The sequence below is a fragment of the Amblyomma americanum genome, chromosome 11 (genome assembly GCF_052857255.1).
Source record: "Amblyomma americanum isolate KBUSLIRL-KWMA chromosome 11, ASM5285725v1, whole genome shotgun sequence".
In the NCBI taxonomy this organism is placed as follows: domain Eukaryota; kingdom Metazoa; phylum Arthropoda; class Arachnida; order Ixodida; family Ixodidae; genus Amblyomma; species Amblyomma americanum.
In genome coordinates, this window is record NC_135507.1 from 33972632 (window position 1) to 34116810 (window position 144179).

The 144179-nt window shown below is 47.3% G+C and overlaps 4 protein-coding genes across 9 annotated transcripts in view; 2 read left to right on the forward strand and 2 right to left on the reverse strand.

Annotated features, from left to right (window-relative positions):
- Window positions 1–3542: 3542 nt before the first annotated feature.
- Window positions 3543–8506, reverse strand: LOC144110024 (uncharacterized). The gene has a single exon (XM_077642828.1). The coding sequence runs from the start codon at window positions 7851–7853 to the stop codon at window positions 3786–3788; it is 4068 nt and encodes a 1355-aa protein (XP_077498954.1). The 5' UTR covers window positions 7854–8506; the 3' UTR covers window positions 3543–3785.
- A 774-nt stretch (window positions 8507–9280) lies between these two features.
- On the forward strand, window positions 9281–28397 carry LOC144110694 (PMS1 protein homolog 1-like). Its single transcript, XM_077643752.1, has 13 exons — window positions 9281–9742; window positions 10766–11051; window positions 12639–12773; window positions 13606–13754; window positions 14400–14525; window positions 14979–15128; window positions 16218–16706; window positions 17816–18008; window positions 21269–21395; window positions 21584–21721; window positions 23562–23762; window positions 25536–25666; window positions 27156–28397. The coding sequence occupies exons 1-13, from the start codon at window positions 9602–9604 to the stop codon at window positions 27488–27490; spliced, it is 2601 nt and encodes an 866-aa protein (XP_077499878.1). The 5' UTR covers window positions 9281–9601; the 3' UTR covers window positions 27491–28397.
- On the reverse strand, window positions 28391–120555 carry Klp31E (kinesin-like protein 31E). Of its 6 annotated transcripts, XR_013309902.1 has the most exons (34): window positions 120244–120535; window positions 72135–72314; window positions 71126–71168; window positions 69551–69733; window positions 69319–69375; window positions 69129–69218; window positions 67960–68088; window positions 67425–67619; window positions 66476–66591; window positions 66093–66288; window positions 64869–65128; window positions 62728–62955; window positions 61983–62089; window positions 60911–61099; window positions 57880–58085; window positions 56604–56853; window positions 55686–55753; window positions 55538–55606; window positions 55102–55173; window positions 54056–54277; window positions 53124–53283; window positions 51954–51993; window positions 50106–50160; window positions 48172–48437; window positions 46795–46938; window positions 43175–43297; window positions 41740–41879; window positions 40225–40408; window positions 39009–39173; window positions 38267–38387; window positions 37337–37507; window positions 33417–33625; window positions 29885–31061; window positions 28391–29835 (listed from the first exon to the last, which is right to left on the reverse strand). XR_013309902.1 is itself a non-coding variant. In XM_077643748.1 (33 exons), exons 1-33 carry the CDS (start codon window positions 120276–120278, stop codon window positions 30953–30955), a joined length of 4782 nt encoding a protein of 1593 aa, XP_077499874.1. In that variant the 5' UTR covers window positions 120279–120555; the 3' UTR covers window positions 28391–30952. The 6 variants fall into 6 exon arrangements, 4 of the variants coding, with proteins under 4 accessions (XP_077499874.1, XP_077499875.1, XP_077499877.1 ...); XR_013309903.1 differs by lacking the exon at window positions 46795–46938; XM_077643748.1 differs by having other exon boundaries at window positions 28391–31061; window positions 120244–120555.
- A 9534-nt stretch (window positions 120556–130089) lies between these two features.
- Window positions 130090–144179, forward strand: part of LOC144109549 (uncharacterized) — a 14133-nt gene continuing 43 nt past the window's right edge. Inside the window, exons 1-8 of the mRNA XM_077642373.1 lie at window positions 130090–130149; window positions 130893–131318; window positions 132540–132761; window positions 134090–134235; window positions 135154–135862; window positions 137212–137481; window positions 140120–140277; window positions 143997–144179. The exon at window positions 143997–144179 is cut by the window's right edge and continues 43 nt beyond it. Coding sequence (XP_077498499.1) covers window positions 130090–130149; window positions 130893–131318; window positions 132540–132761; window positions 134090–134235; window positions 135154–135862; window positions 137212–137481; window positions 140120–140277; window positions 143997–144179 — 2174 coding nt within the window. The remainder of the gene's footprint in view (window positions 130150–130892; window positions 131319–132539; window positions 132762–134089; window positions 134236–135153; window positions 135863–137211; window positions 137482–140119; window positions 140278–143996) is intronic.

A 144179-nucleotide genomic window follows, 5' to 3' on the forward strand; every position in this document is an offset into this window, starting at 1 on the left:
ACCATTGTAAGTCGTTGGCGGTTTATGTGTAAATCTTGCAGGTTACACAACAGTCTAGTTACCTGCCAAAAGGGCGTTGAAATTGTTGCATAACATTTCAAATAAATGAGCAGGCATGATTTTTAGGATACACAGGAAAAACAATTTCATTTGTTTTTTTATTTCGCTTTGTGAGTGAAATGAAAACATCTCATTTTCCCAGGCGGCCCATTTTGCGACAGCGAGGAACATGGCAGTGCTTTCAAAATGAGAGCTGCTTGAGTTCTTCACAATAAATTATGCAGCTCCATGTCAGACAGGCAAATTTAGTGTCACTCAGAGCAAGTGCACTTAGCGAAGCTAAGTGTCTCTTTGACACCTTGGTGCTACATTAGGAACGAAAGTGTAATTTGAAGTGGACCTTTCTTCCGGAATGTTTAAGGGAGTATTCACTGGCGTCACAATGGCCACCGTGCTGTTGTACATGGATCACGGAAAAACACCACATGCATGTCTAGTGGCCCTATTGCTACTTGCGCCAGCCTGCACCACTGAAGCTAAGCGCTGGACAACAAAATGGCACCTGTTACATCATGTGAATACCCCCTATCGCTTATGCACCTATGCTCCAGGACAACTTTTTCTGGCAATGGAGTGGAAGCAACGGGGCCAAAATACGCCCTCTTTTCCTATGCAGTCGAATATAGTCCCCGCTTGCAGTTAGTTTTCTCATGAAACATGATGTATTGTTAATATTCGTCAAAGACATATTCGTGTCAAAATTAACTACCAACTTTCAACTTTGAAATCGAGGAAAAAAAAAAAGATTTCTTGATTGCAACAAATTGGCTAGGCATGTGTATTTACAAGAACCTTCAACAGATGGCGCCAGCTGCTACGGGGAGAGAATGCAGTACCACGGACTCGGTACTACGCGGAGAGCAACGCACCAGGTGGCCAGGCGCACCTTCGAGCAGCCGGGCTATTTGGCGCAATGGCATAGTTATGGACGCTGCGCCATCGTAACCTTCCTTTCATTGCCAAGAAAAGCTGTCGCCGAATAGAAAGCTTTTCGCTGTTTACAGCTTGACTGAGAGTGCGTACATGTTGGACTGTGCTGTGCATGCGCAGTAGATGCCTGTACGAATCCACCAATTACAATGCTGCTAGCACAACCCATTGGAAATATGGCAGCGCCCACCAAATAGGCGAAGTGGCTGCACCTGTTCCCACGACGGACGTTTCTTTCGAGAAACGAACAAGGGGACAGTATACCAGGTGTAGTGCTAGCATCCAAGCCCACATAGATGCCCACACAATCCTTGCAGTGATTGCCTGAGGCGAGGAGACTAAGTCTGGTTCATTAGCGTCCTTGAGTCGGATATTAAGCGAATGTATTGCATCCTTAACAACGAACTGCTTGGCAGGCGTGACCACAGATAGTGAACGCACATCTGTTCAGGTTATATTGCATCGGCACTGCTCTGATCTCTACCGGAACTAAGGGCACGCTGGCATTGGACAGGAGTTTTGTGGCACACACGGAAGCCGACTGCTCACGCGTGTACAGAATGTAGTGTGCTCAAGCCGAGTGAAGGGAGTTCGCCAAACACACTTCGAACCGAGTGTGTTCTGCAGCGAGTGTCACTAATGTGCAGCCTCACAGTGTGGAAGTGACACTAAAGGCGAGTGTCGCTCGTGAAATGACGCTCGCAGAGTAGACTCCTAGAGTTGCTGGAATGCACAGCTTTGCGCAATAAGTTTTAGCGCAAGCATACTAGTAGTAAGTCGCGATGTTCACATATATGTGGATTTTGCGAAAACGAAACTATGTAATCAAACGCATACGCAGTGAAAGTACACGCAAATAGCGATACGCACGGTGTCCAAAGCGGAACCCTTCAAGGTAGCCTATCTGAGAAATGCGCATTACCATGTGCAAAGCAAACTTATTTCTGCTATACGCTGATACGAAATTCTCCTTTACCTTAACTTCGCAAATTTAACAAAGTACTCCTACTCTGTAAATGCATACAACTTGCCTGTTTGTGCCATACAAAAAGCATCGCTAATACCTGGCGCTATGCATTCGCTTTGTCGACAAAGTCTTCAAAAGTTAACAAAACTGCAAATAAGCGCGTAAAGGCGGGGTTCCCGGTTGCCACGTTCGGAGACGGAAAAAAATTACCTGTTTCAACCCGGCTGCACCTAGTAACGAGCGACACGTGCTTTTATATAGCAAACGGCGCGTCACGCGATTTCCGGCACTTGCGAGAGTGCTGTCGGCTCCGCATCGCAGCTGTGGCGAGGCGCAGCGAGACACACGATGCGATAGTTTCGAGGCGAGCGAGCGCCGTCGGCTCAACGCGCGTAGCTGTGGCGAGTCACGTGCCATGACGTCAGAGCCAAGCCTCCGCTCCTCCTGGTTTGAAGGTGAAATTTCATAGCCTCATGACCTTGAGCTTTGTACGGGATGAGTAGAACTATCGCTCTGAAAATAAACAGATCGAGCTTAGGTCAGAGGAAGAATTATACACATTTTGTGCGAAATTGAAATAGCAATCGAGGACAACTTTCTGTGGCACTGCAACAGCACCTGCGAGCGTGATGTGACCGCCACCGCCAGCGTGGAATATCAGCGGCCTCTACAACTACACTGCTCTAACACTCTGCTGAACCGGAAGTTTTGAATTGCGGAGGTTAAAGAACCCCACGTGGTCTGAATTGATCCGGAGTCGTCCGCTACGGCATTCCTCATAGCCCCATGCGCACTGCTTCGAGACGTATTGGAAGACGCGATCCGTGGCTGAGATCTGCGTTTGGAATACCGTTGCTCTGAAAAGACCAGAAAACGTTGCTCTGAAAAGACCAGAAAACGTTGCTCCAGAACTGCGCCAACAATGCGTTTGGAAGTCACCATAACAAACCACTTTGCCTGGCTACTTTTGGCAAATATGGTAAGTAGAGCCCCCGCCGAAGCCGATGTATTCTATCACACAACTTTTCTTCACATCGAGGCTACACCGGACATTCAAGAAAGCGCCAAGGTTTGCCTTACTAATTTCATGCATACTGTAACAAGCGAAATGTTTTTCCAAACTAGAGAAAAAACGTCGGTTCACTACATGGGGTCAAAAAAGTCCAACACTTACGGACGCCGTGTCGAAATACTCTTGTAAACCCAAGGTCATCGAAGGAATATTGACCAGCACTGAGCCCGCAAGCATGCACGCACGCACTGCTCAACATTGGAGCCCTCTATACACGGGGACAACTTTTTTGGCGAAGCACCAGAGGCCAGGCAGGAAAGGGAAGGAGATGAGCCTCTGTACCTGTGCCGTGGGGTGTGGGCTTCTCAGCACTAGCGACCTCCGCACCGTCTAACTTGCCCCCTTCACAACGACCCCCCCCCCCCCCCCCACGGCACAGGGACAAAGGCCCGTCTCCATCTCTTTCCAGCCTAGCTTCTGCCAAAAAAGTTTTTAAGAAGTATGAAAGTTTACAGTAATTAAACTCGAAATGAATGTGGTTCCTGTGGCGAACTCCAAAAATTCGAAAATAAATTATTGAAAGGGAACCAACAACTTTCATTATATTATGACTCTTACAAAAGCACTTCTTTGGTACAGTCAAAGGAGAGGGGAATGCTCGGAGAAGCCAGTTTTCCAGACGTTTTCGCACGCACATTTGCTGTCCGTGGACCGCGCAGAATACATTCACAAAAATTCACTTAGTGTTCAGTTGAAACTCAACAAAAGCACGATGAGTTTTCTTTGGTTTCCAGCAAAAGTACTTGCAAGCGAAATCTAGGCTATACTGAACGTCAACGTCCTGGTGGGCTGCGCCCTGGGCTGATCAGGTGCCGGGCTCTCTGAAGGCGGTGGCTGCGGCGTTGGTGGCAGCGCCGCCTGAACCCTCGGGGGAGAGGGTGGCGACACGAAATCACAGCCGGTGCCTTGCTGCTCGCTGGCACAAGGAACAAAGAACTGAGGCGGCGCCTGTGTCGCAGCGGGTTGCAGCAGGAACGGCGCCACCGAAGCCGATGCTGTAGAGTCCACAGACCTCTCGTTTCCTCCCACGTTTTGCACGTCCACGTAACGTCTCCGCCGTTGCCTGTTCATCTGGAAGCGGTTTTCGCCTGTATTCTGCGGGTGGTTTCCGAAGCTGGAGTCCGTGGGTGGTGCCGCCATGCTGCTGGCCAGTTCTCCGGGCGCGGCGTTTTTGTCCACCCAGCACTTTTTCTGTTCGTCCCACACGATTTCGGGCTCTGTGTCGTCGGGTAGGATCATCTGGTTGGGGCCCTTGGGGACTAGCTTTTCGATAGCACCCATAATGCCATCCATCAGCCACCTCTTCTTGCGGGCCGCCTGGCCATGGTCCTTGGCAGGTCCGGTTCGGCTGGACTCCGCAGGTGGCTGGGGCGATGGCTGACGTGAATGTCGAGCGCTCTCCCGCTGGTCTGAAGCATTCTTGTCATTGCTTTCGTTGCTCAGGTGTTCCCGGGGCGTCTCGCAGTGCTGAGGGGGCTGAGACCCCGAGAAGGTGCAAGCCTTGTAGTCAAATCCACCGACTTCAGTGCTGGCGGGAGTCGTTGATGGTGCTGAAGTGTCTACATGTAGTGGCTCACTGAGTGTCGCAGCATGCGACTCGATGGACACAAGGGGAGGATCGAAACTCTCGTAGTCGTACACGTTCGAAGGCTGCACCGCTATCGACATTTGAGGCTCTATGTCCCCAGCGTCTTCCGCAGATGCCAGCGGTGCTGCGACGGATGACGAGCTCGTTGGATGATACAGGTTGGTATCATGAGTGGCACGCGGCATTGAGTTCCAGTGCTGGTCAGTTTCAGTGTCCTTGATGTAGTCGACAAATGGCGGTGCTGCAAGTGATGGAGGGTTTGTCGGCTGTTGGACGTCGTCGCGAGCAGCATGTAGCATTGGACTCAGCTCTTCGGTCAAAGTCGTGCCCGCTTGCCCGTTCCAGTACGCGGAGCCGCCCACGTGAAAACCGAACTGCTTCTCTTGTTGCTGCAGATTGGATTCGTTAGCGCTGAACACTGAGGATTCCGAGGTAAGATTTAGCTGGTTTTGCAAGCTGTCCGTACGCGTCATGCCAGCCGTGAACTGTGCAACGTCGCCAACGCAGCCGTTATCGTGGGCAAACCCATCGACAGAATGAGCTACGGTGCCGCCAGTCGTTTTCCGCAGCAGCTGGGAAAACGCAGCTAGCCACGGGGGCTCGCCGAGTTCCTCCAGCTCTTGGATGCAGTGTGCATCGTGATTCTTGAGGCGGCTGGCCAGCTCGTACGTTTCGGTCGCCAGCTGCGCCGACCAGCAGTGCCGGGTCATCGCCTCTGCCAAAACCTCGCAGTACTGAAGCGCCTCCTGCGCAAACCCGTACTCTGCAAGGCGCATGGCGAGGAGAAACTTGTAGGGCTGCAAGTGCGGCAAGGTAAAGCCAGTGTCGGCCAGGGACCGGGCGTACTCGTAGATTTCAGTGGCTTGGATCGCATCGTTCGAGGCGAACTCGCGAAAGGAAAGCGTCCGGTGGCAAGACCCGAGCAGCACGAGTTTGCTGGACTTGCATGCGTACGAACCAAACTCCACCTGGGCGGCCAGGTAGCAGAAATGCGCCGCTGACAGGCAGCCACGGCTGGCGAGTGCGTCGCCGAGGGTCACAATGCTCCGGGTGTTCGCTTCAGGCCGGCTGGATGGATTGGAGAGGATCATGGCCAGGTGAGGCCTCCAGTCGCCCCACCTCTTGGCTGCCGCGCAAGTGACCGAGGTGGGCTGTCGACCGGACAGGTGCTGGTACAAGGTGCGCAGAGGGTCATTGACGGCAAGGGAATTTGTGAAGCGCGTCACGGTCGCCGCATATGTCTGAGTGTCCATCTTGGAGGCCAAGCAGAGAGCGTGGCCCCAAAGGCCATGCTTTGCTGCCCAGTCTAGCGCACGTTTCGTGCGTCCGTAGAGAAGGAACTCGCGGAATTTTGACACCGTATGATCTGAGCCAGTGGACCCGAACTGGACGAGGTCAGACACTATGGTGCAGTCACCAGAAGGAGCGCTGTCGCAATTTTCAGTAATTTCGCCTGTGCTCGCTGTATCTTCCTTGTCCCATGGTAGATTACCGAGCACTGAGGCGGCTCCTGACGATTCTGAGGGTTCGTGCTCTCGAACTAGCAATTCGGCTAAGTCCGAGCCCGAGACAAAGCCGTTCTGCCTCACCATGAGAAGCAACAGCTCCCAGAGCAAGATGCGTGAAGATCGGTCGGGCAGGGTGGGGTCCTCGGCAAATGCCCTAATTTTATCTTTGCAGAAGTGCAGGACGTTATCTTTGTGCGTCTCAGATTTGACGAGTGGTCCTGGGAATGCCTGGAGCTCGCGAAACTGCGGATCACTTCGAAACAAGTTCCTGAGGCTGTGAATTTCGACAGGCTGAGGCACGTTTCTGCCACTGACAGTGGGCACCAATTTGAGCAGGCCGCTGACGCCGCAGAATCGGGCAAGAGGGTGCGGTCGCGAGAATTTTTTCACTTCTTCCAGGCGGGGCTCGTGGTCGAGGACCCTCGGATCGCAGTAATAGTTTGCACTGCTGGAAGAGCTGTTGTCAAGACGTGGGTCCCTGTAGTCGCAAGAAAGGTCGGCGTGCAAGCTGATCGGATGCATCTGGTGCGGAATTCTGTAGCCGATACCGGCGTAGTAAGCGTCGACTTGCTGCCGATACGTCGGATTTGTCCTGTATAACTCGCCGAAATATGCGTAGTCATATCCCGAACGTAGGGGGTAGTCGTAGTGAGGGTAGTTGTAAACGCCAGCCTTCCCGTAGCCCTTCTGGTCGCAGAGTGTGCCACGCCACCGACCATCGTCTCGGTGTTTTCGGCCTCCGGCGACACCATAGCCTCTCCGCAGATCTGGAGGCGAGAAGTCCGACCTCCTGTACCGGTGTGGTCCGTCGCTCTGCCTTTCAAAGGAAGATTCTAGGGAAGAATGGTATGATGGGTAGTCACTATGTCGGTCGCTGTGATGGCCTTCGTAGCGGTAGTCATTTCTCTCGCAAAGCTCATCGCTGGAGCCTGACCTTTGTTCCTTCCACTCGTGGTAGCTTTCCTGTCGCCTCCTCTGGTACCGGCTATTTTTGCAGTAGCCGGACTTGCCGTGGTCATTTGTAGATAATTCTGTCCGGTGCGTTCTTCTGTCTTCGTAATGCTCGTGTCTGCTGTGCCGCCTGTTTTCGGCTCGGCTGTCCTTCACATCGCGTCTTCCACTTCCCGCATATCTTTCGTGGCCCTCTCCTGAAGCACCCCTCCGACAACCCGGCCGGACATGTTGGCATTCCCTTTTCTGTTCCTGGTCGCCCTGGAAGTCTCCTTTGCCTCTCCGGCTGCCACATAGGTCAAATTTACTCGGAATTTCGCTAGGGTTCAGGATTTCATCACTTCCTCGGCCTCCGGCTGGCGTTAAGAAGTGTCCATCGCCAAGCACCGCACCGCTCGAATTTTTACAGCCCTCCACATAGCGATAGCAGGTTGGATCGTCATCGCCTGTCTTTCCCGCCCGAAGATCCTGTCTTCGTACGTGCGGCTCGCTGTCTATATCGCCGATTTTCAAGTCCCGATTACGACGCGTGGGCTCTAAACTGCCACTCACCGTAGAACACTGGTCAAAGGAAGGGAGACGAGTCGGCGGAGAGTACTCATGGTGGCGCGGAGCCGAAGACATGCTTTCCTCGCTACCCCGAGCAACATGCGTTGCTGAGGCAGCCAGTAGAGTGCGGTCTTCTTCGCTGCACACCGGAGGCTCTGTCTCGTGGAGGGCCACCGGGTCCGCCAGTAGAATGTCGGACGAACGCAGACACGGCGCTGCCGGAGACATTCGCACAGGGAAACTTTGAGTTCCGTCCTGCCATATCAAAGGGTCCTGCAGCAACGGTGAGGGCGCCACCGTCCATGGCACACTGGCATAGCAATGTCCCTTTGGCACTGCGTCCACACCGGCAGCGGCATCTGTCACCGAAACACAAGGCCGAGGTGCAAGCGACGAACGCTCTACATCACCGTTGTGTGCCCCTGTCACGGAGCCTGCCCTCAAGGCAGGCCGGCCAGGAGAACTGTCTTGCGATACTGGTGCCAGGTTGACCGGTCAGGGGGCCGTCGAGCAGGGTACGTTAGGCCTAGCTGGGACAGTGGAGGCGCACTTCACAGCTGGCAGCGACGTCGTCACACCGTGCCGATGGCGGTGGCCGCTGCGAGGAGACGTGAGGCAGGGGTGGCCAGCGAGGCGACCTCGGCGCTCGGCGAGGCGCCGGCGGAGGGCAAGGCGTCGGATCGGTGTCCGTTCCTCCGTCGTCCAAGTACTGAGCCGGCGTTCGATGGCTCGTGCCAGTTGCTCGCGCACCGTCTTCCTTTTCTTTTCAGTGTTGCTTTACGGTGAGTGCATCCGGGGCTGGGGCAGTCAGCTCTTTCGTGCGCTTCGGAATTGACGCATTGAACGCCAAATGTGCAGCAGCATCCTTGATGCAGTAGCGCGCAACGTTCGCTGCAGGAGTGCGGGCTAGTTTCTGCGCATCGAAAAAAAAAAAAACCGTAGCGCGCGTGATTTCTTACTAGGCTACGTCATATCTGAAGACAATCGCGCAGCCGGTTGGATGATGAATTTACATGAGCGGACGCATCGCTTTATCGAACAGTCCGACATCAATCCCGCGTTTTCCACACTGACCAACGTGGCATTGATGACGTGGCCATTATGACATCAGCGAAGGCTCACGGCAATATTTATGTCCACGCGGTAACAAATACCGACCAGCCAACATATAAAGCGTTTCAGACGAGACTGTGCTACTGTTGCAAGTGGCAGAAAACAAAAATAACTCTTGTACGCGACAGCCGAACATGCCTATCTGCAGTCGTTGCGGTCGCAACCAACTAGCACATTAGAGTCAAGACGCCCAAAAACGACGTTTGTTTCTTCGCTGCCTTCGTCACACAATGAAAACAGAGCTTCGGTGATGAAAAGCTTTGATTACACAGACATTGCTTGCTAAACAATTGAGCACCTTGTTCAGAAACGCAACCCAAACCGTTCATGAAGCGTAATTTACTTAAATTACCCATTCTTATTGCTGCGCAACCAAATTGGAAGGATGCGTAGCCTGCGTCGCCGACACATAATACAGGGCAGCTCAGCGTTTTATCGTTCTACCGACAGTTTGCTGTAGAATATAAATCCTCATGCGAACTCCCGCTGGACCGCCGCACCGCACTCGCCAGACATGTCACAAGCCTTTCGGTAGGCAATCCAATCCAATCCGCGCGCGCAAGAAAAAGCGGCAAACGGTGACAAAAGTCGCAGAGCAGAAGTCTTCGATGTCGTTAGACATCTTCTAATAATTACAGATATTGAGTATTATGCGCTATGATAATGTGGGCCTGCTAATGACAATAAGATGTTGGCTTGTCAACGATGCTGCGAACTAAGGGATTGGTCAGCTCTAGTCCGCAGTTAGCAGACGACTGTCGCTTCTGCAAGTTGCGCGGCAATGTAATGGGTCGTGGCTGATTTATATCAATTAGCTTGACCAGTCTCTTAATTTTGTAAAGCTCCCGTTCCAAAGTCATAGGATGAAAAGCCTCCAAAAGCTGGACTTGCGAACCGCCAGGCTTTTACACAGTGGTCAGTCGATAAGTTCTGTTAGTAGCATTGTGAAGGAAATCGTGGAAAACTCGCTCGATGCTGGGGCTACAAACGTCGTCGTAAAACTGGTGAGTTCCCGCTACCATGGTGTTCTCACTAGCCTCCAACATATCCAGCTTATTGTTTCGTTAACAGAAGCTTAAGTTTACTGCATGTGTGTCACTATAGGTCATCGTATACGGCCGGGTAGTCACCGAGATATTACGGTGGAAGTGTCGGAGCGATCGTTTTTATTTAGTTGGGGTTAATTTGCACCTATACAGCGAAAATAATTTACCGCAGTGATGAATTGCATTTCTTGTTATTTGGTCCTGATTTCAGTGTCAGTTTTGAGTTGTTCAGCGCCGTTTCGTCTTGCTTTGCTGTCAGCTGTTCAGTTCGCATCATGTGACACCTACTCACGTGTTAGGGGAACCTCCCAGGAAAAGAAAGAGAGAGAGAGAAACGTTTTTCGACGTCTTTTCCAGCTCGAAGTAAATTTCTTGCTAAAGAATATTCAACATGTCACATTTATCTGAGCACAGCTCTGCAGCTAGAAGTGAAAGTTGTACAGGTTCTTTGGGTCTTTGTGTGTGGCAGAAAATTTGTCTTTTTCCAAAACTTGAACCTGGAACCTTTGACACGCCATTTTAGCTAACGTGGGAATTCGCTTTCTTAGTCCCCTGATCACATGGCTTTTCCTTTCTCTGAGCTGTTGATCAATCTGGACTTGCCTGACCACATGTCAGCCTGCCCGGCTAGCCCAGAATCGGTGGAGGGTCTGCTTAGGGTGGTCCCAGACTTGCCCCAGACCGAAAATAATTTTTTTTCATTTATGATTTTGTAAAGCTGTATATATATACCTCTCCTTTAGAGTCATATAGCACTGTTCACTGGAAAAAAGCACAGGTGTGACTCTGACAGGGCCCTCATATTGTGTGAGCACTACACAGAGATGACACAGAAAAAAAAAAAAAGAAACACTTGTAAACACATGCCGAGGCATGAACTCTTGTGATAGTGCCATCACTTAGTTCAGTGTTGTAATTGACTGCCTTGCTAGCATTGAGTGCGTATTCCGTGATATACCATGCACGCCATCTTTCATTCAGGTTGATTATGGGCTCGACAGAATTGAGGTTATCGACAATGGTCATGGTGTCGCCGAAGACGACTTGCCGTTGCTGGTGCTTCCTGGCTACACGTCCAAGATCAGAAGCTCAGAGGATCTCCTGTCCCTTGCCACTTACGGATTTCGTGGGCAGGCATTGTCAGCGGTTACTGCTGTATCCCGGGTTACTGTTGCCAGCGGCCCTCAAGACAGCGGACAAGGATTGGCGCTAAGCTTTGACTTACAGGGGAACACTATCTCACGAAAAGTTCTGCCTTGGAATGGAGGTAACATAACGAATTGAATGCTGCTCCTGATAAGTAATAAGGGCGTTAACTTGGGGCTGGTTGTTCTTTGGTGAGGACTGAATTATGGCTGAACAAAATGTGGTTAAGCTCTGTTGTAGTGAAACTGTAATTCTGGTAAAATTATTTGAATTATTTCGTTATAACTAGGATGTGCACATTTCAGTTTTAATTGGAAAGCACCCATAAACATCTGCAGTAAAAACGCGGCATCGGCTAAAACCGTAAAACACCGATTTCCGGGTATGTTGAAGCTAGCCAAAATCATTTTATGCGGGAAACTTTGGTACTGCTTCCCTTTTCAGTGTGCAGAAATGGTGCTTATAACAGTACTACTGACCCACACAAGAAACTGGTGCCAAATCAGACAACACACAGCAAGAAAGACTGTCCAGTCTTTCTTTTGTCCTATTTGGCACCAGTTTTTTGTGTTGATATGCACCAACTAGCCCCCCAACATGTTCTACTCAAGTGCTGCTGATACTTAAAAGCGCAAGGAGTTGGCTCTGTTCTAGAAAAGTTTCTGACATTGTTAGAGAATTTCAGTGGTTGATGCATGGAGGCATGTTTTTTTATCTCTGACAAAGAAAGCTCTGAACTCAAGCTTTTACCAATTGCAAGTGCGTGATTGCAGCTCTCGCCAAGTGATTCAAGAAAATATGGCATTAAATTCAACCCGCTTTATCACTTATTTGGGCTTGGAACAAAAGGGCCTCCCCACTGATTCCCCCCCGTGATGGTTTTCTGTCAGGCTCTCGTCGGTATTGGGAAGCATTAACGCCTAATTTTGCTTCTTCTCGAGCACTTAACGCCATCCAAGAGACGAGCCAAAAGCTGGAAGCGCTTTTATAACTTATAGAATAGTCACAAAAACATCTGAGAATGGTCTTTCAACGTGAGTCATATGCTGATTGTTTCTTGAGGTTATGAAGGCGCTTCAGTCCGAGAAGAATCTTCTATACGAGATGTGTCCCTCTTTTGGTACAAAACTAGTTGCTCTGTGAAGGAAGTGGAATCGGGCACCAGCAGAATGCCACTGAAGCGTGGGCAGCCTAATTAATGTGGTAGACGAGGATCTAAGGATATACCTTGTGGCATTTTCACAGCGTTCTGCATGAGTCTCAGAGATGTTGCTTAAGGGGGGATGTATCTCGTAAAGCCTTTGCATGTTTAGTACTATGTGATGTCTCTCTTAAGGGCTTTGCATGCTTTTGTACTATGTGTAAAAGTTGTCTCTTGATGTTTAAACGAACGTAAAATTCTTATCGGGTCTACTCATGACTTGGTGTAGAATAGAAAATAGAGGCAAATTGTTTTACATTCCATCAAACAGTTTGATCTCAGCATTTCTTTTTTGTACAGTATTTATTATAGTGGAAATCAACACTGTCTAGTTGTCAGACTTGAGTATGGAATGAGTGTGCTGCATGGATATTCTAAATGGATTGCAGGAATTGTTTTTGTCCTTAGTGGTAACTCTAAGCATGCCCTATATGTGATGAATTGTTTCTACTGCGCCCTGAAAGACTGGCTATGAACTCTCTTATCTGAGCACACTTTCCATTCCAGGAACGCGAGTGACTGTAGAAGATGTGTTTAAGAACATTCCAGTGAGAAGAAAACACATGGACACGCTGAAGGCTAAATCAGCACAGCTGAAGAAAGTTCAGCACTTCCTGCATGCTGTGGCCATTGCTTGCCCCGGTTAGTAAATAAACAAAAAAAAAACAAAGGGTAGTGACTAATGCAGAGTTTGTGTGCAAGGTCTTTGTTTCAGAGTTCGGTCAAAATGCTGTCACATACCTTTCTAGTGTCAGTAAAAATTTGCGGTTATCTGGGTGCATCAGCCATCAGTGGTATAATGCACCAGCATGAGGCGTTGAAGAAGTTCTGACACCAAACTCATCTTATACTCATTTTAAAGCCATTTCTTTAAACACTATAATCAGTTAGTGTCCACTAACAGGTCAGAATGCTGCAACTTTGCCAAATGGAATTTTTGGCAGTTTGCTTAGTAAGCATGTGTAGGTATTCAGTGATTGTCCAGAGTGTAATTTTTCCCAGCTTTGCCTAAGACCATATGCAGACATAATGGCATCTCTTGTTATCAACTTAGCTATTGTTTTGAAAGACAGCATGTGTTAATATTGGCCATAATATAGTATTTAGTGGAAATCCGAGCAGCGCCTTCTTTTTTAAATTTTGAATAAACACAGTTGATGCAGTATATGGTTAGTATGCTTCTGTAGAACAGCAAACAAACACCGTTTGGGGATGTCACTCCTGTTGTAATGCTATGTTGCAGCACATTTGCTCATGCATGGCACTTTGAAGGAAATTTGTTTTTTACATTAATTTGTTGTTCACTACAATTTTTTTACAGTTTTATCCGCCATTACATATTTTCAGCAATTTTAGGGGCTCACATTTCTAGCATTCAGTTTTTTTTTTTCAGTTTTCTGTGCAACTCTTATGTCTGTTGAAGTAATAAATAGGTAGTACAGTTGCTAGCACTTAAACGCATCCCTTGTGACAGGTGTCGGTTTCAGTCTCCACCACAACAAAAGCGTTGTCTGGACCAAGGTACCTGTGAAGACCATGCGGGAGGCCATTGGCCAGGTGTACGGCATCAATACCTTACAAGTGATGCAGTACAATGAAGCTCATGACAATGACTCGGGCACTGTAAGTGGCATCAGTAATGTTCCCCTTAACAACCTCATCTTTCAGGCAGCAAAGAAAATGTCGAGTCAGAGAAGCTTTTAACTTGAAGAACCTGTTATTGTGTCGCGTGAGTTTGAACAGCTTTCTTGTGTTTTTCTTTTCTGTAGAAGGCAGGTATTCTGCCACTTCTTTAAAAGTTGACACCGTGATCACTTGTTGAATTTTTTTTTCAGGAAATGAATATTTTTTCTTGTGTTCGGCTCTCTTTAGCTGCAGATATTTTTGTACGAATAAATAAATGTACAGTTTACTTAGGAATGCTTGTTAGCCTGTAAAAATGAATTTACGGCAGGCTGCTAAATGTTGTGATGGATGTATGTCACTATAGAGACTTTGTGTAAGTAACTAAAAGTTGAGAAGTATTTTCCCTTACCATTTTTACTGCAGCTCATTCATTTTGTCTCTCATACTTTCATTCACTTAAGTGAAAAATACTTGCAATAACTTCCAAAGAAAGTATTTGACGTGATGGGTCCGACCTTATATGTTACTTGACACGTGCCTGGCATCAATAATTACATAGACGAGTTTTTTTTCTAACCATTTTGACTATTATGCAACTAGTGCTTGCCACTCATTAAGTCCAATTCTTTCTCCATTTCACAGACAATAAGGCTTTTCACGCCAGCCATGTGCACAGGAGACAAGGAAAAACTGCCAACCAGTTGCGAACCGGATAAAAGTGTTCTTTTAGTAAATGGGAGACCAGTTTACATCAAGGAGGTGACTCAGGTAGTATTTCACTTCTATCCTGGAAGCTTTTGACAGTATTTGACACTTTCAGCCCAGTGCATCTTCTTGCGTTATCCGAGAGTTTTTTTTTTTGTGAACAGAACGACCGAAGTTCTGCTGAAAAAAATTTTGCAAGCCTCACATGTTTTCGGAGCGTCACATTTTGCAACCCAGAAATGTCATAATGCTTACAGTTATCTCGAGATAAATTGTTTACTCACCACTTTCCTAATTACTTTTAAATAATTTGTAATAATATCAAAACAGTTCTGTCTCTTGTTAGGTATAATTTCAGTGGCCATGGTGGTTAAAACTGTCACTGAATTTTCATTTCATTTATGTTATGTTGTGCATGCCTATTATTTTGTGGTTGAGATGTAGTTATCCAAGAGTGTGCAGTGCATGTTAATTTTGTTATTGCATGAACAGTGGATTGTGGTTTCTTCATTGTAGCTCCTCCTGAAGGAGTTTTCTGTAGCACTTGGGGCGCAAGATGGCCATGCATCAAAACACCCCACCTGTGTTGTCTCAATTGAGGTTCCACCAAGCAAACTTGACGTCAACTTGGAACCAGACAAGACTGCTGTCGCATTTGCTAGGAAGGTGGGTATGGGGGACTCTAGGCTGCAGCATTGATTTGAATTTAAATAAAAATGCCATACAGTTCAGTTTGCATGTACAGGTACTGAAATGATTGCATTCTCTAATTAAGAACAAAAATAGTAAATTCCGACATTTCAGCATTCATCTTTGTGAAACTTTTTAACACTACACAACAAGCAAAACAGATGCAAAAGGTCTTTTGAGACATCATTACAGAAGAGAGAATATGCACAGCACAGGTAGGCATGATGTTTCGTGGCACATGACGAAGAAATATGTGCACACCTGGTTCGCGGTTTTATGTTTCATGACTTAAATTATTTCATGAATAAATTTGTGCCAGATCTCTTGCAAGAATGATTGGGCTTTTAAAATGTGCGTCTTGCTGTCCCTTTCTGTCTGTTCATTTCTCGGCAGTACTTAACTTAATTGATTGGTCAGAATTAATGTAATTCTGCTTTTTGTACACGGAGTGCAGAATTTCACTTATTTCTGCAGTACATCAAATGATTCTTGAAATTTTCTTCTCATCTTGCGTCGCGTCTAACTTCTTGGCCAAAGGAGACAGATATCAGTGCTTACAACAGTTTATCAGAACAGCAAAATGGCTGCTCATGTGCAGTGAAAATGCTGCAATAAATTGTATATCAAATCAGTATGCACAGAGGGGCCTTTAATAAAGAAATGCATGACTTGCTAGCCCACCTTGTGTTTGTGAGTGCTGACTTTACTACTTTACATTCACTGTCAGATGCTCTTTCGAGCTACTGGTTGCCTATGGAGTGGTAAAAAAAGGTTTTCTTGCTGTTATCTCTACGGGGAGGCTGTTTTATCCATTCAATCACTGGTCGGTTTGGTACTGAAGATAAATGACAGTTTCTATTAATTGAATATTGTATTATATAATCATCTACCTAGTAATCCCACTGTCATCCTATATAGTAGCCTGCTGTGTCTAGGCGATGTGTGCAGAGCTTCATTATTTTTCTTTCTGTTTTCTTCACCCAGCTCGAAGTATGTAATCTTATAGTTCGAAGTGGCAAAGCATAGAATTGTTGCGACATATTTTTGCCTCTTTGCTCTATCTAGGATGCAGTGTTCGAGCTACTTGAAGATATAGTCAAAAAAGCATTCAGCACCGCTGCTGCAAAGGGTGGCTGCAGTGACCTCATTGGCGAAGGCAGTACAACGGGGCCCATTGATTCGCAGAACCCACCGGCTCAGACTCAATGTCAGAGCAATCTGGAAGCAATGAATGACGGTTTGGACCACCTGTTTGATGACTTTGAGATGCCGGACAGTGTGTGCGAGGACTTGGAACGTCAGACGAACAGAGAGCTTCCTGCCACTCCTGACGGAAACAAGGAGAATGTGGCGTCCTTTGCTGAAAAGACAGTGGCCCCCCCTCCTTGCGAACCAGGACATGTGCCAGATTCTAGTGGAAGTGTGCCGGAAGTGCAAACTGAAAAGACTGCAACGCCTACAAAAAGGCCAGTGGCACCCCTGCGAGTACCCGAGAGACAAGCGTCACTGTGGTCTATCGGCATCCTTCAGAACTCTCAAGGGAGAACAGTAGCGGTGAGCAAATATTTTGTTGGCATTTTTTTTTGTGTGCTGAAGACAAGGTACGACCTTCAAACTGCTTCTGTGAAAACTAAAACTAAAACAGCACTAAAAGCAGGCAGGAATAGGCAAAGAAAGGCAGGATAAGGGATGAATGAATTGGCACTACTAATTCTGACCTGTGAGCTGTTGCAAATGTGAAGAATGGTCAGCTGACTGTTTCATGCTTCATTATGGAAATTTGTGCCCATATACAAACCTCCAAGTGAAGTAACTGTTATGCACTGGAGGTCCAAGTTGATCTACAGAAGAAATGCTAAATGAAGGAAGATGCAACATGTAACTGGAACAAAGTATTGTTTGTGGTTTGAACTTTTTCTTTCTTTTGTTGTCTAGTTGTGCGAGATTAGCTTCGGGCAGTCAAAGCTGCTTTACAGGCACTGATGAGAATAGACTGTGGTAACACAGCAAGCTCCAGCTGAGGAAGTGCCACTGTTGAACTGTAATTGTTTAAAGTGATTTTGTTATGTGCTTTGCACTGGGGCCCTCCAATATGGTCCATCATTCTCTATTCCTTCTTCCATTCTCTCCATCATCCTTTCCCTCATGATTGGGTCCATGGAGAAGTAGTGAGATAGTCACTGCTCTTTTCCTTTCCTCAAACCAGCCTTAATTTGTTTTTTTTTTACATACTTAGTAACTTCATCCACCGCTATGTAAATAGGGATGAAATAATAAGTGTGTCAAGTCAGCCGCTTGCTTCTCAGTTTACCTCATTATGTATGTGGGAAAAGTTGGTACAAATCATTGATGTGGACTCAAAGTACTATATATAAGTAACATTTCTACAATATTTGATGCCAACATTGCTTTAAAGATTCATTCATTTTTTTTTAATGTTACTAGTGTAATGTTGATCCTCATCATGTTCCACAATGCCACAATGTATCAAAAATATTAGGTGTTAGCAGTGTGGCAGATTGATTCATGCCTTTCTAGTCTAGCCCACAGCTCTCTTCCCCTCCTTTCCACTCTCAGTAGCACTTCTATAAAATGCTTGAAATTGCCTATCATGTGGAAGAGGATATGAGCCTCATAAATGGTAATAAAAAAACTTGTGGCAGGAACCAACAAGGGTTGGAGGAGGAAGTGTCGCCGAGAAGAGGCCCATGATTAGTCCGGTGAAGGAAAGGACACCATGCAAGAAGATGCGGATGCTGACAAAACCTTCGGGCGTTCAGCGGTGGCTAAAAGACGTGCTTGGCACCCAGCAACGCTCGGCCAAGGAGGTCTACTGTGCTAGAAAAAAGAGAGAAAGTGAGTTGTGTCACCGTTAGCCATGCTAAGCCATTTGCAGGGTGAAAGCCTTTTGGAGAATGATCTCAAATTACCCCTGTCCTGTACCAGCCGGGGCCATTCTGTACATTCGAATTTCCTGTTGTCATCACTTGTGATTCTGTGCCAACCCTGCTGCACTTTTGTTTCTTCGATGTCCACTCTGCTCACTCTGGTAGACATCTGTCATGCATATTACATACCTTGTCCATGTCGTGTTTTTAAAAAAAAGTTAATTTAATTTTAATTCTCAATTTTTGGTGCTGTCATAAGTGATATCAGCTTAAGGTGAAGCTTAGAAATGTGAGTAGAGAATATATTGCAACTGTGAGAGGCTTTTGATGGAAGATGTGTGGTAAGCATGATGGATGCCAAAACTTGTGGTAAGTGCGACGAAATACTTAGGCTGCTATGTTTAATAACAACAAAAGCCAGCACGATTAGGGCCTTGAGAGCCAGCACAATTGGGAAAGGGAGAATGAGGAAACCGCTAGCACACAGCAAGTAATGAGGTGCTGTTAATAAGAACACACTGAAGCAGAACTGCGGCACATCTGCTGTGGTAGGACTGCACGAGGGAGATGCTTTTAATAAGAAAGGCAAATCTACTGGGGGTTTTGCAACGCATATGCAAGGTTGCATCTGCTTCAAGCTGTATGCCAAGAAAATGGTGGCTGCATCTTAAGGAAAGCTGTTAATGGTCAAGGTGTGTTTAGATGTCCATGACTGATCTGAGTTAGTAGCTTTCAGACTGCACTATTTGAAGATTACAACCAATCAGCCAGCATTTTTGCTCCTTACATTCTTAGTACTATTGAGTATGAGTGAGAAACCAAACCAATTTGTTTTGAGCTCAAATATTGTGCAACTAGCAGCTCAGGTTAGCTCCTTAAGTGCAGTGAAACAGTTGTTTCTTTGCTGCAAACAGAGCAGGGTAAAGTTTTGTTACCAGAGCACCCTTTGCACTAGTGGCACACAAAACAGGCCACATAAGATGGTTTAGAAGAACTTCGATTTGGGCTAGTTGATGCCATGTTTCAAAGGCCTTGTGAGTAAGGAAAGCAAGCTGTGAAACCAGAGGTGGTTCCTTATATTCACAGGACTGCTCACAGTGTGAAGAAAAATGAGTAGAATTGGTAGAAATTAGTAGAAGAAAAATAAGTAGAAAAATTAGTAGCTTAGGCAAGTCTAAGCGTGGAATACCGTGCTGTAGCGCTAGTTACAGTAGGCACTTAAGGTCCTTATATGCTGTGAATGCGAGAGCATCCTTCGACCTAAAGGCGTTTACCATAAATGTATTTATCCAGAAGGCATTTACTGTGAAGGCTTTTGCCCTAAAGGCCTTTATCCTAAAGGCATTTATCGTGTAGGCCTTCACCAGGCCAGGTGTACGCACCTGGCAGGTTGCCCACAATCCATAGACAGGTGGGCCGCCTGCCTTAAAGCAGGCTTCAGAGACATATGTGCGTACAAATGCGCGAAACCGGAAAATGCATCCAGTAGTGTCACCACACTAAAGTTGGCGATAGACATGGCATGCCAGTCGTGTTTTCGAAAAGCTTTCACAGCTCTGCGCTCGCATTGAGAGCGAAGGAACAAGGAACAATTGCAATAGAAAACATGGCAGACAATTTGTGAAATGCTGCACCGGTGTGGTGTATGATATACCATTGACCTGCAGGAAGGCCTGTTTGTGCCACACGAGGTGCTACATTAATTACCGTGCAGCTGAACGCATGCGGTCGTTAAAAGGAGTGCAGAATGCAATGTGTGTCACTGAGCGACAGAACATTTGCCACGGGAAAAATGCTTGCACTACAGAAAGTGTGAATCGCAGTTTCGGAAGAAAAAGATTCTGGGCAGGAGCAGATATATTAAGGCACGGGAGGTTTTAGGAGGAAAAGACTGTGTAAGCAATGCATCTGTGACCCTTTTTAAGACCAAGGTGTCATATCCTGAACAGTTTGGTTGATAGTGCATGGTCTTGCTTTCTGCACTGGCCTTGGTTTTTTTTTTATATCTGCTGGCTTCTTAGCAATGTTGGCGGTAACGCGTTACTTTTTTCGGTAACTTAGTAATGTACTCGTTACCATTTCGGAACTGTAACGGGTAACATACGTTAACATTTTTCGGTAACGTGAGGTGTCACGTTACTAATTACTTTTTGTTAAAGTTGTGACCCACTCCACCCCCTTTTTAGAAAAAAAAAGTGCAGAGCACCTAAAGTGATGTTGTAAATAAACAAAATGTACAGGTGCTCTCGACGACCCTTGTTACGGCTCGCATGCATGTCAGAAAACACCTGCCCTTGATAACGCACCCAACTTAAAAATTGACAGCATAGCTATGAAGCACAAAACACGTGCATGAACACGCATTGACACACTTGCCTTTGCCTACTTCCCCTTCCCAAACCACTCACACACGCAACTCTCTAAAGAGTGGAAGCATGCGGAGCATTTTGGAACATCCCATTTTTCAGAATTACCTTAAATTTGTTGAGAGTTCAGCAATGTTTTCTGTGTGAAGTTAGAATATATGATGAAGTGTCATTTTGTGTTTAATGTCACATTCAGAAAATGGCTTCACCATGTGCCACAGAGTTAGAAGCCATCACATGTAACTCTACAGGCAACTTTAGGCCACTATAACATTGCTAAGCTCCTGCACATTTGTGCAAAGTATTGTTGTTAAATCAGGATTTCGCGTAAAATCTTGTTTGGGCTAGAAGTTTTATGTGAAATGTGAGCGTTATAAAATTGTTATCATAAGTTCTTAAGGCGAAGACTAATTAAAAATAATGGCCGTGAAGTAAAGGCAAAGTAACGTGCGGTACTTTTTTTCGGTAACAGTAACGATAACGCATTACCTTTTTTTTGTAGGTAACGTAGGGCAGTAACGAGTTTTTTTTTTTAGCGTAACGAGTAACGTATTTAGTTACTTTTTTTGGTGACGCCTACAACACTGCTTCTTAGCAAATAAAGTTAGATGAAGTGAGTGCTTGTCCTGAGTCATTCTTCCATTGTGTTCGTCTTTGTAGGCACTCTGTTTTCTGTCTCAAGTAGGTCACTTAAGATAAAGATAAAAAAATGCTTATTTTGGAAGCATTTTCCTAAATTGAAGTAATTTTAAGTTGTTATAGCATCCACTAAGCCTTAAGCTTTCGTTAAAAACAGAGGCATGGGCTCGAAGATTGCTTGTTGATATGCTTGCTACTCTTAGTTATGTTTTCTGCTTTCCAGTCCTATCGCAGGTTCCAGAAATGCCATTAATGGAACTTAGCAATCTTCTTGAAGAAGGATGGACGTCTTTGACTCCCGAGGAAAGACAGAACTATGAAAAACAAGCTGGAAGTGGTCCACTAGTCTGGTAAATACCGAGTTGATGGGCATGAAATACCGGAATCATGGTACAGTATTGCTGCTGCTTAGACGCTCTCAATGAGTAGTAAGGGATGCAGCATGAAAAACATAGGCTGTATGTATGTCATTGATATAGAAATAAGGTGGTTTCACAGATAAGATATTCTGACAAAATTTTCCTTTTGTTTGCTCCAGCAACAAACCAGCAAGTGAACAACAGCCAACAAAAGACAGTGGTGTGCCAAGACCTGCCACATCGACCTGGAAGAAAGTGGAACTGCAGTTCTCGATGAAGGCTCTCAAGGAGTGTTTCGAGGACTACTGTCACCTCAGGTGCTTTCATTTGTTTTGATTTTTAGACGAAGCATGTCATCCTATTCCCTGATAGGAATAAACTTTTATAAAAAAATTGGGTACCAAAGAGCACCGGGTTACGAAGAAAAACGTAACTAAACTGGAAATGGTACAGAGAAAAGCAGCTTGTTTCATATTCAATTCATATGACAGATTGGATTCACCGTCGTCTCTGATGAATGCTAACGACATTTTGTCGTTAGAAAGCAGAAGAATGGTTTCCAGGCTGCGGTTTCTGTATCTGCTCAACAATCACCAACTTGGTACCAATCTTGTTATCAATTTGGTAACCACCTGGAACCAATCTTTGCACATACTAACAGATTTAAGAATTTTTTTTTTCTATGCACTTTCATCCAGTGGAATGCACTTCCATGAGATTTTTTTTTCGCTGATAATGTAACAGTTTTTGAAGAAAGTGTACGAAAAATCCTGGGTTGATTTTTTTCTCTACTGTTTGCTGATTCATTTTTCCCCTTTCTAATGTGTATCACGTGTTTACACTGCACCTTGTTCGTTTTATATTTTGTGATTGCTTGCCAATGGTGGCGCTGAAATGCATTTTCTTGTGACCTGTATTCCCCCCTTGCTTGGCCTTTAATGACTGCATTATGCTTTAAATAAATAAAAGAAGATATGCTGATGATGTACTGAGGGAGTAGAATGTAGTGATAACTGGCTGCATCATGCTGGTGTTGCAAATGAATACTGGGGGTCATTGCAATGAAAGGTGAGGCTGTTACATCCCAACACAGTACGGAGGCCGACGCACTACGTTGAAGCAGTTACATGTTGACTTAATTGGTGTGCCTAGAACGGTGCAACATGCTTAGGCTGTGCGGTAAGCTTGCTATCCTATACGTAGAGTTTGCTGGAGTAAAGCACCTGCTGTTGCAGTCGAGGAAAATGCACACCCTAATTTCACCTGCTGCGATTTTGCAGTGCAGGCAGCGTATTTACAAATCATGGCCAGTATAGCATGTCATCTTCAGTTTTGAGATTGCATCCATTGGAGCTAGCCAAAGGGTAACAAGCACTCTCAAGTGACCACGAAGGAGTTGTCATAAAGCTTTGCACAAAAAAACAGAAGAAAATTGTTCTTTCAAAGACACAACCACATAGCTCTTTACGAACCAGCAAAATTTGCAGCTATAGGCAGCTGCTTGATTCAGAAGGGCTTGATGTGCGCAGTGGTCATATTATCGAATTAACATAGAGTTGATGGTTTTGCTGCAGAACCATCAAGACTGTCTTTTCTGATATGATGTGGGTTGGTGGATTGTTGTTTACATGTAATTTGTCTCCATTATACTGCCCTCTAGGTGGTAGCACTGTACATGAATAAACAAACAAATGAATATAAACAGTGCAATCAAACATATAAACACAATATACAAGGATGATTAAAATAGCCAGCCTGATATGCTGTCACTTGTGCGTTTGTTGAAAAACTGCATTAGCTGGCTATAAGGTTGCCTTCTTGGTGCAGCTGCTTGATTCAGAAGGGTTTGATGTGCGCAGTGGTCATATTATCGAATTAACATAGAGTTGATGGTTTTGCTGCAGAACCATCAAGACTGTCTTTTCTGATATGATGTGGGTTGGTGGATTGTTGTTTACATGTAATTTGTCTCCATTATACTGCCCTCTAGGTGGTAGCACTGTACATGAATAAACAAACAAATGAATATAAACAGTGCAATCAAACATATAAACACAATATACAAGGATGATTAAAATAGCCAGCCTGATATGCTGTCACTTGTGCGTTTGTTGAAAAACTGCATTAGCTGGCTATAAGGTTGCCTTCTTGGTGCAGCCAGCAACCACCCAGCCTGGACACAACCCTGGTGGGGCCACTTCAGGGGTGCCCCGGCGATGCCTGGGTCGTCTGGCACAAAGCCAGACTTTGCACGCTGAATACCACGCGGCTGCGCGAAGCAGTCACATTCAGGAGGCTTGTGGCAACCTTCCCACTTTCGTCAGAGGAAGCCGACCCCCCAATCAGCATAACACCTAGGTAAGCTTGATCACTTCTCCAAATGAACTAGCCTGTGGGTGCACTGTACAGTACTCATCTGTGAATGACAGCTTTGGGAGAAAAAAAAAAATTCATGGGGTGCGCTTAAGTCTCTTTACATGTGGAAATGAGAAAGCATTTCGAGTGCCACATGTTTGGCATCCAAGAACGAACTGTCAGGGAGCGGTGCAACTTCTTGTGTAGACATTTTTTTTTTTCGTTTTGTCTTTTGTGAAGTCATCAACTCGTTGACAACTTCTTGTTAAGATATCTTTAGTAAAACTTGGTGCTGGGCTAGTTGGTAAAGCATTTCTTTGAAACAGGTCAGCGCTAAAAAAAGACAAACACGCGCCTTTTTTTTTTAGCGCTGACCTGTTTCAAAGAATTGTTTTGATATGTTCCTATCGCATGACTAGTTGGGTCCCATCACATGACTGGTTGATGACGTCGTTATCACTATGACTATCGCTGACTATTACTACCACTAACTATTACTGTCACTTTTTTATTATTAATTGCCTGCTATTTTATTCCATTAATTACCACCTGTTAATTACCTGGTTATCATTACTTAACATCGCTGTTATTGTCATTATCTCGTGTACACATCTCGTGGTTACACCGTCCATGAGGCAAGAAATGCTTTCGCTCAACACTTGCATACTCATCCGAAGCGGAGTGCACATTTCTCTGGAATATTCACTGGGGTCTGCTTCGGTGCGACATGCTTGCTGAACGGCCATGCTGCAAGCACACTTCTACAACCCTCACCAGCAAAGAAGCAATCACTAACACAGTCGCCCACGGTGTAAATTAAACTGAAAAGAAGCCGAAATCCAGTCTTTGAGCATGTGAGAGTCCTTTTCGAGAGGTTTGTCCTTAGTCATCGGTCTGGCGTGCCCATTCTTCACAAGACACTGCTGTCATACCGTAAAGTTTTGTGGCCAGCGTGTTAGTGTGTCGTGCGGCGAAGCCCACCAAAATGGGTACTCTTGCTCCGTGATGTCTCTCTCAGCCAGGGGCAGATTTATAGAGGCTCCCCCTCCAGACGAGAAATTTTACTTAGGAAAGCTATGGTAAACGACACTTTTCCGCAAAAAAAAGTAGAAAGAACAACATTGCTCCAATAGGACCCCCCCTCCCTCCTAGTCTGACCCACAAATCCATCCATTTTACAGCAGCCCGTATCGGCGTCACTGCCCAAAAAACTGGTCCGGGTATTCTGAACAGGTCTCTCCTTGTTTCGACATTATTCTTCCAAAGCTTATTTTGCTTATTTTCTAGGCCCTGAAAATGCGTGCCGAGGAAAGTATGTGCGTGTGTTTGTTGAAAGGGGGCACTTGGTGCTTGTGTTGATGGCTCCATTGAGAAAAGTCTTTAGCGTACTGAATGCTACTAGCTATGTTGCGCTCTGTCTACATGGTGGCATGTAAGCCTGTTCACATGCGACAGTTGTGGCCAAGGTCACCATATGGCTGTAATGAAGCGACGACTATAACGGACAGATTGCAGGGCCCCTTGGACTTTGTTCTAATGAAGTTCAACAGTAGTAGGAATCAAGGAGAGGTCTAGGTTGTGCAATTCATGCTTGTACTTGAAAAAATTTACAAACTGCACTGATCATACTTAGTCACAAGTTACACTTCCCATGCGATGACAAAAATGCCTCGACTTATGCACTGGCTCTCTCTGCTAGGACTTCAACATGTTTTCTACATATTCGTGGGCATTATTCAATACACCTGTTAACAGTCTTTCTTTCTCTTACACCAGCATTCTGGGTGGTGACCTATTATGGAACAGACTCCTAAGCATGAAGAAGGAGTCTCGGGACAAATCTGGAATCCTGTACGTCACGGATCCGCTTCTCACCTGCAATGGCTTCCACGTCAGGATCGTGGCAGGTGCGTGGGATGACTCTAGTCTCAGCATCCACGTTAGGTCACATGGTGTTTTAAACTAGCTGGAGCGCAGTAATATTGCTACAGAGCTTAGTCGATGCAGAGGTTTTATTTCACGATTACTAACTGCACAAATTATTTTTCAAAGCGTGTGCTACAGATATTGGCAGACAACTGAAGGGGTTCTTTCTCGTTAGCAAATGCAGTGAATTTTTCTCAGAACGGACGGTATAGCAGCGTCCTTTGACATAGTCATGTGAATGCATACAGTGAAACCTCTGTAATTTGCAGTCACTGGGACCACGAAAAATGTTCACATTTAGCGGGTTTTCGAGTTAACCGAGTACAGCAAAAGAAATTCGTCGCGAGAATGCACTACCTCTATTGAACAAACTGATTACTTGCAATAATTAGAGATGCTGGTTACCTAACCCCTCTGACTACGGCACATCACAAAGAAATGGAGAGGGCTGACATAGCGACTTCAGCCTGTCGCTATGTCGTTGATACCAGTGAGTCTTCTCCTATGAGGTCACATGCTTTGGTGTTTCTCGAGGCGTACCATGAAGTGGGCTTCGTGCTGGGAGTAGTTGAGGCTGGCTTTTTTCGCATATAAAACATCAGCATCAAGCTGCGGTGCCGAAGAGTCATCGTTTCATCAAGTTTGCAGCGAAATCAGGATCAGGCATTCCCGCATATCATCCCAGATCATATTAACCAGGCTGGTGCAGGTCGGCGGTTCGAATTATCCGGTCGAATTTGCATAATGAATTACAGGACCGCAGAAGTTCTTCGAATTATAACAGAGTTAGAATTATTGAGGTTTTGCTGTATTTTGTCACCTGTAATAGTATTTTATTCCACGTTTCTAGCTTCACTTCGCATTTTCGGAAAAGAGTGAGACACCACGATCCGTGAAGACTTACGACAGATCTTGGTGTTTCTATGTTTGCAACCATTGTGATAATTTCTATGAAATTTTGTACATGTCTATAGAACAATAATAGTAGTAGTTTTGCATTGAAGAGTGAATGAGTTGGCTTTCTTGAGGCTTACATAGACTATTTAGGTGGCAAAGATAGTCTATGAAAACTGGTAAGAGCACAATTCTTGAGGCTTACATAGACTATTTAGGTGGCAAAGATAGTCTATGAAAACTGGTAAGAGCACAAGAGCAATATGCACAGCTGCAGGCATAGCTGGATCTGTCGGATTATGACAGACAGTTTTACGGTGTGAAAAGACAAGATGTCCACAAGCACGGCAGCACTGTGCCATGCTGCCACTCTCAGGAAGCGGCATTGATGGGAGGCTTTCAAAACACTTTTACTATTGCATTTGCGGTTGAGTAATTCAACAAACACTTTTTGAATGACCAATTAGCTAAATTTCGAATTGATTCCAACTGCGGAGCATCATGTATGTGGCAATTCCAAGCAAGTCTTTAAGCATGCCTAGATGATAAGGATGTTTTTTTTTGTCCGTTTTCCAGACTGCAAAGCAGAAATCATGCAGCTGCCCAAAGACCAAGCATTGTCCGAACTGGTGCAGATTCTGAAGCTGGTCTCATCGCACCAGTCTCCAACTGTGGCCACTTGCCGCTTGCCAAGAACAGTGGCCGTCCTCCGCGAGGAGGCGACACGAATGGTCCGGAACATGGCACCGAAAATGTCGAGAGACGAGATAAACGAACTCTTGGCCGAAGAGCAAGACCTGCTACAAGTGCTGTGCGTGCACAACAGGCCAGTGTGCATGCAGTTCTTCGACATGAGCACGAGTGTTGGCAGCGTAAACAAGGACAGCCTCTCGCAGCAGACTGCAATTTAAAAAAAGCTGCTCAGAATGAAGGCATCATTAGAAGCGCTTAATTCAGCTGTTTATGAAGTTAAAATGAAAATAAAAGCTATAGCTATCTACGATGGAAATGGCCACCAAAATGAAAACATCAGTACTCTTGGAGTTTAATCCCCAGCGGACTTGAACGACTGAAGGATGTCATAAGCTAATTTCTGGCTCTTGATTGGTTGAGCTTATCTCATGTTTTCTAGTACTGTCCGGTTTAAGGTAATATGGGATCATCCAAAGGACTTTTTTTGGTTTGCTGACAGATGGAAGTACAAGTATTATATAAGTGACCATTTTGGCACAATTTTCAATTAAAAAAGATATGCCCGTTAAGGACGACGCGGGGTTCTTCAACGTGCACTGGCACTGCACAACACATGGGCATTTTTGTATTTTTCCCAACAGAACACATTGATCACCGTGCCAGGTCAGTTTGTATGAAAAAGTGGATAAATTTTCATAACCATGGCTATGAAGAAAGTATTTTGAGCATGAAGTTTGCATTTCGCTCACGCTTGCAATGTACAGGTGGCACAATTTTTGTAGCTTTGAGACCTCCAGCTGCAACAGAGGCAGTGTTTATCAGCAAACTGAATGTGAACAGAATAATTGTACGCAAGAGAAAAATATTAGCTGCTGGAAAGGAAATACAGGTGAGGTGCATTAACTCTTCAAGTGGTCTTTGTGCCACTGATGTGAAGATCAAGTGTGCTAGTATTCAGTCTCAGTTATCTAATGTCTTCCTGTATTGCTGTTTGCATTTCAGCTGTCTTGTTTGAGCTTCATTTGATGCTAGAAGGAACTAGCATTTGTTCATACAGGTTGTTTTAATCGTCTACTTGCCAACTCTGCCATTAGAGTGAACTTCTCTAGCACAATGTATGATAGTTCAGCAATGCTTTATTGGGACCAAACACCAGAATATGCAAAATTTCACGCCTCGACACTTAGTTTAAGCAAGTTCCATGGACGACATCTGCATTCGTCATTTCTTTATTCGCCTACTTACACTTTGTACAGGTACAGAACGTTCAGCATTGGAATGTTGGGTAAGAAGAAATGTTTGTCACTTTAGGTTAAAAAGACAATGGACCTTACACAGACAGGTACTAAAGGACAGGACACTAAAAATTGTCACAGCTTGTAAATATAAAACGAACACTTTTATGCGGAGTAAAAGAGTGTAAATGACTACACACACAAATATATTGCTTAATAAATAGCTTCACCCATGAAAATAAAGTGTGTGTGTGGAATGTCTCGCAGAAATTTTATTCTATATAGTAACATTTAGCCAAGAGTTTTTTTTCCTAGTACATACACATACTAACTTTAAAAATAAGCTACTTCCTATATAGCAAGCTGCCGCATGGGTACACACTCTGAATTCAAATATCTCTGCCGTTCATAAGGCGCACAACCTCTAAGTATGAGATTTCTTCCCTCAGCCTAACCACAACACGTTATGACATTAGCGCATTAATAAATTAATGGCATCTGAAGTACATAAATACTCATGAGCTCGCAAGAACAATGAAATTCATAAATAAGATTTTGATTACAGCTGAGAAATGAAAGGTCAGCGCCTCTAATCAGTGCGAAAATTAGAACGCTACAACGAACGCTAGAACGAAACAAATCGGCAACGCCGAAAAGAAAGAAACGCTTGGAAAATTGTTCCATGCTGCCTCAGGAACATTCAAAGCTTTGGTGAACATATCGCAGTAAAATCGTTAAAGGCTTATTTCGCATCTACGACATTAATATATCGCAATATAATATCGTTAAAGGCTTCCTCTGCACCTAGGAAAAAAAAAAAGGAAGCCTGCCTGATTGTAGTAAAAGCTCGTATTTATATAAATAAGTATGAAAGACTAGGGGTAGTCAAAATGCACTAGCAGGAGAAAAAAAAAAGGTAAGGGGGTTGCCTCGAGCACTTTTGATTTAGAATGGTAGGAGTAAAAATAGGGCGGATAAAAGAAAATTTGGAGGAAGGTGCTCCTGCACGGCTAATGTCATCGTCGCAAAATCGATAGTCCACTGTAAGCATGTGGACGGGAGGAGTCGCTTTCTTCGTGCATCGGAGGTAGTTGACACAAGTCGTCTCGTTGCGGAATGCTAATAATCGGCGAGGTCGGGCGAGATTTCCATGTTGTTCCGCACCTGCCAGACCCGCACGGTGTTGTCGCTGGTTGCCGGTGACACAGGTGGCGGTAAGAGTAGAGGGTGGGGAGGAAGCGTACATGTCGAGGTTAAACAAACATGCGGGTCAGGTGCAGTGGCGAACTCAAAGAGTGGCAAAGGTTCACAAAGTAAAGAAAAAAATGCTGCAATGTCCTAGAGTGTCCAATGTCCAAATGCTTCAACAATAAACACTCCACAAGCTGTAGAGCAATTCAGCGACTGCTAAAGGAAAACCTGGGCGCTGTGTTGGTGCCAAGCTGTGTTGGTGCCCCTTCAGGCACTGCATTCACAAATGTGGACAAAAATAAAATGTGCTCAAATCTGCAGAATCTTGCACCATCTCCAGCCAGGCATGCGAAACGACTGCAGAAAATCATTTTTCAGACGCAATTTTTTTGGCAGCTACAGTATGGCTCCAAAGGGAGTATTATCATTTGTTTGTTTTGCAAGCATGAGCTCCTTAAGACAAGAATGGGTAAAAATAAGTATGACTGAGACCCCGAAAGCAGTGCTGAGTCATGAGGACCCAAATTAAATTACAATCATCTGGGAGGGTGGGAATCTTTCCCTCTGTGCTCTTGGCAAGAATCATTAAATTTAAAAATTTCACCCTAATTGAATAGTAATTAGTGCCTGAAGGAAATAATGCGAGAACAAAATATGAAAAAAAATGCGTCATGCACAGGTATACAGGTATTGGACTGCTTCATCGCCTGCATAGCTGGCCTCAAAAGTGGACTGTTGAGGCAAAACGTGCAATCCAGAATCATTTATAAAAAAAGCTGCTCTCTGTATTCTCATTACAAGCGTAAATTCATTCCTATCTTATTCCTATGCCCAGCCTCTACCTCTGCATTACTATAACCTTGCTCACCGAGAAAGCCTATTGTGTACAAAAAACAGTGATACAGTAAGTGGTTGTAGTAAGTGTTGCTATGGTTGTACAGCATTAGGGCTGCTTCTGAGATAGGCTAACGAGGTAATACAACTACGATGCATGATGCACAATTAGCTCAAATTAAAAATGGAGCATGAAGCAATGTGGAAGGCAGTACAGTTTTTGGCAAGATGTGTATGTGTGGCACGCACACACACAAGGACGTATAACACCAACGAAAGAAGGGGAAAGGGAGAGGAGGGCAGAAGCAAGGAAAAAAGCGAGGCGAAGTTGTACCAAAGCAAAACTAAAATAGGGCGGGTTGGGGAAGATGCGAGCACTACAGCTATGCACACAGAGGGAGCTAGTGGACCATCGTCAGCCTAGCCTGACCCAGGCCCAAACTTGGTGGTGTTGCCCTCGGAGTCCTCGGTGCACGCCTCAGCTTCGAGATAGTAGCCCGGGGTTCGCCAAATCTTAATGTCGCTGTTGCTGCAAAGTTCACACGCCACAGAGTGGCAACCCGCTCTGAGCAGTGCTTTCTCCGGTAAACGCACGAGCAACAGTTACAGCCGAACCTCGATATAGTGAGCACGGATATTATAAATTGTCGGGTGTTTTTAATGAACATGTGCAATTTTTACTTCATATACCAAACGCTTTGTGACACTTATGACACTTCGTATACCAAACGCTTGCACATGACACTTCTGTCATGCAAGGAAGGCACCCTAGCACTTTGGCGCTCCGTTCCTCGCGGTCTCTGGAATCTATGCGAGTGACATTGTAACTGTGTTAAAGCTTCAGAAAAGGTTTATGTCTACTTGAGTTGCTGTCCCTTCCCTTCACTGAATAAACTGCACTGCTCTTGTGCGCATATCTTATGAAATTTTATATTGCGCATTTCGGTTACATTGATCTATTTCACGATAGTTTACTTGTTCGTTATAACGAGGTTCGACTGTATTTCAAGTGGGGCAAATGAAATTTAATGACGATTGCAAGGTGAAGGGTGAAACTTTCACTGATCCTTCTGGCCAGTATGAACAAAAACCATGAATTTCGTATAACACCAAGACCACTGCAAGAATTAGCGTATTTACTCGAATGTAACGTGACTGCGAATGTAACGTGAGGGGTGACTTTACATGCTGCCCAGCAGGAAAAAATAAAACCACGAATGTAATGCGAGGATTAAGGACGCAAAACAAAGCACCTTTAATAGACATCGTGGCCAACATGTTTATTCATCTTCCTCGCTTTTGGAGGCCGAGTTCTCGGAAACGGAGTCCTTTTCGCTATTGAAGTTTACTGGTAACTTCTGCCGCATCGATGTTGTTCGCTGCAGAGAGTTCCTCTTCATGAACGTTTGGGCCCACCCACGAGATGCTCTGAACATCCCATCTCCCGAGCAACATCTCTAACTTTCCAACAGATCAGCTCAACACTGAACCCCTTTAGACGGTTGCGCTGCTCGATAATAAAGTCCGCCACTTTTTTCTCCACCTCGACGTGATGGCCGTGGCGAGGCCCATGAGATCCTTTGCAGCCGGGCTCACATTTAGAAAGCCCCTCCCGCTGAACCCACCATCCGTGGATGGTTGACTCGTTGAGGTCAAGTCTTCAAGCTGCCGCATAATTCCCGACCTATTCAGCTAACATCATCGCTTTTCTCTTAAAACGAGCGCCGTACTGAGCGCAACGCGTTGCCATCGTGTGCACTGAATCAATACACCGCGAGCAATGACGCGAGGACGCGTTTAGCGTGATGTTGCAACGAACACAAAAAAAATGACAGAGAACAACGCTTTGACTTTGGATGAATGAGGACTTGGCTTCCGTGGTACCCGTGTTGCCGGCATAAGATCGCAAAAATGCGGAAACCGAAACCAGGCTGATTGCTTTGAAATAGCTGCACCGCGGCACAGCTTTAGGCCAATCGAAGTGCAGTATTCGATTATAACGCGAGGGTAGACTTCAAGGAGAAAAAATCCGGGAAAAAACTCGCGTTACATTCGAGTAAATACGGTAAACAGACACTAAGGACAAGTTGGCCTACACCAGTGGGCTACTACCTTCCAATGACAAGCAGGCTACTTTTATGGAAAGAAGAGCGAAAAATGAACGTGCGTTGCCACCACTGGCTGCTTGCTCAAAAGTACAAAGTGACGCCAGGTGAGACTTCTTGTTGTATAAGAGAAATAAAGGATTACGCACATGACTGTTAAGGTAACTTTGTCATCGCTACCGCTGGCACACTTTTATTGCGCAAGAAGCTGAAACCAGCAATGTAAAATATTAACTGAAGAAAACTAATTACATTTTTGGAGACTCAGTGTGTCTCAAGTTTGAATCTGACACTTTCCAGCAACGAGAGCATCGTTTTATACTCGACAAATACCAACAGACACGAAAGGCCCTGGCATTCAACCTTGCTAAGAAAACAAACCAAGCGGGATTGCCCTCAGCGTCTCTAACATGGCAGTGTGAGCAAATGGCAGTGTAGGAACAAGAGATTCGACAGGAAGCACAGATTGCATCAGGCGTGCACTGCGTATGTGCATCTGACTTGCACCTCCTTCTTGCAGCGGGAGTCAATTGTGATCACCCTTCTTACAATTGCAAGTCATATTTCAGCACTCCTCTGCTCTAAAACAACTGCAGCATTAACTGCTATATATGTCCAGTGGGGCTTGCATCAGACTGACTCCCGAGAAATGGCTAGTGAGGTACTAGGCAGAAATGACCACTGCTCTGGACACAGGAGAAAGACTAAGCAGAGAGAAAGGGAAAGAGAGAGAGGAATGAATTAGAGAATGGCGATGTTCAAGGGGTGAGGGGCCTTACTTGGATGCCGTGAAGACGCACGACGAATTTGTGGCGATGGCGTTGATGGGAGAGGTGTGCGCCCTCAGCTCGCCAACCAGCGAACAGTTCTCGGCGTTCCACAGCTTGAGCATGCCACCACGGCAGCCGCTCAACAGCACAGGCGGGCCCCCAGCGTTTTGCATAAAGTCGAGCGCACAGATCCAGTCCTTGTGCGCTTGGTTCAGCGACTGGAAGGGAACCACGGGCAAAGCGGGCTTTTAAGTGTATGGCAAGGCTCTGCTGGAACAGTGCCGAGTGAATCACCATGAAACTGCCCCTTTCACATGTGTCCACCGTTTCAGTGCAAATACAAGATGGAGCCTTCAGAGCTATGACCTAACTGCAGCTCTCCCTTCAATATACTATGCGGGGAGCACAAATATTTTCACCGGAAAATGGTTATGTGGATTTTGATGAAACCTGTAACACTTGTAATAAGGGAGTAATTACTCACTGACATCCACCCTAGTGCAGCCATACGGCTACAAAGGAAATTTATACAGCTTTCTCAGAGACTTCGTAGTTAAAGAGAAATTCGTCCTGGTCCAAGGTTCGAACCTGGGATCACCGCTTCACCGGAGCAGTCGCTCTACCAACTGAGCTAACTGGGACAGCAAGCTTATGGTAGGGCAAGATCGAATTGATCAAAATTCGAAGTGGGAACTGTGTTGGTCAGATGTTTAGGGGAATCCTCCAAGGTGGAATAGATTTGTAAACCCCCTAAACATTTGACCAACACTACCCTACCATAAGTCCTACCATAAGCTTGCTGTCCCGGTTAGCTCAGTTGGTAGAGCGACTGCTCCGGTGAAGTGGTGGTCCCGGGTTCGAACCTCAGACCAGGACGAATTTTTCTATAACTTCAAAGTTTCTGAGAAAGCTGTATAGCTTTCCTTTGTAGCCGTATAGCTGTGCTCAGGTGGATGCCAATGAGTAATTACTCCCTTATTACAAATCTACTCCACCTTGGAGGATTTAAACATTTGACCAACCTGTAACACTTGCAAGGAAGTTTTCATTCAGGTCCCTGATTTTGTGCAGGAATTGCACGAAGTCACAGCAGCAAAAAATTTACCTGTAATGGACGAACTTGGGTAAAAAAAAAAATCGTGCCACCACCTGCCTATACTACCGTACTTACTCGCATAATGATCGCACTTTTTTTTTTAAAATACTGACGCAAATTTCGGGGTGCGATCATTACGCGGGGTAAATTTTCTACAAAAAATTTTTGAGCACCGAAAACGCAAACAAGTTGCAGGTCAGACGTCTTAGAACATATATCTCGATTACAACCAAAAATAAAAGCTGAGTAAGGCTTACCTTCGCAATAAACACGCACATTAAGCATCACATGGAGTGCACAATGCCCATTTATTTTTTTTTCGTCAGTACTCTAATCAAAGTCTGAATCCTCGCCATCCTTGCTTTCACTGCTGCACGACTCATCGGAAACGGCAGTGTCGTCGCTGGGAGCATCTTCACAATCCCACAGGAAGTCATCTTCTGTTCCATCCAAAGCGTTAGATATGCCTGTCTTCTTAAAACTCTTAGCCACTACCTCGTCGGGGATACTGCTCCACGCTTCTGTGATCCACGAGCACAGCATCTCCACAGATGGCCTTCTAATCTTTCCGCTCGGCGTCAAATCATGCTGGCCCATCGCCATCCACTCAGCATAAAGTCGTCGAACGTTGTCCTTGAACGGTTTGTTCAGGGACACGTCGAGAGGCTGCAGCAGCGAAGTCAGGCCGCCAGGAATGACTGCAATGTCCGTGCGCAGCTCTTTCAGCTTGGCACGCACGCTGTCCACAAGGTGACCCCTAAAACTGTCCAAAACCAGAAGCGAGGGAAGCAGAAATGCTCCTGGTCTTCTTCCCCAAACAGTCTTGATCCAGTCGACCATCAGGTCTGCAGTCATCCACCCTTTCATCTGTGCACGTATATGGATGCCACGGGGAAAGTTTCCCTTCGGAATAGTCTTCCGTTTGAAGATCACGTATGGTGGCAGCTTCCGCCCGTCGGCCGTCACAGCAAGCATGACTGTGCATCGCTGTTTTTCTGCGCCAGACGTCTTCACGAGGACGCTCCGAGCACCCTTCTCGTTCACAGTTGTATTCCGGGGCATGTCGAACGTCAGTGGAGTTTGATCGGCGTTTCCAATTTGCGACATGAGGTAACCGCATTTTTCGCGAAGCCTAGTGACGAAGTGATGGAAGTCTATCACTTTGCTTTCATACGCGGCTGGGAGCCGCTGGCACAACGACGTCCGCCGCCTCAGGGAAAGTCCATTCCGTCGCATAAATCGAGTCATCCAACCGGAGCTAGCGCGGAAATCCTTTGCGGCGATTCCCAGCTTCCTGGCAGTTGTGCGCGCCTGCGTCTGTATCATTTCTAATGACACTGCACAACCATCCTTGCGCAGGTCCCTCACGTATTCTAGGACCGCCTCCTCAACACGAGGGAACTTGCCCGTTTTGGGTCCACGGAAAGCCCGCCGTGTCTTGTTCGTAGCCATCAGCTTCTCGCGCTGCTTCTTCCAATAGCGTATCCTCATTTCGTCCACGCCGAAATGCCTACCAGCAGTGCGGTTGCCATGCTCCAGTGCATAGTCGACAGCCTTGAGCTTGAACGCGGCGGTGTAACTGGCATACCGCCCCATGGTGAAATGGCGTAAACTCGCACAAAAACACAAAGCACGCTAGGACGCTGCCGAATTGCAAAATGGCGAACGCCGCAAAGCATGGAATCATGGGAACTCCAACGTTACTAGACTAGGTTGGGAACTCGTCGGAATGCATTCGCTGAGGGATGACTGCAGATCAACCACCAGGCGGCTCCATGTTCGGGGTGCGATCATTACGCGGGGAATTTAAAAAATGTAATTTCGACCTCAAAATTCAGGGGTGCGATCATTACGCGAGTGCGATCATTATGCGAGTAAATACGGTACCTTTTGGCTGCCTAATGAAAGCATTTCTGCATTTCCCATGCATTACAACTGAGAACTGGAATCCGGCCTAAGCTCTAAGATCTTCTACTTAGCCTACTACAAACTACAGCCACTGCGGTTTCAACTATACCAAAGGCGGAACTATCAACTGCAACTAAGGTGCAACTAAGGTGCAACTAAGGTGCAACTAAGGTGCAACTTATGTGTTTACTGCATAACTTTGCACACCCCTAATTTATTACCCGGGTTTTAAAAATAAAACATTTTACACTCCCTGCTACGCCAGACCACTAGCATAAATGCAGGTGTGCTCAAGGCAGGCTTGGGAAGATCGGAATGGTAGTGTCGCCATGGGCGGCTGCAAGAGGTGGGTGTGGCGAGGGGACAAATTGCGTGCCATTTGCCATTTGGTTTGCCGCTACTCGGCCGGGCTGCATGCAAGGGCACCGGTTTATCTCAATTTGCCTCTGACTGCTGGCTTTGCAATTGTATCATAGCATATTTACTGCTCTGAGCTGCACACGCACAGTAGTGCTGTCCCAGAGGAAACTACATAATGCGTTTTGGGGTGCCAGGAGGGGGTATGCGTCCTATATTTTGAGTAAACTTTTTTTCTGGCCAGCAAGGGGTGTGAATTGGTGGGTCGACATAAAGGCAGCAACACACTGTATATATTGCGCCATTACGACTTTGTAGAGTTTCTTTCCGTAAAATCTCCGCATGATTTGAGCACCTTTTTTGCAGCCTTAATTTAAAGAAAAAAAGCACGCAAATTACGAGAGTAAATACGGTACTGCTTATGCCGAAGGTGCCACTACACAGAAACTGCAACCTTCGCAGTCTACATTTGTTGACAGATTATGTACCCTTTGTAGTGTGTCAGCTATCGCAGCAAAGTATGCATCATGTAGAAAGTGGTAAACAATGCAAACACTCTTAAGCATACCAGAATATGGCACCGATTGGCCAGGTCCCATTTCTTGATGCACATGTCGCGCGAGCCCGAGAAGAGGTAGTCATTGCAGACAGCCAGGCTCTGGATCCCATCATAATGGGGTGGTTCCAGGTTCACCTTGGGTGTCAGCACACCGCTTCCACTCTCGGGGATCTCGAACACCTGCGCAGCACATACCGTCGAGACTCTCGCAAACGCAGTGTGCATTCCTGCTTCAGTAAGACGACTAGCTGGAAACCATGCGCATGCGCACAGCGGCTTCCGCACATGCGCGGGTGTGCAGGCACACGGTGCTTGTGCAAGTAGTCGGGGCTTTGGCTCTGTGCACGTCGTGGTGCCATTCAAGAGGAGGTACGCTGAAACAAAATTACATGAAGCAAGCATTCCAGAAAAGTTGTTCACTGAAGACAAATCGCACTTCAGAGATTCTGAATAACAAACATCTGGATCAAGTCGAATATTGAATACTTTACTATTCAACTGAATATTCGAAATGATCGAATATTCACACACCCCTACACGATACACAAAAGACCTTACTCGTGACCGCAGGCAGAGTATATAGCACATGTTCCTGTGCCACTCCTTTTCAAGAAACTATGAACAGCAATACAAGGTTGCGACGTCTAGAATGCCTGTTTGGTACACAAAAACAAATGGCTAACAGCCTCAAAAAAGCTAGGGCTGCACTACTTAGGAGTGCAAATGGACAAACACAGTTGAAGGAAGACCGAAAGGTTCACGTGTCTGTCCTTTTGTGTTTCTAAGCAGCACACTAGTGGCACACCAAGCTGTTTCAACTAGCTCAATCGCAAGCATGTCTTTTTTAGAGAAGATTTGCAGCAGACCTTTACAGCATGACTCAACTGTTGCAAAGATGAGGAGAACTACTTTTTCCTCTAGTAAAGCTCTGTTGCCAACCTTAATGTAGTGGTCTTTGGAGCCAGTGATCACAAGGCTGGAATCGCCATCCACGTCGTCCACTGCCATGCACATCACTGCTGCCTGGTGCCCGCCAGCCAGCTTGCCAACACAGGCAAACCTGAGGATGTGGAGAGGACGGTTAAACACCGTTACAACAAGCTATCCCAAGACAGCCACAGCAATTCTGGTGAAACAGAATTCATGCAGGAGTTGTCACAAGGATAACCAACAGACGTGAACACATAATTGATACTCCTGCCAGTCACAGGGAAGTGCACGTGGAGAGCCATTCCATAACACAGCTGATTCCCGATAAATTCAGTGAGGACCGATAATTTGTTCAAATTAACGGTGTAATTTGGAGTTGAAGGGATAAAAGTTTCATTTCAAATAAACCAGATCTTTGAACTAGCACGAACACATTGTAGTGCTATTAGAAAGTTGACACACAGGAACTATATTGTTGCCAATGCATGACATATAACAATATTTGAAATCCTGTACGGGAGCGCGCAGGTGTGCAATCAAGCTCCAGTGTGAGCTTTCTGTCTGTGCCCCTAACATCTGCATAATGTCAGCAAAGATGCAATTGATGTAATAATTGATTTAATGAATAACTGATTTACCCACTGATCGGTTCATTTAGCGACTGATTGAATCATTTAGCGGCTGGCTGGTTTATTTAACGACTGATTGAGATCTTGACTAGTGATGTTCCGAACAAGACGGCAATGCTTGCCTGCGGATGTCCCAAATGCGAACGATGTTCGAGGCAGCGGAGAAAAGCAGGTGACCGTAGGGGCTCAGCTCAATGGTGTTGATGCGAGTCTCTCCTTGCGGAATCTGGAGGCTGCGTGATGCAGACTCCGCCACGACAGGACCACTGCTGCACTGGCCAGAAGAGCTGGTAACAAGGACAACAGAGTTTCAGCTCCACTTTCTCACTCGATCAGCCACACCTTCAACAGAAATGCTCCTACACAAAGTACGTAATGGTGGAACCAGCGAAACAGGTGCTGGTTCCTCGTGAACATAGTATAGCATGATCTCAAGGTTACTGCAATCGTTTTAGCTGAACAGGACCAATAAATTTTTCCTGGTGCGTGATGGTCACACCAGGATGGAGGAACCAAATGATTAGCTTAGGTCGTATTCCATTCAGCATTCCTACAAGTGTAAACTGAAAATTAGACCTTTCTTCTGTAAGTGATCACCTTCACATCATGTCAGACTGTACACAGGAGTAACGAGGCATGCATACTCCATGCACTGTCACCTATCTCAAAACTGAAAAGCGAAAGAAACCATGTGGACACCAATGTCACAACTGCATTACAAATATGAACAACAGTTCATGAATCCATACTAATTGTTCCAGTCTAAATACAAGGCTACACCCAACTTGTGGCTTAACAGCCAAACCACCGAGATGATTACTATAATTACTATAATGATTACTATAATTAGAGGTGAAATTAAGTGGTCCAAGGATTAAGACAATTGCAAAGGCGTAATTATGAACATGGAAGCTGGGACGAGTTGGCGATTTGTAGCTACAGCAAACTACACAGAAACCAAAAACTTGCGGAAGCTACATGAGAGGTTCATCCCTGTTTTTCATACTGTCTGCAGTGCAAAGAGATGCAAATCACGCTCCAGGGACCCTGTACAGACTTTTTTTCTGTAACAATGGCCAGTTTGTTTGCCTGTTTAAACAGAGTTTTCAGTCCTTTCAGTAGTTTTCAGTACCCCTTTCATAATATTGAAAATGAAAAGTTATTATAGTGTTAAAATAACCAAAGCAACCAAAAATTGCTAATGCTTACATGTATCTGTACCTGTACCTGGACACAAGGAAAGCGGGGAGGTGGGGTAGGAATAGAAAGCAGACATGCCAGAAGGTGTCAGGGGTGCAGAGTCAAGAAAGATGGGCAAGGATTTGGCACAGTACTCACAAAAGGGTGCGTATGCACCGGGCAGGGCTCTCTCGGACATCCCACACCTTAATAAAGGCAGTGGAGACCGAATAGGTGAGCCGGTGGTACTCGCAGTAACGCACTGCCACCACATTGTCCGGGTGGCCGCGCAGGCTGTGGATCTCCTGTCCCGTGTGCAGGTTCCACACCTTCACAGTACGGTCTAAGGAGAGGGGCAAGGCAACAGAAAAAAAAAAATAAAAATGTGAGATCAATGCAACTGATGTGGCAGAGTATGTGTTAGCATCAGTGTTCCCCAGGACGGAGTAGCCACTGATGGGCTACTCCACTGATGGGTCCAGATTGTGAGGGTGGGTGAACTGATCCAGACTGTCCATCAACGTGAGACACGTCGTACCCCTGCTCCATTCTCCCAGTCCAATCAACAATCACTGTGGCATGCCATACTCCGTCTTCACTCTCCCTCACCCGCCAGCCATCCCTTCCCACCCTCTCTTTGTCTTTCCTCTCCCTCATCTCTGAAAGTGAGGGGGATTTCCCTCTCTCCTCTCACTACCTGCCAATGTAGGCTTCAGACATTTTTCCGAGTTTTTGTTATTAAAAACTTAACAAAAGTGTTACGACAGATGGAGTGCTAATATTACTCTATAGTAGAATACAAGTGAGGAAAAAAAAACCGGCAGTTTCCCCCCAAAGAAGGCCTCCAACCAACGTAACTGACCCACTGTCACGACATTGCTATCAACCACTTTGTACCTGCCGCAGCCGCTAGTGGGTGCAATATGGTTGACAGCGATGCCATGACAACAGCTTGACAACACTGGCTGGAACTTGGAAGGCCCCCTTGCCACTTCGTGTCTGTGGTTGCATACGACTGCAGGCACGAACAAGTCAACAGATGTGCTAGAGAAGGACAGTTGAAACAAGAAAAGTACTACTGCACTGGAAGTGATTACGGATGTTTTGGAGCATAAGCCCTTGTTAACTTTGAAGTTGTAAAAGAACATTTGGGATAAGCAATGCATTGAAACTTTCGGTGTACTGATTTTGGATTGCAAAAACTGCAGCCTTCTATCTAACCTAACTTTCACAGTGAACTGAACTACGCAAGCCAAAAACTTAAACCTGTGTAGAGGCACAGTAGTAAAAGAAACATGACCAATCAAGAGGAGTGTGTGACAATGTTCGCACTGTAGCAGCTACCATGATGTCTGCTACAGCACAGACGATGACAACGCTACCCTTGGAGTGGGATCTCAATTTTATACGTCGCAGTGTGCATGGGTAATTGGTCATTTTACGCTGCACTGTTTGCTGTGGGTGTAATACACCCCCTTGTGTGCATTATTGCATTCACAAACACCTTTATATGGCTAAAAGCACAGTGTCCGGAAATAGCCAACACTGATAAGAAAAGGCTATCAACATTACATGGCAAGTGAATTGAAATAACTTGACAGAATAGCAAAATGTCAGTCACAACTCAACTAAGCACACAGTTCTGGACAGAGATGTCCTCGGGGACAGACGCACCTTTCGAGGCACTGAAGAGGACATCGTCCGTGACGGCCAGTGAGAGGACAGCCTTGCTATGTCCCTCGGCGACGTGCGTGCAGACCAGAGGGGAGCTTCGCGTGTAGCACGGCTTGCCCGCAAACACGCTGATTACACCTCTGAGTCACAAAAAGAAAACGGTGCAATTGAAAAACATACGCATCATGCCGTTCCATTGCGAAACAAGTGACATGCTATGCTGAGAAGTTCCGCGGTATTATCAGGTACAGCTGCGTTAGGTGCGCTGGTCATTGTAATGACAGGCAACAAACAGGGATCAAGGTGCCAGCATTTTAGGTTGAGCAAGAGCAAAGCACTGCTGCCATGTGAAGTGAAATACAAGTACCCCGTCTAGTGTCTTGCATTACGCATTGTGCAGCATCAATGTTTGCCCTTCATTCTTATTCACATGCTTAACAATCTTAACTTCCTCCCCACTTCATACTACTCTTAAAAAAAAAAACTCAAGTCCTGAAGTTAAAGGAACCCTCCCGAGGACCAAAAATGAAAATTCTAGGTGGTCAGACTGGTTTTTAAGCAACAGTTGATTCCAATTGTAGCCACTTGATATCCAGTTGAGTTCCAGCTGAAATCACCTGTGAACCAGCTGGTTTTGGTTTGGTTTATGGGGGTTTAACGTCGCAAAGCGACTCGGGGCTATGAGGACCGCCGTAGTGAAGGGCTCCGGAAATTTCGACCACCTGGGGTTCTTTAACATGCACTGACATCGCACAATACATGGGCCTGTAGAATTTCGCCTCCATCGAAATTCGACCGCCGCGGCCGGGATCGAACCCGTGTCTTTCGGGCCAGCAGCCGTGCCCATAACCACTCGGCCACCGCGGCGGCCTGGGAACCAGCTGGAGTAAACTGGGAACTTGTTCCTTAAACCAGTGCGACCAGTTAGGATTTTCATTTGACGATAGATTACAGCACTCTAGCAACAAGGTGGCTCCTGTCACTGAAGTGGGGTGTCAATAAGTTAAGAGAAGGTAAAAAAAAAAATCAAGTACACATATCCCCTTCACCGACCACTTTTGCAAGCAAACTGCGACCACGTCACAAGTTTCCTGCTTGCAGATCCCCAAGGGTACCTGCACCGCCCTTCACTTCCATATGATTATCAGAAATTCCTTTTTGTCTTTCATTCGCAAGTTTAAAGCAAGTGGAGGGAAAAACGGTCCATTTTTAAATCCAATTTTCTTGGCAATAAATGCACCTTTTGCTGCCAAAATATCATCCCCATTAGGAGAGCCAGACTGTTCATTTTTGTGAACAAAAATCACCTTTTAATACACTATGCACAGAAAAAAAAATGAAGTCACCAAACAGCAAAGGGAGATCACTGTCTGCTGATGACCACTGCCTTATAGAGAAAGAGTGAACACAGTGAACGAGGCAACCCAACAAATACCTGTCTGGCTTGACTAAGGGACTCGTCGAGGTGCTGCTGGTAAGCCTTGAGAAGACATTGTTCTCCCGTACTTTCCGACCTACGGGTGGCGACTGTGGTGGTGTGGCATCGATGCCAGCATCTCTGAATGGAAATTTACGCACAGCAAGCAAGCAACGATATGTCAGTGATGCAGCGCCGAGACAGTTTAGCAGTCTTGTCCCTTCACAGTCCAACCTTGTCATCCCTGTATGGCTCAAGTGGGAATCGTCACAAGAGTGAAGGCCTCTCTCCGAGGCAGCTCGCTTAACAACTATCGTATCTTAGCATGGCTCTTGCAGAGAACCAGTCTTATAAAACAAAGCAAGTGTTATGAAAAAACAGGTTGCCATTAAAGTATCTCATACCCAAGATCCCCTTGTATTGGAGATATGTATTGGAGATGTATTGGAGATGACTTCAAACGTGGCTGATGAAAATTAAGAGGTGTGTCTGGATTTCCTCAACGGCAGTCAAGTAGAATGTAACAATGTAGACAGGAGCATTAAATTTTTTGTGCAGAGACCAGAAGGTACTAAAGATACCACGCACAGCCAGCACCAATGATGATTTCATTGTAAAACTCTACGTCTCGCCTTTCTTTCAATTTTACGCAATCATAAAGCATTACATTAGCAACTGGTGGCTCATTTCTAATTGGGATTACTGGCCATGGCTTATTCTGGTCCTCTTAACACTGTGAACATTACATTAGCAACTGGTGGCTCATTTCTAATTGGGATTACTGGCCATGGCTTATTCTGGTCCTCTTAACACTGTGAACATAGTCTGGTTCCTCTGGTAGTCTGTCTGCAGAGTGTTATCTGTCCATTAAGACAGCAACTATACTGCTTTTTACACCGTGAGAATTCTGAACATACTGAAAGGATGAAGACTGCTCATCTAGAACTGCTGTGAACCAGTTGCTCATGTGCTAGGTTCATAATCTTCATATCCAGTGCTGATGCTTCAAGTAATTCGACAGAGGAGAGATTCATTAGCAACCTGTGCAAAAAGTGACTTCGCTTAACAGCAACAAAGTTTTAACTGCTTCCAAAACTGCTGCTACTAACTGATTCATAGCTTTGAATTTTTTTTTTTACCTCTGGAACACTAAAGAATAAAAATGTGTGACCTATCTCAACATACTTTTGCACTGAAGCGACGTCCAGTGGATGTTGCACAGGGGGTTCAGCAGCAAAATTTGATTACAGAGACGCACCTAATAGCCTGCGGCAGGAGTAATTAGCAGAGCTCTCAAAAAAAGTCACTAAAGCAGTTCACTGCAGAGGCTATGCCACACGTAAGCAGGACAAGGTTAGCATGGAAGTTGGACACTGCGACAAAATCAAGCAAGCAAGAAGATACTTGTAGTATTCTTGAAGATGCTACCAGCAAGCAAAATATAGGGAAACATCAAAGTAAACTTGTTGAGCTTGCCCAAGTCAGTATTTCACTGTGCTGTACAATGGCAGGACACTCATGACAGTATTGGACAAACAGCTATACTTGAGAACAAGTTTTTTTGGCAATGTAGTAGAGGTTAGGCAGGAAAGGGAAGATGATGGGCTTTGTTCATATGCAGTCAGTTAGTTTCAGTGTCCAGCTCCATAGTTTCCCCACCCCTATCCCGAACATGAACATGAACACTAGGGCATGGGGACTAAAAGCCCGTCTCTTCCGCTTTCCTCCCTAGCCTCTGCAGCACTGCCAAGGAAAGTTGCCCTCAAGTATAGCAACATTAATCTGTACATACCATACTGACTCCCAATAATGAATGCTTTTTTCTTGGAAATTAGTGGAAATTTGGAGGGTGCATTTATTATGCAGGGAAATGTATATATAAGCACAGATTTATAGTTTGATAACAAAAATTTCAAGTGCGCATGTTGTGCAAGTAAATACACCGTTTAAATGAAAGGATAAATCATGTCTACACACAAACTGAGGACTCAAGTAAAAGGAACTGAAGTTTATTGTACCACAGCATAAAATAAGGAGGCATCACAATCTTAAATAAACAAAATCAAACATGCTAATAACAGGCAGAGGTAATTGTGAAGATTCCGCAACTGTAATGCAAGTCACATAATACTAAAAAATCTAAAACATAAGATCACAGTCTATAAAACTCATTGGGACTAGCTGACTCAAATGCATGAGCAAGTTCATGAAAATGAATGCTTTGTTTGGACTATCCGGCCAGTGACTAGCAGGACAATGACTAGCAAACCAAACCAAGCCAAACCAAAGCCCACAGTAAGCTATATCTCTATAAGGATATATCGAGGTAGCCCGATCAGTTTAGATCAGGGAGGCGCCCTGAACACCACAGGCAAGGCCTATGCTGAAGGGGATGCAGGTTGAGAAAATCCCATTTTTCAAGAAGTGACGCTCCACAGTCAAGCCAATGAACCAATGCAAGCTTTATCAGGTGCAATGGTTAGTTTGGTGCTACCTTACAATAACAGTTAAGTCAAAGAAATGCTAGTACACATAGTCATGATCGATGCACTAAAGGAACTTGCAAGCAGCATATATTTTCAAAATACTGCCAGCATCAAATCCAAACTAGCTCCTTCAAAGTATGTTTTACAATACCTTGCAAATATGTTTTTCGTAGATTTGTGGTTTTAGCCATGTTTTTGTTGTGTGCATGAAGTTTTGTTGGAATATGTAACCATTTTCTTCAACAGGCTCATCTTGAAAAAGCAATAGCAACCGGTCTTACAACATAAATTTTAGATTTTGCTCAAATAACAAAGGTATACGTGTTTTCTGAATTACACACTATTGTTCAACACACGTAATTAACAATAAAAACTATAAAGGTGCCATACAAGTACAATTAACAAAACAATAAATTGCAGGATTAAACCAGACTTGAAGACAATCGCATTAGATTTATGAGGTATAGATCTCCCCTTAAGCCAAACTCCAATACAGGATTGTGCAACAATTTTGCACAACCTCGCACCACTAAGACTTGCCATAACACAACCTTATATGCAATCATGACACTTAGCTACTGCAATTAAACTTCTCATACAATGAAGCTTGAGAAAACACTGGTTAAGGCACATTATATCAGCAGTCTCAAATTTCGCTCTTGAGGGCTCACTAGAGCCCCAAAAGCAGCGAGAAATGCTACAATGATGCAAATGCAAGGCGAGGCAGCTAATGGCATTTCAGCACATGCAGTAAATGGGGAAGACGCCTGGAAATGACGCACACAAACTTCCCCGGTTGTACAGGTACAGGTTGCATGCAGTATCTGCACGTGCCTCGACAAAAGAAACCAAGCTGCTGCACTTCTGTCAGCAAAAGCGTGAGCTAGCTCGAGGGAAAGCAGGAAACAAGTTTGAAATGCACAGAGTCATGCTCACAAATGTCCTTAGTAGTTGTGCATGCAGCTAGGACAAAGTTGCAACTTTTTAGGGTAACCACCGTTTGCAGTCTCCATTTGCTGTTGAGGGTTAAGAGCTTCCAACAAAGCACAGAAACACAAAAACCGCATAGCACTAGGCTGCTCAGAGTGCAAGATATTGAGCAGTGAGAGAAAGAATGAGATAGAGAGGCCTGCAGAGAGAAGCGCCACCTACTTTCGAAGCTGGTTAGAGTTAGAGTTTGAGAACTTTCTCCTAAGCAGTGGGGAGAGTTCGAGGGGCAAGCGTCTGGCGGGGGGCTGGCTGCGGCGGAGTCCCGGCGCACCCCGCGGAGGCGGCAGTGAATCAATGCCCGCTTCTCTGCATTCAAAGAGGCAGAGATACAGGGATGAGAGCTTTACAGGAGAGAGGTGCTCAGCGAGCTTTGCCGCGTGCGTTTGGGCAGTGTGCCTGTGCTTAAAGATGGGCTAGGCATATGTGCTGCGTGTGACATATCAAAGGGACGCTGAGGAAAAATTTGTCGCCCTAGACCGACTAATTACAATGCCAAAAATGCTTCTGTCGCGGAGAATGAGGCTTTTTAAATTAGAGAACAGAAAAAAAAAAGAAGTCAGGTGCCTATACCATCAGCTGTGTTCACAAGTACATGGCGATGTTGCAGTTTTTTTGGTTAAATAGAATAAAAAACGAATGACGTGCCGTATAACTAAGTTACATTTTGCATTGCTATGGCCATCATCATCATCATGCCAGAGCACTTTTATTGCATGAATAAGGCGGAAAGAGAAACTGATTTTGCAAAATAAATCAAACTCGGGACACTCAGCATCCCCACTGTCACCGGGGTATTTTCTTTCCCGTCGCTCAAGTTTTAAATTTCTCTGCATTTAAGAGCAAAGCACCTTTAGCTAGCTGATGAACAAATGCTAGCAGATTTAAATCCAGCAGTCAGGTTTTAAGAAGCAAGAAAATCCTGAACAAACTATCCTCAGTGTCCCTTTAAGGAAATTCAGCATTTGATAAGAGTGGCCGCTAACATGGAAATGGAATAATCCAGCTTCCGTGCAATGCCAACAAATCGTTCACACTAAGCAAGTTTTTGCCAAGAACATAAATCTCGGCCTCTCTGGACAACAAACATAGCTGTTATCTGGAAGAGAGGCACTGCTCGGTCCAATGATAAAGTAATGTAGTCCAAGACAAATTTATTGCAAACAAAAGTTTGCCATTCATGGCCAATTCCTTGTTGAATCTTAAAGTCCTTGGCAGCAAGTCAAGTAAAGTACGTGTACAGTACTCCTTAACCACTAAGCTGAACCTATGCCTCCTCACTTAAAAGCCACATCGGAACAGCACATTTGAGCCACAAAAGCAGCACACTCGTTCCAGCCGACACCCAAACACGCAGAAAGGCAAGTGCGTTACAGCTTAAGCCCCAAGCTCAAAGCCAAGGCAGAAGCAATAAGCTAGAGCAATCAAAGGTTAGTCAGGAAATTCAGGCACGGTTCCAGAACTGCATAAAGCAGTGCCGAAATTCAGAAAGAAAGGGTAAAGAGACTTGTATGCCGAAGCAAGAAAAGGAAATTGACTCACTTTAGAGACCCCGGGGCACTGAGTACTCGCTGGAGATTGCCGTCCGCTCCTAGGTTCAGACAACCGCCGTCAGGGTGGGACATTACCATGGAGTCAGAGATGTCTCCGAAGACGGAGGATGTCATGACAGATGATGTCATGACAGATGACGCCAAGTCACTGTTGGCGTCATCCTCCGCCATGACAGGCAGCGAGGGCAACGAAGCATCCATTGGTGCGGCGCAAGCATATAATAGTTCTTGCGGAGTGGCAGTCTTACGACGCGCCTGTGAATGCAAGTACGAGGAATGCGAATGTGAATGCAAGATAATCTCTATGAACTGTAGCGTTCTTTGAAGCTCTGGTGTCTCTTGTATGAACTCTGCTCAAGATACTGGATCTGAAGCACTACTGCTGCGGCACATATGCCAATGCTTACAAAAGCTATTTTCTTCTATCTGAAAAGCTTTTTTTCGCACAACATTTCACTATTCAGAGTATTTGAACACACATATCACTTAAAAAATTAAAAATTTTGTTGTCATTTGAATTCACGGCCAAACAAATTGCAAATTTTTACATTTTTTGCATTGGGTAACTAATTTGTTTCACGGTGATATTGATTGCCAGTGCAAGGCGCAAGTGCATGCCCGGAAAGCTAAGTATAGCTACCTTTCAGTGCCTATACTGGTTTTCATCACTGCGATATACAAGAGATGCGACCAACATGGAAAAGGGGCTTGTGAAGAATAGCGGAAAAGGTGAAGCTGTGGCACGTGTGTGCCGCTGGGGATTTCACATTGGCTGCATTCCCTTACACTGTATGCAATTTTTTATTCGAATCGGGAAACTGTTCCGAATCACAGCTAGAAGAGAAAAAAAAAGTATATGTCAGGAAAAGAAGCCTCAGAGCCAGCCTGCACAACTGTATCACCTAAAGCATGACTCACTCTCTCTGTGGCAGTTTCTTTTTCACGCCTACTGTTTGCGACAGTGTTCTGCACCATCACTGTCATTGCAGCATGGTGAAACTGACATATACAGGCTAAGCGGGCTACGTCTCAACCAGAACACTGCGGTTGGTCAGGCATTTCATTTATGCAAGCATTAAGTCACACTGTCATTATTTTTTTCACTTAACTACACCATTCCTGGAATTACACCCATGCTGCATCATTCGCTCTCCCACCTTATTAAATGCCCTACATGGCCCAAAAGCATCGTAAAAAAATGATGATTTTTAACTTATTTTACGAGACAAAGGCGCAGCAAATGCGAACGTCGCAAATGTAAAGCTATTACCGCTTGCACTTTGACACTACCATGATGATGGGAAAAATGTGTGCAATGGTTCCATTTCTCTTTATGGTTGTCTGTTGTACTATCTGAACTTGTAGTTGGAACTATGCAAAAGTATTATATTTGACTCGCAACGAATTATAATTTGTATGCATTTTTAAACCAAAAATTTGATATTCACATATCAATGACATACATCTATGCATATATACTGTATTTTGCCACACTGAAAAATGTACCCAGGGCTCAATGAAATTCTCAAATACTTTCAGCCCCGGAGAATATTTGAATCTATAGGCTGGAAAAAATGCTCAAAATGTTTTTTCGTCTTGTAAACACTAGACACAACATACTTTATGTTCATAACGTCACAAGCCTGAGCACTTTGGCAACAATCATGTTACCTCATGCGTTCTTTTTTCTATTAAAGTTGCACCATAAACAGTGGCGCATTACAGATGCTCTGTATTTCCAAGTAAGCACAGAGTTTGCATGTGCGGCAATTGCCACTGTGTGCCACAAAGTGATGTGAAGTGACATTAAATGAGAAACGACCTTATTTCAAACACACATAACTGCCCTACTTCCAGTTCAGGAATCAAAACAACTGGTGCTTCACCAGCAGCATATGCGGCAAGCTTGGCACTGTTCCCTACCTTGCTCTTTGAGAAAGTCGCTGTCGTGCACTGCGACTGCGTATCTGAGGTAGACCTGTTCCAAGAGAAGTGCAAGAAAGTGGTGTCAGCCATGTTTTCCAAATGTTAACTTTGCACTTGTGCCATAGGGATCACAAAGGCATTGCTGAAGTATTTCTTAGCTTTAATGATGATAGAGACAAACGACAAATTATAGCATATAAAAAGGAAAAGTGAGGGTTTGAATTTTAACACAAGAGGTCATGGTCACTTATGGCTGCAACAACAGTGCTGTCTTAAGGAGCACACCCAAATGCACCCACATAAATGAAAGCCTTTTCTGCAGAAATTATAACTTGTTTATTGATAGCAATATAACGAACAGGTAAAAATTTTTAAAATAATTTGATACAGCCCAAATTCGTACTGTAAAATTTTATGAAAAAAAAATGGCTTGTGTTCAACGTGGCTTGAACCTAGTTAGAGCGAAAGCTCTGTCAAGCACGGTCTCCACTGTCTCATATCAAACGTCAAGGTCAAGGGTCAATGTCAGGCACCCAATGGCCATAGTCATAGGATCACATGGTCATCCTACCACAGCTTGGACCATACCACCGCGCAGTTAAGTTTGGTTCGACCTTGTGAGGCATTGAAGGTCATTGTTGATGTGGCGCCCACTGTCTCAAATCAAGGGTCAAGGTCAGGTACCCAATGGTCATAGTCATATAATCACATGGTCATACTACCATAGCTTGGGCCATACCACCATGCATTTAAGTTTGATTCGACCTTGTGAGGCATTGAAGGTCATTGTTGATGTGGCACCGTCTCAAATTAAGGGTCAAGGTCAGGTACCCAATGGCCATAGTCATATAATCACATGGTCATCCTACCACAGCTTGGGCCATACCACCATGCAGTTAAGTTTGGTTCGACCTTGTGAGGCATTGAAGGTCATTGTTGATGTGGCGCCCACTGTCTCAAATCAAGGGTCAAGGTCGGTACCCAATGGTCATAGTCATGTGATCAAGTGGCCATACTACCATAGCTTGGGCCATACCACCACACTGTTCAAGTTCGGTTTGACCTTGCGAGGCATTGAAGGTCACCGTCTCATCCACATTGAAATTGGAAGTTGTGCCCTGAGGAATAAAGCTCTCGCTCTAAAATTTGTGAGAAATAGCGCAGTTTAGTCAGTGAAAGAAGACCAACTGGGAGAGACCTTTTCCGAAGTTTTAGCGCAGTTCCGAAGCCGCTCGCGGTGATTGAGGAGGACACAAAAAAATTTAGCGCCAAACGCATTAGGTTGGCTTCCCCACACAGCACCACCAGCACACTGCGGCGGAAAATCAGACGCCAGCTAGGGTGGCTTGCATGCATTACAGCGGTGCTGCGTGAAAAATGGGGCGCCAAGATGAAAGCTGTAGCCCTTATCACCAGCTTTGTGCCAGTTGACGTGAGCACAGGATGGCTGCTCAAAGGCTACAACCAACCATGCCGCTGGTTCCGGCACTACTGACAGACGAGAGAGGGGCATAAGGGGTGCAGCTATATCTCCTGTGGCGGTGTTGGCAAGTGAGATAAAGCATAACCCACCATGGTGTAAATAGTTAAATACCTACTGCACTGCCACTAGTCACTCATGTAGACAGGTAAAGCCTGCCGCCTGCCATCCGAGCATGCGCAGCTTTGAGCTCGGCAGTATCATATATTATATAAGTTTTTTGGCAAACCACGTTTGATATATAAAGTAAGAATTGCATGCATTAGTAAAATATACTTAGGAACAGTTCACTATAGCCAATAATTTACAATATCTGTGTTCTTTATATGAGGGTTTGACTATGAAGAAAAACAAGCAGCACTTACATGTCGGTAGGTGAAGTTGACCTTGTGCTTGGGACACTATCTGCAATAGTAGGTAAGCAGGTAAAAAAAAAAAGAAGATTGCCAAAGTGATCCAGGCAGTGCCTTCCCAACGGTAGCAGCTACTGCCGCTTATATACACATTATGTGCATCTCTAACTACTTCATCTTTGAACTTATTCACCGCTTAGTTTCCCAATTTAGGCACACCTTTATGTCTGCCTTCAAGCATTAAGATAAAGCCCTGTACAGTGGCATTTTCACTAGCACAGCCATGCAAGATTAATGCATGGCACTAATAGTTTCAAGGTGCTAACAGTCTCTTCTAGCAATGTAGCTGATAAATAATAACAATGAAATAATGAAAGGATCAATTAGATGTACACGCCTTGGAAGTAAGTCCCTGAAGAAACATAAGTTATGCCTCATTTTGAACAAGTAATATGCACCCACATTAAAACAAAAAAATGCATCATTTCCCTTGAATGAAGTTAGAGCAAGCCTTGCATGCTTAATTGAAACCGGCATGTAACAGTTATTTGCTTAGATTTATATGAGGCAACACTCGCAATCTCCCGCACACTGCACATCATCTGGCTAAACCCTCAACATGATCTAGCCCAACCATGGCAGCACTATGCAATGCAAGAAAGGTACATTAAGCTGCTCCATGGATAATTTCCCAGACTTCCTTTTAAATTATTTATTTAGAATACCTTACAGGCTCCTGTATGGAGCATTAAGTAAGATATGGTTTATGGGGTTTAACGTCTCAAAGTGACTCCGGCTATGAGGGACACCATAGTGAAGGGCTCCGGGTGGTTGCGACTAATTGAGGTTCTTTAACGCGCACCGACATCGCACAGTACACTGCCCTCTTAACATTTTGCCTCCATCGAAATATGATCGCCGTGGCAGAGATTGAACCCGCGTCTTTCGGGTCAGCAGCCGAGCACCAGAACCACCGAGCAAACGTGGCGGCTCGTATCAAGTAAAAGAAAACACGATATCTGTTGCTAAAGTTGCCTTAGGTTACAATGAAGCAATGGTCACAGAGAAAACCTTTGTTCCTCCTAAGATTCGGAGCCCCTTTGTCAGTAGATGATGCATGTGCAGTAGCATAACTCATCCCGGTGTGGCTCGAGAAGCACAGCTTGGTGCAAGAGCACCTACCCGGTTCCTCGGACCAGCTGGGAGGTGCTACCGGTTCCAGCTGCATCTGGTTCATTGTGTGCTGCAGCAGGTTCTGGTGAATGGCATTGTTGGCCTCCACCTGCTCCAGCCTGGCCTCCAGCTCCTGGACCACAGCCTTGCTCTGTGCTGCTTGAAGGCTCTGGGAGGAAGGCATCGCAGGCACCAAATTTAAGTGCTATAGTGAAAACCCATAATACTAAACTCCGAAGGTAATAGGAATTTTTAATGATGCATAGTTCTAACTACGGGGGGAAGGTCACGGTGAAATGGTAAAAATGGTTAAGCTAATGCTCCGTGTGGGTCAGCACATGGCAATGTTCTCCGCACATTATCAACTGCTAGAACTGCTACAACAAGCCTTCCATTTTGCAAACTACAGTAAAAAGGATGCCGGTGACTTTTTCCTGGCAACTGGAAGTAGAAATAACTCAATGCATGCTTCGACATGGCTGTGAAAAAACTACAGGAAAACCAGCATGGACTTCTCTCTGAAGCTTGGAGAGCATGTTAGTGATGAGATGTTTCAATTAGTTTGGACAATGCATTTTCACTTTGCCGTATTCATGCTGCAGAGTCGCAATACAGCACAGCTGCAATATATTGCAAAGTATTATAATTTGCTGCCCCATTATACTCCACAGACATGAACATACGGACTGGTACGAACAAGAGGTATCTATCAGATAAATAAGAGAATGCAAAAAAAACTTTCCATTCTTTTCAAGGACTGCCCTTGATTGGAACAACCTCACTAACAAAGGGCTGAAGCTGTAACCAACATTCCTCACAAAACATATATGTATGGCATCCTCAGCTGTGCACACTGCAATTCAAACCATGTTGACCATTGGCAACACGCTTGCTTGTTGCACCAGTGTTTGCAACCTTGGTGAAAGTAGATTCCACTGCACCTGGTTGATGGCCATGTGCAGCAGCTTGTCGACAAGATAGCGCGCCTTCGAGTCCACCATCCCGTCGAGAATGGAGTCCACCTCGAGGCAGTCCGTGTCCTCCTTGGTCTCTTCAACCTGCAGGATATTCGCCTGACACTCGCGGATGTTCTCGTTCAGGTAGTCGAGGTTGGCACGCATGTTCTCAATCAGGTCCTCGAGGTCTCTGATGTCCCGCTGGTCCTGCGCAAGGGGACGTTGCAAGGCAGAAGTGTCAGTGGCAGTAGCAAAGATTTCTTTCGGTGTGTCTTGTTCCAGTTTGGTGTGTTATTTTTCCAGCAGGGTCAAAGACAACTAGTGGTGACAACTTGAATGCAAAGGCAAGATAATTAGGCAAGCTAGCAAGAAGCTATACTTGGATTTCAAAAGAATTACAATAGCAGGGACAAAGAAAGATAGGAATACAAGCACTTAGTGAGACTTTCGTCCTCTTTTCTCTTTTTCTGCTTGAGATGTACAAAAGACCGAAGTTGTAAAAAATCGCATGTTCCCAATTAAGTACCCGACTGAATACTGTGTACTGCTTACGAAACGCTTCCAAAGAGTGCATGACTGTCCTTTGTTTCAACATTAGCAAGACCAACCTTGATGCGGCATACATAGAACAGTTGTTTGGTTTAGGTTTATGGGGGTCTAACGTCCCAAAGCGACTCGGGCTATGAGAGACTCTGTAGTGAAGGGCTCCGGGAATTTTGACCACCTGGGGTTTTTTAACATGCACTGACATCGCGTAATACACGAGCCTCTAGAATTTCGCCTCCATCGAAATTTGACTGCCGCGGCTGGGATCGAACCCGCGTCTTTCGAGCCAGCAGCCGAGCGCCATAACTACTCAGCCTCCGCGGCGGCTCCGTAGAACAGTTGCGTATTGCTACCCATTTCTGTTGGATATGTAGGCTGCTTGCTACATGTGGACAAATGGAAACTCATTCTGACGCCACATCATGCACACGGATGGCAGTATGAAGGTGAATTAATTTGCCTGAAGGTAAAAAAAAAATGCTTACTTTCCCGGCTCTCAATGCTCTGTCTCGTTTCCGCACAGTTTTCTCCAGGTAGCGTGTCAGTTTCTCTCGTTCCTGAAGGAAGATGGAAGATTCAGGCTTGCCTCAAATACACGCATGCAGCTCCTCATAAAGCATAAGGAGCTGTCAAAATACTATTCCAGTACGTACTGAAACGCGTTTCAACTATGCTTTAGAAACGCGCAGAAGGTGCTTGAATGACAACAGCAAAACTTTACCGTGAAGGGTTACTGGCTCCATAATACCAAAATGGCATCACAATAAAGTGCACAAAATAAAAAATATACCATATGAGTAAAAATATGAAGAGAAATTCTCGCACTGCTGCTGAAGACCAGCAACAGTGCACTGCGCTCGACAGTTGCTCGGCAGTTGCTCAAAAACGCGGTGAGAGATTTTTCCTCGCCAAAGTACTTACCATGAGTGAGCGCTCCATATCTCTCTCCAATGTGTAGACACTTTGCTTCGTCAAGACCAGCTTGTCAATCTGTCCATGGAAGAAAGCAGAGTTGTTTCCCCTTCCTAGCAATTTGTGACCTCATATACTGCAAGAAAGACGAGCTTACGTTCTTCTCAAGCGTCTGCCACTTCTGCTTAGCGACCTTCGGAGAAATGGCCAATGCCTTTCTTGGAGCTGCAACAATAAAAAATTAAAGCAGAAGCATAAGGAAACAAGTCCTTGACAGAGCCGCAGTAGAAGCTACAAACTGCCGTTGCACATTCAGTCAGGATGACTCAGAAGGGAGCCCGACAGAGATTGATAGAACTGGCAAAAACCGCGCTAAACAATGAATTTTAATATAAGTACAGAGGATAGAAGAACATGGACCACACTTCAGCTGTTCAAGTCTGCTGATGCACTACTTATTGAAAAATAATAAATGTTTGATGCATATGCAAGTAATATTTAGTTTTGCCCTTTTGCATAGAGGCAGCAGACATTTCCACATTCCTGTTCCGCAATGTGACGGAAGAGTTTGAATGCAGAAACATGGTCCACATTATTCATTCCACGACTGTACATGTGGACAGAAATGAAGGCAACAACAACAAAGTCTTTTGCGCTGTGATAATGTATGAAATCGATTTACCCTCAGTTTATTACTGGTGTTCTAATGACAATATCCACATCAAGAAATGCTGTTGTGTGGTTAACATTTTTCACGTGCAATTCTGTCAGTGCAGTTAAGAAAAATTGTGGGAACATTCCAGACTTTGCCTGAAAAGCCACATTCTCAAGCTCCACTTGAAAAGGCATTAAGCTGGCATTACGTGATGAAGGAAGAACAAAAAGACAAGCTGCATACCGATTATTATACAGACACCGTCCCCTACGCAGGTCATGAGTTTTACCATCTGGAATTCTAGCACGCTTAAACCTGGATCTAATGAAGCTCCACGCAGCAACTTGGCCGGAGGTTTTAAAGGTCCCCGAAGCCATGCCACCTCCACTAAACGCATCTTTGAAGTTCATGCAGTTTCACCTTGGTTTTGCGCGGCCACACGTCCCGCGACGCGCTGAGACATGGGTCGTGCCAGGCGGCGCAGTGCAGCCATCTCCTCATGCCGTCGCTTGAGTACTGTCTCTTTGGTCCGGTTCTGGGCCTCGAGGGACCGGATGCGGTTCTCCTGCTGCCTGCTCTCCTTGAGCATCTGTGCCATCTGTCGGTTGCGGCGCTTCTCCGCTTCCTGGTGCCTCCTGCTCTCTTCCTTCATCTTGGTCACCAGCGCCACCTACATAACCAAAAAAAAAAGAAATGGGCTTCGGAAGACTGTGCCAAATGTACAGGCACTGCAGTCAGGTGCTACTGTCTACCTCGACCAGACAGAGCCACAGACTTACTGCTTTATGTACTGCTTTATGTCTTGATGCCCTCGTTGGTGTGTTAAACGACTTGCTCATTTTACACGAGCTTCAGCTCATTTCAGTTTCAAAGCCAGGCAGTCCTTCTAGGCAACCATCACAAACTGTTGTACTATTGTCAAGAGCGGTAAATTCAGCAGAAGCACCGTTTCCTTCCTACAGAAAGCAGCACTTATTTGTGCATACGGAAACTGACTTGGCTGACTGTAGCTATGCGACTATCAAGAAAAGGTTTCTTTTGAAGACTTGTAGACGAACAATTACTTGGGATCCCATCACTGGAGTCCTAGCTATTGTATGTATGTTCACATGTGCAGCTATGAACAAAAAAAAAACAGTTCCCTAAATAAATTTTTAATAAAACACTATCGCACACTACCAACAACCCTCCTGTAAGCTGTCTATCGATTTAAACTTTCGCTTTCACATGGAGAGCTGAAGTCTGTTATTCTGGTTTAGGGATGAAACAAAAAACCATTGGCAAGACCTTTTTATCGAACCGCCAACTTCCAAACAAGTACAACTTTGTACTGAGGCCATGCTCTGCTGCACACCAACACCGCTACACCTTTACTCAAAATGACCTACATATTTCTGGATTTCTCAAATAACCTATTCTGTGTTTTCCGAGGCTCAGTTGACATAATGGAGCAAGGGCAGCTTGGCCAAATAGCCTCACAGGTAGTGTTTGTTCAACTTAAGGTGGGGCCAATATCAATTTTTTCACGCATTTCACTGCAGAGAAGTAAAGCACCAGGTCAGGGGAACGCTTGTACCCACTGAAAACCTATCCACACCTGGCAGCAGTGGGGACTGAATCCACCCTGCCTGTTCTCAAGTGTAAAGCTGGGCAAAATGAGGTGAATTCACCAGTAGCCAGCTGTGTAAGTGCTGACCTTGTTCTTTTTCATGTCGGCCACCTCCTGCTTGAGCTTGCGGACCTGCCGCTCGTACTCGGCCTGGTTCTTCATGAGCTGTGCATGCTCGCGCTTAGCCGACTGCATTTTCTTCAATTCCCCCTGCAGGTGGCTCAGCTTGCGCTCGAAATCGTTCTTGATCTTGCGAACTTTCTCCTCGGAATCTTTCGATGTGCCTGCAGAGCCTGCACAGATGCACAGAGCGGTTGCATGTCAGTTCTCTTAAGCACTTCACACCAGCTCGCAGCAAGTAACATGAGCAGCTGGGCTACTTGGTATTCATTTCCAAGTGTTACGTCAGTGCATTCTTTGTGCTAGTCACAACAAATATTGGGAAAAGACCTCGCATGCGGAAAATACAGAGAAATGTTTATTGGATAAGGTGATGAACAGCTAGGCCTCTGCAAGGATTGCATGGAAAAACGAAAGCTGCTGTTCTTGGCAGAATTTTTTTGTGGTTGACAGCGAAGGTTATAGGGTCAAAGTCAAGCCTTTACAGGATGAAATTATGGGCGAAAAAATGAAAAACACAGTACATACACCGACCATCAACAGGCTGATTTCTTACACAATGAAATTTAAGGGGAAGACGAGGAATCCTTCAAAACACTTGACATAAAAAAAACCAAGCATACAATGATGGTTTTGCACGCCCCTCAAAATTTTCCATCGGACTAGTTATATTTCTCTGTGTGTAAAATAAATGTTGGTTGGTAGTCGGTGCAATGATCCCGCATTATCAATGCCTGTTGTATGTCGTATCGCCTGAACATTAATCACCAACATCATCCGCCTGACTATGTCCAATGAAGGACAAAGGCCTCTTCCTTATCCCTCTGATTAACCTTGTCTTGTGTCAGCTGTGGCCACATTATCCTTGCGAACTTCTTAATCTCATCTATCCATTTAACTTTCTGCTGCCCCCTGCGATACTTGCCTTCTCTTGGAATCCACTCCGTTACCCTTAAGGACCAGCAGTTATCTTGACTTCGCATTACATGACCTGCCCAAGCCATTTCTTCTTGATTTCGACTAGGATGTCATTAACCCGCGTTAATTCCCTCACCCACTCTGCCCGCTTCTGCTCTCTTAACGTTACACCTATCATTTTCCTTTCCATAGCTCACTGCGTTGTCCTTAACTTAAGCTGAACCCTTTTCGTTAGCCTCCACGTTTCTGTCCCGTAGGTGATTACCGGTAAGATTAAGCTGTTGTACACTTTCCTCTTGAGGGAAATTGGTAAACTGCCACTCATGATCTGAGAGAACTATAACAAAGAAAGGAAAAAGAATATGTAGAGTACTGAGGTAATCTCCATGGCATTAATCCTAAAGCAGTGCGATACACAGGATAAGTGGAAGAAACAAGAGACGACACTCTTTATTCCCAAATGTTCCCAATCCATGCGTCTGAATACCTCTTGTAAACAGGCAGTGAATAGCACTGGAGAGATCATGTCTTCCTGCCCGACACCCTTCACTATAATCAAGCCATTTCTTGCACCTCTCCTGCCCTTCCCAGCTCACTACCTTTTCTGCCTATCCCAGCTCCTGCTGGTCATGTAGGTTCCTGCCAGACTGTGCCATGTCGTGGAGGCTCTGGGAAGTATGCGCAGTGCTGCAGCCTGGGCGACTTAACACATGGGGCTCCAGCTGAAACATGGCACATTGTGAATAACTGGTAACTAAATGAGGCACCTACACTACTCCCATTAGAAAGCACATGGCCTGACGGGCAGCAATCAAACTCTGTTGCGTTGTGAAGACTTCAGGTTGACGTAATGCAAGCTCCTACATCGCGAATAACTGGTGAATGAGGTGACCACGCTGCTCCCATTGGAAGGCAGATGATCCGACAGGCATCGAAAAAAAAAAAAGTGGACAGATGATTACGATAGTTGGAAGTGCGAAGTTTGAGCGCAGCCCTTCAGAAGAGTATTGTGCTTATCTAACTGCCACCCTTCGGGACCTTCCTGTGGCAACCACCTTCCGATTGTCCATTCTTCCACTCTCGCCGTGGCACGTAGCGTTTTACTCTGCTACTACCTGCCAGCATGCCACCTGTCACGCCTACACGCTCCACCCGTGTCGTAGTCATCGGCGCCGACGCTGATGACTACGACATGGAACACAGGAACGAGCGCCTCAGAGCTCCAGCCTGATATAAGAGGCACTGGTTGGTGCTTGCCCTGCACTTTATATCTGTAGCCTCCCGAGCTGTTAAGATCAAAATATGCGTTGCCAGCTAGCAAAAGCCTTCTTGATGCGCTCACAATAGAGACTTTTAGCAGAGCGGGCCAGCGGACGAGAGAGGGCGCCAGTTTGCATGCGCAGAATGCTCAGGCGGCCAGTGGGTTTGCGGCGCTCCCCGTTCGCCCGCTCATCAGGTCTTCCCAGCGGAGAGTGCCCAGCGAGTGAGCGTCATCGAGGACTAACATGGTGGCCTCCAGTGCGAATGTTGCCGCGTCGGCGTCATCGAGCACGGACGCGGTGCAAGCACGCCTGCAATCAAAGAAGCCGCGCAAATGTTTTAGCACGCAAGAAGATCTTTGCCTTCTGCGGGAAATGGCTGCGACAACGCCATTGTGGGACGAGCTCGAGTGGGTGAGCTTGCGGCGTGGGGCTTCGGCTTGACATGACCATCACAAACCCAAACGTTTTTTTTATCACAACATACTTCTTTAAATTGGATTGTAAGGACCAATAATGTTTAAGTATATACGAGAAACACAAATAATGCCTTCATTTAGCAATTTTAGTACAGTAACAGCAAGCGCGATTCATATTCGTTTCAGCGTAACTTCGCTTTTCACCAATAGGTGGGGCTGCACTGCGCTTCGCACTACTACGCTCATTCGGGCATTTGAGACGCTGCGCTAAAACTCTTTACTCGCCGTACATTCTGCTGGTGCTCCGCTGGGGAACTACCAGAGCGGAACATAAATGCGCTCAGCTAAAAGTCTCTGATGTCTGGTCAAAGCAAAAGTTCCAACCCCTCCATCGCAACTCACTCATGTTGGCGAGGATGCGGTCTCGTTCGACTTCCGTCTCACGGATCTTCTGTTGGAGTTGCATCAGTTTCTCTTCGTAGTGCATGCGCATGGTCTGCAGCCTGCGCTGGCTCTGCTCCAGCTGGTCGATCAGCTTCTGCTTGAACGAGATCTCGGTGGTGAGATTTGCCAGGTCCTTGCCTATTGTCTCTGCAAGAATACACAACACACGACAAATGGACAGTTAAGTGAACCAAAATAAAAAGGGATAGTACAGATATAAATCAAAAGCTTCCTCTTAGAAGACGGCAAATGATCCACCTTCTGCCAGAGGCAGAAAACTAAGCGGCCACTTTGTGTTGCACACTTCACTTCAAATCAGTGCGCAGAGAAGCTTCTCTAAGGAAATACTGCTTGTAAGGGCATCAAAGAGTCCACGGAATTTCTTCCATTACACTGATAATGAGGTACCAAATTGGGCCAGTGTGAGCTATGTGACCACAAATCTACAGAAAGATGGGATCAGTAAAGTAACATAAGGAGATGCGTTTTCACAGCAAAGTTGTCATACTATATATTCAACATTAGGAATCTGCCATGGTGGAGCAGGCTTTAGTTGCCCTTTCGTTACTCCACGGCTGTGATCATGCGTAGAGTGAGGTGGGACAAGACTGCAGTTTCTCTCTCTTGGCCCTAAATTCAATGGAAAACTACACCACAAGATAAATAATATGGTTGAACAGGAAAGCCAGAAAGTAATTTTCAAGAAACGAAGAACATGAAAGTGAAGGAGTGGATCAAAGAAACCATACCATTGGAAGTGAAACAAACTAAGTAATTTTAAGTGATGTGGAATAATAAATAAACCTTCAGTCAGTGTGGAAGTATGCTGCTGTACCAGTTTATATTAGCAGTTAAAAACCAGAAGTTTTTAGTTCGAACGACGCTGCGACAATCCAAACTAGAGAAAAGGTCAACCTTACTGTGCCATTCACGAATACCACTTGTTAAACGGCTACCTTTATTACGAGACGTTGCTTCAAGAGAATGAATGCAGGCTTGGAAATGGCAGCTGAAAGAACTGCACACTCACCATCTTCTTCCAGCTCTTCAGCTTCCGATTCAGAGCTCTCGTTGTTGCCACTGATCTCTGCAGTGTCCTCATCGGCATCAGACTTCTTTTCGTCATCCTCTTCCTCTCTGAGTAAAACAAAAACAGACAATATATACATACATAGCTGCACCCCTGTTTTGCTGCGGCTGTTTTGAAGCGAAAAGCTTCATTGCTAGTCAACACCGCTCTTCGCGCGAGCCGGCATATGTCTGGAGCACGAGTGACGTCACACACCGCGCAGGTGGCCGCCGCCAACTCAGTCGCCTGACGCCTGACCTTTCGCTGCTGCTGCTGACCACTGCACGTAGCGCAGGTGGCCAGTGCCACGCGCTATGAGTCATATTTCTCTCTCTCTCTCGCTCCCTAGCAACTACTGCCCCATCCAAATTTCAATTTTCTCTTTCTCTCCCTCCTTTATCCCTTCCTTTACAGGGAGATGGTTACTGTGCCATTTCCTTTCCTCAAAAACCAAACAAAACAAGTGAGCCAACAGCGGCGTTCATAGAGTTCATTGCAAAGACCATTCATTTTCACGAAAGGAAAGGCGCACAACTGGCTCCGTGGGTCCATGGAGACTTCAATAACGCTTTCGCTTTGTATATCCTGGATTAGCTGGGCTAATCCACATTAATTTTTTTGTATAATCTAAAGCGGAATATGAACTAGGGGCAAAGCTGGCCAATGTCACTCTACCACACACACCTGCAGGTGGAATAATACGTACTTGCTGGCCTTAGACGACAGGTGCTTGGTCTTGCGCTTGAGGTTCTCCACGTCCTTCTTGGCTTCCGCAAGGACGTCCTCGACGCTGGTCTCCTCAACGTCGCCGCTAATATCGTAGGCGCCACTCACGGCGACTGTTGCACCCGGAGACATTGAGAGGCGGGTCTGGTACCGCTGGAGCTGCTTGCGCTGTTGGGCGCACACTTCTTCAGACTCCATAAGCTTGGTCCTGCACACAATGACAGCGTTGCAACCACCCTGTGAGCCATACGTCTGCAGCAAGACAGTTTTGTCAAACGACCCTCAGAAATTGCAGTAAGGCAGTGCGCAAACCAAAATAAGGAAAACAAGTATCTAGTGTTGCAGCTGTGCACCAATGCCCAAGGATTTAAAATCATGCAGCATTACTAAGCAGCGTAAATAAAGCAGTGCTCTCCGTAATGCTTATGTCCAGCTTTGGTCAAAAGTCTTGAGGCCTCAAAGTTTAAACTAAGAGCGTAGGTTTGCAGTTGTTGCAAACCTCGACTGCAAGCCTTAAGTTCCAAACCTCCCTTTCAGATACAACATTTCCGTTGCAAACATCAGCAGGAACAAAATGATTAAATCACCATAATTATCCTGAAAGTTAAAATCTAATAAAGAATGAAGTTCTGCTGATGCCTCATCATGCTCACTACCCCATCTGCTTGAGTAAGCTAGCACGTCAAGCATGGCGGCTCTCGCAACAATGCATTCACACCCTTCTTTGGGAACAGTCACAGTACTGGAGTCTTGAAATTAATTTTAGCAGTAGTGGCAGAAAACTGGTTTAGATTAGAACAACGCTCAACATCCATTCTGGAGGCCTGCTCTTGTTGCAATACTGAGCCATCTAAGAACGAAAGTTTGAAGAACAAAAGAATGATGAACAAAGCAGCACAGCACCTGCCAATCATGTAGGGCTGCATGCAACTTGTGGGAAGGGTTATCACAGCAGGTGTGCTATTGTGCGCAGAGGCAGCACCATTGAGATTAGTCACTGAGTTGGCATTTATTGAATAAGTGGTAATGTTCGAGTGAAGAAAACACGAAGTACTATCAGGCACTGAATTGCAACAGCCACCTTTGATGTCAATGAACGTACATTTGGAGCAAGTGGCGCTTATTTAAAAAATAAGTATTTTCTCCATTTGTATTAAGTTCCTTATAGAAATTTTTTTATATAAATACATGGAATTTTAAATTTTCTGTTACAGAAAATTAGCGGCCTTACCCATAAGTGCCAGACAGCACTACTCAAAAGCAAACCTTGTTGCGTTGGACTTGTGCTGAACTTTTGACAAGGCTGTATCAAACAAATCTTGTGCCCTTTGTAAGGTCAGCTCAAAGCGTGCCTATATTGGGTAACTTGTGATATTAGCAGCAACCAGAAACGTATAGCAGCAAGCGATTCCGTTGCAATAGGCACCTTTGAGCACTAGTAGCCGTAAGCCTTTGGGTGTGAGCCCGAGGTTAAAAAAAACAATATTGTGGCTAAATAACATGCATAAGCAGTAGCAGTGGCTACATGGTGGCACAAAATATACAAGCTTCCCAAGCTTCCCTTACTTAGAGCAGCAGCAGCAAAACACATGGTTATAAACATTATTTTCAACACACTTCGAAAGTAGTAATAAAATAATCAAAATGCCTACCCATTTTTGATGGCATCTGGAAGCAGCCAATAAAGGCTGTTTCCATTTGACTTCATTATCATCCAAACGGGTGAAATTTTTGATACTGCACCTGTTTCATAGATTTTGTTGCCAGGCACTAGTTCATTTGTCAGCCATCTCGGAGTTTGTAACTTAAAAAGAGTTTACGCTTCTGCCCACAGGCACCACGACAGTCCGCTAACTTCAGAGTTTTGGCCCATTCAGAGCACTTAATTTCAATTCATGGACTCAACGGGAAGTACCAAACTGGTCAGACAAAACAGCTCAGATTCAAATATCCTGTGATGCTATCAGGCCACGGGAGTGTATGAGCCAGTGAATTTTTTTTCTTTCACCATTCATCCTTCCTTCCTTTAACAAAGTGATATCCCTTTCTGCATACTATAGCTCCAAGGTTCGAGGTCTCTCCCTTTGCCACAGGAATAGCACGCAAACCTGCACAGCATACCTGAGCTCTTCAACCTCTTTGAGGTAGCCCTGAATGAGATTTTTGACGTCGTCCCTGGTGTCCGAGTCCCCGCGGCCAACCCACGAGCTGGCTGCCTGCTCGGCCAGCAACTCTGTGTTCTTGACTGTCAGCCGCTCCACCGTTTCCTGCAGGGCCTTGATGCGTGTGCGGAAATTGTTGTTCTCTGTCTGGAGCATGGTGTTCTCGTAGAACATGTCGTTCACTTGCTCCGTGCCATCTTCTCCAACCAGACGCTTGCCCTGCAACAGGGGAAACACAGGCCAGGCCGAATGGGGACATCAGTGAGCAAGGCACTCTCCCACAGTTAAAAGTTCATGTAACACAGTGTTACATGAACACAGTGCTACATAAACACAGTGCTACATAAACACAGTGCTACATAAACACAGTGCTACATAAACACAGTGCTACATAAACACAGTGCTACATGAACACAGTGCTACATGAACACTGTGCTACATGAATCGTGTTACATGTAACATAGTTCATGTAACATAGTTCATGTAACATAGTTCATGTAACATAGTTTATGTAACACAGCAAAAATTTTATCGCTGTCTTTGCAGGCAACCTCAAATAGTTAGGCACGTCTTGCATGCAAGAAATAAATTTCCTTGCCACAGTCATGTGTCATAAACTTCTGATAATGAATGTATGTGTAGGAAACTTGTTTTTTTTTCCCCTCTTGATCACAACTACAGGGAATGTCTGCTGAAAATTTGTCTGCGCTGAAAGTAGACACGCGAGAGGCTCAGGGCAGGATATCCAAGACTGAGAAGAGATAGAGACGACGTAAATAAACAATATCGAAACACTCGCATTAAAGAATACAGTAGTGTGGCTTGGCATTGAAATTCTGGCTTTCACGTTCACAAGAGGAAAACTGATTGCGCTCGCTAAGAAAGGCAAATCTGCACATTTTTACTGCTGATATCAAGTTTTCAGATAGGCAGCTGGGGTTATACTAATATAGCCAGTATTCAGACTGTTTATCGAGCCATATCCGAGGCCACCTGCGAAAAGGTGAAAGAAATAAAAAAGACAATTTCAAACATCAAGCTGTAATAGAAACTTTAAATTTAATTTGCAGGACTGCAGACAAGCATGAAATTGCAATGGAACAGAACACAAACAAGAATGACACCAGGCTTCAACCACTTCTGAGCCTTGCGTAGCGAAGAAAATGAAGAGCAAAACCTTTACCTGTTTGTACTCCATGAGCTCCAACTTCAGCTCCTGGATCTCGTGCCTCAGGGCAGCGATTGTCTGGCTTGACTTGTCCTGGTTCACCGTGATCCTGTTCTTGATGTTCTTGGCTCGATTGGCATATTTGAGGGTATTCAGCGTCTCCATGAAATCTCGGTCGCATGGGGAGACGCAGGCGATCATCAGGGTTCGGCTGGAAAGAGTGACCACACAGCGTCACACGATGCATGCATGTCAGAAAAACGTGTGTGCCATACAGCAATGAGCAAGAAGAAAGCAGTCCGACCAGTGAGCCTGGTAACGTGTTGCAAGCTTGGAAAGATCCAAGCCTTTTACCATGTTCAGAACAGTTGTGCCACAAGAAAATGTAATGCACAAACCTGTTTCCTCCTAGCGAATCCTGAAGTAGCCTAGTCAGCTTGGAGTCTCGGTATGGGACATGCGACACCCTCCTGGATGCGTCCCCCAGGGCCGAGATGACGTTGCCAAGAGCAAGCTATGGCGAGAGACGACAAAAGAAACAAAAGATGGAAATGGAGAGATGCAGTGGTTTATTGGCATTTTACTAACTATGTTGTACAGTTAAACAAAAGAGTCCGAAGTAAGTGAAGCTGCAAGTCTTGGGTGTGCCGAACCTCATGTTTGATAAAAAAAAAATAAGATTTGGAAAACTTCAGTATGTATATGCTATGGTGCATAACTTGAAAGCAGTTGTACTGCATGGGTAAAAATATCTAGCCTTAATGCAACTACCTATATAATGTGCAATGCTAAGAGCCAAGCAAGTTTTAATTATCCATGCACCACAGCTTCTCGTCACCAATGAAGCCTCCTGTAATCTGTGAAACATAAGTTCTAAATTGGGAACCAATATATGGTCCGTAATTTAACATGTTAAGTTGTTTGCTTAAAATGTGCAACTTCAAGACCATAGATCATAAAAAAAAAAGCTTAGAATGAAAACAGACAAGACGGAAGCCAACAGTCACTGAAACCAAGGAGGATAGGGTTTTTTTTAAATTTGCGATGTTCATCAACGGGAGATTAATAGGGCAAATATTTTAAAGAAAATTGATTAGAAAGCAGAAGAAAAAAACCACATGCCGCCGGTGGGATCCGCACCCACGACATTGAAATGCAGCTACTATGGTCAACATCAAACCTGCACCGTTTAGCTTAGCAATCAAATGGCCTAGACAGTGAGCCACCCAGCATGATGCGGACATGCAGGAAATGATTAATTATCAGAATTAATTGATAACACAAGTTTGCCGCGAATATATGGAAACAGCTTATTAAATAACCAGTCAAATGACCAAAAACACTTACAAGGCCGCAATTTATGGATATGCCTTCCTTGGCCCTGTCCCCAGTGGCGCCCGTGCGTTTTAGCCTCTCCGATCCGGCCAGGTCAACAAAGTGAAACTTGGCAGTGAGCGTTTCAAATTCACTCATGGCCGATCCCTCTTCTTCACCGTTGACCTCGGTGATGGTGTTGTCCTCGTCGCCGTCAACTCCATCCAACTGGATGAGACAAGGCAGTGCAGGAATGACTCGCACAAGCACGGACAGGCAGAAGCAAAGAAAAGCACCTGGTGAGGCATGCCAATAGGTATACAGACAATGTTGCTTTCTTAGAGATTGTAGACATTGTTAAAGATGCTTTCCAGTCTGCAAAAGCATGCGCTAGCTGGAGTCTGTCAGGCATGAAAGCTTCTGGATTCAAATGTGTAGCACACCGTGTTCCCTTTTATTTCACACCAACAGCTCATCAGGTTAAAGGTGGGTAGTCACCGAAGAAAAGGTAGCAACAAAGGCATATAGCACATCTTTGCAGCCAGACAGGTTGAAAAAGCACACTCACATTTAGCTGGACAACCCGTTGCTGCTTGATGTGCAGGGTGAAGATTGCATGTGACCTGGATGACTGCACATTCATTTGGGTGCTAGCCGTTGTTCGCGACAGGGCTCCAGATTCAAGGCACTTCATGACCTGCGCACAACCCCCATGTGCAAGTAGAAAGTAGATTAATTCAAAGACTTCAAGGGAGCAGGGATTTTTTTGTTTGAATTATTAGAAGTGCACTTTAATGTGAGCCAAGGCTAAATATGATTTTCTTTATGGATATCTATGCATCAAATAATATTTTGAGATTACTTCTCTAATGGAACTTAGCTGAATGCGTGAGCACAATACAAAATGAAAGGCATAGTTATTTTTCTCAACCAGTAGCCTAGCTCGAACAAGCACTGTGTGGTTAAAAAAAATTTATCAATAATGCGCTGGTTTCTCCAATAGAGTAGACCTTGAGGAAGTGGAACAAACATTTGATTTATTCAGCGGTATAACTATCGAATGGCTAATAAAAACAAAAAAAAACCCTTCCACACCCCAGAAAATTTAACTGGTGAAAAAAACAGGCAATGGTTGTCTGCTTTAGAGCGAAAACTGCGTGGCAATGACTATTTTTCGCAGTTCTGTCATGCTGTGCTGCATGTCCACTATAGCAGAATATGTCCAAAATAGTACGGCCTTCCACGGCCTCCTTCACAGATGTTATGTGGTAACATTGGAGCCGCCTCAAAAGTGGCAGAGTCCATGTAAGGAGGCTTGAACAGGCAAACAACAAGCAGTTCGTGATGAGCACGCATTTCCGGCACACAGAACCATGCAGAAGAAAGCAAGGAGAACGCACATTTGCATCAGAATGGCAAGGCCCCCTTAAAAAAAAAAAAAAGCTGGCAGCTCGGGATTCTCTCAACTGCAACGAAAGCTGAATCAAGTCATCAGATTTTTTTTTTTGGTGAAAATGTTTTGGGAAAAACTTCAGCAATGCTTACAGCAACTGCAAAGCTTTCAGTCATGATTATAGATGATTATGATATTACTTCCTTTAGCAGAAATCCATTTCATCTTGGGTACACCTCGGCACAGCAGACCAACCACTGAAGCAATGTGTTAACCCTAAACCACTGCAAATCACGCTGTCAGCTCAATCCTTTGCTTAGCGCAGCAGAAAGCAAGCAGCCCACCTGATCTACGTTCTGTACAGCCTTTGCCGCCACGCCAACAGTGTAGATCTCGCCCTTTGCATCTTCGTGGATTTTCACGGACCTCCTGCCCTGAATGTCATAATAACAAAGAAAAAAATGCACCGCACTGCAATTGACAGGCTCAAATTTGCGAGGTCGAAAAATATGTCACGACGCTACTGCAACTTACCGGTTCATGCACGTCTTTCCCAGAGCTCAGGAGGTCAAAAATTTCCTCGTTGTACAGCTGCGAGAAAAAAGGAAGTTGCTCGAATGTTCTGACAGCACCCTTTGTGTTTGTGCGTTAACCATTTCCAATGAAGAAGCCAAAATTCTTGCAAATTAATGTAGTCAGTGACAGCTAGGCTGATGAATGGAGCATGACTGCGTACTCACGACCAGAATAAAAAAAAAATACACACCTCCATAAACTGCACGTTGACCTTGAAATCTGGTGGAGGCTTCCCCTGGTCTCGCGCTTCCTGCTGCCGACTGGCGATACCCTGGAAGAGGTGCTCCACTGCCCGTGGAATGATCCCCTGCTCGTGGGCGTTCACGTGGAGGTCGTAGCCGGTTCCCATCGTGTACGTCTTGCCCGAGCCAGTCTGCAAGCGGAAGACCCAGATGGCAGAGTCCGTTGTAAAGACGGGAGCTACAGAGCAAGGTAGCTGCCTCTTTCAGAATGCCCACTTCAACGGTTACATTGAAATGCAGCAATGCTTGAAAAAGAGACATTTTGAATTAAACGAAAATGAGACTTGAATGTGCCCACATCAAGACCATACTGACCCAGTGGTCAAGCAACCTCTTCAAGGAATATGATAGTTGCAACTTAGATATTCATCTGTTATACATAAGCAGTTAAAGCTGCTCTTAAATTAATGGATGGGTCAGCTCTACTCACGGTATGCTTCCAAAAAAAACTGGTTTAACTCACACCAAGGGAAGCCCATTAACAAAGCACATTAACATGCTCCTGTCTCTATGCAATGTTCAGACAGTTCAAATTTTATTTCACTAAACAGTTATTTCTGTGCAACTTCTGCACTGGCTTCAATACAGGTGAATATCAAGATAAACAGATTAAAGTCCTAATACATGACTGACAGCTTTGCCTAGATAGCAATGCATTTTTCTGTTAACAAGGCAAATGGGACCACAGATACGAATCAGGAATAGGGGACACAGGAACACATTCATTGTCCCTACTGTGTTTTTCACAGCAAAAGATGAATATGCTCAGCATCAGCACCTGATTGCAGTCGCTCCAGTGGCACTGCGCACATCTGCACTTTGGTTATCTGTTAAGCATTCGTTAAGCGTAAGCTGCAGACCTTGTGACACAGGGAGTTACAAGAGCTGTCAACTATGGCAGAAATATCTTCTGGTTTGGTATATTGTTTTAACTAGGAGGCAAGATAACCACTCTTCAGAATACACAGTAAAGAGGGTTGGAAAAGAAGGCAGAATGCTAAAACTAGGAATCATATTGGCAAGTGCCTAAATGCTGGCACAGTCCAGGCTGGTCGTTGACTGCTTTGCAAACCTTTTGTCGCTTCTTGGGACCATATAAAAGGAAAGGAAATTCAGCACCTCCGTAAAACCTGTCTCCCTTTACTTTCGAACTTGCAGTAAAAGGAGATATCAGCCACTGTTGCTCAATTTGTAGGGAACTGCACATAACAAGCAGCAGTTGTGCATATGGCTCCCATCAGTCACCTACTCAATTGCTCCATTACTTTCCCTCACTGACATGATATTTCCGCCAAGTTTTTTCTGCTTTTAAGAACTTAGCTTGTTCTATATATATACCCTAATAAACTCCTCAATACCTTTTTTGCAGTTTTCCCCTTTATCTGAAAGGCTCCCAACTCTCCTGGATGCTCATTCTCCCTTTTGCACAAACACATTGGGAGTTCCATTACTCAGCCTATCTCAAAAAGAGAAATTGCAGGCCTTAGTAACAAAACATCAGGAGATATCATCAAACTGGTTACCTGGCCATAGGCGAGGACTGTGGCGTTGTACCCTTCGAAACACCTGGAAGTGAAACATTCAACAAATATGTCATCAGATGATTGCCATTTACATGATGTGGCACAAAAGGCTGCATGCGCCTACCCCAGAATAAAAATGGGCAATTTTTTGTAATGTACACACATTGTAAAGACCACATGGCCTTTTTGCAATGTTGACAAGTGTACTGTCGGCCACAAATGTTTGTGGGATCTGCGATGCATGCCGGAGCGAAGCAAAACTGCATTGCTGTGCCATCTGCCATCAAAAAGCGTGGTGTCGAGGCTTACGACACGCCTGGTGCGGCAGTACTGCGAGTTAGCCTCTACACCATGCTCTGTGACGGCAGATGGCGCAGCAATGCAGTTTTGCTTTGCTCCACCATAGATCGCAGATCCCGCAACCTTTTGTGGCCGACAGTACATGTCAGCAACATGTACTATATTTTTGTTAAGCAGAAAATTTAGACATATGAAAATACCACATTCATAAAGAAGAGCAATTCCGACTGAGGACAAGTGAGAAAACATTCACAACAAAAACAATATAGTGTCATGTATTCTGAACATTACTTTAAGGGTTCTCAATCTTTTCGGCCTCTGGGAACCCCCAAGGTTTTCAGAAGTTGCCAAGGAATCCCTGCGTGTCTAGGCTTCCATTCTTCCCTGCCCAATATATGAAAGCAAAGAAAAGCATGCAGACACACAGACCATAAAAAATTCAAAATTAAAGTAATAGTTGGATACACCTTGAAACAGTCTTCTGCAAGCAATTACAGTATGACTGGTTCCAATTAGAGTAGGTAAAGGAAAGGTTGGGGTTGAGGCATGCACAAAGAGCAGTGGCCAAAGAGTCCATGGCTTCAGCGGAACCCAGTTTGAAAACCCCTGGATTATTTTACCTCGCACGAAAAAAATGGTGACAAGCCATTCACAATGAGAAGCAGCAGCTGAGAATGCGCATGCTCGAAAGTGCCATAAAAAGTCTCACCCCTCGATGAGTGGGCGCACACACGTGTTGTAGATGGTGTCTTGGTCGGAGGAGCAGTCGAAGACGTGGTCGAAGGTGAACGCCTTCTCCTTGCCGACCCAGATCTGGGGCTCACCGGGGGCAACACTGGTGCAGGCATGGCACATGTCTATCACCTCCCGGGGTATCAAGGGCCGCACCCTGGGAACACGAAACAAGGAAAACAAATCTCGTCAATCAGTGCTCTCAGGTCAACATGGGGGAAAGTAGCATAAATCTGCTTCAAGCAAAGAAGAACCTAACGAGTGCATGATTTACATTATAGCAATAACAAATGAAACAAATATGTAAGCAGAATGAGCAATTTCAGCAGAGAAAAATTTGGCAAATTAACTTAAAATGAACTTGACAACTCCATTCAATTTCTGTTCTTTGTAAAAATCATTTCTATATGGCTCTTTTCCGCTATGCCAATATCTCTTCGGCAGCAAAAGAGGAATTTACAATGTGAACATCTTTCCGGCAGCAAAATAGGAATTTATAATGCCAACATCTGTCCAGCAGCAAAAGAGGAATTTATAACGCCAACATCTATCCAGCAGCAAAAGAATTTATAACGCCAACATCTATCCAGCAGCAAAAGAATTTATAACATCAACATCTGCCTGGCAGCAAAAGAGGAATCTATAACGTCAACATCTGTCTGGCAGCAAAAGAGGAATTTATACCGTCAACATCTGTCCGGTAGCAAAAGAGGAATTTATAAGGTCAGCATCTGTCCAGTAGCAAAAGAGGAATTTATAATAACATCTGCATGGCAGCAAAAGAGGAATTTATAATGTCAACATCTGTATGGCAGCAAAAGAGGAATTTATAATTGTGAACATCTGTAAGGCAGCAAAAGAGGAATTTCTAATAACATCTGTCCGGCAGCAATAGAAGGATTTATAATAACATCTGTATGGAAGGAATACAGGAATTTCTAATTGTCAACATCTGTACGGCAGCAAAAGAGGAATTTTTAATTGTGAACATCTGTACGGCAGCAAAAGAAGGATTCATAATAACATCTGTCCGGCAGCAAAAGAAGAATTTATAATGTCAACATCTGTACGGCAGCAAAAGAGGAATTTATAATAACATCTGTCCAATAGCAAAAGAATTTATAATGTCAACATCTGCATGGCAGCAAAAGAGGAATTCATAATTGTCAACATCTGTACGACAGCAAAAGAGAATTTGTATTAACATCTGTCCAGCAGCAAAAGAGGAATTTATAACAACATCTGTCTGGCAGCAAAAGAGGAATTTATAATAACATCTGTCTGGCAGCAAAAGAAGGATTTATAATAACATCTGTCCGGCAGCAAAGGAGAAATTTATAATAATATCTGTCCAGCAGCAAAAGAAGAAGTTAATTGTCAACACCTGTTTGACAGCAAAAGAGGAATTTATAATGTTAATATCTATCCAGCAGCAAAAAAGGACTTTATAACATCAGTATCTGCCTGAGAGCAAAAGAATATTTTGCTCAGAAAACTGTAGTAAAAGATTTCCTGCAACTGTATTCAAACTCGTGACGTCAACACCGAAAACCACCCCGTGATAACCAACTGGAAGTGACTAGTGATGCAACCCAGACTCTGGAATCCATGTAGTATAAATTTTACTTACGCCACTGCAGTCTGCCATCGGCAACAGCCGGCAGCAGCCATGCCACTATTTAATTTTCTGACGTTTCCTAGCATGTAAAAGCTCTGATATCAGTGAAACAAGCCCCTTTGTAAGCAGAACACGGTTTTCTACCAACAAAGGGCAGCTTCAAATTCAATTTAAAAAAAAACAACTGCGCGGCACTGACCACTTTTCACTATTCAGTCATGCTGTGGCACTGACCACTTTTCACTATTCAGTCATGCTGTACTGAATGCCCACTGTCGAGAATATCAAAGCAGAACTGCTTCAAAATTTTAATAGCCTTCCGCGACCTCCTTCACAGGTGCGACGCGGTACGATGGAACTCTCTTCACAAGCGGCGGCATTCGTGTAAGAAGGGTTCACAAAACAAACGACGAGCAGCTCAGGATGAGCGCGCATTTCCGGAGCACAGGACCATGCGGACAGAAGCGAAGGGAACGCACATCTGCGGCAGAACGGTGAGACCGCTTTCAAGAAGAAAAAAAAAAGAGACTAGTGACGCGCCAAAGGACACGTAGATGGCCTTGGACGCTGATACGCGGCCGACAGCAGATATCACCACGGGCTGATACCGAAGCTCGGAAAACGAAACTATGCAGCGATGGGGCCGATCGGAACTGGACACTGTGCCCGTTCGAACCGCATCCAAGTTCGGCCTGTTGTAGCTAGCTCACGTGGTGCCGCTGCTCTTTTGCGCGCCAAAAGCGTTGGAGCAAGGAAAAAAAGACGAAGAGCGCGGTACGAATTAAGCGCGCTTTTAAAATGCATCGAAAATGCACCCGGCCAACAAAAATTTTGGAATTTGTTGGAATTGACCGGAAGTGTGAATTATCCGAGTTTGAACTGCCGTGAGTCTTCTGTATGTGTCCAGAAAGTACTGTAAAACACCTGCAGATATATGAAATGCACTGCCAGTTTTAGGCAGGCATTTGAAGAAAGCAGCACTCTGGGATATAAACCGGCAATCCTGCTAAGGTACGGACGTGTAGGTACAGTCGGGGTCAAAAGCCTGCGGACCAAGTGTTCCTCAAAGAAAGCATATAGCTCTGCTATTAGCCAGCGGTTGGAGACCACACTTGAAGTGAAAGTCAACAATGGTTTTCATCTCCACAAATGTGGCCTCCAGCTTCCGGATAATAATAGAGCTATTGGCTTTGTTTGAGGAACAAGTAGTCCACAGAATTTTGTCCCCGACTGTACACAAGTGGTGTGCCAAGCTGGGTAAAAATGAATTGCAAAGAATTTTACATATAATTCCACGTTATATCTTAACAGTCTCCACTGAACGTCCTGCGGACTCTGTGAAGCCAAGCTACCACTCGTTCAACCAATCGGAAAGTAGGCACTGCGCACGGCTAGCGGCATTGGATATATCTGTCCAGTGAAGATATGCACCATGTTTGTAGACAAGAAATTATATCAGATGGGACCAAATCCGGAAAACAGGGACGGTAATGAACCAATTCGGTGCTCAGTTTGTTCAGCCAACTTGTGGGATCGCATTCAGTTCTAATGAAACAGCGTCCGTGTTCCATGTCTGTGCCCCTTTTTCTTGACCTCTTCTTGTGAGCAGTCTAACAATATTTTCTGATCTTTCATAATCTGCTCCGTTTTGTCTTCCAGCAAAAATTGCTTGGCTGTCCTTACCTTCCACTGCTCCTCTTAAAAAAAAAAACAGTGCCTATCACCTTCCCAACCAAGTTTGTCCTTCATTTCACTTTTAATAAGATATACACTCGTCTGACTAATGCCTTTAATCTGTAGAGGTGAAACCATGTTTCACCAAAGGTCTCTAATCGCAGCAGGAAGTGAATTGTGATTTAAGCAAGCACTGCACAAAAATGTTAATATGCACTATCGGTCGACAGACGGGCGCCCATATCATATGCTTATGTCTTTTCATGTGCTATAGTGTTTGTGATCGATCGCCAGTACTCATTCAGCCCAGGTACCTTTGATATCTTGCTTGCAGGCTTGCAAACCTTCATTTGGTGGTCCTCCAAAATGAACTGTCAATGTTCTGCGTAACATCTGAAGTGGTGACCTTAACTAGGATCACCATCCATATATCACATGTCGTGTGACCATCCAAGAACATTTAAGTTTGAACACCCAAAAATAAATTGCAGCACCATGCACTTCACATAAATTTACCAAACTTGCGCAGCATTTCTCATACAAGTAAAAAACTTTGAAAATTCCTCAGTAGGCGCTCAGCAAGCACAACGCGGCAGCTTTAGAGAAACTGCGAAACTCGACGTGGACCATTTAGAATACGCCTTAAAGCCGCTTCTAGAAAGCAGCTGAGCGAGGTCCTTAAAGAACTCCGCGAAATCAGGACAGGGCAGACACAGCCCAAAACTCAGACCCCACCACCCCCAATGGTGGAAGCAACACAGCCACAAGATGGGCAGCTCGAGGCTCTCATAATGAACATGCAGAAACAGACGCAAGAGCAGATGCAATTTATGCAGCAGAAATTTGCCCTTCTAGAGCAAAACGTTAGAACACACATTAAGAATCAGAACGCGCAGAGAACGACTAACGACGCTAGAGAACGCCTATATAACGAACGCAGGTTCGGCGCAGAAACCCTCAACTCCAACCCTAGTACACCATCATGGCAGAACGCCTCCAACAATTAGAGATATGGCAATGGAACTGCAGGGGGTACAGGCAAAAACAAGGCCTCCTGCAGCAGTACATTTATGCCAAAGGAACCCCGCCAGACGTAATTATATTACAGGAAACCAACTGCACACCTTCGCTGAGGGGCTATACGTGTCAGGAAGCTCGCCGTACGGCGACCCTCGTAAGCAAGAAATTGGTAGCCACAGCACACGACGAAATAACGGACACTCGGATCGACCACACGATCACAGAGATTATACCTAAAAAGAAAGCACAATCCAAGAGCACCTTTATTATCAACCTATACAGCCCGCCTAAGCAGAAGGATGGGGACTTTAGCAGGCTTTTTACAGAGGCTAGAAAACTAGCGGGCAACAACACCCTAATAATAGCAGGCGATTTCAACGCCAAGCACCCAAAATGGGGTTACAGCAAAGACGATAAAAAAGGAAGAACAATCAGCGACGCTGCAGAGCAAACGGATTGCGATCTCCTAACTGACGAAACCCAACCAACCAGACAGGGTAACAGCGTCAGCCCAGACACTTGCCCCGACCTGACTTTTGTGAGGGGCGCCAGACAGGTCGAGTGGGAAAACCTACTCGAAAACCTAGGAAGCGACCACTATATACTGAAAACCAGCATCACAGCCGAAGACACAAAACGAAAAATAGGCAAGACCCGTCTCGTCGACTGGGACGCCTTCAGGGCCCACTGTAGACAGATGCAAGGAGGCGACATTGTATCTGTGGGGGAGTGGAGCCAACAGCTCAAGGAGGTCCAGGAACTCTACACCAAAGAAGTGGACCGAACCGAACACGCCCCGGAGGTGGATAAGCGACTCCTCAAGCTATGGGAGGCGAGACGCGGACTCACCGCACGGTGGAAAAGACAAAAGCTGAACAGGAAGCTCAAGACCAAGATAGCTGAAATCACCAAGCAGGCGGAGGAGTACGCGACGCAGCTGGCCAGACAAGGATGGCAGCAGTTTAGCAACGCGCTGAACGGCACCCTGAGCACGGCCAGAACGTGGCAGATCCTCAAGTCCCTCATGGACCCAAGCAAAAACAAGTCGGAGAGCGGCAAAGCAATACGAAGGCTGGTGCACCAATACACCGGTACAGATAAACAACTACTGGAGGAGGTCCGGGTCAAATGCTACGGCAACGACCAGGTCGAGTGTTACAAAGAGGAATATCAAGGCGAAGAGAACCCCGTCATGGACAGGCCCATAACCAGGGAAGAGGTGGTCGATGCGATCAGGTCGGCAACAAGAAACACGGCAGCAGGAGCAGACAGAATCCGCAATTCACTGATCAGAAACTTAAGCGACGGAGCTATTGACCAGCTCACCGCGTACCTCAATAAACTATGGCAGGAAGGAACAGTACCCGCCGAATGGAAACACGCGGTCGTGGTGATGATTCCGAAGCCCGGTAAAAAACTACAAGTGGAAAACCTCAGGCCGATATCCCTCACATCGTGCCTAGGCAAGATGTACGAACGAATAATAACGAAGAGAATTCAGTCACACCTGGAGAGAAACCAACTCTACCCTGATAGCATGTACGGGTTTCGAGCCCACCTGTCCACGCAAGACGTACTCCTCCAGCTAAAGGAGGAAGTACTTGAAAAAATGCCGAGAAGCGGAGAAAACGTTGTCATGGCCCTCGACATCAAAGGAGCCTTTGACAACGTAAGCCACGCCGCCATCATGGAAGGCATAAACGACACGAACTGCGGAAGGAGAGCCCATAACTACATCAGGGCCTTCCTAAGCAACCGAACAGCGACCGTAGGGCTAGCCGAGCTGCGAAGTGACGTCTTCGCCACACCCTGCAAAGGAACACCCCAAGGCTCAGTCATATCGCCGGTGCTCTTCAACATGTCAATGCTAAGACTGGCAAGAAAGCTCAAAGAGATCCCGGGTATCAAACACGCCATGTACGCCGACGACATAACCGTGTGGATCACCCAAGGATCGCTAGGAGAAAAACAAGACCGACTACAGGAAGCCGCCACCTGCGTAGAAGACTACGTGAAGGAGAGGGGCCTGAAATGCTCGACCGAAAAATCGGAGCTCATCAGAATAGGGAGACACCCTACCCAAGCCCCACTGGACGTCGTCCTCGAGGGACAACCGATCCCGGAGAAAAACATAATCCGCATTCTGGGCATGTGGCTACAGAGTAGCCGCAAATGCAGCCACACCATCACCCTGATCAGGAAAGCCACGGAACAAGTAGGAAGAATGATCAGCCGAGTATCCCAAAGAAGATACGGAATGAAGGAAGACGACACCCTAAGACTCGTAAACAGCCTAATCGTCAGCAGGGTCACATACTCGCTGCCCTACCACGCAACAACAAAAGCGGAAAGAGAGCAAGCCGACTGTATACTAAGGAAGGCCTACAAGATCGCTCTGCACCTACCCAGGAATACGTCAAATGAAAAATTACTCCAGCTCGGAGTCAGCAACACCTTTGACGAGCTAGCAGAGGCTCAAATGGGTGCGCAGTTGACGAGGCTCAGGGGCTCCCCCACAGGAAGGGCGCTCCTAAAAAGGCTAGGTCGGAACGCAAGTGGTCTGGCTGACAGATACACAGAAGTTCCAGACGACCTCAGAAGAACTTTCAACGTGGGACCCTTACCTAAAAATATGGATCCCAACCTACACGAAGAAAGGCGGAGAGCCAGGGCCGAACAGATAAACAGAAGGCTAGGCCAATCCGAAAGCACACTATACACAGACGCTTCTATGTACGCAAGAGCAGAGAAACGCACAGCCGCGGTAGCGGTGGTCAACGGTACAGGGGAAACTATCACCTGCGCTTCAGTAGGGGTGTCAGGGATAGCAGAGGCCGAAGAAATTGCCGTCGCGCTAGCGATAGCCGAAGGCTACAGAAAAGGTCGCTCCCTAAATATCCTAACGGACTCGAAAGAAACATGCAGAAACTATACGAAGGGCAATATCAGCGGCACTGCCCTCAGAATAATCAGCGAGGCGGCAGCCTCAGCTGAAAGAATACCCATACAACATATAATCTGGGTGCCAGCCCACGCAGGCGTAGCAGGAAACGAAAGGGCGGACAGTCTAGCTCGAGGGCTCACTTACCGAGCAGGCTTATCGATCGTCTCGGAGTCACGGCTACTCATATGCGAGGGGGGCTACACAGAGACCCTACAACTATATAGGGGAATCAGAAAGAGATATCCATCACCACACAAAGCACTAAATAGGGAAGAGGCTGTAGGATGGCGTAGGCTACAGACGAACACCTTCCCTAACCTACACACATACAACAAGATATCACCAACGCAATTCAGACCAGACTGCCCCTGGTGCGGCAGTACGCCCACACTCTATCACATCACCTGGGAATGCAAGAGAAACATAGCATTCCACAATCAACAAACACCGAGTGCGGAGCAATGGGAGAGCTGTCTCTTCAGCAGCGAGCTTGAGGTCCAGAGGGCCTTGGTAAAGCACGCAACTGAAGCGGCACAACTCAGTGGAGCCCTGGACTGAGGGCCCACTCTTGCTTGAAGACTCAAGTCGCCAGCACCCAAGCAAGACGACCAGGAAGTCTTCATCCCCGCGAACCTCTTGGAAAGAAATAAAAGTTTTCTCTCTCTCTCTCTCCTCCTTCCATTTCTTTTTCCCTTTTAATCTCTATATTTCCCCCTAGTTATCTGGTCCAGAGCCTGTGACGTCACTCAGCCATCGACCAATGGTAATTTCGTTCTAACATCCCCACGAGTCGCAGCCGAACATGCGCTCTAATGCTATCGCGTCACAGCCCACGTGAACGGGAAGCTACCTTGCATGCAGACTCTCCTCCGGTTTTACGTCAGTACCGAATATGAACTGTATTTGACGGTGATCAATTCTTCAGGATAAACCTAATTAGAGGAATTGGAGAATTTTCTTAAGCTCCGCCTTAAGGGTGACGCGACAGAGTAATTGACTTAATTACCGTATATACAGAAGGTCGTTTTCTACTCTACATTGAAAGATCCCTGGGAGTCCTCATACCCCTCCTAGCGCAGTGGTTCAGCGGTTAGGCGATTCTACACTGCCCTTCTATGGCAGGTGCTGCCATCTGTAAGGCTTGAGAGAACTAGGTTGGTCTTCCTGGGCGACCAATAATTTAACTGCCGCCTGCCAAGGTAGGCAGCTTGCTCACTAACCGGCGGGCAGTTTGCGATGACGCCGCAAGGTCACGTGACCTATAGGTGGCCCACCTGCCTCCTACGTTGCTTCTCTGGGGAAAGAAAAAAAACTTTTAGGACGAAGGAATCCGGGATTTTTTCGCTCACGGCCGACGACGCCGGATTTTCTGTGACTCGAGCTCCCCAACGCTATCGTGTTAATATTAAACGCACTTTTTTTTTTCACTCCTACCCTGGAAGTAATTGCTGGTTTCGCACTAATGAGCCGTTAACTTTCACACTGCTCGCACGTCTATAGATATGCATCCCCAATTCCTAGGAATACGCTGCGTAAATAGCATGACCAACCCAGCCCATGATTTCTTGGGGCCACTTCCGATCCCTCCATCTGCCAAAAGATTTGGTTTATGAGGGTTTAACGTCCCAAAGCGACTCAGGCTACGAGGGACGCCGTAGTGAAGGGCTCCGGAAATTTCGACCACCTGGGGTTCTTTAACGTGCACTGACATCGCACAGTACACAGGCCTCTAGAATTTCGCCTCCATCGAAATTCGACCGCCGCGGCCGGGATCGAACCCGCGTCTTTCGGGCAAGCAGCCGAGCGCCATATACCATGCACTCAGCCACCGCGGCGGCTCCATCTGCCAAAAGAAGAGCTGCTTGAAGTGGAAGTCAAACCAAGGCGTCCTCTTACGCCTGCCGCCTCCTCTAACTGCGTAAGCTGCAAACCGGACTGGAAGGAAGCGGGAAGTGGAAGAGCAAACAAGCCCCACACCGCAGGTGTTTGGGATTGCCAATGGCCCGCCTCCGCTCGGCCCGCTAAAGCAAGCTCAATTGGCGATCAAACAAAAAACAAACAGGGTCAAGAAGAAGCCAAGGCGGACTGCAGGCGGCAAAGCAGGCACCAAACGTGTTTGACCCGTCATAAACGAAGGCTCGCGAGGAGCTTCGGAGAACGGGTATACAGACAGACGCACGCACATCGCAAGCGTGCGTATACATCCCATCACGATCTTGGGTTTCGCGCGCGGCCAGCCGCCGATGCGAGCCGCACGGCGGCTTCGTAATGAAGGAGCGAAAAATGGATAAAAGTTCAAACGAGCGCACGCGAGAGGGCTCGATTCCCGCCGCGCGTGCGATCATGGTGCGCACGATTAGCCACGCCCGGCGCACGTCTCGAATGTATACATTATAGCGAGTGGAAAGCTTTGCAGCGAAATATCGCCGCGAAGAATCGAGAGGGGCCTCCCGACGTATATGCACGCAGAGAAATTTTAACAAAATTGGTTTTTGAGGAAAGAAAAGCCCCGCCGCGGTGGCTCAGTGGTTAGGGCGCTCGACTACTGATCCGGAGTTCCCGGGTTCGAATCCGACCGCGGCGGCTGCGTTTTTATGGAGGAAAAGCGCTAAGGCGCCCGTGTGCTGTGCGATGTCAGTGCACGTTGAAGATCCCCAGGTGGTCGAAATTATTCCAGAGCCCTCCACTACGGCACCTTTCTCTTCCTTTCTTCTTTCACTCCCTCCTTTACCCTTCCCTTACGGCGCGGTTCAGGTGTCCAACGATATATGAGACAGACACTGCGCCATTTCCTTTCCCCAGAAAAACCAATTATTATTCGAATCGCGGTGCACAATTGCTGCAGTGAATAATGTGTGACACAAGATGTGCACCTTTGTCACTTTTGTTCCTCACATTTAGCGCATGCTCCCCGAGTCGCTCATTTATGCAGCGCCCTGTTTGCCCGATGTACATCTTTCCACACGAGAGTGGGAAAGCATACACGACTCCGGTGCATGGAGCAAGGGACAAAGGTTGCCCGAATGTGGTTCGCCGAATGTTTCGCGCACATCGTTCATCTGTATCACCACGCACCAACTAGGCCCAACAGAAGTGTTGTTAACGAAAGGAGTAGAAAAGGAGTAAACTGTCCCCTAGCGCACTCCCTTTAACGAGCACGGTATGCAGACCCAAGCTCTGGGGTAGATTTTTATCACTAAAAATGTGGAATACTTACGCTTGGTAACGGGAACAAATTCCCTCCTTAAAATTACACGCGACGTTGTAGCAGTTATGACGATTTTAACCGATGTTTCAATCTCTACAGTATACACTCTGAATACGAATACGCCTATATGGGAGTAAAAAGAGTAATCTGTCCTCTAGCACACACCCTTTTATAGAAGGGAGTCCGTTAGAAGACAATTTACTCCCTTTTAACCACTTTGTTTAGAGCGTAGAACGTTCTTGCGGGACATAGGAACGCGCTCGTGGTGTCGTTTTTGTTCCATGTCTCCTGCCCTTGTTTTATACGCGCAGTCCTACCTTATATATATTTTCAATCTATTTGCCAACATCACGACCACCAATGCCGCGTTTAAAAGACTCCTCTCATTGCTAACTGCATCAAGTTACTATGCTTTGTAGTGGGAATATGCATCCTTTGCCATAATAATAATAATAATTGGTTTTTGGGGAAGGAAATGGCGCAGTATCTGTCTTATATCGTTGGACACCTGAACCGCGCTGTAAGGGAAGGGGCAAAGGAGGGAGTGAAAGAAGAAAGGGAGAAAGAGTAGCCGTTATGGAGGGCTCCGGAATAATTTCGACCACAGGATCTTTAACGTGCACTGACATCGCACAGCACACGGGCGCCTTAGCGTTTTGCCTCCATAAAAACGCAGCCGCCGCGGTCGGGTTCGAACCCGGGAACTCCGGATCAGTATAGCCGAGTGCGCTAACCACTGAGCCACCGCGGCGGCAAGAGTAAGCATTCCGCATATTTTTCAGAGATCGAAATCACTCCGAAACTTACCCTGTATGCGCCTAATATGGAGTGCGCTAGAAGAGAGCTTACTTCCTTTTTACTCTCATACAGGCTTATTCCTGTTTAGGGTGTAGGACATGAGTTTACTCTGGCTGAGACGATGCGATCTGTGAATGGCGCCGTGCGGCTGTATTTTGTTTACAGTAACAGGTGCAGTTGTGGCCGAGTAGAACAGGTGCACTACGCGGCCGCTCATTATTCCAACACGACCCACAGCAAAATTTATTTCGCTTCACTATTCAGGTTTGGTTTGGTTGGGGATTTTTTTTTGGAGGGGGAAGGAAATGGCGCAGTATCTGTCTCGTATATCGTTGGACACCTGAACCGCCCCGTAAGGGAAGGGATAAAGGAGAGAGTGAAAGAAGGGAGAAAGATGCCATAGTGGAGGGCTCCGGAATAATTTCCACCACCTGGGGATCTTTAACGTGCACCGACATCGCACAGCACACGGGCGCCTTTAGCGTTTTGCCTCCATAAAAACGCAGCCGCCGCGGTCGGGTTCGAACCCGGGAACTCCGGATCAGTAGCCGAGCGCTCTAACCACTGAGCCACCGCGGCGGGTACTTTCCGGCAGTAAATTAAAATAAAGCTTGTGCATTAAAAGTAGGCTTGTTGAAGATAATATATCGGAATATTGTCTGCATCATTGACGCTGACCAGCTATGAATAAAAGTTCGCGTTAGACTGTACCCAAATGCACAGCAAACAGCGGTCAGAGGTGGGCAACCTCGTGAGGTTTCGACCTCATGAGGTCGACCTCAACCTCAAAATGACAATCTCACGTCGTGAGGTGAGGTTGAGGTGAGGTCGGCGAAGGCTCGAAATTTTGCGAGTGAGGACAGCAAATCAGACCTCAACCTCAAGCGTAAGTTTGAGGTTGAGTGAGGTCGTCATTCGGCGAGGTCGAAATTTTGAGGTCGAGACTTTTTGCAGTTGCCACGTCTTACTCCGACGACTGCCGCTTCCGAAGCTGAGTTGCAGGGCGCCGCCGCAATGTTCATGCAGTGATGACGCTTGGTGTTCGGTTTCCCCTGTTTGGACAACGGATGCCACAGTTTCCTCTTAACTTCCGATGCTGCGCCGTAATGTCCGTTCAGCCCGAGCCTACAGGAAGACGCACCCCTCTGGTCTTCCTGGAAGGAGCGCTACTGTCACAGCACGCCACTCACCCTCCCCCTTGCCGTAGCTGCCTGCCGGTCGACTCAAACTACCGGGAGCGCGCAAAGCATGTAACTCACGTTGACCCGCGGTAACTTTGTTTGATGCCGCAAACAAATAAGTTAAGTACACCAAGCACGCAATAAATTCGTCGCAGCGCGGACGGCCCCAAGCAAGACTGCTTCGTGTTCATGCTCGTTGCCGGCACTGACGTCATGGCTTTTGCCTTGCAGTCGAATAAAGAGGATCCTGCTGTAGTACGTTACAAGCTGACTTAACAGAAACTGGAGTAGTAGGCACAGGCTAGAGAATGTGATTCAGGTGGTTCCTAATAATGACACCTGCTGATTTGATTTAAAAAGCACGAAGCCAGAAAAACCTGTGACACCGTCGAAGATTTTGATCGGTGACTTCCCCTTTCGAATCTCACACTAATTATGTATATTCCCGTTAAATAATGCCAGCAGATACAAATATAATTTCGCTATTTTATCCTTCCGAATAACCTCTATTTAGTCTCCGGTTCCTTGTTCCTTCTCGGAAATTCGCTTATTATGCCGAAACACCGCAACACGAGGCGAACGCACCAGCATAGCGGTGTTGCAGCGGCCGGGAGAAATGCAGAACTATAATCAATGTATGGTGATGTGGTAGCTGATTCCTTTTCCTTTTTTTAATGAAGATGTGTGAATGGAACTGATTACATGGTCGCGCTGTGCTGCTGAGTCGCTGTTTCAAACCTTCTAATATGACGTTTAATGGGGCACACTGTTGTTCGCTCATTCTTTTTTTTTCTTTTCTCGTATGGGATCAGTTAGGTTGGCGGCCTGCCTTGCAGACCACCAGGCACTACACGTTATCTTTCCTTTAACCATTTTGCAGAGACCCATCGTTCACCTTAAACGGCTTCGCAGAATGCTCGCGCGGTGCTCGTGGATAAAAAACGTCGAGGATGCTGGCGTACCATTTATTAGTTCAGTTTTGAAGGAAAAAAAGTGATTGACTTAAAGCAGCTTGTCTCAGACTGGTTGACGAAATGGTACCCAGAATTCTGTTGAGGCGTATGAGTACTTAGGCGGTTTTTTTCCCCCGGTGTAGGGAGAGGGGTGGTGGGCGGGTTGGGGGGGGTGGTAGGGCTGAAAAAGATTTCGCTGCGGGGAAATTTGAGCGGAGGGCTGTGGTGATCTTGATAGAGAGAGCGGTTCACGCTGCCCATTCTAGGACAGTTGTTTTGAGACCCGTGTGATTTTAATAGTTGGCACAGTGTTCGAAGACGTAATCTAGCCCTTTCTTTCAAAATGCCGCGGATTCACCGAGTCATCGGAGATTTCCGAGGATTTCGAAACCATTACCATCGCCACCTGGAGGGAGGTGGCGCAAACGGGGGAGGGTCTTGACCTCCCAGGAACATCATCACCCTTAATTATTAGCTGCGGGTATTCTTATTTTCCCGCACAATAATTGTCTTCGGTTGCTGGGTAAGCACAATATTTAATCAATATTCTGGGAACTTTTAATTTGGTAGCGGTATATCAGACTTCCCCGGACTCATAAGGATACACTGTTAGCATCATCATCATTATCTCGAGAGTCAAAGACATGTATCGTTGCATGGTATTTGCATTATGATATACATGAGAACTGGCGCGTTTACCTGCTGGACAATCCGAATGTTCTTAATGTGGGCCGGGTTGTGGGCACTCTTTATAATGCGTCATGCGCGCATGTGTAGTAATGTGGGATTCATATGGATCTTTAAATGGGGCGGAAGGGGGTTGGATGGGGGCCTGATATGACGAGAAATTACATCGTTGTCACGTGAGTAGGTGTGATGTCATATTACAGCGCCGTCACGCGAATAGGTTTGATGGCACATTACATCGTCGTCACGTGACCTTGTATGAAGTCATACTCATATGATGTCATCACTAATAATACCAATTAGTCTTAGCGTTACCCAATTATATTAAGTAGCATTGATTAATTATGTGACGTCATCGTCATCGTCGCGTGACTCGTCGGCTCGTGACGTCGCATGGCGCCGTTTCTTGCGGATACTTTTTTGCGGATATGACCTGTAAATTGAGCCGCGCATTAATAAAAGAAGCCGCTCGCTTCTACACAGACATAAATACAACGTGCCTCTTTTGGTGTAATACAGTCGTCGCAGCTTGTGAAGTGTTTTCGAAGGCAACCTACAGAGGACTGAAAAGAGCATTCTCGCTATGCCGGATAGAGCTAGAAAATCGAAATATACTGATATGCGTCTGCATAACCGTCGCATTGGAAAGTACATCGACGAATATCGACGTGAGGTCCAGATTTTTTGCCCACTTCTGACAGCGGTAACAGAAGCCTTAGCGTTCGAAACACGCGATTAAGAGGAGCGCTACGCATTCTTCCGCAAGAAAGATGCCGTGTGCAGAAAGCGCCGCTTTCTAACTCCCCATTTCAAAGCGGCATTTATACTCCCTCTCGGGAAGCGGCTGTTTTTACTCCCAATTCCGTGACTGCAGCTGACTGCAGGGTGACACAGTGTAGAAGCTGAAGCGTGACAAAAAAGAAACAGCGGCACAGTGAATAATTATGCGGCACAGTGTTTTACTGCACGCCGGACGGAGTTTCTGCGGCAATATTAACAACCCCACGATCGCGATACATAAACGATTCTAAAGCAATCGCTGAATAAAAGCAATCACTGAATAAAAGCAACTACGTCGATTAGTCGCGATCCAGTGTTTCAATCTCAATCCAGGTGAGCCGGCGTGCTTGGCTTCCTAAAAAACTTCGCATTAAGGCTCGGCCCGAACACACGTCGACAGGGGTCGCCGCAGGGAGGCCGCATAACGACGTAAAAAAAGTGAAACTATACCTTTACAGTGTGCCAAGCAGCGAATGCCGAGTTTTACGACGGATCGCACACAAACTGCAGAAATTATACACGAGCGAAAACGTGACGTGACACACACACACACACACACACACACACACACACACACACACACACACACACACACACACACACACACACACACACACACACACACACACACACACACACACACACACACACACACACACACACACACACACACACACACACACACACACACACACACACACACACACACACACACACACACACACACACACACACACACACACACACACACACACACACACACACACACACACACACACACACACACACACACACACACACACACACACACACACACACACACACACACACACACACACACACACACACACACACACACACACACACACACACACACACACACACACACACACACACACACACACACACACACACACACACACACACACACACACACACACACACACACACACACACACACACACACACACACACACACACACACACACACACACACACACACACACACACACACACACACACACACACACACACACACACACACACACACACACACACACACACAAGCTACACCCGGCGCAGCTATAGCCCCATCAGCATTCAACCGAGTCCCCCCCGACTGCACCGGACCAGCCTGTGCATGTCGTCCGCCGAAAGAGGATGTTACTTCAGAGGGCGCGCATTTTAATGGAAGCGCCGCGCAGCAGAGCCCGTCGCGCTCCTACTTTTTATACCCTTGCATGCAGCGCTCGTATGCCAATGATGCGGCTCTTGCGATCTGCACCGCGTTTGGATATGCGCTCCCACCAACGAAACGGAAACGGGAAGAGGCTACAGCGAGCACGTTGATACAGTGACGAGCATGCAGCGGCTCACAGCCGATAGAACACATGCATTTATTTGTACAGAGATTAGTTTGTTTTTTTCACACACGCTCTAATAATAGAAATAGTTGCAGCAACACCTGTACAATTCTTTAAACGTGAAAAATTGCAACGAGACTCTTCATCAACGACAAAGACATCCAAAAACTAACAAGCACTCTTACTTAGGCAGCAACCGATTGCTGCACGTTAGTGAAGTTTCTATTTAATATGGGTTTGATGGCGTATAACCCAGGAAGCACTAACCATCGGCCCAATATCAGGTGTGAGTTGGCTATGTTCGGCCCTACAGTGCTAACTTCATTGCCCCGTATTGGCGTTGCCACTCTGTGCCATATCGGACAAACCCGCCGTGGTGGCTCAGTGGTTATGGCGCTCGGCTGCTGACCCAAAAGACGCGGGTTCGATCCCGGCCGTGGCGGCTGAATTTCGACGGAGGCGAAATTCTACAGGCCCGTGTGCTGTGCGATGTCAGTGCACGTTAAAAGAACCCCAGGTGGTCGAAATTTCCGGAGCCCTTCACTACGGCGTCCCTCATAGCCTGAGTCGCTTTGGGACGTCAAGCCCCCGTAACACAACTCAACCCATATCAATGTCCCTACTTGCCCGCTGTACTACCCATATTGGCAATGCCCTTTTATAACATCTCCAACACTTGTCCTGAATGTCCGCTGCTCGCATATTGGCAATGCCGCTTCATTACACCTCCAACGATGTCCTTACTTGTGCACTTTAACACCCATATTGACAACGCCGATTCATTATATTTGCAATGATGACCCTACTTGTGCATTGTTGCCCGCATATTGGCAATGCCTCTTCATTAGACCTCCAACGATGGCCCTGCTTCGATGCTGCATCCCCCATATTGGCAATGCCGCTTCGACACCTATTTTGTTTATGGGGGTTTAACGTCCCAAAGCGACTCACGCTATGAGGGACGCCGTAGTCAAGGGCTCCGGAAATTTCGACCACCCGGGTTTGTTCAACATGCACTGACAATCGCACAGTACACGGGCCTCTAGAGTTTCGCGTCCATCGAAATTCGACCGCTATGGCCGGGATCGAACCCGCGTCTTTCGGGGCAGCAGCCGAGGCCCATAACTACTGAGCCACCGCGGCGGCCATTTTTTTATATTGGAGTTAACTGCACCGTCCCCAGCAAGAGTACGAGGCCACCTCCCATTTCAAAATGCATTTCTGTCCCAACTACGCACTTTCTTCTATTCGCTAGAGGTTACTCGCTAGAGGTTACTCGCTAGAGGTTACTCGGCAAGAGCAACCTGGTTCGCACAAGCCCCACCCCGGTGGCAGTGCCTGCCATCGCAGGGCAGTGGCGCATCGCTTAACCGCTACACCACTGCGCCAGGAGTGGTGTGAGAACTCCCATGCAGGATGTTAAGTAGAGAATAACCAATTCTGCATATATGGGCATTAATCCATTTAGCTATCGCGTCAAACCCATAAGGCGGAGCTAAAGTGTCATTCCAATTTTTTTTATTTCAGCGGAAGTTAAAAATTTTAACACAAAGAGTGTAGTAGACCGCTAAAAAACTGCAAAGCGAGTTTAGCTGAGGCGGCGTGAGCATTGCTATCAGAACAGAAACTGACGCCTCACCGAGAGAAGGAATCTAATGAGAAATAAATTTTAGACACCCACGACGAACTGAAGTTGACTTCAATCGATAGATTAGCGGGTAAAAACGACAAAGATGTTCGTTATTTCAAGAATAGAGCTTTAATATAAAAATCAGAAAATGCCAAACATTTAAATAGTTATACCCTCAGGCAGTTTTAAAAAGCTTTTTTTTTTTCGCTGAGGCTAGCCACTCCGAAGTTCAATGCCAAACGGTGGCCACGGAGTCTTGTTCATCTTTGACGTCATTAGTTTGAATCGAGTGGAAAAAAAGACATTTGATTTTAAGATTGAACTTTTTTCCACTCGATTCAAACTAATGACGTAAAAGATAAACAGGACTCCGCGGCCACCGTTTGGCATTGAACTTCGGAGTGGCTAGCCTCAGCGAAAAAAAAAAAAAGTTCAGTCTTAAAACCAAATGTCACCCGCCGCTGTGGCTCAGTGGTTATGGCGCTAGGCTACTGATCCGGAGTAGCCGGGTTCGAACCCGACCGCGGCGGCTGCGTTTTTATGGAGGCAAAACGCCAAGGCGCCCGTGTGCTGTGCGATGTCAGTGCACGTTAAAGATCTCCAGGTGGTCGAAATTATTCCGGAGCCCTCCACTACGGGCACCTCTTTCTTCCTCTCTTCTTTCACTCCCTCCCTTATTGCTTCCTTTACGGCGCGGTTCAGGTGTCCAACGATATATGAGACAGATACTGCGCCATTTTCTTTCCCCAAAAACCAATTATTAATTATTATTAAAATCAAATGTCAGCAATAAATGCGCGTTTTGCAGACGAAGGTCAGCATAAACAAATCTAGACAACTACCGTTTTTCTTTGTTTTTTTTTACTAAGAATAAAAATTAGCCGAATCACGCAGCCGATTAGCGATGCGAGAGCACCACTACTGCCACCTGTTGTCGTGCGAAGTCCCTGAAATAACGCTAAATACAGACCGCGTCGCTGCTAGTAGCTGCCTGCTTCGAGCGACGCGCGGCGCCACGGCGCCGTACCGCAACAACGGGACGCGGATCGCAAAGTACGAGGAAAGGCGGCCGCCAGGCGCGATGCGAAACAAACACGCATAATCTCGGGCAGGAAGATGCAGACACACTGGCGTTCCAAGTATAACGCGCAACTGGCTCGGTGCAACCAGGGTCGGAGAGGGATGTCGGAGAGTGGGACGGGAAGAGACTTGCCAAGCGCGCGAAAAACGAAACCAACAAAATGCAAATCACTTCCTCCAATCGCTCCCGCGTTGCGAGTCGGAGCCGCGCCGCACCAACGCACCACACCACACAGAAAAACGCACGGCAGTACTACCGTACGTTCGCCAGTGTGAAGGGGGGAGGGAAAAGCCGTCCGACCGGACTTGCGAGCAGCTGAATGAGCGGAAAGGGAAGTAGGGGGTGGAGGGGAAGCCTTCATAAAGCTCTTTTATGAAGTGGTGCGCGCCGGCGCGGACGGGAAGGGTAGTAGAGGGAAAGGGACATAATACCAACCGCGGCCGGGAGGCCCGCGCACTTTGCGCGAAGCCATCCCGCCGTCGCAGACGAAACAAAACCGAAACCACAACGAAAAGAGAACCGCTCGACAGGACGGGCTCGCAGAAAAAAAAACAAAGAAAAAGACTAACCGCAACCACGACTGCGGCGACAGTGAGAGCGCGGAACTCTACATTCCCGCCACCATCATGTCTCGTCCCGTTTAATTCCCCCTCCGTCGTTCTTTCTTTCTATAGTTCGTTTTTTTTTATTCCCTCAAGAAACAACCCAAGTGCAGGAAAGAGATTCAGGGGACGTGTATCAACACAGGACGGGAGAGGTACGAGGCAGCACGCTATGCAGGCTCTGGGTGGGCGGGGTTTTCTTTAGCGCTCAATAAGAGACCCATGGTGGGCGGAGGGGAGGCAGAAAACACCTGCTTAAATGCATCCCTCGTTTAACGCTGCAAAGCCAGTCGCTTCTTTATCTTTCGCATTCTTCGCAAAAAAAGGGAGGAAATAAAAAAAAACAATTTCACCGATGGGATCTCGACTTCCGGCGCGGTTCGCCCCGAGGTCGCGTAGTGCACATGCAGCGAAAGCAACAACTCTCGCGTTCGCGCCAAATGCTATCGCAACAACGCCGACAACGCCCCCGTGGTGTTGCGAACGCCCGCCGCTAGGGGAGGATTCAGCGCAGTGGCGGCGGCGGCAACGAGCTCGCGACGCGTGACCGCGTTGCGCGACTGCTCACGCGCGGCAGTTTGCTAGCGTTTCGTTGAAAAAAAAAATACAACGAAAAAAAGAAAGACGTCGAAAGACCTCGACGGCTTTCTTTTCTTCGCGGTGCAGGTGCAAGCACGAAGGAGCAGTGCGTCACGCCTTCGAGGGTGCTACGCGAGTGTTACGCGAGCGCTACGCCGACATCGGGTAACCTCCCTTCTCCCGCGGTCTTTTTGGATCGTTTTCTTTGTTTTGTTTTCATGTCCACGGCGCGACTCGGTAGCGACGCGAGCGCTAAAGCGCGTGTCATTTAATTTGCGCCTCCTCCAACAATCTGTGCGCGCTACCGGCCTGGGCGACAAAGAAGGCCCCTCGCTGCCTACTACGTAACCCTATAGCAGAGGGGACGGGGACAAAGCGGCGAAATTTCGACACATGCGCCCCAACAATTAGTTCCTTGAGGGTTGGGTCACGAACCGCCATGTGCGCGTACCACTAGCGCGTTTGACGACGCCGGGTTTTTTTTAAATCTGACTAGTTAAATGTCCCGTGGCCAGTTTGTTGATGTTAGTGAAGATGTACAGTACTCACGGATTGAAATAGGACATTCGGAGCGCGTGGCCGTCGCTTCATGGAGCGCCGCCTGTAGATGCTCATAGAACCAAGGTGGTGCATTGTGGTATGGCGCGAGGGGGAGAACATCTACAAAGCAGAATTGTTCCTTCCAGTAGCCAACGAGCCGGACTGTGGTTTACCACATGCCTGCGTGGCACTGCAAGGCTTGCGCTCAGAATGTCCTATTTCAATCCGTGAGTACTGTACATGTTGGAAGATAGGAGACGCACAACCAGATTTGCCTTTTAATTCATGAGCATTATTTGCCTCATGCGTGGCGTGTACACAGTGTCCACACTTTCTGTGCAAAACGTAACTCGGGTAAGTTCGGAGGACCCGCCGCGGTGGCTGTGGTTAGGGCGCTCGACTACTGATCCGGAGTTCCCGGGTTCGATCCCGACCGCGGCGGCTGCGTTTTTATGGAGGAAAAACGCTAAGGCGCCCGTGTGCTGAGCGATGTCAGTGCACGTTAAACATCCCCAGGTGGTCGAAATTATTCCGGAGCCCTCCACTACGGCACCTATTTCTCTCTTCTTTCACTCCCTCCTTTATCCCTTCCCTTACGGCGCGGTTCAGGTGTCCAACAAAAGCACGGAATATCACAGACATGATACACAACAAACGCACCAACGGAAACAACAGTATAGTGCACAGTGCTTTCGCATTCATAACACGCAAGGAGATTTTAAGTGCGCCCGGTAGTTTTTTTTTTTGCCAGTTTCTCGGCTGTTCTCCTGATTGCGGCAGATGACGTCACAGAACGCGATTACAGTTCCTTAACAATGGGCGCCAGATGACGACACACGGGCTCTATGGGAACTTTCGCAACTGGTAAGATCAATGGGAAGCTCTGGCATGACTGCTAATGATATGCGGATAAGATAAAACGCGCATTATCAATGCATCGCGCATCCGGTATGCAACCCGGTGTGGTGGCGGCGACCATACAATGAAGCCACCGGAAACCGCATTTATACAGCCAGTTCGGAACACACTGAACACGGGCCGAGTGGAAAGCAATACCTTGAACGCCCAACGGGGCGTATACGTGCATTTGAAACAACGCGAAGAGCGGCTGTTCAAAAGGACCCCATCGCACGAGTGCCAGCTGAGGGAGTGAATATAGGTTGGTGGATGTATACAGCAGAAAGTGGGTCGTCGAGAAATCAAAGCCACGAAAGCGAGGAAAAAAAAAAGGACGTCACAGATGGCGACAGAACGAACAAAGGAACAATGGGGAGATGCAACACACAGAAGGCGAAACTGATAGGGAAAAATTTAGAGAAATCAAATAGACAAACGCCAGAAACTAAGCGTCACAGAAGCTGCTCACAAATGCATAGGACAAGTGGGAGCGAAGGATGTCACCTTCTGGTTAACCAGCTCGAAAAAGACAGTCATGCTGCGGCAGCGGAAGCATGCTAGGCTTTAAGTGTGCGCCCTACATATCGGGTAGGAAATGAAGCACCCAGTGGCTATAGGACAAAAAGTAAACAACGAGGCTCGCCATTGCGTGAAGTATGTGCGATCTTAAAGGAGCACGCAGTACCAAAGCTTACGCATATGCAAAGGCGTTTCAGGAGCTAAACTCTAGTACAGTCTTTGCAAAAGTTAACCAGGCAGCATGCAGTCTAAACATGAGTACGCATATATACGGGAGTAAAAATGCAGTAAGCTGTCGTCTAGCACACTACTTTCTATATAAGGGAGTGCGCTGAGAGACAGCTTACTCCCCTTTCACTCCCTTTTGTTTAGAGTGCAGGGTCCTGGGAGTGGCACGAAATGTCAGCAAAAGCAGGAAAGGCGACACACAAGCTCTACTGGATCTGTCACGTATAATCATCATCATCAGCCTGACTACACCCACTGCAAGGCAAAGGCCTCTCCCATGTCTCTTCAATTAACCCTGTCGTTTGACAGCTGCGCCAACCCTATGCCCGCAAGCTTCTTAATCTCATCCACCCGCCTAACTTTCTGCCGCCCCCTGCTACGCTTGCCTTCTCTTGGAATCCACTCCGTTACCCTTAAGGACCAGCGGTTATCTTGTCTTCGCATTACATGCCCTGCCCAAGCCCATTTCTTCCATTCGATTTCGACTAGGATGTCATTAACCCGCGTTTTCCACCCACTACCTGTCGAATGAAAAAAAGCGCCACAAGACGGCACTCTTAAAGGGGCCCTGAAACATCTTTTTTGGAGAGTATACATAAACTCGCTTAATCACTACATGCTCTCGTCATGAACATCTAAGCCAAATAATACGCTTCTGCACGCAGCAGAGAACCCGCGGATCGCGGGTGAAAGTTGGTAAGTTCTTTCCGGCGACACTTTCATGCTCGCGCCTTCCTCCATCTCACGCTCCTGCGTATAATTCTGTTCAGAGATGGCTATTGGTTACATTCTTTCAGGCTTCACGCAGATACCATGGCGGCGGCCAGTCAGCAGCGTCGCTCCGGCGGAGGAGCGCCGACCTCTGAGAGCGCAAAAAGCGACGAGGGGAGAGAGGAAGGCGGGAAGACGCTGAAATTCAAACTCTGACTACAGATAACTCATCATCCGTCAGGTAGAGACAGCTTACTACAAGACTTTCTCCAAGGTGTCCTGTGCTGACAGCCGGCTGGGAGGCACCTCCTCCTAATTGCTGCGTCCAGACCATGATTACGGGAATAAAGTTCATTAATTCATCTAACCTTCTACAAAGCGCATAAAAAAATTCTGGCTGGCTGGAGGACATTCGCGAAACGGCGTTCTTTAACGTCCCAGAAATATCTCAAATTATTGAGAGACCTTTAAAGCACAGTTCTTCCCAATGTCCGCAGAAGTTCTGAACGCCAAGAAGACCATATGTCAACGAGGCCCCCAGCTGAAGCGAGTGCCAAACTCGTGGCAAGCGTACAATGCGCTCGTCACTTTCCGACGAAAGACGGCGTACAGAAACCGCGACGGCCGCCATCCATCAAGTTGCACGCGACCTCCGAGATCAGCAACGCGTGCACAAAGTCTCGGACAAGAAATTAGCCCCAAAAGTGTCTGAAAACAAAAATACACCGAGGAAGCAACGCGTGTATACAATGGAAGCCACATCATCGAATCTTCTTCCAAGTGCGACGGGGGCCGTTACTCGGCCGTCGGAAAGTGTTTTGACCTTCGCGCCTCGCTTCTTTTGCTTGTGGTGTACTTGCGGTCACGTAGCCCCGGCCCGACCGCGGCGAACTCTAAAAGGCGACGGGCGGGGGGGGGGGGGGGGGGACGCCTAGACCGCCGCCGGGGAGAGCGCGCGGTCTGTCGGTCGTTGTTCGCCGCCGAAACCCGCTGGGGGCATTCTTCGCGCTAAATGGGCCGACAGGTGCGTCGGCCCCCCCCTCCCCCCTTAGAACCCCCCTCTTTTTTTCAGCCGGGCAGAGGAAAAATGAGCGCGACGTTGTGTAAGGGGAAGGGAGACGAACAGGGCACCTCTATTTTCTTCCGGTCGGACGCACTTCCAAGAGGGGTCGACGAGCAGTCACGCCATGGGAGGCACGTGGCACGCAACGAAAACTGCCTTCCCACCAAGCGCCGCCGCTCCGCAGTTAACCCTTTCGCGCGGACGATGCCGAGCCAGGCGAAGACGGACATAGGAGTTCAATTCACGGACGCAACAAGGGCGCAGGCCTCACGGTGTATAAGCGAATAGTTTGTACGCCGGCGAACCGCTGTGAATGACAAGTCTTGTTCCAAAGTCTGACCGCCAAGACAATCCACAAACTGGCGCGCGCGTCCTTTTCACGAACGCTATGGCTGCTCTAGTTTGTGCTACGTCGGCGCACTGTTCCGTGCTCACCACTCTAAAGAAAAAAAAGGTGGCTCGTGCGTGTAATTAACGGGGTAAGGTCCACACAGACACTGGAGGACTAGCTCAGAGTAAAAGGAGTCAAACCGAGCGTTTAGGGAGTTGAACCCCAGTGGCAGCCGCAAGATAGTCTTGATCGCTTTCGCACCAGTACGGGCTAAACGGACGGGACTAAACCAGCGGCGCCAAACTAGAGGGACCATACCAGCGGACCAAACCAGAGGGACTACACCAGCGGACCTACACCAGCGGACCTACACCAGCGGACCTACACCAGCGGGACTACACCAGCGGGACTACACCAGCGGGACTACACCAGCGGACCATACCAGCGGGACCATACCAGCGGGACCATACCAGCGGGACCATACCAGCGGGACCACACCAGCGGGACCACACCAGCGGGACTACACCAGCGGGACTACACCAGCGGGACTACACCAGCGGGACTACAACAGCGGGGCTACAAAAGCGGGGCTACACCAGCGGGGCTACACCAGCGGGGCTACACAAGCGGGACTACACAAGCGGGACTACACCAGCGGTCTAAAACGAACGGACTAAACCAAGTGTTTTGCCTTCAGCCGAGGAGACTTGGTGCAGACGTTCGATGCGCGCTGTATCGAGCGAGCAGAGCCAGAGACCCCCCCTCCAGCGCGCGCGGGAAATGAGAGATCCGCCGGATAACGGCCCGAGGGACGTCCGCACCCGCGCCACTTATTTCTGGTGCCGCGGTACGAAAGAACAAAAGGTGGTCCCGCGGCGAAAGAGAAGGGAGGAAAAGAACGCGAAAGAAAAATAAGAGACAAGGACCCTAATAAAGAGCCCCCCAGTCGGGCGAAGGTCGTCCAGGAGCAGCACTATTGCACGCATGTGCGCGACCTCCGCGCAGACGACGCGTACTGCTTTATAGCTCTCGGTCTCGTGAAAAACGGCGCAGCACTGCGGAGGCTACAGAGCTAGAGCCAAGATTGGTCCAAGCTGGGGCCTAGATAGGTCCAAGCTGATACCTCGTAGCCCCCCGCGAGCACATGCTGTTGGGCACGCAACAGTGAATGGCGGACCGGCCGACCGACTGAGGAGCAAAGTTCCTGAATCGAAAATTAAATAGTATGTACTAACCCCGGCTCGAGGTCTCGCCAGTCCTCCTACGGCCGCACACACTCGTAATGCTTACAGCAGATGGAACTCAGCCGAAAGATAGCGGTGACGCTATACTCCGCTCTTCGAGCACTCCACTGTTTAGTTTCATTGGCGCAAGGACGAATACACACACCTACGAATAGGCCAATCAACTTTCCGAGTTGCGCGCAGTATGGGGACGGCTGTCGAACTCTGCGGGGCGCCACAACTACCATGCCAGAACACAGCTGCAAAGCGGGCTCAAAGACTCACGCGACGTCCTCGGTCACTGGCCGCACGAAGTTCGAAGGGAAAAACCAAACATCCCGGCGGCACGTACTTTTACCTGCCTTATACGCCCCCCGGGGAGATTGGCGAGCTCGGGAAACCTGATATACTGAAGCCAGCAGCCGCAGGTTCCCGTAATGCTGCACAGTTTTAGCGAAACATCAGTACAGCTGCCGCCGCTCGAGGCAACGCTCGGCACACAAAACGCCCACTCCTGGAGCACACAGCGTAGTACGAGCGACGCTGCAGCCTGCCGGTCTTCCGCCATAAGTGTTGGGCCAAAACGGCAAGGAGGAGGAGGAGGAGGAAGGAATTAATTCCTGGCGGCAACGACGACGACAAAGATGCTGCGATAGAAATTTTCTGCTCCGGCGACCAACGACGCCGGTGGTCGTCGGCGACGTCCTTCAACGGCGCACTCGGGCACATGGTGACGCCACGTGCGTTCTCTGGACTTCCCACATGCTGGATAATTTCTGCGTGGAGCGCCAGCAGCTGTTCTGCGGCACAAGCGAATCCATCTGGGAGACGTGTACCTCGACACAGACCATCTTTTTTTTATACATTCAGAAAACGAAAATGGTACAACTTCAGGGACAGCAGCACAAGTCAGAACGCCGACCGAACGACCAAAGGGCCCAAGGAAACGTACTGCTGAACTTGCAAAAACCTTGCAGTTGCAAGGCGTGTGGGAAGTGAAATAAAAACCACTGTTCAGGCCACTGTTCACGCCACCTGCCGCCGCTGGCAGGTGTTACAGGGCTAGCCACCCTCCGGGATTTTGCCGTGGCAGCCACCTTCCAACTGTCCATTCCTTCGCTTTCGCCGCAGCAGGTGGCGCTTCGCTCTGTTACTACCTGCCACCTGTGACCTGTCAGGTGACACTGACCTGTCAGGCGGCGCGTTATGTCGACTACACCGACGCGTAGCGGTAGGTTGCGTGTTAGGCTGCTAGACACCCTAAGGAATCTTCCCCTGGCTGCCACCTTCCAGGTGGCGCTTCGCTCTGATACTTTGACAACCGCTCAAGCAGCACAAGTAATCGGCGTAATATTGGGAATGTATTGGCAAATGTCGGACCAATAAAAGACCAGCTCAATACCATTTTACCTATATTGGGCCAATTACCCGTGCTGCTTGGGCGGTGACACCGACTGCGCCGCTCTAAGTGCGCCTAAGAGCTGCGCTCTAAAAAATTACACTAAGACGTCACCCAAGCAGCACAGGTCAATGACCCAATATTGGAATTAATTGCTATGCAACGGCCCTATGTCGGACCAGGATTTGCCAACGAATTTCCAATATTTATCCCATTACTGCTGCTGCTTGGGCGTGAGACCTCGCGTCGCACGACCGGCAAACTTTTCCAAACGAGTTCGCCTTTCCTTTAGGGAAACCTGCGACGCCTCGCTACCAGTTTTTTTTTTTGTGCACTTGGACAGACACTTTACCGTATACATCAACGCGGAAACTTCTTTGCAAGGGCGGTTCGACAGTACACGTAATAGGCAATACGCAAGGGCGTGGCGGCTGCGACCGCCGACGAGAAGAGAAATCGACGACCGAGCACACGTGAATGACTTCCTGTCCGCAGAGGCGTCGACGGCTGCCATTCACGAAGGCCGCAACAGGCGAGCCAAGCAGGAGGGGCGAACGACCTCCGTCATTCATGCCACTGCGCGCGCATATATAGTGTATAGACCGAAGGTATATACATACCCAAGGCTGCAGCTAACGTCCCGTGCGCGGACGTGGCGGGACCACCCCGTCTTCAAGCGGGCCAGCCGACCGAAACCGGCTGTGGTTAACCCGTCCCCGCTCATTACAGTCACCTTCTTCCCGAAGGGGGGGGGGGGGGGGGGGGACACGGGCCTTCCGGTAAAAGAGGCCGCCTCGTCTGTCCCGGAGACAAATCAGCCGGCGAGTGGGCGCAATATAAGAGCGGGCACCCGTTGAAGACGACGGCTCTGTGTAGCTAGCGGCCAATGAAAGAAACGGGCGCTTTGCGCCAAGCGGACAAATATCACTGGGAGGTTTCAGGGAGACGGGAATTACGTCTCTGAGGTTGCTTTGTAACGCGCGCATATTTGCACTGCATTACTAATAGGAGACTTGAAAGCAGAGCGGCCCTAATCGCAAAACTGCAAGCAGGATTCCACCGAGTCATCCGGTGCGAAGATATGATGGTATGCAGACTGCCTGCCGCCATGTTACGTTCTCACAAATTTAGCAGACCGCCGTACTATTGCAAGACTATGCCTTTTTCATAAATTTTGCTATCACCCCATGACCAAGTCTATTATCAGCCCTGCCCACCGCATCTCCAGCCGCACGAACCACCAGAAGGTCGTTAACCCTCCCCCTGCCCGGACTAGTGCTCATCTGTCATCATTTTTTGTCCGCACTGCAAAGGACTGGAATGACTTGCCCAACGCCGTCGTACTTCACTCCGACGCATCATCATTCAAACAATCCATAGAAATCCACTCCCTCATATAATACCCCTTAAATGGGGGCCTTTGAGGTTGTAATAAATAACAAAAATAAATGTTACGAACTAAGAAAGACTGCCCAGTGGCTAGGAGGAGCTGGAATCGCTCCACGGCGCGCGCTTAAAAACTGTTGGCGCGAAAAGCTTGGGGTCGCGAGAGACGCGAGAACTCATCTTGAACGATCAGAGGCACGCGTTTGGTTGACAGCATTCCTTGCCTAGCGGAACCGGATGTAGCTCTACCATTGCGGCTTCGACAGAGCCTGGGAGCTCATCCCTATAAGCGCAGGCAGATGGCGTGAAAAAGCACCGGGGGCCCACCTAGGCAATGCTTTGTCTTGGTGGGCTGTGTTCATCGCACGCTGCCTGCACGACGCATCTTCCTGGCGCAAATACAGTCGCAATTCCCTGTCCAGTGCATAATAGTGTTTAGTTATCTACAACGGTGCTACATAAAAAACAGATACCCGAGGTTGCTGCATAACGCTAAGGCGCCCGTGTGCTGTGCGATGTCAGTGCACGTTAAAGATCCCCAGGTGGTCGAAATTATTCCGGAGCCCTCCACTACGGCACCTCCTTCCTTTCTTCTTTCACTCCCTCCCTTATCCCTTCCCTTACGGCGCGGTTCAGGTGTCCAACGATATATGAGACAGATACTGCGCCATTTCCTTTCCCCCAAAAAACCAATTATTATTATTATTATTGCTGCAGCTTCCTGACACAGGTTCAGGTAAGGTGCACGTACAGCAAGTGAACATCAGTTTCATTTCCCACAGTGAAGATGCATAACCGACTGTGGGGAGGAAAAACCTGTGCAAGCGAAAAAAAAAGGTAAAAAGCTCCCGAGCCACCCAGCGAACCAGCGCAGCTATATGGCAGACTTGTTTTGTTGAGCTACGGCTTCGCGGTGCCGAAATTCCTGACACTGAACATCGTATACGTGCAGTTTACAGGACGGTACGTGGGATAATCGCACGAACTATGCCCATTTATAAGCCTCTGACCACGTTCTTTGTACTGATGGAACGAAGTTATTTACTTTCGCCACAAGCACCTCGTTAAAAAAAAGAACCAAGCAGCACAGGTAATCGGCCCAATATTGGAAATATATTGGCAAAGGCCGGTCCTACAAATGACCGGAGTGAAACCATTATTTTCCAAAATTGGGCCAATTACCAGTGCTGCTTGGGAATATGAAATTCAAAAAGCTAGAGGCGCCGAGATTTGCCAGGATTGAGGTGATGCGACAACTTTGAGACATTTCCTGTACACAGCACACGTTGACGTCAAAGCTGGGCTGCGTCTGCCTCAAGCCACTGCGGCCCGTAATACTGGCATAATGTAGCGGGGGGAAAAATACGAAACCCGCGCTTAAGACAGCCGGATTTCTGTGCGAGCCTCGATACCGACACAATCACGTATAACTCCACTTTATAGCGCAGGAAAGAACATGATTTCATCGTTTCATCATTGATCCGCTCTATATATGCGCCTGCAAAGGCTGCCGCCTCCATCATCGAGATAACACAGCGACCTTTCTGTCGGATGATCTATGTGGCTAATCTAAAGAAAAGAAAAAAGGTGCGATTAGTGTAAAGCCACAAGAGACGCCTAACACACAGCTGACGGCTTCGCGGCTGCCTAAAAAAAAAAAAGAGGCGGCACAGCTGACAGTCGCCCGTCACAGAGAGAATGGAAAGCAATATGAAAAAGGGAAAGATAAATATAAACGCGCGAGATCATAAATATAAGCGGCACATTATATGCCGTGAACGTTTTCAACGCGCTGTGATGACGTCGGCTTGTCGAGAACGATTAAAATATGAGAGTTTTGCGAAGACATTACATCATTGTGCACGACGTCACTTACAAAAATGGTATATAGACAGTCTATAGACTTCTTACAGACCATTGCCTTCCTAAAGATACTTTTGTCTATTCATAGTCTATAGACAAGTCTACTAAAAGTGTATGGCCATAAATCTATAGACTGTCCATAGGATTTGTATTGCCTATAGACTGTTGTCTAGAATCTGTCTAAAGAGAGTCTATCGACATTATAGACATAAGTCTACAGACAGTATAGACTGCCTAAATTAATTTTTGTAAGGGGTAAGTCTCGAAGCATGTCGCGGGACAACGATGCGGAACTGACAACATAGCAGCTGGCAGTGGTGTTGACTAAACCTAACTGCACCACGTACAGTAAAAAAATAACATATGGCCACCTGCAGAACGCTGGCTCGACACAGTCGTCGGCCTTTTCGAGACTTTTACATGACCATATGAGATCTACACAAAGCCTGAGGTCTTATATGAAGAGCGCAATAGTGAGAAAGTGGGAACACGAGGGCGATACACAAAAGAGAATAAGTGAAAAGAATGGCCATAGTGAAGGAACGTTCAAGCGACGTCTTAGAGCACAAGCGATGTGAACCTTTACTTAGCAAGACGGATCAGAAACGCCCATCCCTGAAACCGAAACTAAGTAATCTCGTTGGAAAGCTACACAGGTAAGATATCGCGAAGTCAGCAGCGCATCTTGGGCTGAATTTTCACACGCAATGCATTCAAAACGGGAGCAATGCGAGGTATGAAATCGAACCCACGACTCCGTGCTCGCCACTCGCAGAACGTCACAGGCGCTCAGCAATTTCGACAAACAGCTGTCAATTTTTAAACGGAATTAGTGAAGAAGCAATGACCAAAGTGTGTTATGGCGACACCGTAAAAAAAAAAAAAGTGAATGTGCGCAGAGCTCAGCGGCGCTTCAGGCAATCAAAGCTGCCTCCCCGCGTCGCCGCATATATGGTTTACACAGACACGGTTGGCCTACTCCCGTCACGTCTGGGGGACGGCTGACTGATGGGTCGGTCGTGTCTGGACTGGGACACACTGTCGACCGACTACGTCACCCCCCGCCTCTTTCCCTCGCTTGCACACACCGTCACACATACACACGCAAGCTCTGCGTCACGTTTCTGCGTGAGGGTCACCGCACTGCCGTCGACACGCACCGTGCGTGTCGCGCAAGCTCGGAAGAGAAAGACGCAAGTGCGTTTCAATGCTCTTCGGCAGCTGCACCAAGATGCATGGCTCCTGGGTACCACACTCGTCAGAAAAAAAAAGAAATACCATCTCTCTACAGACACCTTTGTCGTGCTACAGAGCATCGTTTGTCGCACGACAGATACACGACAGAAAATTCTGTCGTGCCTTTTGATCGGGAAACGGAGACGTACTAGAGAGCAGACAACTGGGTAGGGAGAATGAGGGGCTCGTTAGCGTGGACATAAAGACTAACGCGATTTGATGTGTCGCTTACAGAACCATAAACTTTTCCTGCTATTTAGTTTATGGTTTATGGGGTTTAACGTCCCAAAGCGACTGAGGCTATGAGGGACGCCGTAGTGGAGGGCTCGGGATAATTTCGACCACCAGGGGTTCCTTAACGTGCACTGACATCGCACTGTACAGGGGCCCCTAGCATTTCGCCTCCATCGAAATGCGACCGCCTTGGCAGTGCGGCCGGATCCGCGTCTTTCGGGTCAGCGGCCGAGCGCCATAACTACTGAGCCAACGTTTTCCTGGTGCGTTGTCGCTCACTCTAATAGAAATGACGGTGTATGCTGCAGAAACCATGCGGATAGCTAAGCTCGTATACATTTCTTTTAGCCTTCGTACAAGAACGAACCACTTTAGGGCTTTTTAACCGCAGTATAATCAAGTCACCATCAAATCGTTTATCGTTTTTTTCATTCCTTGTACTACGATGGCTCCCCATTCACAGCTGATCGCATCGCCCCTGCCCATCATGTTTCATCCCGGTCTGATCATTCCCACAAAGTGCAACCCATCTTCGCACGAACACTGAAATATCAAACATCACCCTTACTATTATCTGTGGCAGAGTGGAACTCGTTACCGGCTGACATAGTCTCTGAAACTCAGTTATCACATTTCCAAACAAAACTTTCATCGCACCTTGGCCTACAAAATTCACCGTGATATTTTCAGTATTGTTGAAGCATTAAGTCTTATACGCTCAACCTATGTATCTTTCAGCGACTGCGGTGATGTGTACTTGCAATTTGTATATATAGTTATTCTTTGTATTTGTTAACTACTGTGTGCCAATAATCTGTATTGTGTTGTTTTCATGCCCTCCCCCCCCCCCCCCCCCCCCCCCTATGTAATGCCCACTTGGGCCTTTAGGGTATTTAAATAAATAAATAAATAAATAAATAAATAAATAAATCGCGTGAAACTGTACACCGCACCAGCTCAGGGCCTGTTGTGTGCGCATGTGGGGAGGGGGGGGGGAGGAGCAGGAACCGAGCTAGTGTGGTATGCATCTACTCTGGTGAGTCTCCGCTATGCTAACGCGCACTGCGGGACTAGACATGCAAAGTGCGATGCAACACTCACGATATTACCATAACCTAGAACCACCGCGTAGACTACAGGACAAAAGCCTCTCCCACTAATGTGCAGTTAACACCGCCCTGTGGTAACCACAGGCTTCTAATCCCAACAAGTATCTTGATTTCTTCCCCAACCGACTCCGTGGCACCCCGGGCTCTGATATGTTTGCCGTCCCTTCGTGTTGGAAAACATCGACTTGGGCATGCTGCCAAATCAACAAGACATCGAATGACCCTCGCAACATACAATGACGGCAGCCTGTATCGTAGTATGGGCACAATCGAACTCAATAGAGAAAGAAAGCTTAGATTGGAAGCGTGGTTCAGTCTAGTTTATTTGCCCTCAATACTTCATAGTGGTAGCAGTGGTAGTGGTTTATTAAAAAAAAAATGAATGAGAAGAATGTTGCCGGCCGCGGCAATTGCTATCTGATATCTTAAGCACTCGAGCTGCAGCTGCTGGAGGTGAAAGGGAAAGGATAGCGAGAAATATAGAGGGGAGCGCTAGCGATAGCAAGAAATGACAGGGGAGAGCTTTGTACACTATTTACAAAATACCAAAACTTCCTCCCTTAACAATTTCCAGCGTGGCAAATATTCGCACAATCCCACGACAACAAGCGGCCAAATGCTTGTAGTCTCGAACTTCAGTGCTACACATCCGCGAGGTAATCAATACACTGTAAAAAAAAAAAAAAAAAAACTTGCCACCGAATCTTAAAACGCTTAAAAGCGAGTTGATCACTAACGTTACCAGGTGAAAACAGGATTGAGAAACTGCGAGCACAGGAAAAAATAAAATAAATAAAAGACACTACCACCACTTGAGGACAACGGGAGGTTTTTATCAAGAGGACACACAAAACAGTTGAGTGCTCAGCAAAATCGGTCCTCACGAAGCACACGACAGACCACTCCACCAGAGGTGCCGTTATCTATTACTGCTTACGAAGGGAACAGGAAAAGAAGCATATCTAACGACCTTGACGCACCAGCCACGGTCAGGCGATGCCCACAGCGTTGTGGGCGAGACGATAACAAATGTTTACAAGCGCTCGGTTCCCTATCAAGCCTTTTGTTGCCAAAAGACTCTTAGATAAAAAAAAGACAGCGGGAAAATGGCCGCTACGGCGGTCATATCGACACTTTCGTGAAAAACGGCTGGAGATTGCCAGACAGGCGATATCGGCGGAAAAATGCGGCTCCGTTCGTCACAAAAAAAAAAAAAAGGTTTCGTTCAGCCAAGTTACTTTCATGTTTCCCGGTAGCATGACATCGGCGGAAAAATGCGGCTCCGTTCGTCACAAAAAAAAAAAAAAAGGTTTCGTTCAGCCAAGTTACTTTCATGTTTCCTGGAAGCATGACAGGTTTGATTTCGAGAAACCGAGTCGGATTCCGGCGTATGCGCCTTCGTTCCATCTTCGCTTTTTTTTTTTTAATGAAAGAAGTGCGGGGCAGAATGCGTACAAGCTTAAAGGATGCTAAGCACGCGCGGTGCTAACGCGTATCGAAGGCACGACAGGCATTCAGGTCACAACGTCCTTTAAACCGGACAATTTTCCTCGTTTGTACCACTCTTGACGACGCGGGCACAAATAGCGCAGCTCCTCAGTGTATAGCGACAATGCGTTACGTAAGGTTATATAAGACCCAATGCGAAGAAAGAAATTCCCCGCGCCTCCGCTGCTAGCGTTTTCTTTTTTTTTTTTCTGGGACGGGAGAGGCGACCTGTCGGTCGTGACTGAAAGCATGCAACCGTATAGCGTACTCAGAAAACTAGTAGATGACTTGATGCGTCTGTAGACATCACAGCTCGAAGATTATTAGCTCCCTACACAAGTGATCCCGGCCGCGGCGGTCGCATTTCGATGGAGGAGAAATGCTAGGGGCCCGTGCACTCAGCGATGTGCACTTCCAGTAGACGTCTTTCCCGCTGACGATGCAACCACTTTCGAAGAACGTGCACGAAAATCCCCGTGCTGAAATTCCTCTTTGCTCCTTCCAGATTCGTTTTTTTATTTCTGCTATATCGCGCGTTTCAAATGCATTGCTGTTCATTTTATATGTTTTGTTACTTGCTCATGGTGGCGCTGAATTGCATTTCTGACGTGTACTCACTCCTGTTTGGTTTTCAATGACTGCGTTATGTCCTAAACAACTCCCATGTTTCGTGCGCTTCATCGTGGAATTTAATTTTTAGTTTAAATACGTATTTCGCCGCGCATTTATTTAACTTCATAAGCGTCATTGTTTCATACGTCTGAGGGCACACAGATCCGTAGCACAGGGCACAGAAATAGGCCCCAGAAATAACCGCCGGAACTACACAGCTGCTAAACTTTTTTTGTGAGCGTTAGAAATTTACTTCGATTAACGCCGACGAATATAATCTCGGCTCAGGTGTGAAGACGATAAAGAAATGGCCTCCCCCTCCTCTCCACTCGGCTTCCCTTTCTCTCAGGGTTGGCGCGCCGACCTGAGAACTGCCCAACGAGGACAGGAGTATTCATGGGTGACCGACTATAGCGACGGATGTCGCTCTAAACACGAACAGAGTAAAAAGGGGAATAGAAATGTCTAGCGCACACCCTTTTATAAAAGGGTGTGCGCTAGAGGACAGCTTACTCTCTTTTTACTCTCCTATAGGCGTATTGGTGTTTACACCCTAAACAAATACACCTACATGGGAGTAAAAAGGTGTAAACTGTCCACTAGCGCACACCCTTTAATAAGGACAGTTTTACTCCATTTGTTTAGAGTGTAGAGTGATATATACTTCACACGGTTAACAGGGGCAGCGAACTTTCGTACAAGATGAGAAGATAACTGAACGCGCTGCCAGAAGTAAAAACTCCACATAAAGGGCAGCGGGAGGAGAGGGGGGAGTCTTCCCCCTTATATAAATTAGCGCAAAAGTGCTCGGGAACTGCGGTGCACAATCAGCGGTCGCATATGCCTGCATAATAAGCGAGCAGCGTCTGCCTCAGCTCTCCAATTTTTTCTCGGTATAGACAACGAGACAGAGACGGATTGCGTTCGTCACTCGCGTCATCTGCGCCGACATGTAAAGGCACTATAGGGACGCGCGGCGGTGGACGAGGAAAGAAAGCGCACAGAGCAGCGATACTTTGACTCGGGGCGAACGAAATCCGAAACCATTATTTGCTAAGGCGGGCGCATCGCCGCGCAGATCGGAATGTACACGAGCATAGGGTTTCATCGAGCACGCGGCGAACAGTGGGGTCCAAGACGACAGAAAAAAAAAGAAGCTAGCGGACTATAATGGTCGCCTTTCGGAGTGAAGGACCGACCGCGATAAGTATAAAGAACCAGCCTTGACGTCACTGCGGCTGCCATTTTGTTGTCTGCGGAGCACTGGGAAAGGCCGCGCGCGTGTGGGATTATCTCCTTGTGCACCTGCCTACGCAAAATGGCTCCGTGACGTCACGCTAATACCGCTTATTTTGTAACGATTATTTAATAATAATAATTGGTTTTGGGTGACACGAAATGGAGCAGTATCTGTCTCATATATCGTTGGACACCTGAACCGCGCCGTAAGGGAAGGGGTAAAGGAGGGAGCGAAAGAAGAAAGGAAGGAAGAGGTGTGCCGTTGTGGAGGGCTCCGGAATAATTTCGGCCACCTGGGGATCTTTAACGTGCACTGACATCGCACAGCACACGGGCGTCTTAGCGTTTTGCCTTCATAAAAACGCAGCCGCCGCGGTCGGGTTCGAACCCGACCGCGGCGGCTTATTTTGCAACGATGATTTCCCGCGTTAAATTTTCGTGCCAAAGGACTCATGCGCTCACCAACCCCGACCACGAATGTTGTCAACCGATCTTAACGTCTTGAGCCGTTGCCTTGAGCTGGCGCTTTGTCCCGTTCCCTTCCTTGTGTTCTGTGTGTGTTCGCGCCTAGTACCAAAGATCAATTGTGACCAACTCGCCCAAGAAGACGTTCTTTTAGCCTATAGCAACAGCGACGCCATGTTATGTTTCTTGTGTGTGAAATAAATAATGAAAAATATTGCCGCTACTCGGATTCGAACTGGCGGCGACGGGAACAGATCAGCTTCGCTGGCCACTGCACGAGAGGACTGTGCTATCGCCGCAGACGATCACGCCTCGTGTTAAACTGCTACACAGATCTTGCGTTGTGCGTTGCAGACTGTCGTCTCCATCAATGTCCATCTGCGGCGCGAACAGATCGCATCAGCTGAACTTCGATTACAGCCTAACCCGAGTCTGACATCGTCGCCAGCCGTGCCGCTGACCCAGCAAAGCAAAACAGGCGTGAGCCAATAAGCCTAAACACACGCTTTTGCACGTCTACTCTGTTGAACTACGTTAAAACCCTAGTATGTTTTTTGCCCTTTTATACCACTGGTTGATGCCACCTATGACGTCACGACTGACGGCTGCACATGCAATCTCAAGTCACCGTCTCCAGTATCGAAGATAGCACTGACGAATGGCAAGGAATTAGAGTCCTAAATAAAATTCTTAGTGGCTGGCTGGGGGGGGGGGGAGGGGGCAAGTTTTCGATTACGACATATGACGCCTACACTGTATGCCGCAGGGAAATGTCCCTCTGCGTAACTAGTCGAACCTGTATTGATAGGTGAACTTGAGAACCTGGTTTGGTTTATGGGGGTTTAACGTCCCAAAGCGACTGTGGCTATGAGGGACGCCGTAGTGGAGGGATCCGGAAATTTCGACCATCTGGGGTTATTTAAAATGCACTGACATCGCACAGCACACGGGCCTCTAGAATTTCGCCTCCATCGAAATTCGACCGCCGCGGCCGGGATTCAACCCGCGTCTTTCGGGCCAGCAGCCGAGCGCCATAACCACTCAGCCACTGCGGCGGCGCGAACTTCAGAACCTGTAGGTGTTCTAGCATTTATATAAATATAGTTACCTTGCCAAGCAGATGTTTTTTTCCGAGAGATTAATAATAAATATTCAGCACATAACACGTTCTACTGGACTTTATCATTCATTTTTGCCAGGAATTCCAAGAAGCCTACATCGGATAAATAGAAAACCCTGCACACACGAGTTTCACATAGAGCGCACACAATACAAATCCGGAATAAATGTGGATTAGGACAAACGGCAGCTAGGGGCTACCCTAAAAGAAAAAAAAACAAAAAAAAGCCCAGGCCCACACAGCTTACGCACAGCAGGCTTAATCTACATTACACAGTATACTCTAGTCGAAATGAATTCGCCTTCTCGCAAGAGCCGCTCACAGACTTCCTCGAAACGGCGCCACGGGCGCCGCTGAAAAGGAAACGCAGATGCGTACACGACAGCGCGTGCTCAAAACTCGACAAATCCGCGGACGCAACCAACCATGAGACCCGTTATCGCGAAAAAGCCTATTGTCGGCGGCGGCAGCGCGCGACGGAGTCTGCAGACGCTCTGCAAGAGCGAACGCCTATCACCGTCTACGCGTATTTCTTGCACAACCGTGGCGCCCAACGCCAACGCGCTCCGCCCTTCACCTCCAGGTACTGTCGGCGTTGGAGTACCCCCCCCCCCCCCCCTCCCTGCAGCCGCTCCCAGGAAGAGAGAGAGAGAGGACTTTTGTTTTATTTTGTCGCGTCTTATTTCTCGTAACACACACAGACGGGGACAGCTGCGATACCAAGAAGAGGTGCCGTGCGCAAGCGCAGTCGCCCACGCACTTAACACGAACGAGCTCTTAAAGAGGGGCCTCTCGGAGACCGCTCACTTGCGCCAGCTCTGTTCCCGTGTGCTTATGTCAACTGTCGTCATCCTTTACGGCAATAAAGGGGCTATAAAAACTTAGGGAGGGGGGGGGGGGGGGGGGGCTTTGTTAAAAAATGCGATAGCAGTTGGAAGTTGGCCCACCCTTAAATATTCCAATAATAATAATAACTGGTTTTTTTGGAAAAAGGAAATGGCGCAGTATCTGTCTCATATATCGTTGGACACCTGAACCGCGCCGTAAGGGAAGAGATAAAGGAGGGAGTGAAAGAAAAAGGAAGAAAGGTGCCGTAGTGGAGGGCTCCGGAAAAATAACGACCACCTTGGGGATCTTTAACGTGCACTGACATCGCACAGCACACGGGCGCCTTAGCGTTTTTCCTCCATAAAAACGCAGCCGCCGCGGTCGGGTTCGAACCGGGGAACTCCGGATCAGTAGCCGAGCACCTAACCACTGAGCCACCGCGGCCACTGTATACCAATGACCCGCCGCGGTGGCTCAGTGGTTAGCGCGCTCGGCTAATAAATATTCCAAAGGGCCCCAATTTTGCAGGTACGCCCACCTCAGAAAATGTATTCGCCGGATTAGTGGTTCGATGAAGGTGGATTATTGGATGGATGAAGGTTTAGTTTAGTTTAGCGGGTTTAACGTCCCAAAGCGACTGAGGCTATGAGAGACGCCGTAGTGAAGGTCTCCGGAAATTTCGACCACCTGGGGTTCTTTAATGTGCACTGACATCGCACACACATACCTGCCAACTCTTCCAATTTCAGTAAAAAGTACGAATTTTGACCCGTATTACGATTTCACGAATATTGCCTGAAATATTACGGAATGCGAAATTTGTTTCCGATAAACGCTTAAAATTCTGTAAAAATAAACACTGTTGCCGGTGGTAACCTTCCGCCGCCGCGAGAGAGGGATATGTGTACCATCTGTGAAATGAACAGCACCTGGAATACTGTAGAGTAAAACTTCGTCAATTCGAATTAAAAAAAAACAATTTATTCCTACTCCTCAGCCTCGGTCAATTCAGATAATCCGCCCTGCCTTCACAGTCCTGCTGAACGTCCCTCTAAGACTGCGGCGACGGGGGCTCGTTTATTCGGACGCCCAGGGGCTGGCATCGGTCAATTCTGACGGGCTCCCAAAAAGTGGCGCCGTGTCGCGCTATGATGACGTGCACGACTAACCGATCGGCCAAACATTCGTCCCCAGGCCTGAACTGCATGTTACATTTCTTATCGGCGCCCCTCTGACATGCGCGCAACTGCAGGCGTTTCCAGGATCGGCAGGCCCCCGCCGGTAGGCTGATAGTCTGGCCGCGTAGTTTCGTTTTTGAAGCTTCGCCGCCAGCCCGAAGCGTCGGCGGCTATCGGCTCCGCTTGTCAGTCAGCCGAGCTATGCGCCGTTTAGAACGACGAATGCATTGTCGCGGACATTTGTGTATGCTTGTTTGTTTGTCGAAAGTGTCTTAATGGCCGCTGCGGCAAGACTGTGAAGCAACTGCGAGCGGCCCTCAATTCAGTCCGCGTGATTGATTGTAAAACATTTTATTCGCCGGGAAGAGCTTGGCAAGAGGTCGCGTTAAGTAGTCGAGAGTACATAGCCCTCGACGACTTTGTCAGCCCACTCCACCGCCAAAACTTGCGTTCTGGGGTCAGAGCTAGCCAGCACGGACTCCCACCGCTCGAGAGAAGGAGCTGTAACTAGATCACCCGGAGGTGGCTCTATTTTGCAGTCCCACAGGATGTGATCGTAGGTAGCACGTTGGCCACAGTGTTTGCAGTTTGGGTTGCAAAGATCTGGATAAATGTGCGCGAGGAGTGATGGGGTGCGTATCGATCTCGTCTGTAGACGACGCCACGTAACCTGTTGTTCTTTAATAAGTCTTTGCCCCCAGTCCGTGTGATACTTGCGTTCTTCCTGCGTGCTTAAATTCCGCGCTCGTCGTGCGACGCCACGTGTGAAGAAGCTTCAGCGCTATCGCGTCGTGGACTGGCGACGAAACGAGACGTTTAAGAAAAAAAAAATGTGTGCTGGCTTGGCTAAGAAGGTTAGGTGGGCGGATGAGATTAGGAAGTTTGCAGGCAAAGGGTGGATGCAGCTGGCAAAGGACAGGGTTAATAGGAGAGACATGGGAAAGGCCTTTGTCCTGCAGTGGGTGTAAGAAGGCTGATGATGATGATTTTGGTACATGAATGACTGTGCGGATAGCCCAGGAGGCGCTAAAACACACACAGAGAGAGAGAGAAAAAAAAACAGCGCCAATGATAGCGGGCGGTTTTGTGACGTCATGCTTGATGTCTACCGTTTCACCTGGCTGGCGGGAAATACGAATGACTTTCAGCCGCAAAACTTAAAGGGGGATCCCAGGTGGTCGAAATTATTCCGGAGCCCTCCACTACGGCACCTCTTCTTCCTTCTTTCACTCCCTCCTTTATCCCTTCCCTTACGGCGCGGTTCAGGTGTCCAATGATATATGAGACAGATACTGCGCCATTTCCTTTCCCCCCAAAACCAATTAGAATTCGATAATTCCGCGGGCACCAATATTTCCACTGGATTAATTAATCTAGAAGAGTACGTCCTCGGCACCTTTTACGCATCCCCCCACCCCCGCCCTTAGCTCAGCACATCTAAGCCGTCGTCACAGCGGCGTGAAATTAAAACGCAATCTGGCCGACCTCACATTCACGACAGGAGATAAGTGAGCGCAGTTACAAAAGCAAATAAAGAGTATAAAGTGCAGCGCAGTGTGACGAAATGGGCCGAGCGCCGTGCGTGAGTAGCTCGGAGCATCGCAACGCAGACGGGAGAGGAGGAAGACCCGGGGAGAGGAGGAACCTGCGGCTAATACGACAGGTGGTTCAGGGCGCACTCTAGGCTTGCTGTAGGCTTACGCAAGCTGCGCGGACGGATGCGGCGACAGCAGCAGCACGCGCGAAACCGCTGTAGTTCAAGGGTTCTTCCCACGCCAGTTGCTAATTGCTTTTTGCAGTCAGTACTGTAGCAATAAGCGCGGGTCGCGCTACAGGGGTGCATCAAGACGACAGTGCGCAGGAACAGCTGCACTGTGTCAACGGAGCCTTGCAGCGGCACGAGTCGCCGCTGCTGCTTCGGAGCACAACGCCAACGTTAAACAAGCGTCTAGAGAAGAACGTATCCTGAGATGGCAGTACAACATTATACAGCGTTCGGAGCAACATGTCATCGCTTCAGGGGAACTTGCGCTGAAGTTCGCGGTGCCGACTGCAGCGCCATAACACACGGCCTAGCGAGAAGAGCAAGCAGTTTTGGGTAGTACTGGATGGATGGATGGATACGGCTGAACCCTTTAAATCGGGCGGTGGCTCAAGCCACCTAGCCATGACTTATGAAATTTTACTCCTGTCTTGCTTTTAGCCAGCAATCAGATAACCTTCGCTTGGTTACTTCTACCCACTTAAAATCTACTTTCCTTTCACTGTCCTTAAACCTCAATGCCTTGGATAAATCAGCCCCGCTGCTTTCCACTGTAGAGTGAAGCCCTTTACAGGAAAGTATCAAGTGTTCAGCCGCTTCCTCCTCCCCTCCGCACACAACGCACAACTTGTCTATACTCGTGGTACTTGACTCTATATGTCTTACTCCGCAAAACTCCCGTCCTGGCCTCAAACAACAAACAGCTTCCCCTACAATTATCAGATATTTTTGGGGGGAATTTCCTGCTTAAAAATCCTGTATGTTCCCAGTGCTGATTTGGTCAGCATCCCTGTTTTCCACAAAGCTCTCTCTGTTTCTTTAACCTTTTTCTTAACTGATAACTGCTGATTTGCCCCCCTACTGCTGTCCAGATATTTGCTTGTCGATTTGTCAGATAATTGCTTGTCAAAAGTACTCTTAATACTTTTCCGCGCCACCTTCAGGCGCTTATTGGCGTGAGCCTCCGCGCTCTGTCGAAGGCGCACGTGTCGTGCGTCAGCTATCTGGGCTACGCCGAGAGAAGCTAGGCAATGAATGCTGTCAGCCAAACGCGGGTATCTAATCGCGCAGAATGTGTTCTCGCGTTTGCAGCGGCCCAAGCGGCTGACAAAAGCAGTTTTGAGTCACCGAATGGAACAACTGCAGTGCCACCTTGGCAGCGCAGGCTCCCCATAGGGAGCCATATAGTGCAAAAATCGATCGCTGCGAGATGAGCGACAAATGAAGTTTTCCGTACCCCCACTGTGCAAGTGTCATCCAAAAGCAAAATCAATAGTCAGCCAGGCGAGTACAAAATGCATTCTTGTGTTCACACCTGCACTATAAACAAAAATGAGTAAAAAGAGAGTAAGCTGTATTCTAGCGATATACCTTTTATAAAAGGAGCTTACTACCTTTTTACTCCGATATAGGTGTATTCGTGTTTAGGGTGTGGACTGTCCATTTCACGCTCCATCCGTCCTAGACAAAACGAATGCGCTTGATTACACTTTTTTTTATTACTAGCGCGAATTACTTCGACAGCTAAGTCACGAGAAATTGAAGTGGTGGCATGGCGGTGAAGCTGCAGCTCTAGAGGGTGGCTTACACCGGCCGCCATTTTGGTGGACCAGAACCACCGTGAAAGGATGCGCATATCTGGTCGGCTTATCGTCATCCGTTCCGGTGCGCATTGGGATGACATGCGCGGTCCGCCATCAAGACGCCTGCGACAGATGCTAGCTAAGCCGTAAGGTGGTATATGACCTAGCTTCTGAACGCTATCATTGTAGATGCTGTAGTCCAGGATACACTCAAAAGTGTTAAAAACTGTCTTCCTTTGCATTCGTACACGCAACCTGTTCAAAACTAGCTACAGTATCTGGTGCTGCTAGCTCTCCAGGAGTGCTCGCAGAAAATTGCTAGGTTTTGAACTGCTTTCAAAGTCGCACTACTATTTGGGCAGGGTGCATACGAATGCTGTTTCGCGGGAGACGCTCCTTGGCTGCGGAACGATCCCACACAATGCACTATACAAAGGCAAAAAAAAAAAAAAATCAGGCGACGGCCTATACTGTTAGCGATTTCGCGTTGCCGGCTATAGACAGCGGACTGCGCATGCGCTGATGATCTCGTCGATAGTGGCGCCAGCAGCACCAGTGGCGGGCGTACGGACTGAGCCCCAGAATTTGTACCGAAGATCAAAATTCTCAGGGAAGATAAAGCACGAAAAAAAAGAAGCAAGCTACAGTTTTTTTTTCGCAGTTATGGAAGCACGAAAAACAGACAACAGGTCCCCGCCTCTTTCATTCACATTCACTGGGAAGAAACAAACTTACTCAGGCTCAAAACCCCATGTATACTGGACTGCGCCACTTACCGAGATGCGACGCTATTTACTACGAATGCCCCAGGGCGAAAGAGTTTCACAGAAATTTAGCGGGGGAAATTGTAACACAAAGAGGGGAAGATACAAGCAAAACAAAAAATCCCCATAAAATCCGACGGGGAAATCTGAACAGAGAAGTCAACAGTCACTGAAACCAAGAGGAAGCGCGTAGGGCAGCATTTTCTTGTTGTTAAATAATAACAATAATAATTGGTGTTGGGGGAAAGGGAATGGCGCAGTATCTCTCATATATCATTGGACACCTGAACCGCGCCGTAAGGGGAGGGATAAACGAGGGAGTGAAAGCAGAAAGGAAGAAAAAGGCGCCGTAGTGGGGGGCTACAGAATAATTTCGACCACCTGGGGATCTTTAGCGTGCACTGACATCGCACAGCAAACGGGCGCCTTAACGTTTTGCCTCCATAAAAACGCAGCCGCCGCGGTCGGGTTCGAACCCGGGAACTCCGGATCAGTAGCCGAACGCCGTAACCACTGAGCCACCGCGGCGAATTTTTTCTTAAATGCAGGAGGCGTTTTAAGTGGGAAACCAAATGCGTCATCATTTTAAATTACAACTCTTCACAAAGGGCAGTTCATAAAATGCCACCACATGTAGACAGTAGGATTCGAACCCACGACTTCCGCACGTAGCGTATGGTGTTCTACCACCTGAGCCGTACGAGCTACGGAGGAAGTAGCTTCCCCTTTCGAGTGAAGTCCAAGTTAGTGGTGCCTAACCTTGACTGCGTTCACCAGCGCCACCCCCGGACATCTGCGGGCCATCTTAAACGGACATCTAGAACAGCTGTATCTCCGTTGGTAGAACCTGGAACCGTTCGCGACACGCTGAGGTCGTGGGTTCAGCTCTTACCGGCGACCTGCGATCGTAGTTTCTACCCATTTTCTGGTCGAAATTATTCCGGAGCCCTCCACTACGGCACCTCTTCCTTTCTTTCACTCCCTCTATCCCTTCCTTTACGGCGCGGTTCAGGTGTCCAATGATATATGAGACAGATACTGCGCCATTTCCCTTCCCCCAAAAACCAATTATTATTATTATTAACCATTTTCTTAAAAGTTATCCGATGTCTAGAATGATTTCATAATTAATTTTCAACTAATCAACAACTCCATTTCAGAGCAAAAAAATCTATGCTTCCCTTGTTTCGACAATATTGGCTTCATTCATGCAGTGGATAAATTAGTGACAAGAAACGAAACCAGAACTCCTTCATCAAGACAATGCATGCGAAACAATGAACAAGACAATGCAGTCGCAACTAGTAATTAGAGCTCTTTCAACCATCGGTTGTGCGCATCGAACAAACTAACTTTGCACGATTGGAATGTATGGACCCCTCTATATCGAAACATCGACATTTTTACCAGTGCCCGAAACCGCTCTGGAAGTTGGCTTTCCCGAACTACGCTGGCCCATTCTAGGAAGAGATCGATGTCGGACGCTGCATATGCGATCAGTACGCGGGGCGGGGGAGAGTATATTGTAAGTAGGGGTTGGTTTGGTTTATGAGGGTTCAACGTCCCAAAGCGACTCAGGCTATGAGGGACGCCGCAGTGAAGGGCTCCGGAAATTTCGACCACCTGGGGTTCTTTAACGTGCACTGACATAGCACAGTACACGGGTCTCTAGAATTTCGCCTCCATCGAAATTCCAACGCCGCGGCCGGGATCGAATCCGCGTCTTTCGGGGCAGCAACCGAGCGCCATAACCACTCAGCCACCGCGGCGGATTGTTAGTAGGGGTTGAGCATTTCGGTTTCTGTTTAATAAATTCGGCGGATTTTTCTTATGAGTTTTTTTTCACAGCGCAGTTTGTTTCTTTTTCCGCGAATATTATTTTCTACGGATAAATGACCGCCTTATTTGGGTGATATAATGTCCTACTCCTGTGCGGTTAAATGTCATACAGTTTATCTTTGCTCTTGTAAGTCTGAAGAAGGAAATGATATCAGCAGCGAAAAAGTAACGGGCGGTATATGAACGAAATGTTCGACAAAAACGCGAATGGAAGTTTGTTTCTAAAAGGTTTATTCGCTGGGCTGTTGCGCTAGAATGAGCGCGAGAGGGCGGGACATCACGTGGTCTGCGTGCTGACCATGGCGATGGAACTGCCGCTCAACTACTGCGGTTACAAGAACATGACTTTTTTCTTTTGTGACGCCTATGCATGAGAAACCTGCTTAACACGGTAACTGCTTTAAGCGGCTATAGTGACACTGGACAGCGTTACATTAACAGACGACGTCTGGCGATGGCGTAGAATCGCCCTGTCTCCAAAGGCATGTTTTAAAAGAGCGGAGCAACTTACTTCAATTCCGCATAATGGAAGTTTTTTTCTATAATAACAGCGCTGTGTGCATGCCAAAAACACATGTTTTTCGGTTAGAACCGAATATCTAAAATTGAAACCGGCGTATTAGAAGAACGCCATTTTCCAACATTATTATTTATATGCAGTGATCTAGGCTAAGGTGACTACGCTTGCTATTAATGGCAGCATACGAGCGCGTATAATTTCAGAACAATTGCTCACAAGCCAAGCCACCTTTGACAGAAAAATCGCGCACAATTCGGACAAATGCACGTCATGCCGCCGTTACTCTTATTTTACACGCGATCAGAATAGAGAGTTCTCACTGCCACAAGGCCAATGAGCGATTAGTCAACATCTGGCACGTGCGCGAAATTATAGCGCCCGATAACAAGTAATTCATACAGCCTATTACGTACGCGAAAGCCCTGAAGAGGTCTACGGATGAGGTTTCGCCCAGCGTGAGATCGCATCGGTCTCGGCTTATCAGATAAGCCAGAGAAGCCTATTTGTTTGGAGTGCGGGAAAAAGGTCACCGGCGACCGGGTTGACGCGTATATGGAGCTACGCAGCACTTTATCTGCCCTCGTTCCGATATGGAATCAATGTCAACGCCACAAACACGCCCGTGCAACCTGGTCTCGGATAAAAAGAAAACAATGCGGGGGGAGGGTCAACGCCGGCGAAAGAAACCAGGTCAGAATGTGAGAGTATACAACCGATCATTCGCATAATTAAGTGGCATCCAACTCTATACGGTTCTTTTTCGCGGACCTAACCGAAGAGAGGGTAGGCTCTGCCACGCGACACGCGCACAAACACACCCCTCGCGGTTTGAAAGTACTACACTGGAAGCATCGGCCGTCACAAAGGATGACGCTCTGTGAAGTGTGCCGCTCGCACGTTGACTACTTTTTTTTTTTTTTTATGACGCAGAGCGTCGTTCGCGGATGCGATAAGCCCGTAATAACGGCAGGTCGGCCGATGCCTTTTCTCCCCGTGCCCAAATTCACGCTCCGACGACCTCGGCGTTGCTGCAAAGGCGGCACAGACACGGAACAAATAAGGCGACCCAGGCAACGCGCGCAGAAAGCAAACGCTAATAAAAAAGAAAAGCCGTAGACAACGAGCCAAAAAATACGAGGAGCGAAATTGCCTCCCGGGATACCACGCCAGCTGAACATCTAGGCAGGCAAGAAAAAGAAGAAACCGCCCGCAACGTTCACAAAAGGAAGCTATTGTGTCCGGGCGTGAAGAGCCCTCGCGCAGACGACGCCGGCGAACAATTGGAAGCTCGCGCAGGGGGAGCCGGACCTGCCTCGGATTTCGCGACGAGAACGCCGGCAGTATACTACATACGCAGGTCGAAAAGGTAGCTGCGCGAGAGTTGCGATGCAACGTACAGACAGCTAACGAGGGCAAAGGCATCCACTTCGCGCTCGTGCAAATGCAAGCGCGCCAGTACTCAGTGTCAAAACAAACCGGCCGTGGTCAGCATCGCGCACAGGGGTAGCACGAGATCAATGGTGGTCGCACGACGGCTAGCTGCAGCCGCTCCTGCCATCAGTCCTTGAGGCTCTCGGCGTGGGCTGATTTCGATCCCCGAGCACGCCAGCCTACAAGCGTCAACCTACGCGGAAAAACGCGCTCTCGCGCAAATTGACGCACGCTCGAAAAGAGGTGGTCCTTTCCCCTTTTAAAGTCATGAATGAGACTCGCTTCGCCACGTAAAACTGCTAGCCCTGAACAGTGGCGATCGGACGAAAGGGCTCCGGTCAAACACGGAGCCACCTGAGATACGTCAAAGTCAGGTGCAAAGGCAGGAGGCAAGCTTACCGGACGGCTACCCGAACACTGGTGTCGTCGCCCATTTTGCGGCTGGCAGAGGCTCGGCGACGGCGGCTGGCGTGCTTAGCGCTCAATTGCACTCATCCCTACAGCATCCTCGCGGACACGAGCTTATTTCTTCGTTGTCCGATGCACCCAACGAGAGCGCGAGCAAACGCATTCACGTCACAGTCAACGCTTCCGCGTGTCAACGGCGAATGCGAAGGCAGCAGCAACACAACACAAGCGACGTCTCAAAACTAAAAACCACCGCCAGGTTCGGCAACCGGCTGCTTTATGCACTCTTTCCTATACGTCACTAACTCAGGTGAAGGAAAAACAGGCAACGCGCGCGACAAGTAGAGACACCTATGAGCTGACAGACGAAACACAACACCACAAGAGCCCCATCTGTGGAAGTCAAACGCAAGCATAATAGTACTCGTTGTGGAGCTTCCAATCGCGGAGGCCACGATAATCGCTACTGCCACAGATTTTTACGAAGCAGTTTCCCTCGATTCCCTGCATGCCTGGAAGACAGCAGTGCGTACTGCAGCTGTTCACAATATATGAAGAACACGATAAAGAAAAGATATTTGTTCCTTCCTCTCATTCGCAAGTCACGAGTTTCGGGCCTAAGATTTTAATCTCGGAGGCCATGCGCATTTACGCGTCACAGTGAGATTGTCTTCTGATAGGTAGCGCCACTATACCACACAAGCGCTACGAAGCGAGTTTCAGGCCCGGATATTAATCTCAGAGGCCAAGCCCAGCCTGTGTTGCAGTGCGATTGCTTCCTGATAGGTAGCGCCACTATACCACACAATCGCTACGAAGCTAGTCATCGCGGGAATGTTCAAAGTCAGGGGTTCTTACAGATTTGCCTTTTCCCACAAACGAGGGGCGTTTGGCCGATAAGAGTTAGCGTAAAACGTGTGTAAACCTTCTTAATCAGATACTGGAGTTTGGCGGGACTCCGATGTAAAAAAGAAGTACCCTATTCGTGCGTGCATGCTTGTGTGTGGGAGCGACAGGCTAAACAGGCGCGGTGTCGGTCTCACGCTGAGTGGGCAGCTCATTACAACCAACGGTGAAAAGACACATAGGTTCAGTGGAAGAAAGGACTGGACGATGTCTGTTTGAAAGCTGACGTTCAATCACGTATACGGGCTAAACTTACAAGCCAAGAACAGAGCGCACGCATGCGTGTACAAAAGCCAGAAAGGAAAGGACATAAAATGAGAAAAAACTTTTAGGGACGCTTAAGCTTCGCCTTTGAGAGCCTAACACGATACCGGAATCCGTGAATTCGGTTCAGTGAATCACCACAACACACAAGCTACACGCCCTAATAACATTCCTCACTAATTACCATACACACTAAATAAATGATTCTCGAATGGCATCTTACGCATCGACTCTCCGCGGTGGATCAGTGGTTATGGCGATCGGCTGCTGACCCGAAAGACGCGGGTTCGATCCCGGCCGCTGGGGTCTAATTTCGATGGAGGCGAAATTCTGGGAGCCCGTGTGCTCTGCGATGTCAGAGAACCCCAGGTGGTCGAAATTTCCGGGGCCCTTCACTGCGGAGTCCCTTATAGCCTGAGTCGCTTTGGGACGTTAAACCCCCTTAAAGTATGAACCACGTCTTGCACATCCATATATCATTCTCATATAGGCATCGGATTGCTCAAGTACAATCAACCATCGCAACATTCGCCTTTAATTTCGCATAATTACCTAATGTCTAATTACCACAATTATAATGACTCAGGTAGGCATCAGTACATGTATGAAGACACTTGACCAAGACAAAGTCTATAACGCAGTTACAAGGCCCACCTTTATTCAGCTTCTGCTAACGAGCTTTCTTGGTCTATAACACAATGCCCCCTTAGCACGAAGCCACGTTCTGAGAGGGAATGACAACGTGTGAAGTTTAAAAAGAATATTTGCAGCCGATTGAGTATACATTCGTCGCAGCCGCTTTAACACGCTGTTGTCCAGAAAGGCGAGGTAACGCTGACAACACATCGCTACAGGAAATGTCTCAGTCAGGACTTTTGTCATCTGTTTTCTGGATAGACTGTATAGGTACTCCAAGAGAGCACATTCAGCGACGGAATGGAATATGCCGGCAACTTCCACCAGAAAACCTCACAAAGGCCTCTCACGTCTATGACCTGTGGGCGCAAACAGAAGAAGCAAATGGGCACAAAGCCCGCGGCCCGCGTATCACGTGTTCGTGCGTCACCAGATTGAGAGGCGTGCTGTCGGCCCGCGGACTGGACAACAACGGAAGTTCAAGTGCCTCTCCTTTCGCGGGAATTAGCGGAGGCCCGCGAATATGCGCCCGCCAGCTCTGGCAACCACCGCTCTTGCCAGTATTTCGGCTGCCGCATTTCACTGAGTGGCGTTGAGCTGGCGCGCTGTTTTGACAAGCTGCACTGCGTTCGCTACCGTGACGAAGTGATCGACTCGGCTAGCAAGACGGCCATGGCCATTGAGGAATTTTTACAAAGGGCCGCACCTGCACCACTCAATCGCAGTCATGAGTCGGGAGGAAATAGCGGTTTGACCAGCGTTGCCAAACGGTTTAAAATAATCTGGCAACAGTTGTACACCGAGCGCGTCGTCTGCTCTTTTGGGCCGTCGCACCCACTCGACGTCATCGGATCGCAGGCCAGTTTTTAGTGGCGGATGAATACGTGATGCGCGGGCCGCGGGCGAACGAACCGTCGTTTGAATCAGCCATAAGCACAGCTACGAGGAAGCGACGGTTTGCCGTTTCAAAAAAGAAAAACCTTTGTGGCGACACACTCTGAGCAGCCTCCACCTTGTTATCATGTGGCCCAGCGTAACACAGCCACACGCTTGACCGCGTTAATGATAAAGCACAGCGCCACCGCTGCGTCACCAACGGCGGCTACAAAAACAGGCTGCCCGGCTGGGAAGAGGGCTGTCATTATGGAAGTTGTCATTATGGTATAAAAGGATGTGAAGTAAATTAATCACCCCGAAAAGTAAATTGGGGCAATTAGGAATCGAACCCACCTCCATTATGTTACGGTCAGACACGGTGCACCTATGCCAGGCGCATTCATTGGACTATGTTGTCTCTTGTGGTGTACCACGTGGGTTGTTTGCCTGCTGATGTATGCTGATCAGCGTATGTAATTAAAAAGTGGTACTAATTAATAAAGAGACGAGCAAATAATCTTTAATACTATCGCGTCATACCCTTAAAGTAGAGCTTGTGTCCTCCTAATTTGTTTATGAAATAAAGTAATTCCCTGGGCGTATACTTCGCTGCCACAGACTGGTTTCTGCCCGCGCGGAACACCACATAAGCCTGGCATCAGACGGCTGCGATACCCGCCGCCCCCGTCACTTGTACCCCCTCGAGCTCAGGTAAACGTCGACCTGTCTTGCTAAAGAAGGTGCGATATTCCGTTTTGTTGAGCTGGCGTGGCTGCGACGTTTGGAGCCAGGTAACTTGTATCACGACAGTAACTTGTGACTTGTAATTGAGGAAGCAAAACACTGCTTCTAGTGCCTCTGCGAAATTAATTTCTTTTAAAGTTTATCTGCAGGGCGCTACGGTGGCTAGCACGACAGGCAGGTCCCCACAAGTGACTTCATGAAACAGATACCACGAAAGAGCTGAATTTCCCTGCTGCCTTCACGTGCAGCCTCTCGCATTCATGTGTGCCGTGCGCTCATCGCATAAGGAAGTGCAGATCGCGCTTTTGAATTCTTGGTAGCACGCTTAGACAGCAAGTCCCTCTAAGTTTATTTGTGGTTTTTGTGTTCCGAATACGTTTGTGGGTACCCGTTCATGGTTGTCCACCTCCAGTCTGAACACTGCTCCGATTCGCCGGCGTGGAGGCCGCGATGCTCGCACCTTCGCTTTTGTATAGAGTATGGACACTTTGTACTAACGTTGGTACCAATCAGCGGTGCTATCTTTCCCTCACGGTGGCATCTTGGGTCCCACGCGCCGATCGCGTACCGCGCGCTATGCGTGAAGCGTCGTTTCTTTGTGGTGGCGTGGCTACTGCGGTAATGTGAGTGAACAATTCACGTGAATGACTTGTCGGGGTTAAGGCGAGGAAGAACCAACTCCGACAGCGTTGAGTTCGAACTGTTATTGTTGCTGTTAGCCTTTCACAAGATGACACATACCCACACTGGGGGATCGGCCAGGAATCGGGAGGCAGAGATTGCTATTAACCTGTACTCAGCAAAGGCAAAAAAAAAAGCATGCAGGAAAGCAACACCTGTGGATTATACCTCAAGAAGGGCATGGACTGAAAATGAATAAGAGTTTGGATTTAAAAAAAAGGACGGTTTAAAAAAAATAACTGAATCAAGATGTAATAATGCCCAGAAAAGAAAATTTTATTTGAGCTGCTCGTCCAGCGGCGGCCTAGCGCTAACCACTTCTTCCTTGTCCGGCGCCTTGCCGTGGCCTGCGACCAGAGCGCGGCGCGAGGGGTGCTACAGACTCTTCATTAGCTAGCGCTCATTTTATTAACTAGATCAATTAAGCACTTAACAGCCAAGCTTTCCTCCGCGAACCGGCTGTCTTATAATTTCCACCCTTAATATTTCATCTATGCTTTAAAGGAGTGCAGTGCTATGCATGGCAACTCCAGCGCCAGGGGCCACCTCTGTCTCTGTTCTCGTGCAGAATCTCCAAGAAGACGAAAAAGTAAAGACGTTGACGGCTGGCATTCGGCTCGTCTCTCGAGAGGTAAGCGGCTACTTATGGTTACGAAAGCGTCAAGGCAGACACGGTCGCACAGCACAGCCCTTATTCTCCGCAACTGTGCGAGAACGGTGAGGGAGCTAAATATAAAGGCAGAAGAAGCAGGAGTAACCCTGCTCTTCGTCGTGTAGGCATTGTCGGTATTTGCAGTCCTCACTGCATGAAACATGCGGGTGTGTGTGTGTGTTCGAGGGGAGGTGGAGGAATGGGGTATAGAATGGCGCTGCTTGCGTGCATGTGAGGTCGTTTCATGTCAAGTGTGGCTCAGCACACAGATGATCAGTTACGGCGGAATCGGCCGTGTAAACAGTCTCCATTATTGAGGCGTTGTGCATCGCTGGGTCACAGGTATGATAGGCGTCGATTCTGATTTATTGTTTTAGGGACAGGGACTAGTACGATGCGATTACTAAGCCTGGTCTCGACCCTTGTTTGTACACATGGGGGGGGGGGGGGGAAGTGCTGCTGCTGCCAGCCGTGGGAGCGCCATGACGCGTGGCGCTTATTCAACTCGGAGATTCGATTTGCGGCAGACAGTATGAGACACGAAAAACCATATGACCATATGAGGCTTCAGTTTACGATACATTATATCTATTTCATTTGCGCAAATGGTGAAGCAACATTAGACATGGAACACAAGTTGGTTCCTGGCGGTGGCGAAACTTGATTACGTCTGCCCAAAGGCTTATTTTCATTAGGCTGTAGGGGGGAGAAGGGGCGGGGTCAGACCCCGTCAGCTGGCCATGAGCCCTTGGCGCTCTGCGGCCTATATGGCTCGTGTCGCTACCCGGAATTGTGTCATCTGCAGACGGAGCTGAGTAACGCGGCCTCCCAGTTTTCGGCGTTCAAGAGCTGCAATTCCTCCAGTGGTTTGTCCCGTGGACATTCATATAGTGCATGAGGTAGGGTGTCTTTTTACTGGCCACACAGCTTGGTTTTGGGGGCTAATTTTCCTGGGAAAGCAATGGAGTTAATGCAGGGGTTGGGGAAGGTCGTAGTTTAGTGTTGTCTCCAGACTGCTTGCAATCAATAAATCAACCAGTTAATTAATTAATTAGTGAACCACTTAATCTATCAGCTGGATTATCCGTTGCTGCTCGTGCTTTCCTTGTTGTTTCGGTTAAATAGCAATGAACACATTGCACGTTACATGGTTCTCCTCGTTGTGCCCTTGGCAGCCATTATCACCACTTTCCTCAGCATAGTTCCGAGCGCAGTTGCATCATGATTCAAACAAACGGCTGACAAAAGGAAACGAAACGAAGTCATTGTCATCCAGGTGGCGCCATGGATCCCATACATGGTGCGTCGGCGACCAGTTTGCCGAAATCGACAGTGCCTTCTCACCAGAGCTCGTCTTCCCATTCCGCGTTGCCTGTCCACTCATCGGGGCATCCTTCGCACCAATCACTCGCCTCCGTTGCGTCAGCCACGTCGCACACAGACGGCAGCAAGGAACGCAGTCCGAAAGGAGGTAAACATATACTGCGGCGACACACCCTGATTCGTTATTTTACGCGTATTGTCTCTTGATCTACACGAAACAACATTTTAATTTAAAAAAAAATCTCTGGCGATACTTAGTGGATGGCTTGAATGCGTTAGCAGCCAAACAAGCGTACTTTATATCCGAGGTTGACACACTGCAGTTCGTCATATTACGCTTCGGTTCGTTTCATTGGAGGTCAGCATACGAAGCTCATTACATACGTTGTCAAGACGTGAATAGGTTAGTTATATCTGAGGTAACTCACGAAAGTTCGGCATATCCAAAGTTAAGCATTATGAACAGCGGAGAAGGACCAGGACGAGGAAAGAAACAGACACTTGTCCTAATCCTTTTGCGTGTGGATTATGTAAAACTTTCATCAGCTCGCCCAGTTTTTCGTTCCATCTGAGGTTAACACGATAAAGTTAGTTATAGCCGTGGTTAGCACGCGATAGTTCGTTATATATGTGATGAGGCGTACTTAGGCTCAGCAAATTCGAGGTGGCATACTAAGGTTCGTTATATGCGAAGTTAACACATGAACGGTTGTTATATCCCAGGTGGCTAACTAAGGCTCCTTTATATTCGATGTAGTATGTGAACTTTACTTAGGTAGTATACTAAGATTATTCGTAGCCCGGTGTGGAGGTTTCCGCCTGCTACTGGATACTGACACACGGCAGCTTTGCACTGGCCCTTCATATGCTAACGCATTAATAGATACCGAAGTCACTGCCACCCAGGACCCGCCACGGATTCAGGAAAAGCTGCGTCGCCTACCACCTTGGCGAAGTCGGCGACGCCATCACAACGTAGCTCGTCTTCGCATTCTGCAATGCCTGTGCTCTCACCGCGGCATTCGTCCCACCGTTCCGTGAGCTCCGGTGTGTCTTCTAAGGCCCGCATCAGCGGCAGCAAGGAACACAGCGCGAAAGAAGGTATAGCATATGCAGCACTAACCTGCAACTCTCTGCAATACGTATCGAGTCATTGCCTGTTGACTGATCCCAACAGACAGGTCGGAAAAATATTAGCCGCGGTTTAACTGTTGTCGAACTTCGTTAAAGATCGAAAGCTTCGGTGTATCGGGCAACTAGACGCGGCTTGGCGTCGGTAACTATGAGCGCGTTCCGGACAACTCTTAGCACTAGAGGTCTTCGTAGCGACCGCTTCTTCATTTACGTCCTTGTCGCGCCGATGTCTGTGGCGAAAGCAGCCTCGGTAGACGCCTTTTGAACGCGCCCATTGGTGTCATGCTTCGTCACGTGACTTGCATTGCGTTATACCGTATATGACGTCATCCGTTCACCCGCTGTTATTCTTGCATTTCGCTAAATTTGTTCTCATGGTCAAGCTGAGGATCACGTCACATGTTTAGCATTGGTAGTTATTCGTTGCTATAGCAACACACATATTGACTGATTAATGACCGTAATTAATCTGCCTAATAAGTGTCACTTAATTAGGCTAAGCTTCCTCTTTCTAATGACGTATTACATGTGGGCGTTCGTGTGTTTACTACTAATTATGCTCATTACTGTACTATGTCGTCGTCATGGTTAACCATATAACTATAACATGCCTATATACTATCTTTGTCTAGGAGTCCAGCGGAGCTACGCCGCGGCAACGCGTGGAGCTCGGCAAACAGCAGTTGCGAAACTGGCCCACGGTCCGCAGCGTCTTGCATTACTCCGCTAGCCAATCACAACAGTAAACGAAATCAGCTTTTTAATGTTAGGCTTTGTTAAATGAGCCATTTATCGAAATTCTAGAGCTTATAATTTTTTTGTGATTGGCTTCATGTTTAGGCAACGAGAGAAGTTTTAACGACAGGCTGCTTTTTTTTTCGTGGAAGAATTCTGTGCGGCGGGCCTGAATGTGGACGGACCTTCACTGCAAAGTTGTATCAGACCATAGACGCAGATTCGGTTGCTAGGGGCGCTGTTGCTAACCACCAGCGACACACAGCGAAGCATCGTTTCGGTCTAGCCTAGTAGAGTTTTCGCTGTAGAACATTAAAGTCGTCGTCGTCCAGGTCATGCAACGGAACCCGGAAAAGACACGCCGACTCACATCTTGGCAAAATCGACGACGCCTCCTCACCGCAGCTCCTCCTCACACTCAGCGCTGCCCGGCCGCTCAAGGCGTCACCCAAGCCGCCGCTCATTGGCCACCGCTGCGTATTCAAGGGCGCACATGCGCAGTAGTGGTGAGCACGCCGCGACTGGTGTTGAGGGGAACAGGCCGGAAGAGAACCACCTGGCTAACTTCGAGATGGACGGAAAGGACCAACGGCGTTCCTCTTGTACACCCGCAAAACCATCGGACACGAGCAAGCCAGCGGCAACAGCAGCGTCACCCACTTCGACGGTGTCCGCATCGGTCACTTCTCCGGAGTCCAGGAAGTCTCCCAGCGCCGAAAAGAAGACCACTAGCAACTTGGGGCTCACCCCTCTGGTAAGGAAACCGGTCTCTCTCGGTGCACTACTTCGCCGCGCTTTTCGGAAACACCTGCTAGCAGCCGGAATATCTCGAGTATACTGTGCTCACTTCTTTCAAGTAGGAAAGTAGTTCTCGATAAAGAAAAATGTCAAAATGATTAAATAAAACAATGATAAATACTGCATTAGCATTTAGGTCGTCGTCATGCACTTTCCGGTTCCTCCGTAACAAAATCCTCTGATTGGTCTAGAGAGGTCACATGACTGTGACTTCATCACAACATGCCCCCTGATGGATCGTCCAGATTGGTCGATAGAGGCACGTGATATTGTGACGTCATCACAACCTGCTCACTGTGGCAGGTGTACCCCTGTAATTATTTTATGTTGGACCACCCCCGAAAACTTTAAAGGAGCCCCGAAGTTTTTGAAAGTAGGCCAACCCCAGAAAACGGATCAAGGTGGTTTAGTGACGATTAGTCGGTGGGATTAGTGCAATCTCATGTGATAATCGGCTATAAGCTGCTCGAACATACTAGAAGGCGATGAATTATGCATACCATATAAGGACAATAGGACCGGTTCCAACAGGAGTTTTGGCGGGAAAATTGCGAGAGCATTAGCACTCATTGGAGACACCATAACAAGTTAAAGGCCATTGTATTTTCTTCCCTATGAACATGTTTAAGTATTATCCTACTAGTAATCTTACTTCTGTAATACCTAAGCTGACTTTTCCTGAAGTCTGGACAACCTGAACAAAGGCTATCATGATGTTGATCATTCAGAGACACCAATGAAATTTTTGAATATTTGTTCAATTTTTCTGATTTCCTAAGGCCGTCGGCACTGGTCGGCTTGAGTTAGGCAACCATTCTATAAGCCATTTTACTGCAAGTAGGAAGCGTAGTTCGTCACTGTCAACATGTTCGCGCAGCATACTGCACTGTGTAGCTTTCTTGCAATTACGGGTGAAAATATTCCCAAGTAACGCCTTATTCTTTACTGGCGGTGAACTGATGACGCTAGCTGATGCTGTGTCATCATGCGCTTCAAAGTGGAAGCTCCGTCCATGCATTCACACATGCAGTAAATCCGAAGAAGGAATAGAATATATTTTCTTTTAATGCATAGTACTATCCATCTAGATGTCGAGGCAAGCACTGTCATTGCCCAGTGGCCTTAGGCATTGGCGCAAGGACGGCAATGTATGTGCATGGGCTGTAGACTTTCGACTAAAACGGATGGGTGATTGGTGGCTTAAATGTAGGGTAGTGATCTATGGATAGAAGTTCGGGATTCAAAGCGGGCACAACCTAATTGCAACAGGAATCTCTAAACAAAAATTATTATTTTGAAGATAGTAGCTTTTGAGACGATCGGAACAGATCAGAAGGTTTATACTGATCGGCAAAAGAATATTTAAAAATATCCTCTGGCCTGGCGGCACCCGCTACCAGCCTGTTTTAAAGTCTAGGCGGTCATTCATCCATCTCACCGAGTCCGTACCACTGCGCCATATATAGAGAAAAAAACTAAGGAGGGTGCGTCCTGCGTTAACCTTGAAGCCTAGACAAAAAAAAGTGAAAGGCAAAGAGTTGGTCCCCCATGGGATCACACCATATAACAGGGTGCGGTGATATCTATCACCACTGCGCACGCGCATCCGTAGACGTCGCCGCCGCCATGAGGCGCGCGCACCAGAACATACGAAACCAAAACATTAGGGACTGACACGGAGAGCGAAAAACCGGGGGAGAGAATGGCTTCATGAGCATTTGGTTTGCTAAGGCCGTGACGTCATGACATCACGCTCTCTCCTGAGTTTTTTCCCTCCATGCACTCCGCCCCCCTATCTACACAAACCATCCTTTCCAGTCTGGTTGCATCCTACAAGAAAGCTGGGCTTCGTTGATCATGACCTCCCTTCTCTTGTGTAAAACTGACTCAGGCGAGCTGGATCAGCGTGAAGTTGAAGAAAAGAAAACCCAAGAAGTTGCCACGTTCAAGGCAGGCGGCATGCATAGTTCTCGCCACGGTGCTCCTGGTCCTGGCCGTCGCTGTGGCTGTGGCGGTGTACTACCGCTACTCTCCACTGTCGGGTGGCCAGCGTTTCGGAGCCGACGACCACGGGGTCTGCGCCTCGGCCGATTGCAAGCTGCACGCTTCGTTCTTCCGGAGAAGACTCGACACCCGGATCGACCCGTGCGCAGACTTGGACGCCTATGTCTGCTCGCTGTGGTCGCCCGCCAGTGGATTGGCTCGGGACCTCGTCGAAGAGATGGCGCTGTCCTGGACGCTGAAGGCAGCGCGGTTCCTGACGAAGGAGACGAGCGGTGGCCGTTATGACGCCAATGGCTCCTTTGCGCATGACCAGGTGAGTCATCCCTTAGAGACTTATTTTAGGCAGTCTCTAGACTGTCTGCAGACGTTTGCCTACGAAGTCAATAGACTTCATAAAAACAAATCATTTTGACTACCTTATAGACAATACAAATTCCATAGACAGTCTATAGACTGTCCACAGACGCTTTTTTTATAAGTTAGTAGACTTTTTATAGACAAACCTTATAGACTACCTTATATGCTATACAAATCCCATAGACAGTCTATAGACAACCTATAGATTTATGGCCATATACTTTTAGTAGAATTTTGTCTACAGGAAGTTTACAGAAGAAGACAAGACGAAGACAAGTCGCATACGAAGACCAGTCGTCTTGTTGAAATGTTGGCAAGCACCCCGAGGCTTTCCCTTCCTTGTCCACTTTGTGATTAATGATGGACAAAATGATTTTTGAGCGGGAAAGACTTTATGAGCGCAATTTTTTTCATATATAGTAAGATTTCACTATAACATTCAACATATCTGCAGGTCTGCCGTTGGCAGGCTTGTATTTTTTCCCTGTTAACGTTTGCCAAAAGGTTCCGCATATGTTTTCTACGGCAGTCTTAACTGCTAGATGCGAGCGATGGACCCGAAAGACGCGGGTTCGATTACCGGCCGCGGCGGTCGAATTTCGACAGGCGAAATTCAAGGGGCCCGCGTACTGTGCGATGTCAGTGCACGTCAAAATATCCCAGGTGGTCAAAATTTCCGGAGCCCTTCACTGCGGCGTCCCTCATAGGCTGAGTCGCTTTGGAACGTGAAACCCGCACAAACCAAACGAAACATTAAGAAAAATTTCCCTACATATCGAATGAACGGACCATTACCTTCAATATTTCTACACAAACTATCGTACAATTTTCTAATTTTCGAAATTTTTGTCCGAGAATGTTGGACATGTTCAGCGTACTGTCGTGTGCATAATAATAATTGGTTTTTTGGGGAAAGTAAATGGCGCAGTATCTGTCTCATATATCTTTGGACACCTGAACCGCGCCGTAAGGGAAGGGTTAAGGAGGGAGTGAAAGAAGAAAGGAAGAGAGAGGTGCCGTAGTGGAGGGCTCCGGAATAATTTCGACCACCTGGGGATCTTTAACGTGCACTGACATCGCACAGCTCACGGGCGCCTTAGCGTTTTTCCTCCATAAAAAACGCAGCCGTGTTGAGTGAAACGCGAGTTTGTGTCTTCTTTCTCACCTTCGTCACCAGGACGAGGATGTGAGCCCCGGTCGCAGAGCCGCGGCTGCGTTCGTCCAAAAGTGCATAGCGCAGAAGGACGACGACGCAGAAAGCCTGCGCATGGTGCGCCGCTTCGCGGCGTCCATCGGCATCCCGTGGCCTTACGACGAGTCGGCGACGAGGCACAGTGCCCACCCGTTCGCGGTGCTAGCCAAGCTGGACGTGCTTTGGGGACTCGAGCTGTGGTCTCAGGCAAGCGAACTTCCTAAGCGGCTCTGCCAATGGACGCGTTTTCAAACGAAAAGCTTCATTACGCTAGGTAAAGCAGACTTCGGGTAGGCAGCACAGCGACTTTGAACGTCCTTCAGCCCAACCAAGGATAGCCGTGTATGACCAATGTGGTACAGTTATGGTGTCTAACCCCTGACCCTTACCTTGACCCATGATCTTCAGTTGACCTTTGGCATTGGGTGACCTTTGGGTTGACCTTTGACGTTAAGAACATTCCATGGGGTAATGTGAAGTCACGCGGAGGGTAACCATGTGTGCAGAAGCTTTTCGCTTAATTGCAGGGTTAGCCAAGTTAACCCACTCCGAATTTTTTTGAACACCTTGCAGCCTTTCTGAGGAGCGCAAGAAAATTCGAGTTCTACGAGAAAATTTTCTCAGAACGAATGAATTCGAGCGCAAAATGCTAAGGCCGGAAAAAAGAAATGCAGCGCAATTGCTCCCCTACAGAGTTTTACGTCTAAGAATTAACATGCAGAAAACCAAGTAATGTTCCACAGTCTATAGCAAGGAAACTGCAGTTAACAATCGGCAGCGAGGCGCCGGAAGTAGTAAGGGAATACGTGTACTTGGGGCAGGTAGTGACCGCTGATCCAGTTCACGAGACGGAAATAACTACAAGGATAATAACGATGTGATATGGATCATGAATGGCAGTTTACCAGCATCTCTCAAGAGAAAAGTGTACTCTCAAGAGAAAAGTGTACAACAGCTGTATCTTAACGGTACTCACTCACGGGTCAGAAACGTGGAGGCTAACAAAAGGGTTCAGCTCAGGTTAAGGACAACGCAGCGAGCTACTTAAAGAAAAATGATAGGTGTATCGTTATGAGACCGGAAGCGCACAGAGCGGGTGAGGGAACAAACGCGGGTTAATGACATCATAGTCGAAATCAGGAGGAATAAATGGGCTTGGGCAGGGCACGTCATGTGAAGGCAAGATAACCGCTGGTCCTTAAGGGTAACGGAGTGGATTCCAAGAGAAAGTAAGCGTAGCAGGAGGCGGCAGAAAGTTAGGTGGGCGGTCGAGATTAGGAAGTTTGCGTGCATATAGGTTGGGCTTCATTAAAACTTCCTGTTGGGCGAGCTGGTTGTTCATCTTGATCTCGAAATGTTCTTTTGCGCAAATAAAACGTGTGTCGTTTTATTTGCGCAAAAGAACATTTATAGGTTGGGCGCAGCTTTCAAAGGACATGGTTAAATGGAGAGACATGGGAGAGGTCTTAGCCCTGCACTGGGTATAGTCAGGCTGGTGATGATGATGAGAGTTTGTCTTGGTCTCTATGCTGCAGACGGTCGTGTTGAAGAACAATGGCGGGAAGGCTAACCCGCCGATGCTGGTGATTCGCAAGACGGGAATGGCTGCCGCCTGGCTGGACTTTGTGGACCTCCTCGACAAGAACGGAGGTCGACGGGCATACTACAAGGAGATTCAAAGGTACGTTGCGCCATTGTTGCCTGGCATACCCAACGATTCTGGGCAAAAACATTTTTGAACGGGAAAAAGTTTTTGGTGTGCACTTTTTTCATACATTAAAAAATTTCACCTTAAGAATCAGTATATCCGCAGATCTCGCTTCTGTAGGCTTGAATGTTTTCGCTATTAACGCTTTTGCTATCGTCAAAAGCGTTCGCCGTTGGTTTTCTATGGCAGTCTTGATTGCACGATGCGATTGATGGAAACACTATAAAAGAAAGATTTTGCTACGTATCAGAAGAATGGACTATTATATTTAATATTTTTATGCCAGTACCTTAGAGTTTCTCAATATTCAAAATTTTATTTGAGAACGTCGGACATGAATAAGCTAGTAATCACTCATTGTAACGCATCCCTTGCAGTTAATCTAGTCATCATTGTCATCATCAGCCTGACTAAGCCCACTGCAGGAGAAAGGCATCTCCCATGTCTCTCCAATTAACCCTGTCCTTTGCCAGCTGCGCCCACCCCATGCCTGCAAACTTCCTAATCTCATCCGCCCACCTAACTGTCTGTCGCCCCCTGCTACCGTTGCCTTCTCTTGGAATCCACTCCGTTACCCTTAAGGACCAGCAGTTATCTTGCCTTCGCATTACATGTCCTGCCCAAGTTCATTTCTTCCTCTTGATTTCGGCTAGGATATCATTAACTCGCGTTTGTTCCCTCGGATTAGTTAATCTAGTATCTCAGGTCTACTCCACATCGTGGGACTCCCTTAAATACACCGGAATAGCCGAAGGCTTCCTGTGAGAAAGGGTACTAATAGCGGAGGTCCTATGAAAAAAAATTGATAGGGCTTTAACGTAGTTAAAACGAGTAGACGCGCGAAAGCACCACAGGATTGTAGGGTATGATAAATATACAAATACCATGCAGGCTGTACGGGCTACCGATGCCGAGCGAGGCGATTATGACCGCACACCTCGTCCTGGAACGGGCGGTCTTGACCACTCTTGCGGCCAGCGTCAACGAGACCGGCCGCGAAGCCGTCTACACGACGGTCGCTCGTCTCGAGTCCCTCTTCAGCAACCTGAACGGCTACCCGCTTTCCAGAACCATACTGTCCGTCTTCAAGTCCTCGGGAATCGTCGCACAAAGCGGCGTCTACATCACCGACCGCCACTTCCTGGCCGCCACGGACTGGCTCCTGGGCAAGTTCAGCAGGCGACAGCTCCTGGAGCACGTCGCCTGGTGGTTCGCCCAGATATGCGTGGTGATGGCATCGCGCAAGGCGAGGATGCTGGTCATGAGTAGCGAGGACGGCTCGCGAATGCTGAAGACGTCTCGATGCCTCGAAACGGCCGCAGCCTGGTTCGGCCCGGCGCTGTACTACATGAGCGACGCGGAGGATTTCGCGGCGAAGCGAAGAGAAGGCGTGGACAGGTTCCTCCGAGGTCTGACCGCGCAAACGCAGAGGGCACTGGCGACGACCACGTGGGTAGACGAGCATACGAGGCGCGTCATGGAGCAAAGGCTTCGCGACCTCAGAGTAGTGGCCTGGATGGAGCAGCTGGAGAGCAGTGGTGGCCCGCCTCAAGATCAGAGTTGGGGATCGTTCTCCAACTACTGGTATGATCCCAAAAAGGTATGGCCATATCTGTTGCAAATGTTGAGATTGACCCAAGTGATGAGAACGCGGAACACAAGGAAAACGATGTTCATTGTTTGGCGTTCTTAAAGAAAATGGCGTAAAAAATTGACGCTGGCCCACAGATGGAACCATACCAACTAGTTGAGAAGAATGCCATTTGTGAATAAACGTAACAGCCGATCTACGGAGGCGCAGAATCACAAGGGGGGCGGCGTATTTGATTCCTTACTCTCTTCGTTCATCTCTGTAGCGCCGTTTTCTTTTGATTGACTAATAACAAAGACAGCGAGCTGCTGTGTTACTTTACTTTGGCATTCGTTGTCTGTTCCGTGCTACATGTGCTCTGCAAAATCATCATCGCCACCATCATCTGCCTCACTGCACCCACTGTAGGGTAAAGGCTTTACCATGTCTTTCCAATTAACCCTTTCTATTGCCAGCTGCGGCCACCTTATCCCCGCAAACTTCTTAATCTCATCCGCCCATCTAACCTTCTGCCGCCCCCTGCTACGCTAGCTTTCTCTTGGAATCCACTCCGTTGCCCTTAAGGACCAGCGGTTATCTTGCCTTCGAATTATGTGCGCTGCCCAAGCCCATTTCTTCCTTTCGATATCGACTAGGATGTCATTAACCCGCGTTTGTTTCCTCACGCACTCTGCGCGCTTCCGGTACCTTAACGTAGCACCTATCCGTTTTTGGTCCATAACTCTCTGCGTTTTCCTTAACTTGAGCTCAACCCTTTTCGTTAGCCTCCAAGTTTCTGCCCTTTGGCCACTCAGACTGTCAGTAAGATACAGTTGTACTCTACAATCTCTCCATTACTACTGAGCTTGCGTCTACAGGAGAACTTGTATGTTCGACATTCTCGCTCAAAGATTCTGAACTTTGCAATATTGTAAAATACTCTTGTGTAAATATTGAAGGTGATGGTACATTCTTCTGACGTGTAGCAAAATATTTCTTTTGAACTGTTTCCATCCATCGCATAGAACAGTTAAGACGTCCATTGAAAACAAATGGGGAACGCTTTCGACGATAGCAAAAACGGTAATAGAAAAAAAAGAAGCAAGACTGACGTTGGGTGATGTGGGGATCTATTGACTTTTACAGTGAAATATTACACTATATGACAAAAATAGCGTTCATAAACGGTTTCCCGCTTAAGTATGCTTTTTCCCAGAATTGTGTATGATTTTGAACGGAAGCGGCTCAAAGTAAATGAAGATTATCCTGATAACCGATTTAACAGTTAACATGGCCTGAATGACAGTGGCGTGACGAGAACTGAGTATTCGAATGTGCGTGGCATTACACGGCTTGCGCGTGACGAAACCGTGGAGCAGGAATTCCTGGAGAACTGGATCGCGGCAGCCGGGCACCGACTGCGGGAGAAGGGCGCGGCTGGGCTCCTGCATGAAGATAAGTACTGGCTTGCCTCGCCGTACCAGGGAGTGCTGTACGCATACCTGACGAACCTGGTGAAGGTCTCCCATGCTGCTCTCTCAGGGCCTCTGTTCTACGCCCAGAAGGAGGCGGGGGTGCTTCGTGCCGCCAGCTTCGGAGGCCTGGCCACAGCCTTCCTCGACGCAGCGCTCAGGATGTTCGACCTCCGCGTGAGTAAAGCTCTAAGCACGCGTTTAGCGAAGAGGTTCTACAAGTTAAATGGGCTCTGAAAGGGGCTCTAATAAACTTATGGTATGCCTGGGATACTAAAACACGCCTCTTCACGAGTATTGTCCAGGAAGGATTTTTTAATGCGTATTGTAAACACAGAGCTATCTGTGGTCATAATATTAATAATAATTGGTTCTTGGGGAAAGGAAATGGCACAGTATCTGTCACACATATCAGCGGACACCTGAACCGTGCCGTAAGGGAAGGGATAAAGGAGGAAGTGAAATAAGAAAGGAAAAAAAGAGGTGCCGTAGTGGAGGGCTCCGGAATAATTTCCACCACCTGGGGCTTTCTGGTCAAAGTTTGAATTTCAGCGTTTTCGCGCATTTCCCTTTCCTCTGGTCACATCTTGCACGCTGGAAGGTCTGCGCTCCTTCGCCGGCCCCTTCTCCGAAGGAGAGCTTCCTGACCCGCCGGAGATAAGCGGCTTATTGGCCGCGGCCAGGGTAGCTTCCCGACGTCTGACAGGATCTAACGAATAGCCACCTCTCAACATGTGTACGTATAGATGCGAGCGACGGAGGATGGTGCGAGCATGAAAAAGTCGCCGGGAAGGGCTCGCCAACTTCGACGCGTGATTGTGGGTCGTTTGCTGCGTGCAGAAGTGTATTATTTGGCTCAGGTGTTCATGACACAATGTAGTGATTGAGCGAGTTTATGTCCTCTCCTCGGAAGGTGTCACAAAGCCCCTTTAAGCCGCGAGGCTATGGCCATAGCTGTTGGAACGGGCATTAGCATATACCGGGCACCCCTGCTGAATTTAACCGCGATGTTGAAGAACACTGATAGAGACGGGTGCAACCAATTGAGTACTGTAAGTATTTCCTGTACTTAATGCACTAAACGTGCTGGATGTATTTCTAAAGCCAGCTGATACTTCATAGAGTGTTTTGCTATAAGGTGTTTTGCATATGTGGCCATAAAGACTGCTGGCAGGTTTTCAACATCATGGTGGACCACAACATGGTTGCCATCTGCCGTAGGCTTCGGACAAGAAACATAAGTGAAATTGTGGATTGGGGGTTTTATTTCCGACGCACCTAATAATCTAAAAATAACGGGCACTCCAGATAAATATAAGCAAGATTTAAAACAGACTGAGTAATGTTCAAAGTCGCACGGCCTAGTCAACAGGATATTATCGTTTTAAAATTTAACGATTACTAAATTATAATTAGGCACCTTTCAAAACTCTGGTTTAGGCCGCCGCAATGGCTCAGTGGTTATGCTGCTCGGCTGCTGACCCGAAAGACACGTGTTCGATTGTGGCGGTCGATATTCAATGGAGGCGAAATTCTAGAGGCCCGTGTACTGTGCGATGTCAGTGCACGGTAAAGAACCCCGGGTGGTCGAAATTTCTGGAGGCCTTCACTACGGCGTCCCTCATAGCCCGAGTCGCTTTGGGACGCTAAAGCCCCCATAAACTTGAGCCATGAAACACTGGTCTAAGTATTGAAGTGTGAATTCGGAAGTCGTAGATTTCTTTCAAGAACAGCCACCTGGAATGTTTGCGCCAGGGTACCATTTATGTAGATATATTTTACCAGTCTGAAATAAAGCCTGCAAAAAAAAAAAACTACCGGGTAACAGTGGTGCTTTTTCAACTTCACAAGCCGCATCTCCAAGAACAAAATTAGATTTTCACTGGGACGCTGTCCGGGGTGGGGCTTCGCCTGTGCTTTGTACTTGCGATTGAGATATGCACCAGCAGATGTCAGTGGTAGGTTTCGCATTTCGCGGGCTTATTTAAAGGCCGCTAAATAAAGCTGTGGGAATGGTACTCTGGGGAAAACATTCCATCAAGTTGTTTCGCAGGACAATCTTCAAATCCTTGACTGACACTTTGTTTGTGCAGGTAGTATGTTCAAGGCTATATATCTATTCTTTGATAATTAATTAAAGAATAAAAATATATGCTGTAAATGAGATCAAGCGGCTGTTGGCCAAGCGACCAGGCGAAGCTGATCTGTTCGCTCCTTCGCGGGTTCGCAACCATGGCGCGGCTTACGTGGCAGTATTTATTTAATTTTTTCACCCTCATGTTCACGGACGACGAAGGATTCTTGGATGGCTATGACCCCGTGAAGTAGTGCTTTCACACCAAAAGCATTTTTTCCGTACTAAATTATGAATTCCTTCTTGAATTTAATTTTTGGGTAAACGAGTTTTCCAGACTTCTCATTAAGTCTAAAGGAAGCTGCCCTGAACTTATAGATAATCTTAACTGTTTTTTGGTGAAAGGAAATGGCGCAGTATCTGTCTCGCATCTCGGCGGACACCTGAACCACGCCGTAAGAGATGGCAAGTATCTGTGTCACTTCTCGGCGGACACCTGAACCGCGCCGTAAGGGAAGGGATAAAGGAGGGAGTGAAAGAAGAAAGGAAGAAAGAGGTGCCGTGAAAAAATAGATAAATTTCGATTCTTGGGTGGTTACTTCCAGATTACAGAATTCGCGGCCAGGAAATTGTAGTCCCGAATTCAGCAACCTGAACTTACCCATCCAAACTTTCATGTCCCTGCTGCATTAAAATACGGTGCGTTTCCCGCAATAACTGTAGCGCACTTGGTACACGCAGGGAATCCGAATAGAAGGAGGCCAGCCCAGGTCTTGGATGAGTCCATTCGCCGAGCAGCAGCTTTACAAGAGGCTCAGGTGCAGCAGTGTCAACGGCGAAAATCTGCTCCAGGTGGCCAGCCTGCGCGTCGCCTGGGACGCCTATAAGAACGACTCAGGGTGGGGCGCCGTAGACTTGGCTGAGGCGTTCATAACCTAATATGCGTAGTCTGCAAGGCATTGCCTAGGCAGAGCCTTCACGTGTCAGGCTAGTTAGTCTATTATACATATTTCATGAATAATCTTCACCTGTTAGGCATCGTGAAAGCGTAGTGTTCACAAGTTAGGCATCTGTTAGTAATCGCAAATGCATACTCTTCACCTGTTAGGCATCGTTAAGGCCTCTTCTTTACCTGTTAGGCATCGTTAAAGGGGTCATGACATGGTCGTTCTTCATATTCCATTTTTGTGCTTCAGTAACTAATACAAGAGCTTATGATTCAGTTTCCGAAATTTGGCTGCCCTGGACGTGCTCTATATTCCAAAAAATGCGATCGAAATTGAGAACGGGAAACTCCTCCCACCGGCTGTGACCGCCAAATTGAATGCTGTTGTGACGTCACCAGGGCATACACGGAGCAATGTTGTCTGCTTAATTGCTCTCGTTGCTGCAATGTGCGCAGCGAGGTCTCTTGTTCCTTATACTTCCGCGGGCGAGCGAAGTAGCAGTCGTCTCCCATATATGAGTGACTGGTGCCGCTAAAGCGTTGATAATAGTAACGCAGTTATTCTTCGGTATAGGTATAGGGCCCGGTTACACTAGGCCGATAGGACGGCGATCGGTTGGCTGGTCGGTGTGCAAATGCCATCGCAGACACACTGGTCTGTCAAGCTAGACCGACGACGACGCCAGCACGACCAACGACCCCGTATCGCAGTAGTGTAAAGAGTGAACTAAGTGGGAACTGGCAGAGTGTGGTGGGGGACTAGTTGGTGGTGGTAGTGGTTTTATTAAAAATAATAGTAAAAAGGAAGGAAAAGATTTTTGCTAGCCCCGGCATCTGCCATCGATATTGAAGCACCTGAGCTGGGGCAGCGGAAATAAAGGACAGCAGGCAGAATGGAGAAATGAAATGAAAGAGGTGAGGGGACAGGAATAGAGGACAGGGGGAGAGGGGGACTAGTTGGTATGACATTCTATGAAATTAAGACCTTTAAAACTTATTGGTCCTAAACATGCTAGCCATGGCGACAGACGCGATGTGCGTGCACCAGCGAAGATGTGCTTTCACTCGGTGCCTGCGCATAGGACCTATCGCCGAGGCAATATAGCGACACGGGCAGAAAACGCCGCACGACGGTTCCGCTCGTCCCTCGTCGCCTGGGCTTGTGCGGCCGAGCGACAGCTTCACGCCGGGTGGATAGACGGCCCTAAAAACTGCGTTTGTGTTCCTTATCCGTATAGAAAAAAGCGAAACGAGCGGCTGCATTTCATATCTTCACACTGTCTTACTAATCAGCGGGAAACTCTTGCCAGATGCTTGAATTTCGGCCGACGGGGGACCGGCGGCCCTTTTCGTGACGAGGCCTAGCGATTATGCAAAATTCGTGTGTGCGATTTCGGTGATTGCGGAGAGCGAATTCGCAGGTTTTAGCGCCTTAAAATAGCTGTCGAGCGTAGTTTTGGCCACAGTGCCCTCAAAGCGAAGACTGCCTACATCGCAGGGCGCGAATACAATAAGGGGGAAGTGCCGATATGTGACCAGGTCTGCACAGCATGTGCTGAAGGCAGCCACCAGCAGCCGTCGGCGTCGACTGTGGACAACAAATCTGGTTGTTTTCATTAATTCAAGTAATGTCCGAACATATTTTTAGCTAGAGCTCATTAAAATCACTGATGACATAAGAAAAAGCAGATACAATGAGCGGGAAGCGGCGGTCCTACGCGAAGCGTTTCTCAATCAGGCGATATAGCATCAGCGGCGCTTATTGCAGTGTTATTATAGTTTGTAAATGAGTAAAACTACAATTTGTGAGCAATACTACGTAATATTGAAGATAATGAGAGCCCACCTTGCGTTTTATGCCAAGCAAACGAGCAGTACTCTTTGCGCACAGCTATGTAAACAACCCCAGCGCGGGGCTACAGTTGTATGATCGTCGCATTCCTAGGCCACAATGGGCACGCAGAGTAAACGCTAAATGATGTAGTATTAATTTCAAGCACTCATTTAGACGGCGACGACTATTCTTCGGTGCGGGCAGTGAAAGTATTCGAGTCGCGTAGGGTTTTGCAAGCGGCTAGCTTGGTTCCTGCAAAAGGGTTCTATACGAGCCGAAGGGAATGTATGTTTGACTTACAAATGCACACATGTAGCGGGGAAGTCGTCTCATTCGGCACTTTTCTCTGCTCCTTTCGTGCCTCAAGGCTACTCTAGTGCCACCATGTGATTAGTTTAATTATCGAGCCGATGAATAGCGGAGAAGAAATTGGTAGCCAGCTATAAAACGCCGCCGCTTTCACGGCGCACATCGGCGAATGCATGCACGGCACCTGCCGCTTTTCACATACGGGAGCACTTGACTGCTCAAAAGAAACCACACTCATAACACAAAAATAACATGTTTATGAGAGCAAAAAATTAGGCAGGGGTCCATCGATTTCTGTTTCCTCAACAATCAGAAAAGGGATGCCACGAGCAAGTCCGCTTTTTTAAGGATCACTCAGGTCGCGTACTAAGCTGACGACGCGGGGTGGGTATGCCCCTCAGACGTCAGCGATCAGATGTTGCCAGACCAGCAAGCAGTTCGCAGAAGAAACGGAAAAAATTCGTATTCAAAATATTTAACGCACAGAATCAACTTAAACTTGGGGGAATTTTAATTTAACAGGTTGAGAATTAAATGCGATAAGCAGGGTATGCGTGAAAATAGGCTGTCATGGCCCCTTTAAGGACTGGTTTTCACCTGTTAGGCATCGTAAAAGCTAGTTTTCACCTGTTAGGCATCTTTGAGGCGTAGTCTTCACCTGTTAGGCATCGTAAATGTGTAGTCTTCATGTGTTACGCATCGTTAAGGTGTCTTCATCTCTCTGGCATCTGTTTGGCATCGTTTAGGCGTAGCCTTCACCTGTTCGCCATTTGCTACGCACAGTTCAGCCATTTCATCCGGGGTCATGAGCTTTGCGTCCTTCTCTTGGCACGTGCAGTTTTTGAAGGAACACTGAAAAAATCGGAAAAATACGTTCGCCTATATTTAGTTAGTACTAACGTTCTATCGCGAACAGGTTGATTTCACTGAATACAGAAATTTTGTTATTTCACAAAGTGTGTAATCTATGAAATACAGGTATCACGGCAACCTAAAGGTTTTGAAAACTGCATGGCATTGATTTTTTGGTGCTGATCTCTGAGGCTAGTCTACATCGCCATTCACTCAACGATCACTGGTACTTTTTCGTTATGTACAGCCTCCGTCAAAAGTATACAGCCCAAGAGGTTTGCTTGTAAGCTGTTTAGCGGGGCTCACTAGAAAATCTAGCAGTAGAAAGCTTGGGAAGATTGAGGACTCGAAGCCATTTATCATTCTAGGGATTACAGTCGTTGAGTACGCATAATCATGCACTCTGAAGTCCTCGCAAGCAAACCCCTTGAGCTGTATACTTGTGATGGGGGCTGTACGTCAAGAATTTGTATAGAAATGCAGGACAGAAATGTTCCAGTTTCAACTCCACCTATCAAAGCAAGAAATTCGAATTTTGTTGCCAAAGGAAAGTCAACCGTTCCAAAAAAAAGTTCATAACATTTTTGATAGGAACTGTGTATGCAGTTACCACGTTCCTTTAAACGATAGGAACCAGCAATGTTGGCTTATTTACTTCGACTCACGCGTTCCTGCAGTGACTTGACGTCGGGCGATCAGCTGGGCATATTGGACTGGTCAGGCAGGCTTCAGCTCTACACGCCTGACCAGATTTTTTTCCTCACCTACTGCCTCCGCTTCTGCAACACAGGCATCAGCTGCGGCGCTGCAGTGCGCAGTCTCCCCTACTTCGGGACGGCCTTCGGCTGCGGCAAGCGCCT

What these genes read in the sequence shown, in the direction of transcription:
- LOC144110024 (XM_077642828.1), bottom strand. Translation starts at nt 7,853, where the DNA reads ATGTCTCCGGCAGCGCCGTGTCTGCGTTCGTCCGACATTCTACTGGCG.
- LOC144110694 (XM_077643752.1), top strand. Translation starts at nt 9,602, where the DNA reads ATGAAAAGCCTCCAAAAGCTGGACTTGCGAACCGCCAGGCTTTTACAC. An exon ending in ACATCAAGGAGGTGACTCAG is followed by an intron (nt 14,526 to 14,978) that starts GTAGTATTTCAC and finishes TCTTCATTGTAG; the next exon opens with CTCCTCCTGAAGGAGTTTTC. An exon ending in CTCAAGGGAGAACAGTAGCG is followed by an intron (nt 16,707 to 17,815) that starts GTGAGCAAATAT and finishes AACTTGTGGCAG; the next exon opens with GAACCAACAAGGGTTGGAGG.
- Klp31E (XM_077643748.1), bottom strand. Translation starts at nt 120,278, where the DNA reads ATGGGCGACGACACCAGTGTTCGGGTAGCCGTCCG. An exon ending in CTGTCGTCTAAGGCCAGCAA is followed by an intron (nt 62,090 to 62,727) that starts GTACGTATTATT and finishes TGTTTTACTCAG; the next exon opens with AGAGGAAGAGGATGACGAAA. An exon ending in CCTCTTCAGTGCCTCGAAAG is followed by an intron (nt 40,409 to 41,739) that starts GTGCGTCTGTCC and finishes CCCTCTCCTTAG; the next exon opens with ACCGTACTGTGAAGGTGTGG.